Here is a 144,179-nt window from a genome sequence, read left to right on the forward strand (position 1 = left end):
CTGCCTCCTTTACACCCACCCAAATGTTTTGAATTCTGGAAAGTAAGACACACACAAGCAGCCTTATTTTTAATATGCTTTAAACAGCTCAAATATACTTTAACAGCTCCCTAACTCCATGTAGTTAACACACACAACCTCCTGATGTATCTGAGTTAATACTTACTAAATCTATATTTCATCTTTGCTGCCCTGGACCCTGCTGGGCAGCCCTCATGGGGTTTCTTTCCCCCTGCACCTACACATCAGCTATCTCACCCTCTTTCGCCTACCCTGCATGATCCATCTTCTACGCCTTCATCATGGCCGAATGCCCTCTTCCTCCTTCCTCAGTCCCTTTCTGAGAATCCTGAAAGTCCCACCTCTGTCTCTCTGCCCAGCCATTGGTTGCTAGTCACTGGTAACTTTATTGACCAGCTGGGGACTGGCTTCCTTGGGCTTTGGGGTAACATAATTCGCACGAGAACACAAGCTGATACAGATAAGCAATTGTTAGGTCTCTGAGAGGAGCCTAGTGGAGCTGCCTGTGAGCCAGCAGTATGTGTCTATTCTTTGTACCCACACCACACTGGTTTGTATACATTGGTTTGTGCACCATTGCCTTAGGTATTCAAGGTCTTTGCAGTTTCAAGATCACTAAAAGACTAATTTTGCTATTTCTAGGGAGGGCGTCACTGGCATTTTGATAATGTTGACTATACTGAATCTGTGCGTGGCTTTTGGCAACACGGCCATTTTTACAATACTGATTTTTCTAATCTACAGACGTGGGCAGTTGTTCTGTCTTAGTGTTGAATTTGTAGTTTAAAAGTAGACATGGACACCAGAAGATAGATTAAAATAAAAATGGGTGAAAATGTAAGATGAGGAGAATTTAGAAAGATTAAGAGACAAAAATAGCTAAAGAAAATGAAACTAGTTTGTTTTAATCCAAAATAAAGATAAATATTCATGAGCATTCCCAGGTTGAATCATAGCTTTAAAATAATCAAGGCAGTAATAAAAAGAAGATTGCAAAATTAAGAAATCTGTAATCATAACATGCATTTTAAGCTTAATTCTAACTTTAATACAACAGAGAGCTATCTAGAAATTTGACTATTATAAATATACTGAGCTTAAACTATAATATTGACTATTATAAATATACTATAATAAACTAAGCTTACAAGAAATAGTAAACACTGTATTTTATAAACATTATACATTTTGCTAAAAGACTCATAAGAACAACCTCAATATATTTCCCAAAGCAAAATATTGTTGTCCAGAATTTTTACCATATTATAACAAAAATAAGGAAGAGAAGATTAAAAAAAACTTCCTTAAGTTAAAAAAAAAATCATCATCTAAGGAACTTTGAGCCAAATAAACCCCAAACTGAGTACTGAGGAGACTGCTCGGTTGGTCCAGTGCCTGTCCTGAAAGCATGAGGACCTGAGTTAGGTCTACTAATTACCACGTGAAGCTAGATATAGCCACGCACATCTGTAACCTCTGTGCTGGGGGCTCGTTTGCCAGCGCAGCCGGTGAGCTCCAGGTTTATTGAGAGACCATGTCTCACAAAATAAGATAGAGATCATTGTGGAAGACATGATGTTGAACTTGGGCTTCTTCAAGCATACACATACGTATGCATGTATACCAACCCTACACCTGCCCATATGCACATAAACACATACATATAACATACACATACACACAAACAATATAAAAGTTTCAAATAAATAAAAGCAAACTGTGTTTATGTATTAGAAACATATGGGATGGATTATAGAAAAATATTAATTCTCAGAAAAGTTGCTGGATGTAGAAAGTTATAAAGTATCTCCTACACCTTCAACAATGGCAATAACAATATATGGATATGTTATAAATTCATAACCTTTCCTGAGCCAGTCAGAATACCCAGATCCCTCCATAATCAAAATGGTTAAAAATCTAAGAGATGGCTGGGTGTGGTTGTGTACACCTTTAATCCCAGGACTCAGGAGGCAGAGGCAGGAGGATCTCTGTAAGTTCAAGGTCTTTAGACCTGGTCTTTAGAGCGAGTTCCAGGACAACCAGGGCTACACAGAGAAACCCTGTCTGAAGAAAAAACAAAACAAAACCCTAAAAGACAAAATTACAGTCCCCAGAATGGTAAGACACACAAGCATTGGATCACTCATGACACCCACATGGAAGAAATGTTGGGACCCACAGACACAGGTAAGAAGACTGTACCTAGCCCACCTAAGCCCGTGCCAGAGGCACAGAGGAGCTGGTGTGAGAGCAGGCAGCTCCTTGGTGTCACACAGTGTGGGAAGAGTCTCACATCTCTCATGCTGCTTTAGATGCTCATAAGACAGACTGGCCTGAATCACTGCGGACATCTCAGTGATGCCTTCCCTCCGTGGCAGACTTAAGCTGCCTACAGGTGGGGAAGGTACAGGGAAGGTGATCTCCTCCCAAAGAGATAAAAAAAGCTCCAGGGACTTGGAGCCAGGTGATTTACCGCTCTTCTCATTGTTTGGCACTGTTCCCAATACAGAATTTGGAAAAGGACAGCAGAGCACTCTCACTGGTCCCCACCCCTGGGCAAGCAATGGCAAGTAGGAAACAACAGAAGGTTCCTGGAGAAGGGGGAGGAGGTGTCAGGGAATCAACCTCTGACATTCATTCATGAAGGGTGAAAGCTGTAGAGCAGAGCCTGGAACACACACACAGCAAGTGCTCCCAGACCAGAGCACGAAACACAGCAAGTGCTCCAGGAGGCAGCACCTTCCCTAAACACAGTGCATCAAAGCTGCAGGGCCACAGAAGGCAGCCAGAAAGATAAAAAAAATTCCAATGCCAGCAATAATAATAAAAGAATAAGAGACCATGGGATAGAGAGGGGAGGGGTTTGGGGACAAAGAGGGAGGAGGAAGTAATTTAATTATTTTAACTAAATTTAAAAAACCAATACAACACCAAGGCCATGTATTAACTGTAGTGACCAAACTGCCCACACCAATAACTTAGATGGAGAACTAGACACATTGTCAGAAAACAACAAAGACAGTTACATAATTTTACATATAATGTTGGTGTGTAATCAAAATTAAACAGATATTAATAGAACAATTGATGCAGGAATGACTATGATATTTAAAATATAAACTAGGAATTTACTATGTGATTTATAAGGTTAATTCTTGATTTTTTTTTTAAAGAATGGATGACAGGCATAAACACATGGAGAGTTTGAGGAGAATATCCAACGGAAGTGCAGAAGTGAGAAAATAAAATAGAGAGAACCAGACAGTACGTTTAATGGGCTCACTGCAGACCTGACAGCTGTATGGTCTGAGACCCATCGTGGTGGTGCTGAGGGGTGGTGGGGGCTTTAGGAGCTTAGTCACAGGGCTGGAGACCTTGTGAATGGGCTGAGGGATCTCTGAACAGCTGAGGGACTAGCTAGGCCTTTTGCCCTCTCATTCCTTCTGCATGGGCAGGCAGTACATTCAAGGTATCTGGGAATCGGAGACCAACCCTCGGTGCCTTGATCTGGGCTTCCGGCTGCTAGAACTGTTAAAAAAAATCATTACTGAAAATATTAAAAAGTCAAAACTTGAATTTGCATATGGCCAGCCCTGTGCCGGGTCCATGCAAATGAAGGGGTGTGTGGGCATACCTGCAGCCTCACAGGTCCCCCATCTTGCTTCCAAACTCTGCTCAGCATGTTGGACTCAGGCTCATCCATTTGTGTACTTAGATTTCAACCAGTGACAAAAGTGTCTGTATTGAAGCCCCACAGGCTTTTTTCACTAAGCGACAGAGTGCATCTATTTATACAGCATTTGCATGAAGTCTAGAGATGATTTAAAGCACAAGAGAAAAGCTGGAGAGATGGTTCTGTCATTGAGAGCATTGTTGCTCTTGCAGAGAGGCCAGGTTTGCTTCCCAGAGCTCATATGGTGACCATAATGAATTATAGGGGATCCAACACCGCTCCTGCTCTCTGCAAGCACCAAGCATGCATGTGGTATATACATACATATATGCAGGGAAAACACATGCAATAAAATAAACCGATCTTAAAGTATATGGAAGAATATACACACCCCGTGGCTAATACTGGTTAATACTGACTAATACTGGCTGTCAACCTGACAGATCTAAAATCACCCTGGAAACACATCTTTGGGCACATCTCTGCAGAGCTTTCTACACTAGGCTAAGTCTGGGTGGCAGCATTTCCGAGTGCACAAAATGCAGACAGTGAGCTAGGCACCAGTATTCATCTCTCTGCTTCCTGGCTATAGGCACGGTGTGATTGGCTGCTCCACACTCCTGCCGTCATGCCTTTCCCACCTCAAACGATGAGCCAAAATAAACCTCAACTTTGTCAGGTATCTTCTCCCAGGTAACAAATAAACCACAGAGGTGCTAATCCCCAGGTTTTGAGAAGAAAGGGGCTTGAGTCTCCTCAGATGTTGGGTTCCTGCAATAAATGTTTCAAGACTGCAGAGAGACTTTTAAACAAACAAAAACAATTAATCCAGAATTCCACACCTAGATAAATAATCCTTAAAATTAGTTTAAAATATGCTTGATGATCTAGAGAAATTTGCACAAAAAAAACTAAACAAACAAAAAACAGAGCAGAAGGACAGAGTTCCCATGTCATCCCCACCCCTGCCCGTACACAACCTCCCTGTTAGACTCCTACTAACTATGGTATATGTGTTTTGTCAATGACATGTGGTATACTGACATGTGGTTAACACAGTAACTTCACAGTTCACTTCACACTTCTTGCTTGGCATGGATATTCTGGGGGCATTGACACATTCTCTAGTATCAACAAGAATGTCTCCATTTGTCTAAAACACACCTGTGTGGAGCCCACCAATCTCTAGTCACCATTGACTTCACTGTCACAAGAATCTAACCTTTGCTGAAATGTCTTATGTGAATTAGAGACACTGTGTAGCCTCTCAGTGAGAGCCCTTACTCAACATGCACTTAATCTGCCTCTGTATCATTTTGTGCTTGAAATCTGAACAGTCTCAGTTCAGGATGCTCTACACCCTTGTCTATTCACACACTGAAGGACACCTTGGATGCACACAGAGTTTGGAAACTTTGAAAAAAGCACATAGGATCAGAAGTCAGGAAGATACAACATCTGTCCCAACCCTGGGAGTAACTGGGGCTAGCAGGAACTCTGCTCGTCCAGTGGCACAGGCTCCTTCTGGTCTTGGCTGGTGCTCTGAGCAGACCTTGGGCACAAACTATGCAGTCAGTCCCATATCACCCAGAGAAAGCTCCACTTCCAGGCACTTTAACATGCCCAGAATCATAGGATCACAGATATAGCTTGACTCTGAAGGGTTCTGACACAACCAGGATCAAAGGAAAGACAGGCTCCAGTCAGATATGGTGAGGGCAGGTATCACTAGAGATAACCAGATGGTGGGAGGCAAGCATAAGAACATAAGCAGCAGAAAACAAGGTTACCTGGCATCATCAGAACCCAATTCTCCCACCATAGCAAGTCCTGGATACGCCAGCACACTGGAAAAATAAGATTTGAATCTAAAATCTCTTCTTATGATGATAATAGAGGACCTTAAGAAGGTCATAAATAGCTCCTTTAAAGAAATACAGGAGAATACAGGTAAACATGTAGACGCCCTTAAAAAAGAAACACAAAAATCCCTTAAAGAATTACAGAAAAACACAAACAGGCAAAGGAAACAAAACCATCCAGCATCTAAAAATGGAGCTAGAAACAATAAAGAAATTACAAAAGGTGACAACCCTGAGTTAGAAAACCTAGGAAAGAGATCGGGAGCCATAGATGTAACCATCACCAACAGAATACAAGAGACAGAAGAGAGAATCTCAGGTGCAGAAGATACCATAGAAAACACTGACACAATAGTCAAAGAAAATGCAAAAAGCATTTTCCTAACTCAAACCATCCAGGAAATGAGAAGATCGAACCTAAAGATAATAGATAGAAGAGAGTGAAGATTCCCATCTTAAAGGGCTAGTAAATATATTCAAGAAAATTACAGAAGAAAACTTCTTTAACCTAAAGAGATGCCCATGAACATACAAAAGCCTATAGAAATCCAAATACACTGGACCAAAAAAGAAATTTCTCCCATCACATAATAATCAAAACACCAAATGCACTAAACAAAGAAAGAATATTAAAAGCAGTAAGGAGAAAAGGTCAAGTAATTTATAAAGACAGATCTATCAGAATTACACCAGACTTCTCACCAGAAACTATGAAAGCTAGAAGATTCTGGGCAGATGTCATACAGACCCTAAGAGAACACAAATGCCAACCCAGGTTACATTTAACCCTGCAAAACTCTCAATTACCATAGACAGAGAAAACAAAATATTCCGTAACAAAACCAAATTTACACAGTATCTTTCCACAAATCCAGCCCTACAAAGAATATTAGATGGAAAACACCAACACAAGGAGGGAAACTACACCCTAGAAAAGCAAGAAAGTAATCTTTCAACAAACCTACACAAACATAATTCTACCTCTAACAACAAAAATAACAGGAAGTAACAATCACTTTTCCTTAATATCTCTTAATATGAAAATTAATATTACCAACATATCCTAATCAATTGAAATTCATAAATATGAGGAATTAGAAACTTGTTGTCTGTCACCCAGTAGTCTCTAATTTGGTAACTGGAGAAATATGTCCAATATTGTACAGTCCATGTACACTTTCTGCTTGTTTGTACATGACAGTGTCTTGCTGTGTACCACAAAATGGTCTTGACATCATGCTTCTCCTATCTCAGCCTCTCTATTAGTAGGATTGTTTATTTGATGTTTTTACACTGTACTATGGTTTTCAGAACAGCTTACATATTTCAAAATTATTTATACAGCCAAAAGAAACGTAGACAATTAATTTGGGAGGTGGCTTATAAGACAACAACAAAGAGTAAAACTGAATGTTTTGCTTGATATTTATAATTATTGTATCAACTTTGAAGAAGATCACCTTATAGGTTACTCTTTTTTTCTGAAATGAATACGTTTCAATATCATCACAGCCGATGAATCAGAATCTTACCCTCACCTAATGACTGTGCCACCCTCCAAGTAGAACCATTGTTCATTGAAACAGTTGGTGAATGACTTCGTGGATAGACCATCTTAATACACACACCATTTTTTAAGTGAATGTAACCTGTTCCCTGTGGGCTGAGAATGATGACAATTACTCAAGTCAAATAGCTTTGATCATAGCAGGAAATCTGTATCCAAATAATTTTGTCTACAATTCACTCCTTGATACAGCAGAACTGTCAACTCTTAGCTTAGCTACTATGGAGGTAAAATCCTTTAGTGATATGAGGGACATTGAAGTGTAGCTTTATTATAATGAACCCCAGTGTGTAAAAATTGTTCTTATTTTGGGTTTGCACCACAGTAAGCACCAAGATTTCAAGCTTTACTAAAATCAAAACAAACAAAAAGACTTTATCTTTTATGTCTATTTAGTAACATGTCCATCATTTTTATGATTGGTAGAAAAATATGTATTGGGTTGAATATAATAATAATAAATTAAATAAAAAGTAAAGCTAAAAAATCTTTATCAGCCAGGTCATGGTGGCACATCCCTTTAATACCAGTACTTGGGAGGCAGAGGCAGGTAGATTTCTGAGTTCGAGGCCAGCCTGGTCTACAGAGTGAGTTCTAGGATAACCAGATAACCAGAACTACACAGAAAAACCCTGTCTCAAAAAAAAACAAAAAACAAAACAAAAACAAAAGAAAGAAAGAGAAAGGAAGGAAGGAAGGAAGGAAGGAAGGAAGGAAGGAAGGAAGGAAGGAAGGAAGAAAGAAAGAAAGAAAGAAAGAAAGAAAGAAAGAAAGAAAGAAAGAAAGAAAGAAAGAAAGAAAGAAAGAAAAAGGGAAAAGCATCCATAAGGCAAGTTTTTCTGTGAGCATACATTTTCTTTCTTTTAAAATTTTGATGTCTTACTTTATTAATCAAATTTGTTCTTTGACTATTTTTATTCTATATAGTTAGAGTTCTTTAGAGAAACAAAACTGATAGAATGAATATGTATCAAAGAGGGATTTATTAGAGGCTGTGTTCTAGCTAATCCAGCAATGGCTGTCTCGCAACAGAAAGGTAAAGAATCTTGGTAGTTGTTCATTTCGTGAGGTTGAATGTCTTGGCTTGTCCTTTGTCTGTTAAGAGTTCAGAAGAAATAGCATTTTCAGTCTGTCTTCATATCTTTCAGCTCTCACATTCTTTCCAAACTCTCTTCTATGATGTGCTCTGACTTTAAAGGGCGTGGTATAAATGTCCTGTTTAAGGCTGAGCATTCTGTGGTTCCTTAGTCTCGGTACTTGAGCAGCTGTGAGTTTCCATTGATTGATGTTCACTGCAATGAGAAGCTTCTCTGATTAAGGCTGAGAGTAGTGTTGTTTATCTATAGTTTCTACCATGTCGATTTATCTAAACAACAGTATCAAGTTCTCTGATATGACCCATGACCTCCCAGCCAAGGATTTTTGACTGAGCATAAAATACTGGGCATGAATCTCTTGTGGAGAGACTTCCAGAGCTGTTGTTTACTCTCACAAAGTTGTGCCATATTGCATCCGTGAACACACCTTGTCTGGAAAATTAGTATTCTTGTCTGGCAGGTTAGTATTGTAGTTTTTAGGGTTAAAGCAGAGTAAGACCATTGATGCCTTTTCTCTCTTTGCAGCCTCCATAGCTATTATACTATACTGCCAGCTGTGTGCAGTAAGAAATGCATCTGAGGCTGAGATGGAGGCCCAGCAGGAACTGGAAAGTCTGTTAGTTCCCTGGGTCTATGCCTCCCTAGGAAGACTTTCCTACAAGAACCCATTAGATCCTTTAACATGTTAATCAATGTTTTAGATTCATGTCCAATCTTACCAAAACCTTTAGCACAGTTGGATCTCATTCTGATGCTGGATCTTTGTGCTTTGGGGGACTGAAGAAAGTTCAGCAGTTTACAGGCTTCCTACATAGAAATGAGGGCCAGAGAATTAGGGTCACCAAAACCCGAGTGAAAAACTGAGTAGGCAGATAGGCCTCATTGTAATTCCAGTGGCAATATGGAAGGCAAGATGGGGGAATCCACAGAACAATCCTCAGCTGGCTTGCTGGACCAGTCAGTCATATCAGCAAGCTCTGGACTTGATTAAGAGGCCTTGCCTTGGTGTATAAAGCAGAAGTATGCCTGGGGGGGGGAGGGGGTGTTTCTAGACATCTATATCAGACCAGCATGTGCATTCCCTGGGGATGCCTGTGCCCTGGAATGTGAACTGCTCTGGTGTGTCCTAGTCTTTCCCCTTAGGAGGAGCAGGACAGCAAAAGTACCCTGAAGAAGATATTTCTCTTTTCCTCATGTTCCTTAGGATCTGAATTTTAAAAAAAAACAAAAAACAAAAACAAAATCAAAATCAAAACAAAGCAAAAAGCAAACAAACCAGCAGGCTACCCTCTGATAAGCAATTTCTCCCAAAGGAGGACTTTGTTAAGAAAACAGAATTTTATAACTTTTCAAAATGAGTCTTCTTGTTCCCCTGCTGGGATTGGGGGCAGACTTTCCTCTAGTCTTCCCTGTGAGAATAGAAAGCGCTCCTGGAGGTACAATAGTGAGCTTGGTGGTTGCCTGGACACCTGGCAGCTCACTGAAGTGTCTTCATCTCTTAAGTTTGCCCACCCAGCGCTCCCAGCAACCTGTCAGTCACCAGTCAGGTTTTGCTGTGTCCGTTCTGAGGAGTCGAGCCTTCTGCTCCAGGAGATTGTGGGTGGTTTTCCGTCCTGTTTTGTTTTGTTTGTTTTGGCTTTTTCCAGTTTGGGAGACAGAGTAGCTTATGATCTCACTTTCAGACTCTTCTAAAGCTATTCGTTTGTTTGTTTTTTCTCCCAGTTTAATCATCTTTTCATTTATTTTTAGAAATTCAGTAGCAACTTTTGCTCACTTATATGCTAGTTTAGAAACCAAAAGCCCTAAATCTTTTCACATAAAAGCTGAGAAAATCCATTGTCCAAAGACCTGTCCCACAAAAGAATAAAGGTGACTAGAAGTAAATAAATGAAGATAACGATTTTCAACATAGGGGGCAGACAGAAGGATGAACAGTTAACCACCCTGTGTGCTCTTACAGAGGTCCAGAGATTGGCTCCCAGCACCCACATCACCTGGAAGCTCATGACCATCCAAAACTCCAGTTCCAGGGGGTATGATATCCTTTCCTGATCTCCACAGGTACTAAGTACACAACACACATGATGTGTATGCATGTATGCATGTGTTCTTGTATGTGCAAATATGTGAAAGAGAGCACACATGTATGTGTATATATATATGTGTGTGTATGTATGTAAACATATATATCCATACATATCTACATATCTACACACACACACATACACATGCGTGTGTGTATGTAGATAGATATAGATATAGATATAGATATAGATATAGATATAGATATAGATATAGATAGTAAATATCATGCTGTGGATCATGCTGTTGCAAATTAAGACAATGAGACTCTTACACCCTGTTATTCACCTGCTTCTGCAGAGCAGTGAGAAACAGAAAGGTGTCCAATGTCAAACACTGGTGAGAACATGAAGTTACAAAAACTTCATTTATTATGAGTAGGAGTGAAGAAATAGTACAGTCATTTTGGAAGATAGCTTGGCAAGTTCCACATAAACCCAAATGCTTTTAGCCTGTGATCTAGTAACCACACACTTGGTGGTAGTTAGCCAAGTGAGTTGAAAATGGACGCCCCCACAAAAGATTTGCATATAAAGTTATAGCAACTTTATTCACAGTTTCCAAAACATGCTTTCAGCCAATTAACAAAAAGACTGACAAACTCTGACATAGCTGTACAATGAAAGAGTATTTGGCGATAAAAAAAAAAAGAGCCAACAGGAAAAAGACATGGACCTATGGAGGACCTATAGATGCATATAAGTGAAAGCCGCTCATGTGAAGGGCTATATGCTGTAAGGCTCTACAAGACACTTTGGGAAAAACAAAACCATAGAGTTAGTAAAGAGTAGTAGTTGTGAGGGATGGTGTGAATAAATGGAATGCAGAACATTTGGAGTTTATAGAGTGTAATATTCTATGTGATGATCTAAGGGCTGATATACATTGCTATACATTTGTCAAGGTCTATAGGACTGTGTATCACATACAGAGTGAAGCCCGGTAACCTTTGATTATTACTGGTTGTAATGAGGCATCGACATTTGCGCATTGATTATAACAAAGACACCACACGGATGCAAGGTGTTAGAGAGGGGGAATTATGGAGAGAGGAAGGCAGAGTCAGTGAGAACACCTCCTCCCACTTTCTCTGTAAACCTAAAACCTATCTAAAACTAATGTCTAAAGGCTAAAGTCAGGACTAAGGAGATGGTTCATCTGGCACAGGTGCTTGCCACCAAGCCTGATGATCTGAGTTAGAACCATAGGACCCCCATGGTGGCAAAGAAGATGGGAGGACAGCATGCTGGAATTGGTTGTATTTCTGCACTCTGTGGATCCCAGTGACCACTCGGTGGTCAGGCTTGGCGCTAGGCACCGTTCTTTACCCCACAAGCCTCCTCACTGCCTCTGAACTGCTTATTTTTTTAATGATATAATACAGCCATCTTGCTCTTTTAAAATTAATAGACTGACTTCTGTGGCTGGAAATTAAATTCAATATCTATTTGACCGCTGATCTAACTATACCTCCAACTTTAAATATCCAATTTTACACACCACAGCACTCAAGCATGCACACACACAAGTATAATTTAAAAAATTATAAACACAAATCAGAGCAAAGCTGTAGTGGCTATATTAATATCAGGCAAATTAGACATCAGAACAAGAAACCTATGTTAAAATTAAATATCTAAGTTGATAAAGTGGTAAGTAAATTAGCCCAGAAGATATAAAGATTGTAGTTTTCTAAATGCACGATAAAGACTTTCCAAACATTAACAGCAGCAACAAGACCAATAAGCAAGGATTGCAGCACACGCACTCCTGCAATCCCATAACTTGAAAAGCTAAGGGAGAAGGCAAGTTTGAAGCCACTTTAGTCTACACAGTGAAACCCTGTCTCATAAAAACAAGGACCTCCCACAAAAACAAAGAAGCTAAGAGAACTGAGTAGAAATCTGTAATTATAACGAAATATCAGTTCTCTGTTGCCCCAGGAACAGAGAGAATTGATCAGAACATCGAAGACCTAAAATGTACCAATAACCCATTGACCTTGCTGGCACTTGAGTCATACTCAGCCCAACAACAGGATACATATTTGAATACACACAGACCATATACTGAGGTGCAACTACATTCTTGACAGGAAAACAAATCCCAACAAGCTCAGGTGCATTTGGATCATACGAAGAATGTTCCCTGACCACAACAGAATAGAATTACAAGTAAATAACAAAGGCTGTCTGGAAAACCCCCCAATATTTGATAATTAGGCAACACACTATGAAACAACTCATGAGTCAAAGTGGAAGTCATAAGGGAAATTAGATAATATTCCCAATCGAGTTGAAACATAAAGCAGATAAATATCTGTATGGTGCTCTTGACTAAATAACCAAGGTTTACTTCATCAGTCCTACTGTGTGCCTCTAAAAGCTATAATAAGGCCACATACCCCATCCAGATCTTCAGCTAAGTCGTAAAAAAGCAGCAGATAAATCTAAGGTGAAGGTCACAGTTTAAGCCGAATGGTGGTGGCGCACGCCTTTAATCCTAGCATTTGGGAGGCAGAGGCAGGTGGGTTTCTGAGTTTAAGGCCAGCCTGGTCTACAGAGTGAGTTTCAGGACAACCAGGGCTATACAGAGAAACCCTGCCTCAAAAAAGAAAAAAGTCACAGTTTAAAATGTCTGAACAGAATTTTTTGTCTTGTCAAGACCATTGACAATAAGGACAGAGTAACTATAGGAGACATGATAAATGCATGTACTGAGGTGTCTTAGAACAAAGAAGGGGCATCCGCGAGAAAGTAACAGCAGATGACAAGGCTCAGTGGTTAGGAGAATGTACTGCTCTTGCAGAGGAGCCAAATCCAGTTCCAAGTCTCCATCCTGAGTGGCCACCACTGTTACGCCAGTTCCAGAGAAGACAGCGCCCTCTTCTTGCTCTCCAAGCAACTGTACCTGTGTGTGTGTGCGCGCGCGCGCGCAATAGCTTATATCTCACAGTTCTGAAGGCACGGAAGCTTTGGATGATGGAGCCTGCTGACTCAGTGTCTGATAAGCGTTGATTCTCTGCTCCGCAGATGGCCATCTTGCTACAAGGCACTCGTGTGGTGGGAAGGTGGGAAAGGCCAACCTTACTTACTCCCCCAAGCCCTTTTATAAAGCAGTAAATCTATCTATCCAGGAGCATGGAGCCACCATTAAAGACACTTGATACCATTGCCCAGAGGTAATAAGTTCCAATACAGATATTTCAGAGAGAGGGCAACATGCAGACCCAAGCAGAGCCACCGGCAGTGAACATTAGACATTTGAGGTTAGAAAGCAATTCCATTTTAAGCAGTATACCCAAAAGGCAGACCAGATGATTGAGCAGGGAAGGGTACCTGCTGCCAAGCCTGAGCAGTTGGTCTCAGACCCACATGGAAGAAAGGGGGGACTGACTCCAGCAAGTTCTTCTTCTGACCCCCACATGGTCTCTATAGCACAATCATGCCCATTGTCCTGCCCCACTGCCCTACTGCCCCATGTATACAAAAATAATAAAATGAGAAAAATAGTATCAAAAAGAACAACATACGATACACACACTCTGAAAGGAAGCAATGCCAGCTGCCAGAGCTGTGGTATGATCCGGCAACATGTTGTACCTGCACATGGAGTCCTGGGTAAAAGAGCCAGAGGCAGAACCCCATTACACTAGAACTTGAAGCTACAAGGACCATCAGGCTGAGCCTCACACAAAGTCAAACTGGAGATGTGCCTAAAGAAACAATGAGAGTTCCTTGGAAGAGTTTAAAAAAATAAAAGTACCTAAAAATCATCGTATGCCTGAGGGCTTGTCAGACCCTCAAAATAGAAGCACAAAATAGAGGTGTGGCTGAAAAGAAAGTGGAAAATACAAACATGAAAAAAAATCCCCAGAAATCTATGACACTGTGACATGAAGCAATGGGGAACTAGTTATACTGCATCCTAGTTCAGAACCAGGGGAGGAAGAGGAGGGAGGGGGAGGGAAGGGAAGGGGGGAAAGGAGGAAGAGGAAAAGGAAAGAGGAGGAGGGGAAGAGAAGAGGATGATAGAGGAGAGTTGGGAGAAGGAGATGAGGAGGGCAAATGAAGAACAGGGAGGAAAGGAGGAGTAAAAAGAGAAAGAGGAGGAGAAGCAGGTGCTGGGGGGGGGGGGGCATGGTGAGCACTGCTGGGCCTGACGCTGGCACGCAGAAGTTGAAGAATGCATTGAGCTTCCTAAAGAAACAAGACTGTGGAGATGCCAGGCAACCAGGGAGACACTGACAAGTAAACTAAAAAACCTGAAGACTTAGCAAGGATTTCTCTGCAAAGGGAGCCAGTGTGTGTGAGCATTGACGAAGAGGCGCTGCCCGCCACAGTGGATGGTGAGAACCAGCGATGTGTTATTCTGCTGCCTTTTAGACTAAGATTCGCTATTCCCAGGGCCTGGGAGATGACTCGGTTCATAAAGTTCTCGCAGTAGAAACATGAAGAGTTTCAATCCCTGGCATCGTATCAGAACCAGGTGTGGTGGCACGCTCCTGTCACCCCAGCACTGCAGGCAGAGACAGGCAGATCCACAGAGCTCTGAGCCAGCCAATCTAGCCTGACGGGCAACTCAAGGTTCAGCAAAAGACCCTGGTTTAGAAAAATCAGTGATTGAAGAACACACTTGATGCTGACCTCGGCCTCTGAGTACACATACAACTTAATGTTTTTTAATTTAAAATGAAAAAAAAAATGTCAGAAGGCAGGCAGGCAGGCAGTTTAGCTGTTTCTAAACCAAAATTCTTGCTAGGTTGACCATTATACTCTGCTAGGCTTTTCTGCTTTCAGAGCTGGAATGTAGGACTTTTCCAGATCACACCACACAAAGCCCCCAGCTATGGAAGGCCACTTAGGAGACAATTCAGACAAGACTAAAGCCCTGAATGCACTCAGTTGGAAAGTACACAAACAACAATATCAAAATCTGGTTACTAGAGAAACACAGAGTTGAATATTCTGCCACTGGCGGAGTGGAAGTGAGGTAGAATTCAGCTCAGTCACGAACAGTGTTCTTTGAGGTTTGTGGCAATGAAGTGTCAATTGTCGCGATGATTCAAAGGACGTTTCTAACCATTTGTAAGTGGGAGGGTGAGCCAGCATGGGCCCCTGAACTGATGTACAATAGGAAATACGGAGAGGAGAGGTTGGTTGGTGAGAGCCTACAGCATAGCCATGCCATGTTTTAATAGGTTTGGAAACTGTGGGGCTGGAGAGATGACACAGTGCTTGCGAACACTGGATGCTCTGTCAGACCACCAGAGCCTAGTCCCCAGTACCCACATTGACCCACTTACAGCCAGCCTATGTGACTCCAGCACATCTGATACTCTCTTCTGGCCTCACATAAATGAAAAATAATAATAATAAATCACTGAACAATGTGATATAATGTTTCATAACAATTATAAAACATAAGTGAAAAAAAGCAACCTTTTGTGTGTTGGAACAAATCTTCCAGAAAGGGTTTTCAGCACGTAGAAGAGCATTGCACTAACAACCCACATAGCAAGGGATCTGAGCAGTTATTTTTCAAAGATATAAAAGTGCCCAATAAGTACATGAAAAGATACCCAGCCCTGTATACCATCAGGGAAATAAAAGTCTAAAAAGAAGGATACAGCATGAAACAAGGGCTGGAGAGGTGGCTTAGCCTTAAAAGTGCTGCTGCTGCTGTTGCTGCTGCTGCTACTGCTGCTGCTGCTGCTGCTGCTGCTGCTGCTGCTGCTGCTGCTGCCGCCACCACCGCCACTGCTGCTGCTGCTGCCACTACCGCCACTGCTGCTGCTGCTCTTGCGGAGGACCCAAATTCAGTTTCCAGCACCCACCTATGTAAGGCTATTTACAAATGCCTACAACACCTGCCCCAGGTGATCTGATGCCCTCTTCTGGCGTCTGTGAACTCCACACTCACGTGAGCATCCTTACACAGACATACGCGTACACATCGTTTTTTAAGAAATAATAGTATTACATAGCAGGAGAGTGTTGAGAAGAGCAGGAAGAAGTAGGAACATTTAAACATTAAGATGAAACTTCTAGTCAGATGAAAGAGATCCTTGAACAGATACTTGATAATCAGAGAAAGCCAACAGCCACCTAGCAAGTTAAGCAGGACCTCTTCCACACAGAAATAGAACTTTATGTTGATGAAGATCAGCTGCCCCAGACCCTTGGCCAACACTAATACCCAAAAGAAGACTCAAACTAAGACCTTCCCCAAGCCAAACGCACATGGAAATGGGTAATGGGAAACTGACCAAAGCAACTGCTGGTCTCGTTCTATCATCCATTGCCAATGACTTGGTCACTTGATGGGATAAAGGAATAGTCTCTTAAAGTTTTGGGTAAGATATCAGCTTGAAGATTGTGTTCTGCAAAGTCAGGTTCCTTTTCTAGGCTGCACTGTACATCCCAAAACAACAAGCATAGCATGCAGAATGCATGGGTTTGGAAACTGACAGGTGGAAACAGAAATGACCCCTCTGTGTGCTGGAGTGACTCATCGGAAGAGTCTGTTTCCTCTCCCTCCATTGCTAGACAAATGCACTAGCTAAAGGTAGCTAGCCATCTAACCATACATGGGTGTTTACCCTTCAATGTAATTAAAGATCCAGTTCCTCATTCATACTTGGCACATTTCAAGTGTTCAATAGCCATATGAAAAAGTAGCAAGAATGTTGGACAGCGCAGAAGATTTCCATTATTGCAAAACATCCTACCAGTCTGCACTGCTCTACAGGCCTGAATCCCAGAGGGAGAGATGCTTGCATCAGAGGAGCCTGACTGGGACTTCTCGGTGGAATTTAAACTATGCCTGTTGCCCTGTCACATTGAGCTCCTCATGTTTGCAGACCAGCAGGAAATACAGAATCACTGTTGGCAAAAGTCCTTAGTTCTATCAAGAGGGGATCGTGATCCTGTAACATAGTCACAGGGTAGAGGGTGGCTCTAGGTGACTTATTGGGGACTTGTAGAACTCCCTGCAAAACTTTAGCAGCAAGTGAGCAAGTGTGTTGCACAGACTTTTTAATTATGTGGGGGAGGGGTGCACACAAGTGCAATGCTCACGGAGGCATCTGATCCCCTGAAGCTGGAGTTATAGGCAATTGTTATGTGTCTGGCATGGACACTGGGAACTAAACTCGGGTCCTTTACAAGAGCAGCCAGTACTGCTCTTAACTACTAAGCCATGTTAACACACACACACAGACAGACACACACAGAGACAGACAGACAGACAGACAGACAGACAGACAGACAGACAAATGAAGACAGGGTTTCTCACTGGGGCCTGGGAATCATGGATTCAGCTAGCCTGCCTGGCCAGAGCTCCAGGGATTCACTTGTCTCTGCCTCCCTGGAAACAAGATTATAGGTAGGTGCTGCCAACCAGGTTTTTACACAGGAACTAGGGCTAGAAGTAGGGTCTTCCTGCTTGTACTTTGATCTCTTAACTAAGTAATCTACGTCCCTCCAATTGGCATCTTTTAGAATGAGATTTGTCTCTAACAAACTTCTCCTCCATAGTTTCCTTCAAATCATTCTAATTACTGCCTTTACTAGGACTCTAAAGTAGGTAATATTTTATTAATTATTAATATTTACTACTAGAACTTAATCTCCAGACAGGCTGTCACTTTGGTGACTCTTCACCATAGCCTCTTCTGTCCCCACAACACTTTGCACATTGAAGGTACAACGAATGTACTAACTGTAGGAGAGACTGCTGACAGACAAGCACAAGCTGGAGATTGTCATCTCAATAGGTAAACAAGAGCTGAACAAGTGGGAGCATGTTTGTAGTCCCTGTTCTCAGGAGGTTGAAGCAGGAGGATTACCATGAGTTTGAGGACAGCCTTGACTACATAGTAAGACTCTACAAAGAAAAAGAAAGAGAAGAAAAAGAAAGAAGGAAGAAGGAGGGAAGGAAGGAAAGAAATAAAGGAGAAAAGTCAATAATGAATAAAAAACTTGAAAGGATTTGCCAAATATTTGCATCTGGCTTCTAGAAAGTTCAACCTCAGAATCGGTTTTGTGGTGGCAAATGCCCGGCTCTTTTCACTAAATCACTTATAAAGGAAATGACAGATGCTGTGATTGTTCTAAGAACATGGCAAGTGGCACAGAAGACAGACAAGAAATGAGTTGTAGTTAGTACCAGCTGCACCATACCCTCAGCCTCCTGCCTTCATCACTGAGTGCCACACTGCTATTCCCAAATGTCTACTATGGCAGCAGAGCCTGGGAGAGACTGGGTAGATTCAGTTCCCAGTAGGGCACACTCTGCCTCTCTGTACCACTCCTCTCCTCTACTTCTTCCCCATTGCTCCTCGAGGCCCCATGGGTGTGGCTCCAGGGCTCATGGTTAAGAGGAGCTGACATGAGGTTTTGCCCTGGATGATCAAGACCTCAAACAAGACATTCCGGAAGCAGAACAATTCAAGTGGTCCACAACATCCTATGCTTGATTTTGTTTTGTGACCTTATTTTCTACTTCACTTTGGAAAAACAAATTGTGACTACTGTTCATTCGACTAGTGTCCTGAGCGTGTGTTCTGAATCATATGTGCACCCGGCAACAAAGAAGAAGCACGTGTAAGAAACCTTTGGTCAAGGTGTTTTTGCCTCCCTAATCTGTGATGCTGTTCCGGAGACCTCTAAAGAGGATCGTTGTAGGCAATAACCTCAAACCTGTCCGTCATTTCTTCTAAAACAGTGAGTCAGACACAGGACATTTCAGATACAGGGCAGGGAGAAGTCATGCTGAAGCAAGCCTGTAAACTTCTTCCATGCTGCCTAGCGTTCATAGTGCTGGAAGGCGCCATGCTTACTGTGGGAGAAAAGGCATCAGAAGTGTTCCTCATTGCTGAACTGTGAGTGCTACAATACTGACCTGTGCAGCAGGACATGCAGTAGTGGCATGACTGTTATAAGGGTAACCAGCTTCTTCCTGATTGGATCTAAGGCTAATGCCACAAGGATTTTGTGTTTGGATCCATGTCTTGCTAAACAACCATGTGGCAAAATAGCCATGTTCTGTGTGTTTATGCCCATAAATTGTTACTGCCTTTGACCCTAGCCAGAAAAGGTGCTTCTGTGGTGATCAGGACTTGATGCAGAGACTCATAACTAGTCCAAGTACTGAGTTAAGTTGACTGTTGGTTGTTTAGTCCTAAATGGGACACATATATCAAGAACCCTCAAGGCTCAGGGTACATTTTTGAAAGGAAGGCAGGAAAAATGAAAGTAAGAGACAGAGAAAGGGAGAAGTTCTGTGATGTGCTTCATTCTGGATATGACATGGCTGTCACACTCATGAATTCCTAGCAACTACGAATACACACCCAAAGTCAAACCCACAATATTGAATATCGGTCAATATTCCAACACAATGGTTTAAAAAAAAAAGAGAGAGAAGACATGACCAAAAGGGACATGTTGGTACTGAGGAGGAATGATATATAATTAATATCTATCTGTATGAAATTGTCAATAAGTAAAAGATTTTTTTGGAAAAAACAAACAAACAAACAGTGAAACAAATCTTTAAAGCAGCCACCAGCTAAGAACAAAGTTATCTAGGGTTGTCACCCATGAGAGCAGAGGCCTGAGCCTGCCAGGCCTTCAGAAACGAGAACGCTGAAAAGCAGAGTGCCCACATCTGAATGCTATTTGATGCGAATTGGAGCAGAGAGAGGAAAATGTCTTGCGTAGATCTCTAGAACTCCAGATTCATTTTTAAAAATCTCCCATTGTCCTTTTATAAACATTAGCTAAGTCAGGGGGCTCAAGAGCTAGCTCAGCAGGTATAGGCAATAGCCATGGATGACTGGGGGCCTTAGCTGGAATCCCCAGGCCTCAGGTAGAAAGAGAGAATAGACTCCATGAAGTTGTCTCTGACTCTCACATGTGTGCCCGCTCACACTAATAAAATAATAATAATAAATTTTAATTTAAAAATTACCTAAATAAGGTATGGGGAAGGAAAGAAAGTAGATAATGGGGTAATGGATATAAAAGTAGGACATATGGGGGTAAGCTATCACAATGAGACCCAGTATTTTATACAATTAATATATGCTAATAAAACCAGCTATGATTAAATAATTATTTTGAGAATTTAAAAAAAAAATCTCTAATCTAGAGGAGGAACTAACACATGATCTACAAGCCAGCAGTCATAGGTCTTGGCCCCTTAGCAGACAGATGACAGAAGGAGTCACAGAGGAAGGAGGTGTTGGTAACCTGGGCAAGTCCTCTGAGTAGCCTCAGCCCCTCCTTTTTCTTCTACCTTCTTTTTCCACTTCTAACCAGTATGGGACAGAGGCCACTATGCCAGGATAATCATAATTAAGTTAGATGAAATAAACTAATATATGGAAGCTTTAAAAAAAATGTTGAGTGATAGTGTTAAAAACTGCATGGTAAGCCAGGCGGTGGTGGCACACGCCTGTGATCCCAGCACTTGGGAGGCAGAGGCAGGCAGATTTCTGAATTCGAAGCCAGCCTGGTCTACAGAGTGAGTTCCAGGATAGCCAGGATTACACAGAGAAACCCCGTCTTGAAAAACAAAACAAAACAAAACACAAAACTGCATGGTATTAGTACAGTGACAGGCAGGTGGATCAATGGAATCGAATTGAAGACCCAGAAATGAACCCACACACCTATGGTCACTTGATCTTCAACAAAGGAGCTAATGGTTACCCAGTGGAAAAAAGATAGCCTTTTCAACAAATGGTGCTGGTTCAACTGGAGGTCAGCATGCAGAAGTATGCAAATCGATTCATTCTTATCTCCTTGTACTAAGCTCAACTCCAAGTGGATCAAGGACCTCCACATAAAACCTGACACACTGAAACTAATAGAAAAGAAACTGGGGAAGACCCTTGAGGACATGGGCACAGGGGAAAAGTTCCTGAACAGAACACTAATAGCTTATGCTCTAAGATCAAGAATTGACAAATGGGACCTCATAAAATTACAAAGTTTCTGTAAGGCAAAAGGACACTGTCAATCGGACAAAACAGCAACCAACAAATTGGGAAAAGATCTTCCCCAACCCTACATCCGACAGAGGGCTAATATCCAATATGTACAAAGAACTCAAGAAGTTAGACTCCAGAAAGCCAAATAACCCTATTTAAAAATGGGGTATAGAGCTAAACAAAGAATTTTCACCTGAAGAATTTCGAATTCTCAGAAGCACCTTAAGAAATATTCAACATCATTAGTCATTAGGGAAATGCAAATCAAAACAACCCTGAGATTTCACCTCACACCAGTCAGCTAAGATCAAAAACTCAGGAGACTGCAGGTGTTGGCGAAGATGTGGAGAAAGGAACATTCCTCTACTGCTGGTGGGATTGCAAGCTGTTACAACCACTCTGGAAATCAGTCTGGTGGTTCCTCAGAAAACTGAGCATGACACTTCTAGAGGACCCTGTTATACCACTCCTGGGCATATACCCAGAGGATTCCCTGGCATGCAATAAGGACACATGCTCTACTATGTTCATAGCAGCCTTATTTATAATAGCCAGAAGCTGGAAAGAACCCAGATGTCCCTCAATGGAGGAATGGATACAAAAAATGTGGTATATTTACACAATGGAATACTACTCAGCAATTAAAAACAATGAATTCATGAAATTCTTAGGCAAATAGTTGGAACTGGAAAGTATCAATCATCCTAAGTGAGGTAACCCAATCACAAAAGAATACACATGGAATGCAGTCACTGATAAGTGGATATTAGCCCAGAAGCTCAGAATACCCAAGACACAATTAACATATCAAATGATTCCCAAGAAGAAGGAAGAGGGCCCTGGTCCTGGAAAGGCTTGATGCAGCAATGTAGGGGAATACCAGGACAGAGAAGTGGGAGGGGGTTGACTGGGGAACAGGCAGAGGGAAGAGGGCTTATGGGACTTATAGGGAGGGGGGAACCGGGAAAGGGGAAATCATTTGGAATGTAAACAAAGAATGTAGAAAAAATAAATTAATTAAATTAAATTAAAAATATATTTAAAAAAATGTTGAGTAAATTATGGAATGATGGTCAACAGAGACTGGGGGACCCAGGGAGAGGTTAGATGATTGGCACAAGATACAGGTAGATCAATGGGACAGGTTCTATGCTTGCCAGCACAGTGGGCTGACTGTAGTCTGGTGTATATTTTGTGAGCATCTGGAAGAAAGGAGTTCAAAGGTTCCAGACAAAGAAATCACGCAGCAAGGAAAGTAAAACCTGCCAGTGCATGCTCTGTGCCTCTGCTGTTGCATACTTAATGCATCTTAACAAGGAGAATGTAGGAGCTGAGGCTGCAGCTCTACTGCAGTGTGCATAGAGAACATGCCCAAAGCCCTGAGCTCCAAACCAGTCCTGCATCAACTGTACATGGTAACACATACCTGTCACCCCAAGAGGTGGAAGAGAAGTTCAAGGCTGTTCTTCAGAAAAAATAATAAAAATTTAAAATATATTTAAAATGAATTAAGATATCTAGAAAGTTTTGTGTCTTTGTCTTTGCTTTTGTTTTTTAAGATAGAAGTTATTGGATCCTAATCCTCAAGAATTGGAATCCTGTGAATCTTTCAGCCCATGAGGTAGGGGAATTCTACACACTCTGTGCTTAACACATTCAACAAATGTCACCATCAATGTCCCATCTTATCAGGTTCCAAAGTCTCAAATGGTCATGTCTAAATAAAAAAGATATTTAGGCATATCTTTTTTAAATTATAGAAGACAGCTACTGCCCTACCATTGTAAATAAGGATGTGAGTGGTATGGAAAAACCCATCTCAGGCAAGCGATGACCACACCTCCAGGATAAAGGCTGGGGGCAGGCCAGCAGGTGAGACCAGAACCAAGCAGAAGGACATCCGCTAAACAAACAGTCCATGCATTTATTCCTGGTAGGAAAGAAGACTCACAGGAAGGGAATTAGAAAAGATAGCTAGAAGGATGCCACAGTCGAATATGTTCAGTCCTAAGACTAGCCACATGAGGGACAGCTCACAGACTACTCAGGGTGGAGAGACTAGTTTTTGCTTTAAAAGTACACATGACTTTCTTGGGAAAATCATTTTGACAGCACCGACCCTGAAAAGGCTGTGATGGGCCAGGCATAGAAATGGAGCTTGAAGATTAGGAACCTTCAGAATAAGCAGGCAACCAGGGCACATGGCTCCAGAAAGGCCCAGAGGGAGACCGAGACAGCCTCACCTCAGGCTTACTGCCACTTCCCACCAATAGGCTCATCTCTTTGGTGCCACACCAACCCCAGTAGAATCTGTGTGACAAGTTCCACAGACTGAGACAAAAACTTCAAAAGAAGGAGGCCTCCTGGAACCAGCTATGGAACTCTTTCCCAGAACAACATAGTGAGCTGTAGTTCTCATGACAATTTGTTTTGTTTTCTTTCATTCCTTTTCTTATTTACGACATGTTCCTGATAGCCTAGGCCAAGATCTTAAGCAAGAATAATAGGTAAGAAACCATCCCTTGAGATGGAGTCACTAACATGACCTATCACTGGGGAAACCAATGTTTTACACTATAAATCATTTACAAAATTATATAATAGTATTATGATAGATAAAATTTTTCCCCAAGTCAGTTAGTGGTGGCACATGCCTTTAATCCCAGCACTTGGGAGGCAGAGGCAAGTGGATTTCTGAGTTCGAGGCCAGCCTAGTCTACAGAGTGAGTTCCAGGACAGCCAGGGCTACACAGAGAAACCCTGTCTTATCAAAAAACAAAACAAAACAAAACAAAAACAAAATACAAAAATCAAAAGAAATAAAAAAATTCCCAACAATAAAATTTCATATGGCTGCATGTGTGTCATCGGATGTGGGCTTTGGTATATGGTAAAGAAAGTCTCAAATAAAAAGAATTAAAATAGTTTAGGGGCTGGAGAGATGGCTCAGCAGTTAAGAGCACTGACTACTCTCCCGAAGGTCCTGAGTTCAAATCCCCGCAACCACATAGTGGCTCACAACCATCGGTACAGCTATAGTGTACTCATATACATTAAATAAATAAATAAATAAATAAATAAATAAATAAATAAATAAAATTGTTTAAATTTATGCACTGAACATTTATAAAATATCAGGCATTAGATGCTAAATAATAATTGACCATAAAGACTTATTAACCCTGCTCTTGAAAATATGTCACTAGCTTTGGTTGACTGACCCATTGAATATATCCTTTCAGAGTTGTAACACTTGGATGATTTCTATTGTGCCAAATAACAATGATGTTACTTGTTCTGTTTGTGACTCGCTGAATACATCTTTTCAGAGTTAATGCTTGGATGATCTTTGTGCTTTACTGTGCCAAATGATGATGGTATTCGTGATTGCTTCACTGAACACACACCTTCTAAGAGTTGTAATATTTTTTGTTTTTTAAAAAAATGTATAAAACCCCTTGCTTGAGAGCTACAAAATACACTCAGATTCAAACTGCCTCTGTGTTTGTTTCTGTTCATCACCACCAATTCCTTACCCACCTAGCCTTCAAGGACCCTCATCCCAGGAACCCCCATACCTGACTGGGGTGGTCCATGGCATGTTGGCCTTCAATAAGATGAATTCTTTTGCCATCCACACAGACTTCCTCCACTGTCAGAAGTAGACTAGGTTGAGAAAAATCAGATTGGGGATGTTCAGAGGTTACGTGTCTTATCTATGGGTACATTCATAACAGTTGCTTCTGGTTCAGATATGCTCCCGTGAGGAGGTCACAGATCGTCACAGTCGGTATGCATGGAATTTATCTCTCCTATCTCTTCTCATCTGACAGTGGGAATCCTAGGCCACACAGAGGAGTGAATCACCCAGTTTATAAAGGAGCACAGCTGAGATTGAAGTCTTCATGATTCTGGTGTGTGTGTGTGTGTGTGTGTGTGTGTGTGTGTGTGTGTGTGTGAGACAGACAGACAGACAGACAGACACAGAGAGACATGGAGAGACAAAGACAAAGAGACAGACAGACAGACTCTAGGGCCTCCCAAATTTTTAAGCAAAACACAGTGGATCAAAGAATAACATGAAGGATAGGAAACCGTCAAACATCACTTCCAGAACCCACAAATCCCACATACAAAGCTAGAGAGAGAACTCAGAGGGTAAGAGTATTTGCTTTGCAATCAAGAAGGCCAGATTTTGGATCTCAGCACCAATGTAAAAGGCTATACACACGCCTATAACACCAATGTTGGGGGCTAGGGAGGGAGAATTAAGAGGATTACTGGGACTTACTGGCTGGCCAGCCAGTCTAGTGGGAATTGGGGCGGGGATTAGAGGAAATGGGTTAGAGAAATCAGGTTCTGTGAAAGATCCTGTCTCAAGGGAGGAAGGTAGAGTGACAGAGAAGGACATATGCGTACACACACACACACACACACCATACACACACACAATCCCACATATGCACAGGTGCCCCATCGTGCACACATCCAGGCATGGAAAGTGCACATAAGGGTAGTGTGAGAGAGACCAGCAGTAAACAAAGGAGAAACATCAGGTGGGCATCTGGTTCAGAGAAAAATAATGGGAAAAGCTGCCAAACCAGGCTACCCCCAAGTTACCTTTGGCTGGTCCTCACTTCTGATGTGATGAGCTGGAGTGGCAGAAGAGGTTCTGGGACCCTTGCCCTCAATGATACAGCTTGCAACAGTCTACCGCACTCCTGCTTACAGGCTCGGGTCCAGGGGTCTTAGACAGAGCCACCGTTTGTTCTTTTGAGACGTTATTCTGGAAATATTACAGCATATGGTTAAGTGTGAGAACAGCACAGACTCACAGGCACTTCACGCAGGCCAGTCAATCTTGACATCAGTCAGAACAGGCAGAAGAAACTAGCTACTCACAGGCCTGGAGAGATGGCTCAGTGGTTAGGACCACTTCCTGATCTTGCAGAGGACCTGAGTTCAGTTCCCAGCACCCATGTTGGACAATACACAACTGCCTCTAATCCAGCTCCAGGAGACCCGACATCCTCTTCTGTACTTGTAGGTACACATGTGCCACAATGCTCTTGTGACAGAAAACAACTGAGGAAGTTAGGTTTTTCTTTCTTCTACATGGGTTCCAGGCTTTGAGCTCAATCTATCAACCTTGGGAGGAAGAACTCTCTCCCGGGTGAGTTAGCCAGCCCCTGTACTATAATTTTAATTTTTTCAAACCTTATTTTTTTTTATTTTTCATTTTTTTTTTTGTTTTTTTGAGACAAGGTTTCTCTATATAGCCCTGACTGTCCTGGAACTCACTCTGTAGACCAGGCTGGCCTCCAACTCAGAAATCCGCCCGCTTCCGCCTCCCAGAGTGCTGGGATTACAGGCGTGTGCCACCACCACCCAGCTCAAACCTTATTTTTAATGATGGTTTTTAAATGCTTTAACCTCCCTTGTAGCCCTCCACCCACCAGAGGTAGTGGGAAAGAAAGGATATGGGGCTGGGGGAGGGGAAATGTACCTATTTAGAAAGGTTGTTTGGAGCAACTCCCATCTGTGCTGTTTGAAAACCAGCAGTTCAGTTCACAGGTGCAGGGACAGCTCAATCCACTCGCAAACACCTCACAGATACACCGACAGTCCAGCTTGGTAGAGTTTGGTTAGCAGCGGTGACACAACCTAGCAGAGATAGCCAGGCCTCAGCCTCCACTCCAGTCAGCAGGAGGGACCAACTGGAACACCAAGGAGAAGTTCTCCACAGTGCCTCTCTCAGGGAAGGGAAGATTAGTGAAGACCAGCGAAGACCAGCAAAGACGTGAGACCCACAAACTTTGCACAGCTAGCTGTCCAGCAAGCCAAGTTCTGTCTCCATCACTCCGTGGAGTCCTATTTATACCCTCCAACCATCATGTGTCCTCCACGTGCCTTGCCTCAGCGCGGGTCTTGCCTCAGCATGTGTATCCAATCAGCCCGAGTCCTTGGAGTCCCGACAAATGCAGCTCAACTACGCAATGTAAGGCAGGCCAATAGATGCGTGATGTTAGCAAAGAATCCTTCATCATTTGTCCTTTCACATGCTTGCTTTAGCAGAACATCCTCTCCTCTGTGTCTGCTTCAGTGAAACATTCTGCTTTACTCTTTCACCTTGTCCATTTCAAGACAACACTCCTTCATGTGTTTGCCCCGGCAAACCACCATCATCACAACTGACTCTCCTAAGAACCCTGAAGTGTCCACTTCACTGTACCTCGATTTCTGACTCATACCATATCAGAGCAGCGTGAAGCTCTGCTTCCCTTGGTACCATTACAGCTGAGATCAGATTTGTGCATAGCCCCTACTGCTCACCCATTCTCTTTGATGACTGCTCAGCTTTCCACAGCTTTTGACTGTTAAACAGCCTTCTGATTTCAACTCTGTTCATGCGCTCGGGTGTGAATGGTACTGGTCTTCAGATAAGGGCACAGATACTGTGAAGCTTACATAGTTTAGTAAGAAATACACAAGACTTCATGACCAGATTTTCAATTTCTTTCATACCTTTGTTCAACCTCTTTTAGAAGAGCATTTCTGCCCACTTTCAAAAGAAAAGCTTATTCGTTCCATCCTACACTCTTATCATGATGTCTTGTTCCTAAGTATATACTTTTCCAGGGTTGTCAACCACAGTAAGCAATATGACATAATGTTTTGGTAAACTCTGTCTAATGATTAATCAAGGACCTATATGCTGGCTAGTTTTATATCAACTGGACACAGGCTAGAATCATTAGAGGAAAGAACCTCAATGAAGAAATTACCTCCAAAAGATTGGGCTATGGGGCTGGAGAGATGGCTTAGCAGTTAAAAGCTCTTCCAGAGGTCCTGAATTCAATTCCCAGCAAGCACATGGTGGCTCACGACCATCTGTAATGGGATCCAATGCCCTCTTTCTGGTGTGTCTGAAGACAGTGACGGTGTACTCATAAACATTAAATAGCAAATTAAACAAACAAAGATTGAGCTGTGACTGAGACTGTAGGACATTTTCTTAATTAGTGATTGATGTGAAGCAGTGATCCTGTGGGCCGGAATCCCATTGGCAAACCTCTATCTCCAAAAATACTTACATTTTCACTCATAACAGTAGCAAATAATAGTCATGAAGTAGCAATGAAAATAACTCATAGTTGGTAGTTACTATAACATGAAGAACGGAATTAAAGGATCACAACATTAGGAAAGTTGAGAACCACTGAGTAGGGAGACCCAGCCCATTGTGGGTGGGGCCATCCCCTGGGCTGGTGGTTGTAGATGCTGTAAGAAAGCAGGCTGAGCAAAACATGAGGAGCAAGGCAGTAAGCAGCATTCCTCCATGGCCTCTGACTCAGCTCCGCTCTGACCACCTTTGATGATGAACTGCGGTGTGGAAGAGTAAGAGAAATAAACCTAACTCTTCCATAGGGGTCTCTACGAGAGGGAGCACCCTCTCAGAGTCGAAGGGGAGGAGGATGAGGTCAAGAACTCTTGAGAGGAGGGGACCAGGAGGGGGACAACATTTGGGATGTAAATAAATAAAACCCTTCCTTTCCCAAGTTGCTTTTGCTCATGGTGGCTCATCACAGCAAAAGCAACCCTGACTACCGCAGGGCTGTTTAGGATAAAACTCTTATAAAGTGGGACAGTGAAAATGAAAGCTATTGTTAGTTGACAACTTTGTTTCTTCTGCCTCTTGACTATTTCTAACAAACATCGGGTATTAGTAGAGTGCTCCAGACATGCTGGATGAAGAATTGACCTGGAGCTATAGAGATGATGGCGGTGAGTGCAGCTTTCTGATTGTTTATGACCCAGGGTCTCCCAGTGTAGCCCTTGCTGACCTGGCTTGGAACATGCTGTGTAAACCAAGCTGACCTTGAACTCACAGAGATCTGCCTGCCTCTACCTCTCCAGTGCTAGGATTGAAGGTGTGTGCCACCACACCTGGCTGACATGTAGTTTAAATGGTGAGGATGAGGGGGCTGGTGAGATGGCTCAGCAGTTAAGAGCACTGATTGCTCTTCCAGAGATCCTGAGTTCAAATCCCAGCAACCACATGGTGGCTCACAACCATTCGTAAGATGAGATCTGTAAGAGATCTGACGCCCTCTTCTGGTGTCTGAAGACAGCTATAGTGCACTTACATATAATAATAAATAAGTCTTTAAAAAATGGTGAGGATGAATGTATAGTATCATCTTGCTTTTAAAAGGAAAGGTCTCCTCTCTGCTGGAAAATCCCTGGGAGAGACCTCAGACCATAGCACTGGCTTCTGGATATTTTTGGCAAAGGCGCTTAGAAAGTGTGCTAGACCACAGGTCACAATGCAGAGAAGGTGCTATCTGGGGATGAAAAGGGAACCTCGAAAAGTGAAATGTCCTTTAGAGGTTTGGTGGTGAAGAAAAGGAGGAAGTGGCTGAAAGCAAAGGTCTTTTACAATCATACAAGAAACAATTCAAAGAAGACGGAACAAGAAGCATCCTTAAAAGGACCACAGTTCACCAAACAGAAGAGAAACAATTGCCCTAAGACCAATGATACAGGAAAGCCAACACAATAGTCATGGAAACAGCAGAGATGTCACTAATCATGCTCCTATAAATAGCAAAATAGAAAACAAAAATCATCTTTTCAGAAGTCGAAAACCCAGCAACACAGTTAAGCCCCTCCAAGACGCAGAAGAGGCTGTAGAGATCATAATAAAATAGTGAGCAGTGTGTTACAGGTGAGCAGCTGTCAGTGATACCACAGATCACAAACAGTCACACTCAGGAAGGATACTGACAAGAAAAGTTATGGAACCAATAAAGCACGGGAAAGACTGCAAGAAACTCAACCTAGAAGTGAAGATTAAATCATAAGGTGTCCAAGAAAGAAGGAGGCATGTCCAAACCTGCTTAGAAACACAAAGGTCAAAAAAAGAAAAACAGAAATCAGGCTGAGATGAACGTAAAAGAAACGGGATCAGTAAGAGTGACAGATGAATAAAGGGAGAGAAAGAGAAACGGGTGGGTATGAACAGAGTCCTAAAAATAGATAGATAGATAGATAGATAGATAGATAGATAGATAGATAGATAGATAGATAGATGGATGGATGGATGGATGGATGGATGGATGGATGGATGGATGGATGGATGGATGGATAGATAGATAGATAGATAGATAGATAGATAGATAGATAGATAGATAGATAGATAGATAGGTAGATAGGTAGATAGATCAGAAAAGGAAAGGAAAAGCCAGGCTGGGCTGACAGCAGTTAAAATGTTGGTCATGCACACAACCCTGAGGGTCTGAGCCTGCACAGAAGCTGAGCGACGTGGCTCCTGCGCCGTGATCCGGTTCAGAGGCCGAGACTCCCGTGCATTTGATCTGAGCACTCAGGAGACTGAAACAGTCAAATTTCCTATAAATTAATTGTTTTTATTTGATGTCCAAATTGTCTATTGCTGTTGTTTAAAACCTTGCTAAATTAACTCTTTTAAAGAGTAGTACATGTGTTGTCTTAGGCTTTCTATGGAAAATCATAGCTATACATTTCCTTTCAAAGACATATTGACTTTACTTGCCATAAGCGCCAATTCTTCTAGTGTGCATTTAAAAAATATGAATACTGAGAAGAAATATTTAGATCTGTTCCTAAATCCATAGGAAAACACTAAGCATCTCATCATTAAGTCCAATATAAACTAGAGAGTTCTGGTTCTATTTTTGACAAACCCTTCATCAGATAAAGAACCTTTCCTTCTGTTCTTTAGCAGATGTTGGGTGTTATTAAATTCTTTTTTTTTTTACTATGTATAAAGAGGATCTTAGGATCTTATAGCCTTTTTCCTTAATTCTTTTATTGTGGTAAATTAGGTTAATTTACTTTTAACAGGAAACCAACCTCCCACTAATGAAACAGATCTAATTTGATTAGAGGCTGTCCTACTTTCATTTTTGTTGCGATGACTAATAACCTAACCAAAAAGCAGCATTTGGAGGGAGGCGTTTACTAAACTCAAACTTCTAGGTTATAATCCCTCACAGCAGGGAATCCACAGTGGCAGGAGCTCAAAGCAGATCTTCACATCAGGTTCGTGGTCAAAAGCAAAGAGGATGAACACATCCTTGCTTCCTTGTCTCAGCTAGCTTTTTCCTCTCGTAATGCTGTCCAGAACCTCCTATGTAGGGAATGGTATTACCCACAGTGGGCTGGTCTTCCCACATCAATTAAGAATCGGTTCAAATCTTAGCAATGACATGGTGGCTCACAACCTTCTGTAATGAGATCTGACACCCTCTTCTGGTGCATCTGAAGACATACACAAAATGCTACAGTGTACTTACATAAAACAATAAATAAATCTTAAAAAAAAAAATCAAGATACTCCCTTATAGACATGCCCACCCAAGCTTTTCTTGACAATTCCTTAGTAAAGACTGAGAGCAATACTGTTGCTCTGAAGCTGATGGGGAGAGGGGTGTGGGTGTGAAACAGAATCCCTGTCACCACTCACAAGTTTGATAGTCTGTTGAAGTAATTTTAGAATCTGTTCATAAACAGAATCAACCTTTAAAAAATTAGGGCTAAATTTTTTTTAAAGTTGTGTCACATAAACATAGAAAGACCTGAGCTTGATTTCCAGACCCTGAAAATGTTTGGGTTTTTCTTTCTTTATATGTATAGGTGTCTTGTGTGCAGGCAATTCTGTGCACCAAGTGCATGCTCAGTGCCCAAGAAGGCCCTAAGACTATATTAGATGCCCTGGGACTGAAGTTACAGATGGTTGTTAGCCACCATATGGGTGCTGGGAATCGAACCCAGGTCCTCTGAAAGAGCAGCCAGTGCTCTTTCCTGCTGAGCCATCTTCTCCAGGCCCCAGAACCCAGATTTTTAAAAAGTTAGTGAGCACTTGTAATCCTAATGTTGGGGAGCTGGAGACAGGCAGATAGATCCCCAGGGCTTGCTGGCCAACCACCCTAGCCCATGTGTAAGCTCCAGGCCACTAAGAAGCCCTACCTCAGAAAGCCAAGGTGGACAGAACTTAAAGAATGACACCCAAAGTTAAACTCAACATGTGCATGAACATACACACTTGCTCCACCATGCATACGTGCGCACAAAAACAAGTAAATAAATTATAAGTAAGCAAAAGCTCATGGTGTCAAAAATAACTCACAAGCTGCACACACATTATTCAGTGCCACCTCCTGCTATAGGAACATCCCTCCTCACATCTCAAGAGAAGTCACTCTCATACTAGACCTGAACAGCAGCAACAATTCAACCACACGGGCTTCCTCTCCAAATACATTCCCAGAATGTCCAGGGTTGACTGGCAGGATAAGCACTGTCTTGCAGTTGGGGCTGTTAGAAGAGAATCTCTTAGTCTCTCCATTGCTGAATACTGACCTGATTTTATAAGATCCTGAAGTGAGGAGTACCACCCACCAAAACCCAACTTCCACACCACAGGCTTCCCAGCCTTCCGCCTACTAGCCAGCTTATATTGGAATGCTGGGACAGTAGGGTCACGTGTTTGAGGCCAGCCTGTGCTACATAGCAAGACCACGTATCAAAAAAATCACTGAGCTATATGTTAAAATTTTACATAAATAAAACCTCAAACATTATCTTTTTTTCCCCAAATGTATGCTCTACTGACATAGCACAGTGTAACTGCTGCATTTTATAGTCTTTGATAGTACAGTGTGTGCCTTCTTACTGTAGGTTTGCAAATAGCTTGGCATCAGACTAAAACCTGCCCGAAATATGCAACTCTTCCCCTGAGAACCCTCTCTTCTTTTTTAATAGGGACTTTTCCTGTGTTGCCACCAAGCTTGGTATACACTGCTCTTACATTCAAAGTAACCGGTGTGCATTTTAAGTTTTCCTTTAACAGATGACATTCCTTCAGGGCAGAACCATATATTTCTCATTTTTCACCAGCCATCACTATGTTCAAGACAAGAATATATTGGGTACAAACTGTGGCTACTCATCCTACAAGTACAGAAGAAAAAAAAAAGGAACCTTCCGAAGACAGCATATAAACAAACTCTAAAGAACCTGAAAAATTCATCCAAGTAGGGGCTAGAGAAATGGCTCGGTGGGTAACATACTCCCTGCCCAAGCATGAGGGTCTGAGTTTGGATCCCAGGAATTCACTTAAAGCCCAATATGGTCGCAGGCATCTAGAATCCCACTGTTACCCTCCCAGAGATGGGAGGAGGGGACAGAAGCAAACTATAAGACACACTGTCTCAAGCAGAGTGGAAGATGAGGGCCAAATACCTGAGGTTGTCCTCTGACCTCTACACATCATGGGATGCACACACACACACACACACACACACAATCCAAATACAATACAGTAAATATAGGATGGTAACAGAGTATGGTGGACGCCCCCTGTGATGCCTGCTTCTCAGCTGGCTAAAGCAGGAGAATCACACATTCAAAGCCTGCCTGGGTTACAAAGCAGGTTACAGGACAGCCTCCGGGATCAATCAGACCCAGTCTCAACATACGAAAACAAATAAAAGGACAAGAGTAAACTTGGTGATGAGGCATTGGATTAGCACATGCAAAGTGCTATGCTGCATTCCCAGAACTGAAAAAAAAAATTAATGGGAAACCTGATCTTGCCTCCACAGGCTCACGATGAAAATGCTGAGCAGATAATGCCTACAGTGCCAGGCACCTCGACAGACAGCACAGGAACCCAGGCCAAAGGGGCTAGCGGATGGCTCAGAAGTGAGAGCATTTACTCCTCTTGTAGAAGACCTGGGTTTGGTTTCCAGCACCCACAGCAGACATCTGCACTTACACACACACACACACACACACACACACACAATTTTTAAAATATGAAATTACTCTTAAAACAACAGGCCTGGAATATAACTGTAATACTAAAGAAGACCCAGTTAGCATTCAAGGATAGCTCATTAATCGAATCTCACCTTTCCATGGCTGGATCGCTAAGCACTCATATTTCTAGGTGATCTTCAGCCTCGAGATGTTCAGCCTCATCAGGACCATCTCCAACATTACAAGTCTTTGTCAGTCCAGTCCAGAGTACTCTAACAGTGTTCTAGCTTGTTTTCTGTTGCTTTGGTAAAATACAGACCAAAAGCAACTCAGGGAAGCAAGGGCTCACAGGTTACAGTCCATCACTAAGGGAAGTCAAGAGCTCAAGGCTAGACCCTAGAAGCAGAAACTGAAGCAGAGTCCACTGTATAGCGCTGCTTGCTGACTTGTTCCCTGTGGCCAGCTCAGCTTGCTTTCTTGTACAACCCAGACACTCACAGCAGGCTGAACTCTCCCGTATCAATCATTAATCAAGAAAATGCCCCACAGACAAATCCCCAGGGCCATCTGATGGAGGTAACTCCTTAATTGAGATTCCCTGTTCCCTGGTGATTCTGGTTTATGCTAAGTTGACAAAAGCAAACCAGTACAAAGTATCATAGAATGCATAGCTTACAAACTACATCTCCAGGAGACTAGAAAGTCAAGGCCATGGTGTCAGCAGGCTCAGTGTCTGGTAAGGGCCTGTTCTCGGTTCATAGATGGCGCCTTTTCACTGTATGTTCGCAGGGAGGGAGAAGTGGGTTAGCTCCTTTACTCTCCGCTGCTACCATGGGCCTATCTTCTGAGGTTACAAATCCCATTCATGAGATCTCCATCCCCCAAAGAGCCCATCTCCTAATACCATCACTTTGGGGTTAAATTCCAGCATTAAATTTCAGCATATAAACATTGATTCAGACTACAGCAATGAGCCCGGTACCCTCTCTGCAGCAGACACCCTCACAGACTCCCCGTGGTTCAGACAGTCCAGTGAACTCTCAGGGACACTGATAAACGTCTACTTCTTGGTTTCCAGTTCCCTGCACCCAAAATTTCTTGCCTTATATGCCTCTATCAACCTCATGATGTACGGCAGATCCAACTGATGATGTTCATGATAGAGCCTGCTTGGGTGGAGGAAGGCTGAGAAGAGGGGGTGTGGTAACAGTTAGGAGAGGTCACTTAGAAAAGATATAAGAATCCTCTCTGTCAAGCCAGCCTGACACACCTGTATGGAATGTGAACTGCTGTGGTTTGAATGTGAAGTGTGTCCTTCAAACTCCTGCATTTGAACACTTCCATCTCAGTGGGTGGTGCTGCCTTGAAAGACATGGGAATCGTCCCTGGGGGAAGTGTTGTGGTGACAAGCAATGGGTCCTGACCTCTTATGGCCTGGCTCCTCTTCCTGTCCAATTTCTGCTGTAAGATTAGGAGTCCCAGATGCCAACTCCCATCACCATGAAGCTGTCGTGCCATGATGGACCACGTCCCCTTGGAGTGTGAGTCATGATAAAGCCTTCTTCTCTTAAGTTGCTTCTCCTCAAGTATTTGATCAAAGAAGCAAGAAAACCGATACAAGGACTGAGAGGCAAAGCCTCATCGCTCATCCAGTCTAAGGGCTGTAGACACGGCAGGAAGCCGAGGGTCCTGCCTTTCCTCACAGATCCTCACCACACACAAGGCAAGAGTGTGGTGGACCGCACTGTAATCAAAGAGCATAGGCCACGGTCATTCAAGGGGGTTAGAAATGAGCCAATCAGAGAGAGCTACCACCCAGACGTCTAACTCTTAGTCTGAGGGACTTACCAAAGTGTTCCCGGGAGTTTCCAAAGTCATGAAGGATATGGAGGATACTTTGCCAGCTAAGGTCAAAGAACAGGCTCTAGAAACAGTGTCAGCACACTGACACAGGGAAAGCTGTGACGTCAAATTGTTTGAAATCAAATTGTTTAGAACGTGTCTTTGTGATGGTTTAGTTGCTTTTAAAGAAAAGGCAGCAAAGGGTAGTCAAATGACTCATCCATCATCTATGAATCCAGTATCTGAATACCTTTCCCCGAGCATGGTACTCAGGACTTTCAACATATTATTTCCCATAATGCATTTCCCTATCTGCCATGCCCAGGTCCAAAGAGAACGTCTGACATTCTGAACACAAACTATAGAAGTCTCCCTTGTGTGCCTAGGGCAGCATCCAGCATGCAACAGACCCTGATAAGTTCCTCAAATTTATTAAAATTTGGGAAATTTTAATTAGGCTGCTCCATCATACTCCATCATACTCATGCTCGGTTGTCTGCTCTGTGGCTGAACATGTATTTGAAAGGGAAGGGAAGACACTGTCGGGGAGCGCCATCTGCTTTTTAGAAATTATGTTTGAAATGGGGGTGGTATTACACATATGAAATTCTCAAAGAAAAAATTAACGATAATGATAATAAATTATGTTTAACTTCACCCCAAACTCAAGCATATCTAATCTTCATGTCTCACCCACGTGTTTGTGGGCTGATCTTCAGGGCCACCAGCGGCAACAGAACAACCAGCTGTTCTCTCCTGTCATAGTTTGGTTTTCAATACGTGGAAGCAGAAACAAAGAACACTGGTGTTCCGACCGCACACAGGCAGGCCTTGGGAATCATTAGTTGTAGCCTGTTGCAGTTCTCAGGGGAGCTTAGGAAGGTAGGATTAACTTCCCAGCCCTTGGCAGCATCTAGCATCCCATCTGGGCAGGCCTAGGTGTGGGGATTCCACACCCTGTCTCAGCTGTCAAGTGGCCAAGTGGTTTGACAATTATTTTTGAATAATGTATTCACTATTTAAATTTATGTAAATATTCTTGGTAGTGAGGATTGAACCTAGCCCCAAGAGTGTGCTGAGAACAGGTTGCAACTGCTCCTCCTGCTGCCACCCCTGCTGCCACTTCTCCCAGTCCGGCTGCCTCTACTGCCTCTGTTGTCATCTTCCCAGCCTAGACTCTACTAAAATAAAGAGGAAAAGACAGCTGAGGAGGGCCGTTGTTGGGCCTCAAGGTGAGGCAGTGCAGGGAAGTCTCTGTAGTTTGCGCTCTACACAGCTTACTTATGTAACCCCAGAAGAGGTATGTGGACCAATCACAGCACACCTTCATGAAAGAGGAGGATTCAGCTTTAGGCAGCAATCAGCATCAGCGGGCCCTCAGGCTAGGTGCTCCCAGTCTGACCTAGGGGGGAAATAGTTGCTGGGTCATGTAGAGTTCACTGAGGCTTTTATGACAGCAAAACCCTGTTATAAATTGTTTCAAACAGCCCTGCCTGCAGCTGCACCTGCAAGAGCCAGAGGTGTCTTTTCTGAAGACTTCCAAGGTGTTGCAGACAGCTAGCAGCTGGCGGCTCAGTGGCAGCCATTCTGCACAAGTCCAGCCGGACAGGAAGGAAGAGCCTCATCCCTGCAGCTCCGGGGATCACATTGCTTCAGCCCCATCTTGAAAGCCAGAAGGAGCGCTTACAAGACGGACTTGCAGAAGCTGTCATTAATAGTGAGTTAAACAAAATTCTCAAGGCTTTAATTCTACTTTTAAAAGGCAGAGATTAAAAATGGAGCCAGGCAGGGATGGCAAACGCCCTTAATCCCAGCAACTGGGAGTCAGGAGCTGGTGGAGCTCTGAGTTGGAGGCCAGCCTGGTCTACAGAGTGAGTTCCATGACAAACAAGACTACAAAGAGAAGTTCAGTCTTGAAACAACAAAAAACAAACAGAAACACAAAGGAAAGAAAGAAACAAACACAAAGGGGGCTCTGGTCTCGGAAGCTGCACACCAAGGCCTTTACATGCTCGGCAGCGGCCTCGTGACTTTACTGACTTGCGCCTGATGCATGACGGGAAAACCATGACACCCTCCCCCCCCCCACCCCGTTAAAATGAATGTCCAGGGAACTAAAGAAATAACTCAGTGTTTGGCCGTGCCTGCTGCCCTTACAGAGGACCTGAGTTCGATTCCCAGGACCCATACTGGGCAGCTCACAACCCCACCTTTAACTCCAACTGCAGAATATCAAGTGCCCTGTTCTGCCCTCTGAACGCACCACACACACACGTGTGCCCGCAGACACACGCAAGTACACACCATTAAATTTTTTTTATTATTTTTTTACTTTTTAATTTTTTAAGTCAAAAATGAACATTTAATAACAGAAAGGCACAAGAAGCCATGATGCCAAAATGAAGGTAAAGCAACAGCAACAAAAGAAGAAGAAACCTTTAAAATAAAGAGGAGTATGCGAACGGTGGGACTTCAGGTCTGCCTCCTGGAGCTTCAGCGTAAGACTGTGGCTGGAGACGCCACACCTTTTGGACCCAGGACTGGGAGGAGGTGAGCTAGAACTTACCTGGACGCCTCCTCCTGGAGGACTGGCTCCCAGGGTATCAGAAGGTGCCATCCAAGCTGCTATGGGAGAAAAGTACCCAGTCACCCTACCCAGCTGTGAAGCCCAGGGGCCACCACGGTGACTGCTCCAGCAAGCTATGCTCAATTATGTATGCAATCGTGGCACTTTTATCTCGTGGGTAGCGAACTGCTGTCTGACTGGACCCTAGACCCACTCAATAGGAGGAAATTCATGCCTGGAACCACAGACTTAGCAAACTACCTGTGAGAGAGGTCACGGACCTATTACTGGTATGTCGTTAAACTAATGTAATTTCTACCTGATTTCTAAATATTCAACTTTATACCCACAGACGAGTGCTGGGCTCACTGCCGGGCCAAGACACTTCTTTTTGCAACATTTGGAGACCATTGTAGAAAGCCACAACTTTCTGTAAAAAAAAAAAAAAATCATCAGAAAATAAGTAGCTGTGGATGCCCATCCCCCAATGCATACGTTTACAGGTCGTCAACCCCTCTACCTAAGGCTCAGGGGACAGACAGAGCCAGGGGACAGGATGCCGCATAGAGAGCGCTAGACACGGCAGAAAAGCCATGCATCTCAGTGGTATGGTTTCCTAAGCAAGATAACAGCACAGGCCCACATGTGGATGGGGAAATGCCACGGGGCCACCCCTAGATAAAGAGGTGCAGGCAGTGAATGACTGCTGAGGAACAGAGTCCCTCTTCCTCAGGGAAGAGCCCGTGATGGGATTGGACAACCTGTCTCTAGGGGTCAGCCCTGAACACAGGTACATATCAGCAACACTAAATGGACTAAGCTTGCCTGTGTGCATGCAGCACAGAAGTTATATGTTGGAGAGGACAGGAACCGTGAAAATTTGGTTAAAAAAAAAAATCACTTACATGTTAAATTCTCAGAATCATTTTAAAATTAAATTAAAAAACAAAAAACAAATTTCAACATTTCATTTTTTTTCTTCCTCAATCTAAAAGTCTGAAAATCAAATTCACTGTGGGTTGTTGTTCTTCTTGTTGTTGTTCCCTGTTTTACCTCCCGTTTCACCTGGATCCAGTTTCAGTCTGCTCTTCTGGTCTCATCTCCTACAACAGACATGTGATAATTGCTTTAAGATCACGTTTTTAACATAAGAATGGGCATCTAGAGGTTTCCCTCCTTACTACATTAGCCACACCCACTTTGGCCACACCTACTTCGGCCACACCTACTTCAGCCACACCTACTTCAGCCACACCTACTTCAGCCACCCCAGCTATTAATGTACTTTCACTTCCCTCAAAAATACTTCCCAGTCTCCCTTAGGATTCCTCCTTTGACCCATTGGCTATCTAAGAATCTTGTTAGGAAATTTTCATGTTTGTGAGTCTCCCAAACTGATGTTCATTATTCACTTCTAGTTTAATTCATGTCTTTGAAAAACATATAGATTGTGGCTGGACATGGTAGCACACCCCTTTGATCCCAGCACTTGGGAGTCAGAGGAAGACTCTGTGACTTCAAGACTTGAGTTCAAGGCTGATCTACACAGTGAGTTCCAGGACTGCCAGACTTATATAGAGAGACCTTGTCTTTCAAAATAATGAAAAGAAAGAAGGAAAGGAAACTATAATTTATACGTTTTTAGTCTTTCACATTTACTGCTGCCTGTGTCTGACATGTGGCCTGTTATAACTGCAGAATGCTCTGTGTGGAAATAAGAAACATGTGTGTTCTGCAGTTAGGTAGAGAGCTTCATAGACATCTATTAGTCTAACTGATTTATCATTTCTCTGTGTCTCCTATTTCTTCATTGAGCTACACCCAGGAAGGAAGACAGACAGGCAGGCAGGCAGGCAGATGGGCAGGCAGAGTGCGTTTGTGTGTGTTATTTCAGTTAGCTCTTTGAGAAAGGGTCTCTGTCTATAGTGTTAGCTGCTGTGGAACCTGAGTTCCTTCTATCCCTGTGATTACTTGGCAGGTGCACAGCTCCAGACCCAGCTCTTTAGTCTTCCTCCCCCTTTCCTATCCGTCCTTTTGTCCTTTCTTCCTCTGGACTTCCTTTGCACATAGTTTGGGGTGTGAGCTATTCTCCTGCAGGTCCCCCTGACTCTCCTCCATTCCCTTCATTGTTTTTTTTAACTCAGACTGAGGAAAAGATTGGTTGGATTTGTTTTGTTTCTTTTCTTTTGCCAATTTAAATCTGAATGTTAAACCACCTCAGCAAAATTATATTTCAGGTAACATATTAACTCTAGTGTTCACACTTGGCTATTTTTATATACATTTTAATCTCTGTTCTCTGTTTGGTAGAAGACACCCAGCGTCCTTTTGTTCTTTCGACACAGCTGTCACTAGCTCATTGAAAATATTAATAGCTGGTGTGGTGTCTTTGTTTTGTAATTTCAGAGTCTGGGCTTCCAGATTTTCCCCCCTCACAGCCAAGCTTCCTGTTTCTGTGCCTGTATTGCGTTTTTGGTTGATAGCCGGACGTTTTGAGCGGGATGATACGGGAACTGAGAGTCACACAGGCCCTGTTGTTCCGCTCCATGACTCGGGGGTGAGTGAGTCTCAAAAGCACATTTTCTCTGTCTTACATGGCAACTGACGTCTCCACTCAGCTAGCTTGGTGGTCCACTAATGACTAGACAGAGATTTCCTTAGAGGCCTGGACCACTCATTTTCCTGGCCTTCGCTGAGAGATTTGTCCCTTGTAGGATGCTTTCAATCTTCTGATAATTATTTCTACTCTCAGACGTGTTGGACTGAAACAGCCTCGATCATATGTTGGTGAAAGAGGAATTCCTCGGGACCTGACACTCTTGTTCTTGTTCTCCACCTACGATCTCCCTGCGATGTACTCTGGTGAGATGCCCCAGCTGATCTTCCAGGTTGTTCACTCTCCCATCGCCTGTACCTAATCTGTAGAGTCCAGTGACAAAAACAAAAGCCAGACCACACAGCAAATGAGAAAAGAATGGGGAACCACACTGTGACATCAAAGAGAGTTCACTGTAGAAAGTGGAACAGTAGAAAGCAGACACAAACAGGAGCTAACTAAACGCAGCTCCCAGACCTGCAGCTCGGGGACAAAGGCGAGAGGGCTGAGTGTCAAACCCAGGACCCTGGTGGAAACTGAGCAGTCCTGTAGAGCTATAACCAAGACCTCTGAAAATCATGGTGCTGCCCAACTGTTCCCAGGACTCAAGGAGGGACACAGAGGGTCCTGGAATCAAGCCTCTCAATATGGGCACCAAGAGAGTAAGGAAATGGCTCACTTAGAGAATGCTTGCTTTGCAAACTCAAGGACCTGAGTTTGATCCCCAGAAGCCACAGAAAAATGCCAGGCATGGTGGCATGCACTGCTAATCCCAGGGTCGGGCAGGCAGAGGCAGACAGATCTGTGGGAATCACTGGCCTTCCTAACTTAGTGAGCTCCAGGTCAAGAAAGGTGGACAACTGCCGGGCGGTGGTGGAGCACGCCTGTAATCCCAGCGCTTGGGAGGCAGAGGCAGGCGGATTTCTGAGTTCAAGGCTAGCCTGGTCTACAGAATAAGTTCCAGGATAACCAGGGCTACACAGAGAAACCCTGTCTCAGAAAAAGACAACTCCTGAGGATGATGCCTGAGATGATTGGCCTCTGTCCTATACAACACACACACACACACACACACACAGGTGTGAGTACATACATTCGGGTATATACATGTGTATACCCACATACATACATGTGGACATACATGTGCACACATATTAGCATGTGTACATACATGTGCACATACAGAAGAGCACCAGTTCACTGGGATTACTGTCTATGTACAAGGAATAAACATATTTCTATAATAAAGATACTTCTAGAAGACTTGGGGGGGAAGCGAAATGGAAAGTCCAAACAAATCCCACTGTGAGGCTTTCAGAACCGTTGTTGGATGAACCCAGGCAGGGACAGCCAGCCAAACAGGAAGGAACGTTGTTTCCCTCCTCCTGTGCTCTGGCGTGCCTCTAGTGCCCCTAGTTGGCAGAATCTGACAGGAAACCAACCGACAAAGGGGAAGTACAGTTTGCCAACCCCTGACTCAGAACCACAAAGTAGGGCACAGAAGGAAAACAAGAGTGGTGACCCAATGCTCTTGTTCGTTCCTATCCAGTGACTTCTCAACTTCAAGAATCAGGGTGTTAGAAAGCAAACCTGGTTCTCGCGTAGATCTCGGCGCCTTTTTGAGGGAACTGTGTTAGCTCCTGGCATCCCCTGTATCATCCATCAGACACACAATCCCTTCAAGCACGCCTCTCCCAGAAGCACCACTACTCTCTGAAGCTCACTCTGCTTTTGACCGTCTTTGCTAACAAGATGAACTCTCTTCGGGTCTTACGATTGTGAACTCAACCAGCCAAAAGTCAATAGACAACGGGCAGCAGTTAGTAAAGTCCTGGCACCAGGACCATCTAGAGCAGAGTACCTCAGGCTTGTGTTGATGTCTGTGTGAGGCGTAAAAGGAGGCCAGTCCTGGTCAGCCTGTGGATGAAAAGGTTAGCTCTTCATTCCAACAGGTCAAGTGATTTCAGCTGGTTTCCCACAGAAATCAAGATCCTTATGTGCCCTGGAAGAAGATTTAGGAGTTAATTAGAACTGCATACGTGACTTCAAAGCTTGCTTCACTGATACAAGAGCTTCAAGCAAGGACAGGCATTGTGACCCAGGAAAAGAGTGCCTTCCTGGTCCCCCGAGGATTAAGGCTCACAAGTTCTGATGTTCACACTATTCTAGCCTCTGACTTCAAAATCAGAGAAAGATAAGGACTCCTACAGAGATGTTCAAGATTACGACCTGCACAGTGTATTTGATCTTCAGAAAGGAGCCTGCATCTCACCTTTCACCTCAAAGCTAACTATGTCAAATGTCACGAGTGGCATAGAAACTTTGAGAGGCAAGAACAAGCTCCCACGTTTTGAGGAAGAAGGCTACAGGCAAGTCTCTAGCCACGGGGCACATCCTGTCCATGATAGATGACACCCTACAGGAGATCTATAATAGTTTAGAGATCATGAGAATATTTAACACCTTACAGAAAAGGGCACAGCATGATTGTTTGTCCCTGAAATACTCATGTAACCAACCTCTAGCCCCTAGGATGTACTCATGGTGCTGATCAGATACCGGCCAAGAGCTCCGATGCTTTGGTGGTAGCATGTGGCGGCAGTCATCCTTGCTTTTCCACATGTGGTCTGTGACACCTGGAAAATGCAGGAATGGCACCTTTGTCTTGGGTCCCGTGGAGATGGCTCCTCACCTCTCAGACGGTGACAATACCAAAGCCACTGTTACTGACCATCAATTGTCCATCTCTTCGACAGCATGTTGCACCTTCCATGTTCTGACATTTTCCTGCCCACTGGGAACCAGAAAGTTACTTTGGTGCCTTTCATACCCATTACCTGATGCTAAAGGACCATAGAGCCAGGGCCAGCTTTGAAACCATGCTTAACTATTGGGAGAACCCAGAAATCATGTGTAGAGAAAGCAGTGACCAAGGGGATCTTTGAGCTTGTGAATTCTACATATTTATTGTTCCCTTTGAGATGGAAGGGGCCACAGCAGAGATATCCAACTGTAATAATGAGCAATTGAAGAGGACTTCAAGGTCAAAGTCAGGAGCCAGGGAACAACAACAACAAAGACAGTGGTACCCAGAATAAAACCATGTTGTGAAGGTTCTCCCCTTGAGGCTTTTCTCTCTATGTAAGACCTTTTGCATTTCTATTGGGTAGTACATTTAAGTTGGATTTTAGCTGAACCTCTGACTTTCAGATACGCACACTGTTTTTAGAATACCAGAAGAACCCTATTTGTCAAGCTGAAATAAACCATTGATGAAGGGAGCCTGTTACATAGGCATCAATAGTTAAGTAATTCAATAAAGGGTTACAAGTTTATTTCATATGTTAATTTGTATAACAAAAAGGGTTTCATTCTTTCAAGAACTAAAAAGAGTGGTACAGTTTCTTGTAACTATTTAAAAGGTAACTGCTCTGCCTTGTTAAAAAATTAGTTAAATGGACATATACAATGCTGGTACATAAATACAGCAGGGATGTCCTTAAAGTATAAAACTTATAAAAAAAACTTTCATTTTGGGTTTCAGTGTGTGTGTGTGTGTGTGTGTGTGTGTGTGTGTGATTAAGACTCTCTTCCCAAGCGAATCCAAGTTGTGTCAAACCAACAGTTAAAATTAATCAGGATGGGAGCTAAAAATCACTTGTAGAAAATCCTCCTTAGGCTGGCCAGTACCAGCAGATGTGCAAACTTCAGGCCATGTGCAGCCCAGGAGTCTGAAGCAAGCCATCAACACCACAGTACTGTGAGATTCATGACTTCAGAGGTCAGCATCTGCAAGGCATTTAGGGACACTCATTAGTCTGCTGCAGCTGTTTTAAGTGACCCAAGTAAGGGAACTAATTCACAAATGCACACACGTGCAGACACACGCGACAGAAACTAACTAACTAATGGACACTGTGGATGCTTAAAAGAGTGAAAGGCTCCACCGGAAACCAGACCACAAAGAAGCATCTCTCACTAGGACTTAACCAGAACTTAAGTGTGTTGTTATAAATAGCTTGGTTTGAAGATAAAGTAAGCAGTCTTAGCACAGAGGTAATATCAAAGGCAGATTGAATCTTCTAACTGGAGCCTTTGGTCCCCACAGTGATGATCATCAAAGAGAGTAGAGATGGGGCTGGAGGGGTGTCTCCGCAGGTGAGAGTGCTTGCTGCTCTTCCACAGGACTAAGGTTTGGTTCACATCACCCATATCTAGCAGCTCATAACCAGCTGTAACTCTGGCTCCAGAGGATCTGATACACTCTTACACACACACACACACACACACACACACACACACACACACACAAATAAAAATAAATCTTTTAAAAACTGGAAAAGATTTTTCAAGGAAACCAACTAGAACAGACAAGGAATAAACCTGGATTTAACAAATGACTTGAATGTCTCTAATTATATTTGGTCCAAAATTATATCTGGTGCTTTGTGCCAGACTGACTTTAGATACTACATAAATGAACAAGGGTGGCTGCCACTGAGGAAAACTCTATCTGTGGGCAGCATATTATTTTAAAAGCTGTCCAGAAGCATACAGGAGACTGCCAGGAGCTGCCACTTACCTTGTACAGGAAAAGGTTCTTTATCAATAGGTTAATATATCAGATATAGTGATCCTTAAGGCCACCTCTAGTTCCATTTGCGTCTGTGATATTCATCAAAACCCACTTCAAAGAAGAAATACAGGTTTGTATTTTTGTGGTATTTTGTGGTAGCTCTAGAGTAAGAGATTTTCCATTTACAAGCTGAAATATCTTGGGCAGGTTAGTTCAACTTCCTTAGTTCTACATCTTGCTATGTAATGTTGGTGTAATAAGGATTAAAATAGATGAGACATGCCTGGCACACGGCCCTCTGTCCACTGTAAATAACTTCTCATAGCCTCATCAATGTAAAGTATCTTTGCTTTTGGAATTCCCATATTTCCCAAATTCTGCCCTTGGTGTCCTTCCTGCTCTATACATTATTTTTAAATAATTTATTTATATTTTTATTTTATGTGTGCATTTGTGTTTTGCCTGCATGTATGGTCTGTATTAGGGTGTCAGACAACAACCCCCCCCCACCACCACCAGAACTGGATTTACAGACAGTGGTGAGCCGCCATGTGGTTGCTAGGAATTAAACCCAGGTCTTCTGGAAGAGCAGACAAGTACTTTTAATCGCTGAGCCATCTCTCCAGCCTGCTCTCTACATTTTTGAATAATGATAGCAGCTGCATTTATTGAGAAGTTAACCTACTGTAAATATGTATAAACTTATTGAGTACTTAGAACAATTCTAGGGAGATGAGGGAAATTATCACGATGTACTAAAGCAGGAGGCTGAACCCTGTGAGGTTAGTAACCTGTCCAGATCTCACAGTCAAGCCTGAGAGCCAAGCAAACTGTGAAGATCATGTGTCAACCACAGGGCCATAGCTTAAGCACCAAAGCACAACTCTTGGTATTTGCACCCTGTGGAGCAACAACAACAGGGCTAGAGTTATGTCCGTGTAATGTCTGTCCCTATGGGCTGGATCGCAGTGATCAAAGTTGCAGCAGTAGAAACACATTGTCAAATCAGTTAACACTGAGAAGGGGCCCGCCAGGAAGAGTGCCTGCCAAGGAGCTCAGTAGCCTAGTTGATTCCTGGAGCCCACAAGGTGGGAGGAGAAACTGGCGGAGGCAGGGCATCCTCTGACCTCCATGGCTGCAAGCACCCACTTTCATACACACACCCATGCACCCATACACACACACATTCACCCATACACACACCCACTCACCCATACACACACCCACTCACCCATACACACACCCACTCACCCATACACACACACACTCACCCATACACACACACATTCACCCATACACACACACACATACACACATTCACCCATACACACACACATGCACACATGAGCACACACACGTATACACACATGCACAATACTCATGAGCACACAATAAATAAATAACACACTCTCTGCACAGTCACACACTAATGACATTCACTTTTCTTCCACTGGAAGGCTTCCCTGTGCCCTTTCAGACTTGTCTCTACCCTCTGGGGCACATCCTGCAGGCAGAGTTTTAAATGAGCTTAGGGAAAGGCTCTGTGTTGGTGTAACACCCAACACTGACCTCACAGTCAGTTGCCTCCCAACAGGAAAAAAGCATGTGTGAGAATTCTGTACCTTTGAATATTTCTTCTAGTCAAAACCCGATGACAGAAGAAAATCTTCCCTGGAGAGTATGCGCATCTTTCAAGTAGGCGATGATGCTCATGAAAAGGCTCTCAGAAATGCCACCACAGAACGCCAAATCAGGAATAGGAAGCAGAACATTCTGGGACATGGTGGATACCAGTTTTGTTTCAAGTAACAAAGCTAAGAAGGGCGGTCTTCAGACAGGATGAGGAGAAGACAGCCGCAGTCTTTCTCTCTCCAGGCTCTAACATTTATTCCCTCTCCAGAGCCCTCAGAACTGAAGTATCTGCAGCTGGCAAAGATCACGCCCTCCCAGAGTGCCGAGGAGGCAGAGATTCTGCTGCTGATAGACAACTTGAAGCAACTCCATATCCCACACCTGGGATTAAAACAAAGCCGTGTTTACATAACACAACTGGGTTTTTTAAGACACCAACATTTTCAGGACGGCTGCTACCTCACCCCACAGTAACATGGACTAAGACTGGGAACTAGAACAGAGTTGGGGGCTTTTTGCTTCCTCTTCTGTTGAGAGAGCATAGGGCCCCCTGCACATGCGCATGCTGGGGGCACACTCTCCCATCAGGCTAAAACTTCAGGCTGGCTCTTAAAGCCTGCTATTTCCTAAGCCTGGCATACCTGGCATTTAGAACATACACTTTGTAAGTATCTGACCCTGGCCTCAGTAATTAACATGCTACTGAGCCCGCTCAAACAACAGGCAGTTGACGAATCTCTGACTTCTTTTTTCCTTTCACAGCACACATGCAACAGGTTACCATATCCTGTCATCTTTATCTTCCAAATGTAGGCCAGGTCTAACCAGTTCTCAGTGCTTCCACCACAGCCAGTTCATCTTGCTACTGTAACCTCTCCTTGGATGATGCAATGGTCTCTAGAGGGAGCTGCTTCCTTCTGCCCTCCTTAGCCCTTTCCTGTCCTTGCAAAGGAAGAAGAGAGCCCTGGGACCTACAGAGCAAATCCCAAAAGCTGTTGTCCGGCTTCCATGGTCCCATGTGCCTTTCTGGCTGCTTTCTCTACTCTGTTCAGCTGTGGACTCTGCATGCTACGCTACTGACATGACAAGCAGGATGCACCCGCCAATACAATAGTGGCACGTGGCACGACTGTTGGGACAGTAACTGCGATGGTTTGTTTGTGCTTGGCCCTGGGAGTGGCACTGTTAGAAGGCATGGCCTTATTGGAGTAGGTGTGTCACTGTGGGTGTGGCTTTAAGACCCTCATTCTAGATGCCTGGAAGTCAGTATTCTGCTAGCAGACTTCAGATGAAGATCTGAACTCTCAGCTTCTCCTACACCATGCCTGCCTGGACACTACCATGTTCCCACCGTGATGATAATGGACTGAACCTGTGAACCTGTAAGCCAGTCCCAATTAAATGTTGTTCTTATCACAGTTGCCTTGGTCATGGTGTCTGTTCAAAGAAAAAAAAAAACTAAGATGGAAACCAACAACTTTCTCATTGGATTTGAGGCCCTCTCCCCAGGAAGGAATTTATATCTATTGTAAATCTGTCCAGATTACAATACAATTTACAATAATACAATTTGTATTATTGTAAATCTGTCTCATGGTTAGTGAAGTAAGTTTGTAGTGGGGAAGCTATATCAGCTTTGCTATATGAATACAATGGGACCATCAAATTGCTTTCTAAATATTTGTGTTTCTTGTCACAGATTAGTGTCACTGTCAACTTTGTGTGTGGGGGTAATTTGATAAAAGGGAATCTTCCTTTTGCAATGACAACAGTTACTGAAGAGACTTAAAACTGGCCAGGCAGAACACTGAGGGGGGTTGGAGGAGATGAGGAACACTGAGTGGGGGGTGTGGAACACTGAGAGGAGGGTGGGGCATGCGGGATGCGGGACACTATTTTATGGCCATGAGATGACTATCAAACTCTTGAGTGCTCATTAGCCATGAATTATCAGCACAAACCTTGCACAAAATTGAGCCCAGGAACAAACAATTTCCTGTTGTTGGAAAAGAGACATTTTCTTCAGTGGTGTAGACACTGGTAAGTTGCCCATAATTCTGCAGACACTCACGCTTGTCTGTGTAACCACGTTCATTGGTTCACAAACGACAGCAAGAATACATGAAAGTAGATGAGTGTATTTGTGACTTACTTACCTTCCCTGTTACCTCACAAAATACTTGACAGAAAGAACATAGGGAAGAAAAAGTTTATTTTAGCTCACAGTTCAAACTATAGTCCATCATTGTGAGGAAAGCTTGTGTCTTTATTACTTTTCCATTGCTGTGACAAAACATCACAACCAAGGCAACTTATAAAAGAAAGCATTTAATTGAAATTATAGTTTTCAGAGGACTAGAGTCCGTGGTGGCAGAGCAAAGGCATGGTAGCAGGAACAACTGAGAGTTCCCATCTTGAGCCAAAAGCAAGAGGCAGAAAGGAAGACTTGGGAATGGCAAAGCCTGCCCTCAGACACCCACTCCACCAAGGCCACACCTCCTTCCCAAGCAGTTCCGCCAACCTGGGGCCAAGTATTCCAACAAGTCTATGGGGCTCGTAGTCATTCAAACTACCAGAGCTTACAAGCAGGAACGGGAAGCAGCTGGTCACATTGCATCTGCAGTCCAGACATAAAGGGATATTCTCATTCTCTCTCTCTCTCTCTCTCTCTCTCTCTCTCTCTCTCTCTCTCTCTCTGTCTCTCTCTCCTCTTCCTCCCTTTCATTCAGTCAGGATCCCAGCCCAGCCCATGCAACGAGACTGCCCACATTCTTAGTAGGCCTTCCTACCGCCTCCTCACTTGAACTACAACTATCCTTAAGTAAGCCCTCACAGACCAGACCAGAGGTTCGTTTCCACCATCAAGTAGTCAACAAGACTGTCACAGTGGGGACTAGTGGGGAAGAGGGGGGTGATGAGCAGGAGTGGGAGGGTATAGAGGACAAAGGTCATAGAGAGAAACATGATCAAATCCATTATATACGGGCAGTAAGATGCCATCATGAGACCAACTCTTCTGTATAATCAATATGTGCTAAGGACACTGGAAAACAGAACCTGAGCTATAACTAAGGGAAACTGACCGGAAGGAAAGTATGTAGAAGTTGTAGGCAGAGAGACTGAAGAAGACACCGAAGACAGCTGGATTAGGGAAGCTGAGGTTGATAGTTAAAATAGAGCATCTACTGTCTTCCACGGCCTCCCTACAAAAGCAAATATTAGGCACCATATTGGCACAAGCACAAAAGAGCTTAGAGAGCCATACCTCGGGAGACAGGAGTCAACCTCAGAGCACGCCTTACTGGCTGTATTATTTCTTTGCATCACTGTGACAGCACAGTGGTTCACTCGGGCTCACTATCCAGAGGAATAAGGTCCATCCTGATGTCAGGGGAAGTTCTCGGCCCACGGTGCCCACTGGGAAGCAGCAAGGGTGGAAGGAGAGTGCTCAGCTGATTTCCTCCTTCTCCTCTTTTTATTCAGCCTCTATGGCGGCCACCATGTCCAGGGCACGCTGGTCCTCAGTGGAACGTCTCTGGATACACCCTCACAGGCACGTGCCAAAATGTGCATCATTGGCTCTCCAGAGATTTCCACTTTAAAACAAAACAAGGTTTCATTCTGCAGCCCAGGCTGGCACAACAATGTGGTAATCCTCCTGTCTCAGCTTCTCCAGTACTGGGATTTCAGGTGTGAGTCACCACACCCAGCTCCCCGGGTGTTTCCAATCAAGTGGACAATGCCAGTCACCAGACTGAGCATCAAGGCACTAACTCGGAAACACGGGAAGTGCCAAGGATGGTTGGGTCTGCCAGAAGAAAGCCTGGGGCTCCAGCAGCCCCTGCTCCCGTCCACACAGCAGCTAGGACACGCTTGAAGGCAGGAAAATGACGTTCTCCGCTGTTCATCTCTGCAAAGGCAACACTTTTATTTTAGCATCAATTTAGGCAAGCTCTAACACAAAATCTGAATTGGTAAGACCAAGACTCTCTGAAAATGTAGGGAGTTTTTAAAGGGAAAGTCTTGGAAATCCTCAGATTTTCACACTGTGAGTTTAATGCAATGGTAGCTAAGTTTTCCCAAGTATTCCAATTTCATTGGCTGTGTTAAGATATTCCAATGAAAACAACTTAGGGAGAGAGGGCTTGTTTTAACTCACAGTTCCAGGTGATAGAATGTTGCTGTAGGACAGCTGGTCACTTCACATGTGTAGTCGAGAACCGAGTTAGGCGAATGCAGGCTTGCTTGAGCTCCGCTAGCTTTCTTTACTCTTAAACTGCCCATGGCACTCTGAATAGGGAATAGTGTTGCCCACGTGGGCTGGGTCTTCCCCCATCCTAGCGATCAAGACACTGTCCTACAGACATGTCCATGGCCAAACTGACCTAGGCAGTTCTTCATAGAGACTCTCTTGTCTGGTGATTCTAGGTGGTGTCAAAACCAACCAATAAAACTAAGCGCTGCACTACCCTAGGCCTTATTTGAGAGCATTCATAGAATTATCTGAGACCCACTCTAGATGTTAGTGTGTCCACTAGAAAGCTGGGTAAAAAGGTCTAGATACAGAGTTCAAGAAGGGAGAGGGGCTGGAGAGATGGCTCAGTGGTGGTTAAGAGCGCTGACTGCTCTTCCAGAGGTCCTGAGTTCAATTCCCAGCAACCACCTGGTGGCTCACACGCATCTGTAATGGAATCTGATGCCCTCTTCTAGTGTGTCTGAAGACAGTGATAGTGTACTCATAAAATTAAGTAAATAAATAAATAAATAATTCTTTAAAAAAAAAAAGGATAACAAACCCCAACTTAGTAACTCACAAGTATGTGGTTGTCATAGCAGCAGAAGCTAAAGGGAAGCAGGAAGGGGACCACACGGCACATATGAGAAGGCCCTGGAGCCCATAAGGGATGCTGGGAATAAAAGGAATAGCAAGGCTATCTGCTGAAGGAAAAATGCTGTCAGAAGTGTCCTCCAGGCTCCACCTCTAGGACCCGGAATATTTTATCAGACAGCTTCGAGGACTGAGTTAAGGAACAGCTTTGTAACATTTCTAAGAACGGGAAGTGAGAGAGCAATCAGTGTGCTACAAAGTTTCAAGTGGCTCACGGAGGAGATGAAAAGCAAGATCACTGCGGCTGTGTGGGATGACGCAGGCTTCCAATCCCACACCAGAGGCGGGCAGGTCTCTGCATTCCAGACCAGCCTGGTCTACAGAGGGAGACAGTGAGTTCCTGGCTAGCCAGGGCAGCATAGTAAAAACATGGGGGTGGAGTAAAGATAAACAGCTATGAGATCAAGAACTCAAGGGTGGGATGGGGGTGCGGAGTAGGGAGTGGGAGAGACGGATCTGTAGTTATGGTTTAAAATCCTTGATTGCCACAAAAGCCTTGGGACCCAAATTTGTTTCTCCAGAGATCACCCAGAGCATGCTAGCTAGTGAGAATAGCCACACCATTGAACTCTGGGCTAGACTAAGAGATCCTACCTCTATGAATAAGGAAGAAAAAAACAATCAATGGTTGATTGATTGATTGATTGATTGATTGTTTCCTGACATCACCCTCTGGTCCAACCCCCACCCTACCCTCACACACAAATAGAAGAGGGTGAGGCTGGGGGCCACTGCCCATCCACCTTGCAAATGCACTTTTAGCAAGTATGGAAAGTACTTTCAACATCAAACTGGGGGGTTGTCAATCTCCTTGTCTCTTCCCTACTACTGACCTCTTAATCCTCAATGTTTTTACAATTAACAACACTACAAATAAAGTTTTGCTAGCATGTAGAAAAATCTTTATAAAAGTTAAGAAAACTCTTCAACGTTCACCAGCCCTGGGAAGAAAGCCCAGGACAGCTTTGGGTCAACAGTCAGCTAGCTGGCTGAGGATCTTTTTGCTCTGCCTGGTAAGAAATCACAGAAAGCAAGAAGCGTTTCTAGCCTCTTTGGCGAGGGGTGGGGAGCGGCTCTCTGGCCGCTTCTAGGAACCTCAGCATTTGGCTGCTGAGAGCAGAGGCAGTAGGCCAGCGGAAGGAGTGGCAAGTGGCGCCCTCTAGTGTTACAGTGATGTGCACGCCTCAGGTATCTAGACTCTCATCCTTGGTGCCAGCAGCACTCTGATTCTCAGCCCAGGATCTCAGAGCCTTGTCCCTGAGCCTTGACAGTAATCACTGCCTCTCCTACTTCTTTTTGTGTGCGCTATCAGCTCCAGTTGCAGTAATAGAACTGGGTAAATTCAACTAAGTAAGGAAAGACCATTCACAAAAAGCCTATTCTTGGGTCTGGTGTTGCACATAAAAGTATCAGCAGAAGAGAGAGTAATGGGCTTGGCCTGCTCACATGGCCCGAGAAGGGACATTTGGACTGATCACAGCCATAATACAACCTCCTCTTAGCACCAATCACGGCCATTGAAGCTGGTGGTTTGGACCAATCACAACCTTGCCTCTTAGTCCCTCTGCCAGACCACAAAAAGAAGTATTCTCCTTCTGGCCAGTGTGGAAATGCTGCAGGGTCATTTAGAGTTCACCAACATTTGTGATAGAAAGTCTGGTAGTTTTAAACAGCTCTACGCTTTCAAAATGGAGACAGTAGCTGTGATGATCATCCTATAGTTTCCTTAAGGTGCCCTTGGAGTGTTTGAGATGGCTAGTATAGGATCACAGACAATCCTTTTTGCATAAAGAGAACCAAAATTAGGAAGGTGGTTATAGAGAGGAAGACATGGTTTTCAGATTGTGTTCAGATTGTGTTATGGGCAAAAATCGAAACATAATGCATGGATGGAATCATAACTCTTTAAATTAGGAATGATGGTAGAGTACTTTAATTGACAAATATGATGGACTGGATGTTAATTGTTTATCATCCTTTGTAATTTACATGATTGCTATGGTTTTGTTCAATATGTCTGGGAGAAAAGGATTTTTTTTCTATTATTTTATTGAACAGAAAAGGTGAGGTGTAGAGGTGGGGTCCTATTCCCCAACTGGTTCTTAGATGTTAGTGAGCTGGGCAGAATAGACAGGACTTCCAGGGCCCCTGAAGGCAAGCTAGTCGGCACAAGGAAGGAGATTTTCACCATGCTTCCGAGGAAGAAAAGATGACCTGTTGTGGGAAATATTTTAAAAAATAGAACCTGCATGTTCCTGAGCTTGCGCCTCTGCCCAGGCGGTCTTGCCAGCCATGCACTGACAGTCAATGGCCTACCTGTTTTTATCTCATGGAGATTCTGACTCTGGACTTCACAATCTCTCCACCCAGCTCACTAGCTTCCCACTGGCGTGCTATCACGCCATCCCTGTGCTTCCAATCCCCCACAGCCTTTGTGGAGCACCTCAGGCAAACCCACCCTTGGCCGCCATACCTTTCTCTCTCGAACTCAGATGAGCCACCATGTGAAAGAAAGTGCAACACAAACTTAGCTCGGAAACAGCAGTAACTCAGTCTCTGGGTGCAACAACTAGAACCTAATCTTGTAAGCCTTATTAAAGTCTAATCCCTCCAGTGGTGGATCGCCATGATACCAGGGAAACTCTAGCCCCTACACCTTACCCCTCTGCTGTCCCAGTTGCAAAAAGACCTAATTCCCTTCAGTTTCCTCTTGTCCTTGGTCCAACCAGAAGTCCCGCCTACTCACCCAATGATTGGCTCCTTTTTTCATTAGGGGATTGGTTCACAAGAACAGCACAGGCCCATCCACAACAATGACCAGCCTTGTGAAATCTCAGGTGGAACAGCTGTAGGCTGCTTCTCCAGGAAGGAGGTCAGTTTTTGAGCTGGGAACAAAAGTAACTGAGCAACTAAAATAGAGGGCAGATTTAGGGTGTTGGGCTAAGAGTATTGGGAGGGGCGTGTTAGCCACAGTAGATTAGAAGCACCCAGCAATTGAGCCAAGAAGGCAGGTTGAAATCGAGCGTTTTTCATCCACAGATCCCAATATTCTCTGGGTGGGGGCTGGTAGTGCAACCCGTTACTAGAGCTTAAAGTGGGGTAGCAAAAACTACAGGCAACAAAGATATGACAAGGTTAAATGAGGTCACATGGCTATGCATTAAGACTGGTGTCCTTATGAAGTAGGTTAGAGTGCAGACAACAGACAAGAGGGTGACAGAGGCCAAGTGGGAGGTCACAGAAGAAATTCGACCTGCCACATCTTGGACGTTCAGGCTGTAGAGCTGTCAAGAAAAGATTTGCATGCCCCCCGACCCCCGACATCCAGCCAGTAAGTGCCATTTTGTTTCTTGGTCCTAGAATGCTCCTGTACATTATAATTTTATTAGACAAGCAAGGAGAAGATTCCTTTTTACAATTAACTTGAATGTCCTAAGACTGAGTTCAACTAGAGTAATAAATGCAGCACTTGGTTTTGTTTTCAGTTCGGTTCTGTTGCTAGGATAAGATATCCCAACAAAAAACAACTTAGGGGCCAGGTATGGTGGTACACGCCTTTAATTCCAGCACTCAGGAAGCAGAGGCAGATGGATTTCTGGGTTTGAAGCCAAGCTTGTCTACAGCTTGAGTTCCAGGATAGCCAGGATAGCCAGGGTTACACAGAGAAACCCTCTCTTAAAAATAAACAAACAAGAAAGCTGGTGGTCAGGAACAAAGAGAATGAACGCGTACATGCTTGCTCGCTTGTTAGTGTTCATCCCAGTGTCTCCGCTTTTCTGTAGTCCATGGCCTAGGGAATGTAGCCTAGGGGATGCACTAAGAATCCACATCTGCAAACGAACATAAACCACCCCCCAAATATGCCCACAAAAACAACCCAATGGAGACTCTCCTCACAGGTGATTCTAGGTTGTGCCAAGTTGACAGTTTTCGGCTTCAGAGAGCAAGTTTCGTGGATCTTAAGACAGGGAAACTGCCAGAAAACTGAGAGGTGAAAGGGCATGCAGGAATTCACTTCTGGGCCAAATTGACTAAAGCGTGCTGTCAAGCCAGCCAGTCGCCTCACACACTAGAATGCCAGAGATACCATCTTAGTTTTGCCAAACAAAAGTGAGACTTATGTTGCCAGGCAATCAAAAGGGCTGTAAGTACCAGACTATCACAAAGCAGCAAAGGAGAGAGGAGAGAAAAGAAAGGCAGTGGACATCAGTTCAATGAGAATTTCTCAAGCTCGGAAATCAGGAAAAAAAACAGCACACAACAGGCATAAGATTCATAGTGTGCAGACTCCAAAGGACTGTAGTTTCTAGTCAGAAACTGGACACAGCATGAAGTATCTGGGATGGCACAAATTGTAAGCGCTGAGGGTACAGGTACCACACCTGACTGTTCTTTATTATTTTAAAGCCATTGTATATATTTGAAACTGGTCTAACAGAGAAAACACAAGCTATTTTTGTTCCCATGCTGTCCACTGTAGTGCCAAGTGTCTGGTAAAAGTCATGACCTCCACTCTGTAACATGTATCCATACATGCACGCATGTGTACACACACACACAAGCACACACATTCTCTCTCTCTCTCTCTCTCTCTCTCTCTCTCTCTCTCTCTCTCTCTCACCATTAGAATCTCATTATCATGCCTCCAACTTCTCACACCTATTTATGAGTTTCTTCCATTGCTCTTAATTATTTAAAGACAAAGACAGTATTTTCTTCATCTGTGGTTACCCAACAGGCCTGTAATAACTCTTAGATGAAAAAATAGTAAGTTTTTAGAGCAAAGACTTTGAAAACTTCCAGTTCGAGGTTTGATTCCCAGGTCATCGACTTACCAGTCAGGAGTCCCCATGTGACCTCAAGGATCTTACTTTGTCCTAACTCAGGGACACTACCTGATCTGAAAGAAAAGACGGGCTATAACACCCCCAGAACAGTTCCAAGCACATGCTGAAATACTCATGCTGCAGGGTTGGTTAATAGGAACTGCAAAGAGCAGATCCTGCCTCTAAGGCAGATGTCACCCAACATTATCCTAGGATGTAGTTTATGCTCACAAACAGACACCAGCACATGACAGATTCCTTAATGGCTGATGCCATACTTCATTTAAGACATTCAACATCTTATTATAACAAAGTAGGCTATCAAAGACAAGGCTTTCTGTATTGTGTTATATTTCATATGAAATGGAATAATAATAATAATAATAATAATATAGACTTCTACTTCCAGCCTTAATGGGAGATATTCTAGTACACCAACTTTTAGGCTCCTGTCATCCTTTCAAAGCAAAACAAAACAAAACCAAGCCAAGCAAAGAAAAAAAAAAAAAACCCAAAAAATTATGGACACTGGGGCTGAAGAGACGCTCCTCCAGAGAGCACAGGTTTCATAGCCAACGCCCTGGTGCCATCTAGACCACAATGGAGGTACCGAGCTGGAGACAAACAGGACATTAAGGGGGGGAGGGACGTGCTCAGACATTCACCCTGGTCACCTACTGAGATGAGACACAGTTTCTGGGTTCTGAAGCTGCACAGGCTGAAAGGCTGGGATGTTAAGCAGAAAAATCTCTGGCTCAGATTCAAGTTTTCAAATTCTTTGAATAGAAGAATTAGGGATAGTCTGGGCACAAAATATCTGAGGATCAGGCCCGAGGAACTGCCAGGGGCCCGAGCAGAATGCTTGGTAAGCGCTCCAATGGGAAACCCTTAGAGGACAATAGCCTGGTGCGGGGTGGAAGGCGTCTTACAAGCAGTCAACAAAACCTGCAAGCTACCATTAATCAAGTCAGCTCAGGCTCCGACTGGATCAAGGTCTCTGCCTCTGCCTCGTAGAGTGTGAGTCCCTGTTCAGGAAGCCGCCACCACCCAGGGCCTTTGAAATTTGTCACACACAGCATTCAGAATTCAATAAAATGCCAGAACACAAGAGGGAGGGGTTCCCAGTACCCACTTCAGGTGGCTCGAAACTGGAAATTGCGAGTTACTCCAGCTCTGGATCCTACGCTCTCTTCTGGCCACAAATACACATACATAAAAATAAATCTTTAAAAAAAGAAATAAGCTGAGGTGAGCTCAGTAGTGAAAGTGCTTGCTTGCAAGTTGAGGAGGTGCTGGGCCCATTCTCTAGCACTGGAGGGGACGCTGGGGGAGAGGGAGAGGGGACATTTAGGGAAAGTGGGAAGGGGAGGGAGGGAGGCAAAGGAGTCAAATGAACTACGAAGCAGACGACGAATGGAATATCTAATCTTGAGCATCTGTGAGTGGGGGCTGAGAGACACCAAAGAGAGGGTAGGACGTAAGTGATAAAAGCATTTTATCCGGAAGAAAGAAGAAGTGACAAATCAAGGCAGAAATAATACTTAAAAGATGTTATATCTGAGAAATTTCTAGAACTCTTCAAAGACCTCGAGTGGCAATTTCAGAATGCTCTGTAAATGCCCAGAAGGAAAACAGAGAAAGGAATCCTATACTACACCACAGCAAAACCATGAAAAACTAGAATGAACACTAAATATTAAAAGCTACTGACAAGGTGGGAAGGGGTTACCTCCAGAAGAGCATCGAGAAGGCAAGACAGCCTTCATTTTATTAGAACTAAAAATGAAAAAGACAAACCACAGCTTAGGCATTTGGAAAAGATCATGAACAAAGTTAAAATGTCTATGAACCAGTAAGAAAGACTTGAAGAAGACACCCAGTGACCACACGCAGAAGGGTGTCTGGCATCACCAATAATCACTACCAGGTACCATCTTATGCAGGGATACTATATACAGGAATGCCATGATAAAATACTGTTTATTGGACAAAACGATCTATTTATTTCTTTTATTTCAAAAATGAAGAAAGATCAAAGCCAGGGTGCTGTCAGATTGTCTGATGAGCGTGTGCCTCGTGGCTCAACTATCCTCTTGAGATCTCTTTACATGGCAAGAAGATAGAGAGTTCCTTGGTATATCATTCATGGAAACTAAACTTACTGGCAGGGGCTGGAGAGATGGTTCATCAGTTAAGAGCACTGGTTGCTCTTTCAGAGGACCTGGGTTCAATTTACAACAACCACATGGCAGCTTGCAACTGCCTCTAACTTCTGTCCTAGGCGATCCGACACAAACGCACATGCAGGCAAAATACCAATGTACACTAATGTACACTTAAAAATAAAAATTTTTTTCTTTCTCTCTTTTTTCTTTCTTTCTTTTTTTTTTCTTTTTTTTTTTTTTAACAACTTATCAATGTACAGTGATTCAGTTAGTTAGAAACTTAGTCAGTGAAAATGAGGTGACTGTATTCAGTGACCCGGTCATAGGAGGGAAACTTCAGTGGTGACCGCAAGCCACCAGCCCACGGTTATCACTGACCTTTGGGGACGGGGGAAGGAGATGTAGTCTGGAGGGCCTCCTACACGGCTCCTGAGTGTTAACAGGAAAAGTCGCAGCCGGCAGAAGGTGACACATGCTCTCACATTCTTCACATTTGTCAGCGGGGACAACTCAGTGTACATGTCCCAAATCAAACACTAACAGCTTTCCCGCTGCAAACGTGTTCTGTGTTCTCTGGGTGAACAGGTGAGATTACTTACCACTTCCAATTTCCACACTGCAGCCTGGGGGACGCACCAGTGTTAAAAGCCAGTTCTAGAACCCAGGCTAGTGTCCTGCACTGCAGAACATCTGTATGGCAGAGATGCATACAAAATCGAGACAAATTGTAAAAGAGCTCCTGGATTGCGTGCTACACACTCACGCATGTGCCAGTTCGTATGAAGACAGACATGTGGAGACTAGCCACTCCAAGTGGGGTAGATGCAGAAAGTGGGCTGAGAAAGTCCTCAAGGCAGGAGTCGCCCTGGTCAGTGTGAAGGACCTCAAGAGGCTGGGACAGGGACAAGGGGAAACAGAGGTGAGGGACAGGGTCTGGCCATGAGCCTCAGGCAGGCCCTGTGAGCTACGAGACAGAATCTTAGACTTTCCTCTATGAGCCTCCACCTTATGTTTTGAAACAAGGTCTCTCACTGAGCCTGGAGCTCACCAATTTGGCCGGGCTGCCTGGCCAGCAACCCCAGCAATGCTTGCCTCTGCCTCCCTAGCACTGAGATTTAGAGATGCACTGTCAGGCCCCAATTTTTATGTAAATGCTGGATATCAGAATTCAGGTCTATGAAAGGCATTTTAAGCCAAGCCAGCCCCAGTTCCTAGAAACAATACAAAACAATACAAACAACACCAAACAAGAATAACAACGAAACCAAAACACTCCAAAATAAGGCTAGTTAAGGCTTCTGGCAGGAACATTTTATTTTTTGGTTAAAGCCACAACAAATAGAAATGTCATAAAAACAAACATGTAAACAGCATCAGAACTTTGGTTTCACCGAAACATCTTCCACCTGAAATATCTGAGGTAGGAAGGCACCGCGCTGGGTGCTACAGTCTGGCTCTGCTGCAGCCATGCCAAGACCACTCCTGGAGTCAGGGCAGGCGTAGGCTGGTCAGAGTGGGGTCCAGGTCACCCAGGACTCGGCTCAGGACACACTCTCTCAATTCAGACAAACACTGGTTCCTCCAATGGCCTGCCTGACAGGAGCTGGGACATACAAAGGAAGCTGTCTCGCTGAACTTGAAGATTTGGACCATGCGCCAGCGAGGGGTGGAGCAGAAAAGGACGTCAATCAACTTCCGTTGTTCCGCAAGGCCTCAAGAACTCCTGTCCTCGCTCGTGGAACCATTTATTGGAGACTGTGAACAGAAAGCAAGCGATTCCACCATCAGTTCTGCAGCCAGAATGCATGCAAAGATCACTGCCCTGGAGCCACACGGCCTCAGGCCTCAAGCTGCTCCTGTGCTGGTGAAATTATGTGAGCACACAGATAATGGTACAAAAGCCGACCAGAGATTCAGTGGGTGTATGTAGGTTGCCATGGGAACAGAGTCAATGGGCATTTCACGATGTTAGGGAAAAGTGGTACTGAAACAGAACAGGAAGCCAAACAGAAGTTATCCCGGGAAGAAGGTGGGCATACTGTACGGCTGCCACTCCAAGTGGGGTAGATGCAGAAAGTGGGCTGAGAAAGACCTCAAGGCAGGAGCCGCCCTGGTCAGTGTGAAGGCCCTCAAGAGGCTGGGACAGGGACAAGCGGAAACTGTGAGGGACAGGAGCCTGTCAGCACTGGGCAGGGTCTGGCCATGAGTCTCAGGCCCCGAGAGCTACAAGACAGAATCTTAGTGCTGTGGGCACCCTGGCTGAAACACTGTCCCTGCCATGTCACAGGCACGGACCATGACTGTTCCTCAAATGTGGACTCTCTCAAGGATACAAAAGTAACACAGGGCAGATGACATGGCTCCTGAAGTGAGCGTCAGCCTGAGCTTAAACCGCAGAGCCCACATCATGGAAGGAGAGAAACGGTTCTTTCAAATTGCCCTCTGCCCCGCATGCATTGTCACAGCACTTGAACACATGTACACACACATACACACACATATACACACATACACACACACATACACACACATATACACACATACACACATACACACACACATACACAAACACATACACAAACACACACACATACACACACATACACACACACACAATTTTTTTTAAAGTAATGCACTACTAAAGTCAGAGATTTCAAAATACAATCTAATACCTGTACTTAACTAAACAAACTGTCTGGAAGACTTATGACTAACAGCATAGATAGTGAAAGGATAAACTTTAGTTCAAATCAACAGGCAGTGCTTGCGTGGGTCCTACCTGTGCTAGGCTTTCAGCATGTAGTCGATTAGACCTGCACTGTACCTTCTCCTCCCCAAATCACCACATTTTCATTTGTTCATTTTACCTTTTCTGTGAGCCAATCACTATTCATCCCCCAACTCCAAGGGTTGTAAACGCGTGTGTCCCTTCCTGTCACATTCTAGGCCATTTATAGCTCTCCACAGCAAGGATGAGGCTAAAGTTCATCCTCTCTGGTCTGGTCCCAGCCTCCAGCCTCACCTCAGACCTCTCCTTCTTCAGGAGAGCCAGGCTCCCGCCCTGTTTCCTAAGACGGTTGCAGCCACAAGTATCTCGCTTGCCATGGACAGACACCTCCTCTCGCCTGCGCTCCCAGCTCACTCTATGCTCCACTAAAGCCCTTGCCAGAGACCACCCTGGAGCTACGATGCTAACACAGCCCAGGCTTCCCCAGCCCTGAGCCTCTCTGAGTGTCAGCGGCCAGCTGTGGTAGCTCTGGCTGGGTGCTACAAGCAGCAGAGAAAACCTTCTGTGATGTACAGAATTGAACGCAATTGGCAGTCGTCTCTGCTTCTGCGCCTGAGGCCAAGCATCAGATGCCCGGCTGAGACACCACCCACACCAGCCCTCAAGCCACTCACCCCACTTGCAGCCCACAAGCACGGGGCAGGCCGCGTGTCTCGTTCGATAATCGCCTTCCCCACTCCGAAGAAGGTTGTACCAGAATACAGCCGTGCCCTGGGAAAGAGTCGAGCTGTCAGAGCACATCCTAAAGATCAGTCGCAAGGACATGCTCCAAGAATCTAGAGCCCTCCACCTCTTGGCAGAAATGTCCCTCCTTTCCTGTGTGTGGGAGATAAGGCTCTAGGACTCTGGAAACTAAGTTCCTAAAAAGTTCTATCCTTCAAATGGAAGGAAGTTTAGAAACCCACCTGCCCTGAAGGGTCTTCCTTACCATCCCTTCTCCCTGGGGAGAAGTTGGAACAGTTCGGGGTGCAAGTGGGAAAGAATTAAGGCACACCACATTGACAGCCAATGGCACTGGGGGACGGGAGAAGGTCTGAGGCCTGTGTCAACATGTGACCCTGAAGAGTCACACTTACCTTCTTGGGCCAAATAGCAGCTCCCAAGTCAGGGAAAACGGTGGCACCACCAGCTTCGACATCACTCATCTGGGAACATAAGGCAGAGAGCTTGGCCCCTTTAGCCAAGGATGGCAGTGCAACCTGAGGAGCACTGCCGGGAGGCCCTGATCTACGGCTCCCCTCAGCCAAGGGAGACTTCCCACATGCCACTCAATCTGTGGGGTTCATCAGGACAGCCTCTGTGGCTGGGTGCCCAAGAGCTAAGTCCCCCAGAAGTCTCACATTCAGGCTGTCCTTGAATGGGAACAATCCAAGCCTATTTAGAAAATGACTATCTTCATCTGGAGAGATGGCTCAGCAGTTAAGAGCACTCGCTGCTATGACATACAACCCAGCGTAAGAGCAGTCATGGCGGCTCACAACCATCGGTAACTCCAACAACCAAGAGATCCAATGTCCTCTTCAGGCCTGTGGGCACCATGCATGCACGTGGTACATGCAATATAGATACACACATATATGCAGGCAAATGCCCATACAATATAAATACATCTCAAAAAATAAAGAATATAATATATATATATGTATATATATATGTATATATATACACATATATGCAGGTAAACACTCATATGATACATATTTCAAAAATAAAGAAACTAAAAAACTAAGAAAGAAACAAACAAACAATGAAACAAAGACAGCCTACCTTGGCCCTATCTTGAACCCTCACCCAGAGCCTGGGCCTTGCCTCAGCCATCCGCCTCAGCACACGCTCTGGACAGGAGCTCCCCACCGCTTCCAACCCCAGGAGTATCCCCCGTTCCCCATGTGGCCCTTTTTCTGGCTCTAGCTGCTCTCATCAGACCATCACTTTCCCAGAATGCCACTCTGTCTCTCCTGTGGTAAGACTAAAACTAAATTATGCTTTTACTTGAAGCAGGTTTTGGTTTGTTTTATTTTGCTTTTGGTTTGTTTTAGTTTTTTTGTTTTGTTTGATTCGTTTGGGTTATATTATAATAAAAATGGTCTATAAGACAATGGAAATTAGATCTAAAAAAAAGTCAATAAAAAACCTAGAGCTAAGAAATTTCCTAGTATGACACACAGCACCAGTCTGATTAAAGAGGCAGGCACTCAGCAGGCTCATAAGAAAGATGAAAATCCCCAGTGGCTTCCCCAGTGCTGAGGTTCCAATCCAGAGTCTGCAAGTCAGCCTCACTTGCCTCTCTCTCCAGAGTCACTAACCCCCGTCCGATTCCCAACATCTCAGACATTTCCTCTTCCAGGCCCCCACACTCTCCTCTTTGCCAAAAAAAAAAAAAAAAATGCTCCACATATTTCCATCCAACTTTTGAGTCACAACTGACATGTTATTTCCTAAATGAGGCCTTTACTAAACCCCATGCCTAGGCAAATTCTTCAGTGTTTGTCTCCATGGTAACCAAGTAACAATCTCTCCCATGCTTCTGGTGAGTCTCCCATGTCAGATCTCAGATATTGTGGTGGAGACCACATAGGACCTTCTCAGCAGTGTGCGTGTAGAGCAGACCTCCAGCACATAATTAAAACTTAGAGAGGAATAGATAAGCTTCCTTTCTAAGTCCCTTGCCTACGCTTCCTTAGAGTGGGCTATTCCAGTGGGGAAAGGCAAACGGAAGCCTATAGATGGCCCGGGCGGCAGGAGGGAAGATGGCCGACCACACTTTGAGGAAATAGAAGCAGTTATCTTTTAAAAGCCCCTCCCTGCTTCCTGTGCTCTCTGCTACCAGGACAGAGCCACCATGGCTCTCATCCCCAAAGCTCAGAGTAGCACTGTGTCCATCAAAAGGAAGCAGAACCAGCCACAGCACAGACATCTGTTAAGGAGAGCAGGCTGAGGGAATCAGCCAGTGAAAAGCACAGACAGTTCCAGGAGTCCACTTTGATGAGGTTTATGAGGTCTCAGAAAGCAGGATGGTGGTAGGGAAGGGACTCTGGAAATACTCTCTAATAGAAACAGAGTTTCCATTTTATGAGGTGAGAAGGGTTAGGGTAACAGATGGTAAATGGTCCACATTAGGGATGGATTTAATAAATATCACCAGAGCACATCAGAAAATTGTTACGATGGTAATTTTTATGTTATGTATATTTTACCACAGCTGAAAAAATAAAAATGTTGGGGGCAGGGAGCCAGGGAGTAGCAGAACGGCAAGCACACCCATGGGGACAAAAGCCAACCCTCTCTACTCTAGGCAAGAAGGGCACGGAGGATCCCCTAGGCAGCAGCTGATGCTGAGTCCTGATGGGGCTGGGATACGGAGCCCTGCGGCCCCAGGGTCTCCACGGGGCCCATCAGGTACCATGCACCATACTCACGTAGTTTAGAAACGTAGCCACACGATTCCCAGTCCCTAAACGCTTGAAAGCATCTTGCTCATCGCTCTATAAAATTAAGCGAGAGTGAACGAGAGCGCCCAGCCCGGTACTTACATAGTTAAGAAACGTCGCTAACCTATTGCCCTCCGTTTTGAGGCCGCTGTCAAAGGGTCGCTGCAACAGACAACAACTTTTATCCAAGTTTGCAACTAACTTACCCGCCACCCAAAGGACCGGGACCAAAAGGGTCAGGGGAAGGTAGTTAAGTATGCCTTCCCTTGAACAGCCAGGAATGGGACAGGGGGACAAAGGGAACCCCAGGCAGAGCACAACAACGGGGAGGGGGAAGAGGCAAGGAAAATTTCACAAGGACCTAGAGAGGTCCCTGGCTTTATTATCAAGCCAAACGCCCGCACAGCAACGGGACACAGCCAGGCTCCGCTGGGCTCTGCAGGTGCTTCACGAGGAGTACAGAAGGTTTCCCTTTCACCTGGTAGGTGGAGGAGGGATGCCGTGGCAGCTGAAGTGTTTCTAGAAGCTCCAACCTTCTCAAACCAGCGAGAAGAGCCCCCCTCCCCCCGCAGAAGACTCTCGGAGCCTTACCCTTGAGAAGTCAAAGTGTGGCTCGTACTGTCCCCCCATTCCGTAGTTTGCAACCTGGAGAGGGGATTACAGCACTGCATTTGTCATCAGTCTGAACAGCCCCACAGCAGCCCAGCTCTCCATGGATACCATCTCCCTAGGCCTGAGAATAGCACCCCCCCCCCCAGCTTTGTGTGTGTACTACATGTATGTGGTATATGGATGTGGTGATATGTGCACATCTGTGTGCATGCCTGGGCCAGAGGAGGACGTCACGTATCCACTCTACCCTGCTCTACCTTATCCCCTTGCGACAGAGAACCTGAAGGTAAGCTGACATCCAGCAAGCCTCCGGTCCGTGTTCTCCACGGCAGCTGGGGCAACAGAAAAATGCTTAGCCACACTCGGCTTTGCGTGTGGAGGCTGCGAATGTGAACTCAAGGCTCGTATGAGCAGATATCTGTCCCCTGTTGGTGGTACTGTGTGGGGAGGCTGGAATCTGGGACGTGGCTAGCAGAAGTGGACCACAGGCATGACCCACGAAGGTTATATCTACTGTGGGTTCTGGCCAGCCCTCTGGCTTCCGATCCAGCAAGATGTGAACAAGCTATGTTGCAAGCTCCTGCTGCCAAGCCACGCCACGGTGGACTGAGACCGTGAGCCGGAGCAGACCTCCCCTCTGTCAGTTGGCTTCTGTCAGGTCCTTTAATTAGGAAAAGGGCGAGCCTTCTCTCACAGCCTGAGCACCTTGGGCAAACACCTCCCCCAAAAGAACCCCTCCCAAGTCCTCTGGCCTCAGGGACTCACCTGCAATAGTTCTGCAGTCTTCACAGTTAGCCCTGTGATATGCTGCATCCGGCGGTTGACTCGGGCCACCACAGGGTCATCCTCCTCCTCTAACCAGGAACTGGGCAAAAGAAAAGAGCAGAGATGCACGGCAGCCTTAGATGGTATCCTCTGAGCCCAGGCAAGGCCAGCACTCACAGGCAACACGGGGTAAATGTTAGAGAGTGAGGCAGTGCGGCAGGCTGGATAAGCTAGCACGGGCTGCTCCTGCATCCTATGGGAAGCTCCACGGTTGGGCTTGACCAGCTACCTGACCTCCCACGTCGCTGCTCACCTTTTGGAAACTCTGTAGCTGGCGACGGTGAGGACACCTGTCTTGGGATCTCGCACAGTGGCTCTTGCAAGCTGAAAGGGAGAAAGGGTGGGGGGGGAAGAGTTCCCCTTCTTGGTGTTGGTGTTTTCCCAGAGACCACTGAGGCCACACAGTAGGGCAACAGCTGCAGAGACTGGCTCTAGCTGAGGTCCCAAGCTGCAGTTTAATCTCCACTTTCCTCTGTGCTCTGAGGCCTGGCCACACCCCCTTGCTCACTACCCACCCCTTCACCTACCAGGTCTATGCTGCTGGCACTGTTATGCTTATGAATTCTGCTTTTATTCATGCATTTCTCTTCCCTGAACAAGGCGCCCCTTGACAGGCTCCCGCCACAGTCTGGGCTTTGATGAATCCACAACACTCAGACTGGGCCATCTCTGAGCCTCAACCTGAGACTTCTCTTGACTTGGTAAAGTTTTCCCATCCTTCTGCCAAGAAGCTATCCAAATACTGTCTGCTGTGCCTCCTACCCTGCTGGCCTCCCACTGCTCCGCAAAGAAGCAGTTTCCAGTCCCTTGGGGCCCTCCCAGAGTCAACAAAGAAAACAGCAGGAATCTGAGGTATGTGAATGCAGAAGCCGCCCATTATGGGCAAACACACACACACACACACACACACACACACACACACACACACGCACACACACACACACGCACGCATGCACGCGCACACACACATGCATGCACACACCCTCCCTCCTCTACCTTAGCTTCCAGTCTCTATATAAAGACTTAGCAAATATGCAAATACTACCAGCAGGGATATCCTTGTCTACAGAAAGGGTACAGATACCTTACCTGTGGCATGGACTGTCCTAATGGTCTCACATGATGTGGGGTTGGTAAGGACAGACATGTCTAGGTAGAAGTATAGATGAACCAAACAGAATATTGCTGACTCTCACTTTTAATAAGAATTTGATTGATGCCTACTGTGTGCCAAATGCTAAGCTGCGTGACCAAGACATGCCCCGTGATATCACATAACTTGGTCAAGTGGAGACAGTAGAAAACCGGCCAGGTACTTGAAGCACACTACTAAAAGCTCATGGGTGAGCATTAATGTTCTATGGGAGCACAGCCAAGGGGTTATAGTGCATGGGTACTGTGGAGAGCCAGGCTGACATAAGTCATTATTCTCTGAGGTCCTCGTGTGTGGAAGAATGTCTGACTCTTGGTGGATTCAGTAATGGCCTGTGACCGTGGCCTTGGGGAGCTGAAGCTTTGGATCCTAAGACGCAAACCCTTTCCACCCTAAGGGCCTATCGCTGTCAGTCCCAAAGTTGTGTGCGCCTCTCTGATGCCCTTGGCCTTGAGTTGAGATGTCCTGTATTCCCCTTGGGCAACACACCTTGATTAGCTTCCTGCTGGCTTTGTCCTACTGTATGATAGCTTCTCAGTGGCACTGTCTCACTAGACCCTGGAAACAGTATATATGATGCTGAACTTCTTTGAAAGCCTGTGTTGGCATAAGACGTATCTTATTCAAGACCTCCTGAGCCCACCTGTTCTATCTTCGCTATCTCTGATCTCCCTGACCCTTCCTCCTTGGGACCCTGTCCCTCTGCCGGTCCAGGTTAGGGTACCAAGCACCTGGGTCCTGTACATCACAGTAGCAGGTAAGGCCCGGGATGAAAGGGCACTGGCTCATGAGGCTCCCTGAGGTAGTCAGGAGAACAGGCAGGAGGCAAGCACACGGGTCTGCTGCCATCTTATGGTCAACCTGAAGTAGGGAAGTCCTTATGCAAGGGAGGGACAGCAACAATATCAGGCCGATTGTGCCACCTTATGGAGAGCTGACAAAGGAGACACCAGAATGGGAAAAAAGAGTCACAGAATGTTGGAACAAGGGTCAGGGCAAGAGATGGCAGTGGCCTGGAATGGGAGGTAGCAAGAGGGATGGAGGAGAGGAGGCATGACAGAAGTGTGGTCAGGAAATGAACTGACCCTTCTGGTCACTTTGCCTCATAACATTCTAATGTAAAGATGGCTGCCAGCACTCAGGGAAGATGGCTTCCCAGGCTCCTGTCTATGGTCCTTCTCTGAGACTAGTGGATGGCCATCCCTGTCTGTTGACAATCATGGCCACTAGACTGTGCAAACACTGGAGCCTCAGCATTGGCCTGGTGCCCAAAAAAGACTTTGGGCAGCTGTGCTCTGCCCTGGGGACAGACACAGGGCTATTTTGAAAGCAGACTGGGGACTCACAGACAGCTGCCAGGCATTCTCCACAAGCCAAGCTAAGCTCATTGGCCCCACTTCAAAGCCAGAATAGCATCTGTCTGTCCTAGCCTCCGGAAAGAAGAGGTCAGTGCATGGCGGCCAATGTGTATGCTTGTCACATGGCTCCTGTTCAAAACACAACTATCCCAAGGCCAGCCACCTTCCCGATGTATGCACAAGTGCACAGAGAAATGTTCGGTGTCTGAGATGAAGGCAGGTGAGGAATCTCTGGAGATTTTGGCTTGACAGTGCCTCTCTCAGTTAGAAACCATGAAAATGGGTTTCTTTTCTAGAGAACTTTGGAACTGACCCAGGGAGTGAAATGAGTCCTGGTTACAGTTGTCCATACACATTGACTAGATTGACTCTCGGTGACATCCATGATATCAGCAACAGACCCTGGCTCCAGATGTGCTAGGCCTTCAATCCAAGGCTGTTCTAAGGTTCTGGTGCTACTCCAGGACCTATCTTAGGTCTGTCTATGAGCAGAAGCTCCTGGCAACCTCAGCCACTACAAACAAAGACCAGAGGAGCCAGCTAATTCCTCCCTCCCCTTCACCTGCGATGGGGGAGCATGGGGGAAATGGCAGCCCACAGTTCTCTTCAGAAGAGATTAAACGAGATCAATTCATCTATGGGCCAGGAATCCAAGAATAATTGTATCAACCTGACACATACACAAAACCAATAGTCAATGCCGTACATAGTAGAAATACCAGTTGGATTTCCATGATACTCAGAAACAAGACAAGAATGTCTGCTGCAATAATGCTGTAGACATTCAGGCAGCTCAATAAGACAGTCAAGGCAAAGGAGCTGTAAGAATTAGGAAGGCAAAACAACATCTTCCTTGCTTGCAGATGACAATCCTACTGAGATAACCCAAGAAAGTCAGCCCAAAAAAGAACTTCTACCACCTCTGATCCATACAGGCCAGCTTTCTCCATTTTCCTAAGGAGAGAACTTTCTGAAGATGAGTTGGAGTCTTTACAACGAACAACAGTTCATAAACATGAAATGCTGGAGTCAGGTCCTGCCACACCAAAGTCAATAAACACTAGATATCACTGTGAGATATGCTTCAAAAGCCAATAGTTGGACATATCGGGCTAGGAGTATGGACCAGCTAAAGAAGTGCTTGCTTAACATACACAAGGCCCTGGGTTTGACTGCCTGCACTGTAGAAAATGGTATAATGTTATACTTCTGTAATTCTAGCCCTTGGGAGGCCGAAGGATGTATATATTGAAGCCAGCCTTAATTACATAAGATTTTTACATTAAAAAAAGAAATATGCAGGGGCTAGAGAGATGGCTCAGTGTTTAAGAACACTGGCTGGTCTTCCAGAGGTCCTGAGTTCAAGTCCCAGCAACCACATGGTGGCTCACAACCATCCGTAATGGGATCTGATGCCCTCTTCTGGTGCGTCTGAAGACAGCTACAGTGTATTCATTTACATTAAATAAATAAATAAATAAATAAATAAATAAATAAATAAATAAATAAATAAATGTAAATAATTTAGCATAAAATAGTGAACTGATATAACACTATAACCAGTTAAAATACTCCCAAGAAGAAAATTTACAAAAATAAACCAAGCTTAATGAAAGATGTGTAAATGTGTTTGAACTGAAAATGTAAATATCTGAATAGGTAGAGAAGATGAAGGATATCCAGACTGTGTGGATATACATCTTCTCCAAGTCAAACAGTTCACTGCAGCCTCCCCCTCACTGCAGCCTCCCCCTCACTGCAGCCTTCATCCCTCACTACAGCCCTCCCCCTCACTGCAGCCCTCACCTCTCACTGCAGCCCTCCTCCCCACTGCAGACTTCATCCCTCACTGCAGCCCTCCCCTCACTGCAGTCCTTCCGCCACTGCAGCCCTCCCCCTTCTGCTGCAGCCTTCATCCCTCACTGCAGCCCTCCCCCTCACTGCAGCCCTCCCCCCCACTGCAGCCCTCCCCCCTCTGCTGCACCTCTCCCCCATCACCCCTCACTGCAGCCCTCACATCTCACTGCAGTCCTGATCTGGAGCTCCAGAGATTCCACTTTTCTAGAGCTATACATTTCCTTAAAAAACGACCCATCCACCCGCCCTTCAACCAGGTGACCTGGCACTTGTCACTGAGATGCCCCGCTTCCAACACGGCCTGTTATGCTCATGTCTGTCCATCCTATGTCCCTTTTCCTCCCCCACTGGGCGATGAACCGTCAAGGTCAGGTTAAGTCTGCAGCATGCCAATGAACTGATGCAGCAATTGGTGAGAGCAGGGGACAGACAAGCTTCTCCACAGAGGTGGTCGGTCGGAGGGACTGCACCCTGCCCATCCCATTCAGTACCCCAGCAGGACCCCCAAAGACACCTACTTTGGGTTTAGCAATCTCCTTGATCCTCTCGATTTCTTCGTCGGACATCACATCATAGTACCTGACGATGTGTGGGCTGTCCCACTCGTCTTCCTCTTTGAAGGGGGCGATGAGGAGCTGTGGCACCCTGTTTCCATGATGGTACCTACAGAAAAGCCTCTTCTGCCTCCGGGGTGTCTGGGGAGCACAGAGCACAGGGCCCGAGCCTTATGAGTCTTTACCCTCAGTCCCAGCCCGGCTGTCTGCACACACTGGTCTCACCCTCTATGACCAAGACTGTCATCAGCTTCACCACAGAAGAGAACCAAAGCAGGAAGTGACCTCACCCAAACCATACAGCTCTCCTTCTCTCAGAAGGTCACCTCATTTCCACAATCCCTGTGGCAGAGGGCACACTCCACAACCCTTTTCATGGAGGTTAGAATAGGTCTGAAGCGTTATTGATGAGGAGTACCTTTCCACACAGAAACTACTGAGAGGCAGTCAGGGGTACAGGGAAGGCGAGAGCCTCCCTCATACGGAGCTGTGAGGATCAGTGGGACTCAGTGGCCCTCAAAAGCCAGGGACACAGACACCCAGCCCCAACAAGTGCTGCCTTTGTTTACCACTGAGTCTCACATGTCATTCACACCACGGCTACCCTGGGGACGTGAGGCATACCCACACCCATCACTTTCTTCAAACCAACGAGTCGAATGATAGGTAGGCACACTGGGTGAGTGGGACATACACAGTGCCCTGGAGGATGGCAATTCTCCCTGTAGCACCCAAGGGGGACAAGCTCCTGCCCTGTGCATCAGAGAATGCCCACCAACCAGCCTCCACAGATGTTGAGAAAAAGGCAAACTGGCAGTGGAACCTGCCCCGCTGCCTGCCCAGAGCCAGCGCTCAGCCCCCCAGCCTCAGACAGCCCCGTCCCGTGGCTCACCGCCAGCCCCTTCCCAGGGCTCACCGCCAGCCCCTTCCCAGGGCTCACCAGTTTGATGCCCTCCCCTCGACAGAGGCTCTCGTACACGTCCCGCTCGGGCAGGTAATCCATGGGCCTCTCGTACAAGTTTTCCTGGGTTGCCAGTCCAGCATCTGTCTGATTTGACAAGGACTTTCCTCTTTCTTCCTCTAGCAACCGCTCGAAGTACCGCAGATTACCTCCGGCTCGCTCGTGGCTTGGGTCTGGAAAGAGTGAAAAGTGAGGACAAGGGAACCACAGACATCTGTGAGGTCATCTACAGAAACTGCTGTGCTTCCTTTCCAGCAGCCCACTGGTATGCGGCACTCTGCTGGCTGTAGCACCTAACAGGGCACGTCGTCACTCAGGGCCCAACAGCCAAAAGCTCCTTCCCCTTGTCCAGTGCTGAGGGAGACCTGTCACTGAAGGAGAGTATGTTTACCCTGGAGCTAGGTGTGGGGTGGAATTCCTTCTCAGGCCTCCTGGAGGCCCCCTGAGTTCTGGGTTCTGCCTCCTCCCTGTAATTAGCTGACTATTTAAAGCTGTTCCCCAGAGCGTAGTCAGGCCCAGCAACCATATCACACACTGGCTACAGCTAGGACACAAGCTGAGATCCTGGTGAAAGAGAAGGCTCAAGGCAGGCCAGATGCCTCAGCGGGTAAAGGTGCTCGATGCCAAGCCTGGTGACCAGAGTTCGATCCCCAAGACCCACACACTGTGAAAAGAAAGAACCAAGTCCCTAGAGTTGTGCACACATATGTTCTCTGTGGCACTTGCACAATGCCCCCCCCATGCAATTAATTAAGTATCATGACTCTATTTAAAAATGGAAGAGTCACAGCTCTGGTGGACATCATGTTATCTGAAGCAACCGCCATAGCATGATTTCTGTGTCACTCTCCAGACAACAAGACTGAGTGAGTCCCAGAGATGCTCAGTGACTTAAGATGAGACCACACAGAAGAACCAGGATGTATGTGCTGGCCTCTAACTCACTCGATAGGATCTATAAGACCCTCTGCCCTTGTTGGTATTGCAGGATGCTCAAATATGACCTGACCTCACACTTGGGGCCCTGGAAAGCAAGGGCAAGGCCAAGTCCTCGCTGCTCCAAGAAACTTCAGACAGCATTCCCGTGTATTAGTAGGAGGAGCCAGTGAGCTTTAAAGACTCAGTGCTTTGGACCTTGTTCTGTCCCACGTCACAAGACATACAAAATACAAATGTCATGTTAAGTCCTACTTTGGACACCAAGTCACTAATAGCTGGAATTACTGTCACTGTAGCAATCCAGAAGCAGTACAGCTTGGTTCTCAAGCTATATTTAACACAGTAAAGGGTCCATCCTGCTTAGCGGTACAGGCACCATAACACCAGGTCCTTATTTTTTAAAGTGTCATGATGTACACACATGTGCACATGTACTCGCACATGCATACCCATGAACATACATGAACACGAGCAACACACATGTATACACAAGGATGCCAGAGGCATCCTAATATGAGGATCCGGCAATTGAAATTATTGAAGACATTTATCACCAGCCAGGTAACAAACAAACTGATTTAGTTCCAAGAGATGACCAGCAGGAGAGACGTTCCCTTGCTACCCCTGCCCCCCACCCCCAACCTCCTTACCAAGAGTGAGCAGGCGACGGGTGAGTTCGACGGCACGGTGAAGGTCACCCAGTTGGAAGACAGCATAGCTCAGGTAGTCCAGCACCAGGGACTTGGTCACGGTGGCCTCCTCCCCGGCATGGAGCTGCTTCAGCACCTGCTCCATCCACAGCACAGTGTGGTAATAGTCGCCCTCGTTGTATGCTGAGCGGCCCATCCCGAAGCAGTCGTCCACACTCAGCATAGCCTGGTACTTCGTTCCTGAAGCAGGGAAAACAACAGTCAGGTTCTGAAACGATGCTGGCTTAAGAAGGGAGATGCTTACTTTAGAAAAAGCCTGGGCCACCGAAAGAGGAACATGATCCAAGCAGAATACCACCGGGACCTCATGCCACACACTACGAAATGTCACCGATACATACATAAACAGGTTGGCTTAGTTCAAGTTAGAGTTCATAGTCTAAGGCTCAGACTCCTCTCAGGTGCGAGGGGGATTTGTGAGAGGGAGTCTAGAAATTCCACCGTGAGGTCGGAGGCATCGGTCCTGTGGGTCAACACAGGGGAGGGGGTGCTTGGAGGGCAGTGGCCAGGTAACTCTGAAAGTAGAGAACATGGTGAAGCTGGGCGGTTGTGGTGCATGCCTTTAATCCCAGCACTTGGGAGGCAGAGGCAGGTGGATTTCTGAGTTCAAGGCCACGCTGGTCTACAGAGGGAGTTCCAGGACAGCCAGGGCTATACAGAGAAACTCTGTCTTGGAAAAAAAAAAGAAAGAAAAAAAAAAGAAAACATGGATGAATTCAGGTGGCATGAGAGCTACGGTGAGGGCAGTGACATGCAGGGAGAGTCTGAAGGAAGAACCAACAGCGAAGGTTCGAGGATGGACCTCAGGGAACACAGATGGAGTAGCATGAGCAGCAACTAAGAGGAAGAAGATACAGGGAAGGGAACAGGTGACAGACACCAATGGGGACAAGGAACAAAGATGTTGGAGCATCAGCTCAGCATGCCTTGTGCCTAATGGGACAGCCGCTGGGGAAAGCGACCACAGAGACAGTTCCAATCTGAGAAACAGCAACAGCTCTAGGGAGATGTGGAGCTTAAGAGAGGCTTGTGCTCCTCAGAGAATAACGGATCCCAGGGAACAAGGAGGGTTAGGGGCTCCCTGCAGACTGCAGGAATCTCCCTAGTAAGTGCTATCGGGTGTGGCTGGCATGACAGAACTGCTGGAGCATCACTCTCTTTGCCTAAGGTCCACCATGGGCATCTTCCCAGAAGGAAACCCTGCTGCAGGTGGCAGCTGCTTCAGAGACCAGACTCTATTCATCCTGGTGGCTCAGGACCGGGGGTAGGTTTGTCAGGGAACATGTGATGAGATATCAAGAGAGTAAACACAAAATGGAGTCATAGACAGGCCAAGGATTAGAGATCTTCTGGGTCGCCTTCCCTCTCTCCACAGTCTCTGTGAATCCCCGCTGACTCTTTGGGCCCAGGAACCTATTATGGAGAGGATGTGTAACACAGGTAAACAAGCTGTGGTCTGGACCTGGAGAGAGCCTGGATGTGCAGCCCTTACTAGATGCCCACCATTTGTGTGACTCTGGACAATTTGCCCAGCCTCAGACTCAGTCCCCTATCTAAAGAGATATAATATCTACCTAAATAGACACCAGTAGCAGCTTTAAAGGGCTGGTGCCAAAAATTCAATGAAATAACATATGACGATGTTGCCTCAGGATGTTAAAGACCAGCAGCCATAATCAACATGTCTTGTGAATGCCAAGAATGTGAAGAATGACTTCCAGAACTCAGCATCCTCCCTAGAAGCAAACTCAAGTGTCTGCTCCCTGAAGTCCCCGTGGAGTCCTCCACAGCTAAGCTGAGCGATGAAAGGCTCTCTGACAGGGAGGAGCCCAGAACGGGTAAGGGTCCTGGAGCAGAGAGATGAGGATGCCAAGAACAGGCACCGACGCCAAGGAGGTGGTGGGAGGGACCTCAAGGACCACCTACAGGGAGACTGAGGGTCACTCCTGAGCATCTGACCCAAGTGGATAACCAAAAAAATTATCCTGAGTAAGCTGGAGGTATGAGAAGGGTCAGAGGGCATTCAAGAGACAGAATCCACAGACTATGGTCATGGCTTAGGCTGCCAAGGGACAGGGGAGCTTTGTGTAGCTAAAATAATAGATAAAGACTGAGGGTAAACAGTTCAACATCAGATGAAGTAACTTCAATCTGGAATAGATGAAGTGTGTGCAAACCATAGAATGTCCTAGTAGAGATGTCTGCAGGCACTGGCCTATCCTGGTAGAGATGTCTGCAGGCACTGGCCTATGCTGGTAGAGATGTCTGCAGGCACTGGTCTATCCTGGTAGAGATGTCTGCAGGCACTGGCCTATGCTGGCTAGAAGCCCAGGAGCCTTTGAACACAGATCTGCATAGCATCCATGGACGGACAGACGGACGGACGGACGGACGGCAACGCAGCTGGGGAGGGGCTCAGAGTGAACAGTGAACAGAGTAAACGTTCTGGACAGTAGCTCGCTTTGCCCTCTGGCCCCACTCAGGACAGCCAGGGGCCTGTTCACTGTGGAAGGACACTGTCAGGATACAGCTCCCTTCTACCTCCAACCATACCTCAGAGCTATAAGCCAAAAAGCTTCCCAGAATTACCTCCTCATTCTGGCCTCATGGTTGAATAAAGAAAACCGTCTTCCCTGCTAGCCCCAAAGGATCCTCCACACCAAAAGCCTAGGCCTTTACTAACCAGTAACAGGACATTCAAGAAGGAAGGCAGAACCTACAGCCCGTGGGTCTCTCTGCTGTATTTCCCCTAGACTCCCAAGGAGTGAGGTGGTGTTTAAATCGTAATGAAGTCCAATTGGATCCTTGGGTGTGTTGGTCTCAAATAACCCCCCAAGGCCAACAAGTCTTATAACCACTAGCAATGGGCAGTAAGCAAGCAAAAAGGACAATTTAAAGAGCAAGCAAACAAAAGCAGAGGAATGAATTATCAGATGAGTCAAAAGAGAAAAGCCAGAGATCAGCAGCCAGAATCTAGAACATCGGAGAGAAAGAAGCAATCGGCGACAGATGCTACTGTCAACTTAAGGTTATACCTGTAGTCTGACCCAGTGTTCCTGGCCCAGTGCTCCTGGGGAGTTTGCAGAACAGGATCACAGAGAGAAGGGAGAGATAAAGGCACTGTGGGTACAGTAGTATGTGGGAACCAGGGAAAATAAATCACTACCCAGCAGCCTCAGCAGGAGAGGAGTCATGGGCTCAAGAGATCATTGGATCTATGGTAGAAATACAAGATGGGCAAAAACAGAGTTCATAAAATGTCAGACGACAGAGAGCAAGAAAAGGGGGACATAAATAAGAAATGGGGGGGGGGAGGGCATTGTATATGAACTCAAGGAGAGAGCCCAGAGAAGGGAGGGGTGAATGCAAATGGGATGTCAGCAGGACATAGCAGCAAGCCTGAGCCTACTGATCAGCCGGATCAGCCTTGGACAAGAGCAGTGTGAGGCTCAGGGGTGGAAGCAGGCCTCCCACCAGGTGATGATCCTCCAGGAGCGGGATACCGCAGGGAGTTTCCTGAGCTACAACCTCAATTCCCTCTCACACTAGGGGAGAGGTCTTGGCTAATACCTGAACCAGGACACTGGGGTAGGGGTTGGAGCACGGGAGACTGGCACTGAATGGAAACCCAAAAGATCAGCACCAATGCCAACACCACCTAAGCCAGTCTGAGAAGACATGAGCAAATGAGGTGCGTTACCTGGAAGTTCCCCTCTGGAAATCGTGTCCGGATCCAGTTTGTACGTGTCCTGAAGTCTCATCAGGGCTCTGGCGGCTCCAGACTCGTCCTCATCAGTGGGGAAGAACTGCCGCTGAACTGAGAGGTTAGCGACAAAACCTTCCAAATGACAGTGAGAACAGAGGTCACTCTTGACCCAGCAGACAGTCATCAGGTCTCTAGCTAATGGGATTTCCCTGTCCCTTCCCTCAAAGGCTGTCACATTCTGGTGCAGCAACAAAATAATAGCAGTAACAACAATGATAATAAAGCATTTCCCTCCCTTGGGAAGTCCTCCCTGGGGACTCCACTGCAGAACTTCCTTAGCCCCTCCCACCCCACACCCCACACACCACAACCCCCAACCCCCACACCCCTGTGCTGTTCATTTGGAACCAAAAAGCCCTGCACACAGCTTAGCACAGAAAAGTTTAGTAGTCAGGGTATGAGCTCCCCGTTTTGTACCCAAGGCCACAGCCCAGAGCCTAGACAGATTTGGCCACTGAAGCGGCCCCAGGTGGCTTTTCCAGGGCCCTAAGCCCTGGTCCCAAGCCAGAGACACAACTCCTGTTATTTGAGGGCTCCAAGTAGAAGCCAGGCCTTGCTATACTAATGATTCATGCCTTTGAATTCACCTAAGAACTGGGGCCTGGGAGGGGAGCACCAACACAGTCTGTCCCTGGCCCCTTTCCAAGAGTAGCTGCGCCCACTGCTACGCCGCCCTCTCATCACAGCAAGCCAGAGTGTCAAAAAGCTGCTACATCATCTTCTTCACAGCTATACGGTCAGGAACTCGGACGCCTTTAGTATACAGGAAAAAGAAAACCCTCTAGAAATAGCCACATGGTACTCGCAGGATTCCCACTTATCTCAGGGGCAAGCAGCCAACATCAGAGATGAAAATAAGTGATTGCTCTCTGGGCCTGTCCCATCACCTTCCAGGTAATCACAGCATTTCCAGATGTTAAGGGGAGGGGGGGAATGACAAGATCAGACATTGGAGTGCAGAGATCTATCGTCTGCATCTGTGTAGGCTTCCATGCCTACCTCCCCCAGAAAGCAGGCAGAACAGCCTGTTCTGAGCTGTTCTGAGCAGCAGGCCCAGCCCAGGATGGGAGGGAGAAGGGGGGTGGGGTCTGGGAAAGGCAGTGGCTTCTGGAGGCCGTGAGCTCACAGGCACAGCTCCAGAGGCTCTGAGCTCACCAATCCCTCCCCAGAGACTACCCAGCCCCCAGTCAACCCCAACCCCAGCGGGTCACGTGGCTGTAACCAGTCTCAGCCAGAGAGACAGCTAGTCTGAAGTTAATCAGCACTCAGCAAGAGAAGAGGCCCAGCCCAGCCTGAGGCTGGGAATCCCTTGGCCTACCTCCAGCCCACCCTTCCATGACCAAGACCCTCTCTTCTTCTTAGTGACAGGGACGTGTTCACCCACAGAAGGCACTACCCCGGAAAAAAAAAAAAAAAAAAAACCTTTTAACAAATCTGTGCTCCACCCTGTAAATACCATTTCTGGGTATTTAACTTAGAAAAATAATCAAAGGCAGACCCAAAACGCATGTAAAAGAGGCTGAAAGTTTGGAAACGACCCCAGGTGCAGTGCAGTATCACTATGAGATGACTATCCAGCTATTATAATCACGCACAGGCGCGCTTAGCTGCATCTACAGAAGCTGGGAGCCCAGGACTGAATGCACGCTTCTGTCAAATCCACACAGACATGCTTTGTTTGTTTACACACGTAAACATGTCCTACGTAGGAAAGATCCGGAGGACGCCTCTGTCGTCCCGCTTGCCTCAGCCCACTTGACTCATTTTTAACTCATTCACCCCTTAAAGCAAATGAGACTTTAATGCTTTAGTCCATGTGTGTACACATAAGCAGATTCTTTTGGTGTGTATGAGCATTTGTCGATGTGTATAGGAGTGTTTTTATGTGGGCGGGTACATACGGATGCATGCAAATGTAGATGGAAGATCAAATCTGAAGTCATGTGTCTTTGGCAATCACCCTCTATTTATATACTGAAGCAAGAGTGCCCAAGTGATCCCGGAGCTCATGGATCAGCAAGTCTATGATCCCAGAGCTCATGGATCAGCGAGTCTAGCTAGCCAGCTTGCCTGGGAAATTTCATCTCTGCCTCCCAAGTGCTGGGATAAGGCCAGACACACTTGCCTGGCTTTCCACGGCTTCTGGGGATCCAAACTTCAGTCCTCACTGGTGGGTGGTAAGGGCTTCAGCCACTAGGCCATCTCACCAGCCCAAGATCATACAGTTTTTAAAAAATGTTTTCAAAGGTTTATTTTACGTGTATGAATGAGAGTTCTGCCGGCATGTGTGTCTGCACCATGCATGTCTGGTGCCTGCAGGGGTCAGAAGAGGGGGTCAGATTACCTGGAACTGCAGATACAGATGGTTGTGAACTACCATATAGGTCCTGGGAACCAAATTCGGATCCTCTGCAAGAGCAACCAGTTCTCTGAACCACTGTGAAATCTCTCCATTCCCCAAGATTATAATTTGGGGCTGGAGAGATGGCTCAGTGGTTAAGAGCACTGACTGCTCTTCCAGGGGTCCTGAGTTCAAGTCCCAGTAACCACATGGTAGCTCACAACCATCCGTAATGAGATCTGGTGCCCTCTGCTGGGTGTCTGGAGACAGTTACAGTGTACTAACATACATAAAATAAATAAATCTTAAAAAAAAAAAGATTATACTTTTAAAGGTATTTATAATGGAGCTATTGGATTAAGCATCGTGATTATTATGTGATATTTTATGTTCCTGAAGTTGTTATAAAAAGATGTATTACTGAAGTATAATTAAAAAATTTTGGGGGCTGCAGAGATGGCTCAGCAGTTAAGAGCACTGACCACTCTTCAGAAGGTTCTGTGTTCAAATCCCAGCAACCACATGGTGGCTCACAGCCATCTGTAATAAGATATGACGCCCTCTTCTGGGGTGTCTGAAGACAGCTACAGTGTACTTACATATAATAAATAAATAAATCTTTAAAAAAAAAAAGAAAATGTCATTACCAGGAAGCATTACAAAAGGACAGGAAGTGATCGTTATTACACTTTTAAAACAAACCAACGGGGACAGCTCCAGGCGGAAGCAGACGGGCACATGGACACAGCTGATCTCTGCTCACCGTCCCTCACCTGCAGCAGCGTCCTGAAGGACAAGGTCCCCGAGCGCAGGCCAGTCTGTGTTCAACCGCTTCACCAGCTTATACGCATTCACAGGATGAGCCAGGTAGCCCTCGGGGTCGGCAGCCGACTTGCTGGTCAGGGCTTCCATCTTGCTGGCCCAGCTGCAGAACCAAAGGAAAAAGAGACTACCACACCCACCCACACAGAGCGCTAATTTCCCTGGTGAGGTCCAGGGCTCTTTCATCAAGAGATGATAAAACATGAATATAGTAACTCCCTAGAGACTTCTAGCCCTTAATCTAGGTAAGAGCTGGGAACTCTGATGTAAATTAAAAAGAAGGAAAAGAGATGGTAGCTTCCTAACCCCTGTACTCAGCATCTCCAGAGGACTAGCAGAGGTTAACTGAAGGTCAACTCCCAGGGTCACCTCTCAGTGACTTCCTCTTAGACAGACCCCTTGGATGGGCTCGGGAAGAGGTGTGGCAGGGGTGACTTAGAGTGGGGGTCTAAGGACATTGGACACCTCTTAATCTTGGCGAGCTTGGCTTCCTCCACAAGGATGTACTCCTTCAGGGACTGTACCAGGTCCTTCTCGGCGTAAATCAGGTCAGTCATGTGCCCTACAGGAGAGACGCGTGAGCCAGTGAGAAATGGATGAGGACTGGCTTGCCTAAAATACCCGTACAGAAGTGAGTACCGCCACCAAGTACACGCCAGGAAACTAGGAATCACAGGGACTGGTGGTTAAAGGGGCCTATTAGCGCCCACAGCTTCAGGAAGATAAAAGCAGAGGCGTCAAGAGGATGCCCGGGCAAAGCGCAGGTGCACTGGGAACTGTGCTAGGAGAAGTTCTAAATTTCATTCTCCCTTCGCCAGCCAGCTGGTCCTGTCATAGGGGCACGGCCATCTAAGAGCTCATCACAGGGAAATCAGCTCTTAACCTTCAGTTGACAAGGAGAGAATCTGGTCCTTAGAATAGAGAATGTCCACTGCTTAACCAGCCTCTTGCCAAGGACTGAAAAGGCCCTGAAAACTACTTGCAGTCTTCCCTTCCAGAGAGGACAGCTCAATTCAGAAAGCTGCCTCCGCGTGTTCATCAGGATCTCCTGGGGTGGAGGGTGGAGGGGTCAGGGATGGGGGGAGTCTTTGTAAGTTCCACTCTCCCTGGACTGGTCAAAATCAACGTCTAAACTATCCCACCCTGAATGAGCCTCCGACAGTGACAGCCCCTTGCACTGGGCTGAGGGTTGCTTAGGTAGACTAGAGCTCTGTTGCCACATACCAATGGAGGTGAAGAATTCTGCCTGCACCCAGCTCAGGACACCAGACCAGGCCATCAGCAACACCAACACCTGGAGCTTCATGATGGGAAGGGCGGTATCTACAAGGTGTTCAGGAACAGGCATCAGATCAACGTGATGGAAAGACAGGGGTGGTGCATGCCTGGAAACTCAGACTCAGACTGGGTTAGGAGGAGCAGAGTTCAAGGCCCCTGGACTACATAGCAAGACCCTGTGAGAAGACACAGCCATACACGCTGTGCACATACATAAACACATGCTCAAATATGTCGCTAAGTAAGGAAGGCATTCAGAATCACCCAGGGGATGGGCCACACATCCTCACTTCTGGCTCCTGCCTGGAATTTGTTTATTTTGTTTTCCTTTTTGGAGACAAGGTTTCATTTTGGAGCCCAGGAGGGCCTGAATGTCACTCTCTTCCTACCTTCCCAATTGCTAAGATTATAAATGTATATACCTGACTTCCTGCCTGCCCTGTTTCTTACTTTCTGATAGATATGCCAGGATGGTAGTGTCAAAGCCACAAGGAGAAGGAGCCAATTCAGAGAGTTGGTTCCGAAGATGCCCAGATCACCGGGATCTCAGGAGGAGGAGAAGCATCTCTGCAAGCTCCACTCTCCCCAGTCCAGGGGAGAGGACACCCCAGGCCAGGGACGGAGGCCATGACACCCCCATGTGAAAGTGATCCTCCAGCAGGGACCTCCCTTTGTGCTTGAACTGAGGGTGGCCCACACAGAGAAGGGTCCTGTTGTCACAAACCAACAGAGGTGAAGGATTCAAGGACCTGGATCCCATCCATAAGGAAGTGACAATACAGAAGGGACAATGACAAGGAAAACTAAGATAATATGGCCAAGGGAACCAAGCCAGCTGAGGTGCATGGCAGATAGAAGAATATGAAAACTGGCCTCTGCCAGTCTGCACTGCCTCAGAGTGGCAATTCTGAACAGACTACAGCTCTCCCTGTAGTGAGACGCCTTCTCTGGTCACTCCCTACTCATTCACAAGTATTTACTTAGAACCCAGAGCTTCCAGGCACCAAGCTAGGTGCTCAGGATACAAAGGTGAATCAGACACACACAGCCAAAACACTAGGGCTGGGCTGCTGACATGAGGACACAGCCAGCCACAGCCTTCTCATCGGACTAGAAATAGACACAGTTCCGAGAGACGCAGCAGCCACCTAGGACAAGCTTCCCTGGCCTCAGGACACAGTGGAGCCTTCAGACACCGCTCCCCATCCGGCTATGCAGCCCAGAAAATGTGGAAAGGCCGGCCCCCAGCTGAACCTTGCCTGTTCTTCCTCTTCATGTTCCAACTAAGCCAAGTCTTTGGAATGGCTCAGATGGAAATTTACCATCAGATGGAAAGTAAAGAAAATAGAGAAGACAAAAAGCCCAAAAATATGTATGAAAATCTCAGAATCAGGAGGCTCTCTGACGTGGAGGGCCAGCCAACGACCCCTCAGAGTAGAGGTGATTCTCTGCCCAAGCAGAAGACCAGATCTGGATGAAGTGGGGGGCTCCGTGCATCTCCCAGCTGTGTGGCCAGTTACAACTCATACCTAGTCAGAAATCAGGCAGCCTAGTCGGGGAACCAGGAAGCCTCTTCATTACTTTCAAATACCACCCACAGTCCACACCTGAGAGCAACCAGGTTTCCTTACTACATGAACGCCAGCTGTTAATTTCTCTGGAATGTGCTGCCTGGCTAAGAGGAGTCCGTCCACAGACCCCAGCCTGGATACACAGCCTCAAAGAATCACACACGGGCTTTAGGAAGCAACTTAGCAAGCACCTCCAAAGTCCTGTTCTGGCAGGGGAGGCAGGTATAAAAACCCTGCCTGCCCAGAGAACTAGGCACTCCCAGGCAAGCTGCTCCCAGTCTGCCACAGTGATGCTACCATTCCAAGCAGGGGCACCCGCTCATCTCTTCTGACCCCAGGGCCCCAGAACTCAAAAGTCTTCATATAAAAAGTCACCTAACAAGTCAGGTGAGAGGAGGCGTGTTGCCCAGGGCAGCAGCTCTCTACAGTCTGGGGAAGCCAGCCTGCCTCAGAGCTACACCCAGCACTCACCCAGGACAGAAAAAGTGGGAATTCCTGAGTCTGCCCAGGGCCACCGCTGCCAAAAGCCTTCCCAGGATCCCTCAGAAACCCACGAAGACTGATGATCCAGGAGGGGTCATGGTCAAATTCCATTTTGTGAAACAGCACCAAATAAGAACACTGTTGAGCTTTGATGGGCCGCATCTCAGGGTTTAGAATAAAATCTGTCTTGTAGCAAGCACCCAAGGAAGTATTCTCCATCAGATTTGTCCAGACAAAATACAACTAAAGAGTTTACCCTTGGGCTGGAGAGATGGCTCAGTGGTTAAGAGCACTGACTGCTCTTCCAGAGGTCCTGAGTGTGATTCCCAGCAACTACATGGTGGCTCACCACCATCTGTAATGGGATCTGACGCCCTCTTCTGGTGTGTCTGAAGACAGTAACAGTCTACTCATATAAATAAACAAATCTTAAAGAGAAAAAAGAAAATCAAAATAGCTCATACACACTTTTAAAAAAAGAGTTTACACTTTGCACAGTAGATTAATATAGGCTATATAACAATAAACGCTGTATGGACATCAACATAGAAAGATCAAAGCAGACTGGCAAAGGCCAGTCCCCCAATAATACATGCTGTATGCTCCATGTTTTGAAAGGAAAAGAAAAATTATGTATGTAAGCATGTAGGAAAGAATTATGCTCTAACTGTATCTTGGTGACATAATTTTATTTTTCTTTTTATCTTTGTCTTCTTGATCTTTCTACAAGACATTCTACTAGAATTTCTTAAAAATATATATTTTTGTAATATGTTTAATATGTAAAAGAAACAAAGTAGGACATTCTCAACTGAACTCCAAAGGGACCTTGGCAGTCGAAGTGTCTGGACCCCTGTGGGGAGGTCTTGCCGAGCCTGCCAATGTCTCAGTGACAGTAATTCACCCACCAGGCAACTGGCACCGTTTTTCAGCGAGGTGATTCCAAGACACACAAGCAGAGGTCCTGCAGCGAGCCTGCTTTTTGGAAAGTACATTTATAATCTGGCCAAGTAGCCATGAAAAGATGTTTCCAGCTGCAAACCAGCAGCGTCCTCAGCTTTTCCCCTTACCTCATCGGGGAAAGACCCTCTGCCAAGCCCCCAGCTGCAGCCCAAATGCTACAGCTTTCACAAAGCATTTCACAGCCGAGAGAGAGAGAGAGAGAGAGAGAGAGAGAGAGAGAGAGAGAGAGAGAGAGAGAGAGAACATGAGTTTGCAAATAGGTCTTGCCTGGCACTGGGCAAAATGCTGTCTGCCTTCGGGGAAGGGATAACTCCCCGCAACAGGAGTCTTCAACCTCCTTTTCCACCACGGCCCTTGCCTGCCCCATCATGGCTAACTCTAGGCTGGCAGAGCTGAGAGGACCCGGGTTCTCTCACAGTTGTGCACAGGTTCCAAGCACTCTCACTACTGAAGCGCATGGACATCCGTACAGCCCCAGAAGTACACCCAAGTCTCATTACCAGACACTGTGTCTCAGCCATCACCCTTCGCCATGCAGCCCCACACGCTCTGACCTCTCCATCTCTGGTCTGGCTTCCCTCCGACTCTGTCCTGCCAAGTAGCCAGCAAGGCTTGCTGAAGCCCTCCCTCTGGCTCCCCATGGCTAGCAAGACATGGTCCAGAAACCTTAGCCGGAAGGGCCCTTGTAGTTCTGTGACCTGGCCCCGATACCCTCTCCAGCCTATTGCACCACCCCAGACCTCAAACCTTCAATGACTTCATGTGAAAAATATTTACCTTCACCAAGAGCCTTGTAAGAGCAAGATCTCTGCTCAGTGAAGCCAAAGGATTTCCCCCTCCCAAGAGGCCTCCTGAGGCTCATCTCTCAGTGTCCACTTAAGAAAGCACATAAAAAGGTCAGTGAAGGGACTCTCTGGCCTTAGACCTGCAGCTCCATGGCTGTCGGAAGAGGAAACGGGAGCTGAGTGAGCTTGACAAGAATGCATGTGTCGGGTAAAGTACATCTGTCCTTACATCATCTCTGTTCAGTACACGGATGCTGGTGCCTGGTGCCGGCAAAGCCACTGCCTCCTGCCTCAATAACAGGGCAGTGTACTAGCAGAAAAGTTGTTAAAGTCCGCATGCCAACACTGAACTGGGTTCCCATCAGGGCCTCAACAATCGATCAAGCTAAACCTACCTTACCAAAAATAAACTTCACCAAAAGATAAAAGGTATCCATGCCACCCTACAGCCATGCCCCAGACTCCAAACTGTCTACTCTCCCTTAGCCAGGGAGAAGACACTGTTGACCCAAAGCGGGTCTCAGGCTCCTCCCACTCCCTCTAGACTAGCCTCTCCAATGGCTCCAGTGGGACCAGGCTGGGGAATGAGGGAACCCCATGATGAAGGGTTAAACATCAGTGGGACTCGACACTTCCTCCAAATTCCTTCTTTAAGAAATCACCCACAGGCATGGAGTCCCCACAGAGCTTGCACACAGAAGTAGACCCAAAATGGCTGAAGAGCCAGCAGATCTCCACACAGAGGGAGCAGCTGGCTAAGGCAGCCCCTGGTTGTTTCCCATTCTTCTCTCCTTTCCCCTCACCCCAGCTGCCCTGCAATACACTTTTCCAATAAGTATTAAGCACTTAAGCTCTGCCTCGGGCTCTGTTTTCTGGGAACCTAGTCTAAGATAACCACGGTTTATGTTTCCAAAGATCTTTCATTTCTACCATCTAATTCTCACGAAAACCTTGTAAGCCAGATAATCATCTCTGCTCCAGATACAATACTCCTGCCTTGTCCACAGAGAATAGATTCCAAGAAACTCAGTGCATGCCTAAACCCACAGATAGTATCAAACCCTGTATATGCTGCCTTTCTTGGTGAGTACGTACCTATGATAAAGTTTAATGTAGGAATTAGACACAATGAGATTATCAATGGAACAAGGCAGAATAATTATAACCCTGGACTGAAATGAAATGGCCAGTGCTGGGGCCACTACTGAATAGGTTACTTGAGCACAATCACTGTTAATACTGTACAGTCCACTTGATAACCTGGCTATAAGGACAGGAGGATGAACAACGGGTAGTATACACAGCCTGGATACACTAAGGAAGGAATGATTCACTGAGAAGGCCAGCACAGAGTGGCACAGAGTCCGTCACAGAACTTAGGAGAGCTGACAATTGTTATGTCTTCTCTTTTCCAATTATTATTTCCATGGTGTGGTTGACCATGGATGATGAAAACTACACAAAGCAGGAATGAGGAGGTACTGAATACTCTGAGTGACATAAGAAAGACCACCGAGGCTGCCTAAGGCTTCCTAGACCGGACATGCAAGCAAGCTAAGGCCCCTTCTGCAAGACACATTGATACCATCCGATCTTACCCAGAAACTTATGTCAACTCACAGCACATAAGTCTTCCTGAAACTGTGAAGTCACACTGCACTCAGATTGAAAACTTGATCATGGGTGTCTCAAAGATTCACAGATAAGAGCCCATGACATCCATATTTGGAGCCCACCAGGAAAAGGAGAGCTCGTGGTAACAACACCGTCCCCTGCATTCAACCAGGTAGTCACTTCTACTGGACACATCGCACATTATCACCCAGGGAGCAGGTACGCCTGCCACGGGTGTAAGAAAGACCCAGAGTTAAATCCTAGCTCCAACTGTCATTTCCTGGCTTTGTGACCTTGGAGTCCTAGACTTCCTGATCCTCAGCTCCCTCATTCATACAATTGAGACCATCCTTGGGACCTATACTTGATAGTTCTGTACATGAACTGAATTAGATGACACATGCCAGCAAACTGTCAATCATCGAGCTGATTCTGACCAATCATCAGAACCATCCAAGAGGATCACAGGAACTCAAGGGGACCTGAAGTGAGCAGTTGCTCAGTCCAAGTTGGTGGCTCTTGGAATGAAGAAAGAGGCAGGGAAGAAACAGGAAAATGTCAGAAGGTGAGTGATGCCTGGGTCCCAGGAATGCCAGAAGAGATGATGTATTCAGTTCAGGAGAGGCTGCAAACAGGTTTCACCAAAGTATGCAACACTTGGAGGTGACCCTAGAATTGGCCAATCACAGGCCCCAGAACTCACACACACAAAAAAAGTTCCCTGGCAAAAGGCAGGGAGCAGAACTAATACTCCCAAATCTCTTATACATCTATGCTTCTGACCTACTCATTCTGGTCTCCCACGAGTACCAGGCCTTGAGATCTCCACCATTCCCCAGTTCCCAGGAGTGCCAGGTACAGAGCAGACAATCTCTAGCAAGCATTTACCGAGAAGTCTGGAGTGGAGGCTGGCCTGCACTAGGTTCAAACAGATCCTATCAGGGCCGGGGAACTCAGTATCTAAACACAAAAGCCTCTGCCCTGCAGTGGCACCAGCTGAACAAAACCCAGCTTCTTGAAAAAGCCCAGTCCTATCTTCTCATCCTGCTCCGCTCTCTCTGAGAAGAAAAACTGCCTGTCTATCCCTCACTCCACATCCCCAGCCCAAACCCCACAGACCACAGGACTCAGCAATCCCCTTTGCTCTGGGATAGGCTGGTGTCGCACCCTCAGGCACTTCAAAGGTCTAAATGACTAGATTTGAATGATGTCTTTTCAAAGCTGAAGTCTCTTTCCTGGACTCTGCTGGTCTTTCACGTGCCTGCATTACAGCATTTGCTGCCAACCTCCATCTGCATAAAATTAAGCTCTTGACAGATCCCAGCATCCAGGGACACCCCCTCCCAGCCCTCTGCACACTATCCGCCAGCGTGGCCGTAAGTGAGCCAAAGCCTTCGGTCCAGCCTCAGACCCTCCCAAGGATGTGGGAGGGAGCTTTCTCAGGAGATAAGGAAACCCTCAATTCCCTCACTCTACTCAGTCCCCAGAGTTGCATGTCCTCAGTCTCCCTCAGATAAGCACCCACCCGAAGGGCTCCTCCCTAGGCCCAAAGCCTTCTGCCAGTGGTAAACAGCAATCTCTGAGAGATTACGAGCTGCCTGTGGGCAAAAAGAACTCCTCCTCCTCCACCTCCGCTCCCTACTCCCTCATTCTAGCCCCAGGCCCAGTCTAGTCAGATATGAAGCACATACTATTCCAGGAACGACCCACAGTCCTTTTGTGTGTAGTCCAATCTAGAGATAAGTAAGCCACTCGGCAACACCTCTCTGCAGAGCCTGTGACAATGTGGAGGGACTCCCAAAGGCCATACACAATGCTTCCGTTGAGTTGTCACCATATCCATATCTGCCTGCAGAGCTGACAGTACTAAGGAGGGTCAGCATGACAGAATCTTCAGGCTAAGGTCTCCAGCCAACTCACATCATCATCCTTGCAACGTGGCTTCACTGGCTGGGCCACCTAGTGAAGAAGCTTGTGTGAGGACAAGAAGGACCCAAGAAGAAAAGGATCCAAAGGTCAAACATCCTGTACAAGGAGAGGAGCCGAGAGGCTGGGCCTTGAGGCACAGAACCAAATCGGAAGACTACACCCTGGACACTTCAGAGGCAGAAGAGATACAAGCCAGAGGAAATCCTGGTCAATTGAACAGGGAACTCAACTGTAGGTTGACTAGGATACGATATAAATTCAGAACACGCTACAGCTAGCAAAATCACCCTATAAATTCTGACAATAGACCCCTGCATATGAGGATGTTTGAGGGTGCCATAGGCTACAAAGTGGTGCACCCAGACCCTGCTCTTAGGACCAGGAAGCCCTTCCAACAGGAGGGATAAGGTGTCAGTCAGTAAGGAGATGGCCTACATCAAGAAGCAAAAGCATTGCTGGTCAGTGGTGGTGCATGCCTTTAATCTCAGTACTTGGGAGGCAGAGGCAGGTGGATTTCTGAGTTGGAGGCCAGCCTGGTCTACAGAGTAAGTTTCAGGAAAGCCAGGGCTAAACAGAGAAACCCTGTCTTGGGAGAGAAAAAAAAAAAGCAAACACGTCATTCTGCGGGGTGAGGGTCCACTGTGTGGTCCAGCCAGTGAAGCCACATCCAAGGATGGAGTGAGCTGGCTGGAGGCCTTTTCCCAATGATTCTCTCACGCTCACGCTCCCTGGCACGTTGAGAGCTCAGCAGAGTTGCTGTAGGGAGCAACTCAATGCTCTCCTACAGCATAGTAAGTGACACAGTGACACAGGAGAACACAGATGACAGGAACACCCACCTCTACTTCCCAGTGAAAACCTGTGACAGAAGTCCCCTGACCCATGCTCATGCTGCGAGGGTTCAACGGATTTTCCTCATGCAGATTTCTCACTCGTTGTGGGTGGGGCCCTTGGACAGCTATTTCCTAAAGCGGCCCTTTCCCATTACCTTGATTCCACTAGTGTACCACAAAAGTGATACTGGCTCAAGCCAGTGGCCACTCAGAGTGATTCTTCAGTACAGGTTCCTAAGTGACCGATCCAGTTTACAGGAGCCCCCCACCCCCACCCCACCCCACCCCACCCCACATCGCCTGTCTGGAAGCATCCAGACATCTACCAAGTCCACACAGCCCAAACTCCATACCAACTCAGTACTTACCTTGCTGCTGCTCCGGACCTGAACTTTCTCAGTCTTCCCTTCTGCCTTCCTCAGTCCTTGAAAGTCTCCAGGCACAGAGAATGCTCTATTTGTTGAATCAGTCAGCCAATCGCCACCGATCTCTGAAAATACTAAGGGAAAACATCAGAGGTTCGACAAGGATGTCCTCTGACAGAAGAATCTCTGATTTAACAGCCCATAAAACTGGCAGGCACCAAGCTGGTCCTTGCCAGGGTTGGGAGCCAGGGGTATTCCTCATCCTTAGCAGCTCCGTCTCCGGGGCCAGGCGGGCGCCTCCGCCTTAGGTAGGGGGCGACCCTGGGGTCAGGCCGCCCCTTCCCGGGAGCCTGACCCGACAGGCCCGCCAAGTGTCCTGCCCGGCTCGGCCCGGCCTAGCAGTACCGGCAGGAAGGGCACCGCTGACCTCACCGCCCTAACCCTGGGAAGGGACGCGGGCGGGACAGGAACCCAGGCGGGTGCAGAATCAGGGCGCCGGGCGCGGGGCACGGGGCTGAGTGACCCGGGATCCAGCTCGCGGCTCCGCGCAGAGCAGAACGCACCGTCCGGCCACCGAACCCGAGCCCAGCCCGGACGAGGACCCCACGGACCCGCACTCACCTGGACACGCGCGGTAGCCGGCGTTTCCAGAACCTCCCGCGGCGTCGCCCCGGCGCTCTCGGCTCCGCCCTCGACCGAGGCTCCGCCCGCTTGAGCCTCCGCCACGTCCCCACCTCCCGGCCCCCGGGCCCGCCCGGGCCTGGCTCCGAGCCACTGGAGCCTTCGAGAAGGCCTGAGCCGCCCGCCACGCGCTGCACGTATACGGTGCACGCCTCCCTGCGCCGCGTGGGACCCGCACGGGGAGCGACGCCCCCATCCCAGCCCGCTCCAGCCCTCTGTGGTTTCACCACCCCCACATCCATCCCCACCGGCAAATTGCAGGAGGCTGGCATTACTAAGAACAGGAATTGAGTATCCCGAGAGGGGACCGACTGGAGGAAGAAGACAAGGGTCTCAGGTTTCAGTGCACCTCATCTCCAGATGACCCATCTCTAAAGCCAAAACTGCTTCTCCGAGGGTCTCAGGCTGGCCGAGCTATGGGTCTCTGGCAATGTGAGAAGTTGCCATAGCCTGGAGCATCCCATCCTGGGGCCAACCCATGGCTTATCACACAGGCCAAGGAGATTGGACACCTCAACCAGCCCTGTCTGAGACACAGCCAAGAAGACAGGGAAGCAGCCGACCTCGAGCTGAACTGAAGGATTCTCTGGCGGCTGAGCAGGTTCCCACGCCTGCCCTGTAAGCTTGCTTCTTCATGAATGAGGTGAAGCAGTCTGAGAATCTCATCAGGGAGCCGAGCCCAGAACGGAGATGCCCGGCTTGTGGGACTGCGCCTGGAGTTTGCTGTGGATTCCCTATAATGGCGTGGGCCAGGCAGACGGCCCAGACAGACACATAGAAACAACTCAGAAAATACTACCCAGCCACTTGTCCGTGTCTGTGTCAGCCACCAGCCAAGAGCTCAGCTGAGACCAAACACAAACCTTCCTGTATCTCCTATGCCACAGAAAATACAGTTTGCACAGAGCTTCACATGCCTTCCCACTTCTCTGTCCGGAGTCCTCCTCCTCCTCCTCCTCCTCCTCCTCCCTCTCCTCTCCACGGGATCTTTCCCATTGGCCTATAAATACCTTAAAGCCATGGCTGTGGAAACATAGCCTTCACCCCACTCTACCACCTACTGTGCATCTCTCCTCTGCCAACCAAACAAGCAAAATGTGTCTTCTTGACTGATCTCTCCAGACTCCTAGCTCTACAACAGCTCCAAACAGTTACTATACTATGTTTATTGCTTCACATCCTTTAAATCACCCTTACATGGTGTATGGTTTTTTCTTTTTTCATTATTATTATCTTTAATCTTTGTTTACAGTCCAGTCATTATCCCCCTCCAATTCTGCCCTCTGACAGTTCCTCATCCCATTTCTTCCCCCTTGCCCCCATCTCCAAGAGGATGTCCCCACATACCCACACACCCACCAGGCCTCCCCATTCTCTGGGGAATTAAGTCTCTCAAGAGTTAAGTGCATCTTCTCTCACTGAGGCCAGACTAGGCAGTCCTCTGCTGCATATGTGTCGGGGACCTCGTGCCAACTAGAGTATGCTGCCTGGTTGGTGGCTCCGTGTCTGACAGACGGGGGGTAGGGGTGGGGGGGTGGGGGAGGAGGGGTGATCTTCCTATGGGGTCTCGCTCCTCCTCAACTTCATCCAGCCTTTCCCTAATTCAACCACAGTGGTCCCCAACTTCAGACCATTTGTTCAGCATCTCGGAGGACAGCCATGCTAGGCTCCTGTCTGTAAGTACATCATAGCATCAGTGATAGTGTCAGGCCTTGGAGCCTCCCCTTGAGATGGGTCCCAATTAGGACTGGTCACTTGACCTCCATTCCCTCAGACTCTTCTCCATTTTTGTCCCTGCAGTTTTTTTTAGACAGGAACAATTCTGGGTCAGAGTTTTTGACTGTGGGATGGCAACCTCCACTTGATGTCCTTTCTACTGGAGGTGGATTCTATAAATTCCCTCTTCCCACTGCTGGGCATTTCATCTAAGATCCTTCCCTTTGAGTCTTGAGATTCTCTCACTTCCCAGATCTCTGGTACATTTTAGAGGGTCACCCACCTCCCATCTCCACCTCCACCTCCACCTCCCCAGGTTGCATAGTTACACTCATTCTACTGGCCTTTGCAGCTTCACTCCTGGTCCCCACCCCCAATACCTGATCAAGTTCCCTTTTCCCCCTGTTCCTCCCCCTCCCCTCTCTCACCCAGATCCCTCCCTCCCTCTGCCCCCTGGTTTCTTCTCCCTCCCTAGTGGGATTGAAGTATCCTCACTTGGGTCCTATGGCTTGTTAACCTTTTTGAGTTCTATGGATTGTATCCTGGGTATTCTGTGCTTTTTGTTGTTTTTGTGTTTGTTTGTTTTGTTTTTGCTAATATCCATTTATTAGTAAGTACATAGCATGTATATCCTTTTGGGTCTGAGATACCTCACGCAGGATGATATTTTCTAGTTCTATTTGCCTGCAAAACTCATGATGTCCTCATTCTTAATAGTTGAATAGTATCCCATTGTGTAAACAAACCACATTTTCTGTATTCATCCTTCTATTGTGGGTTGTTTCCGGCTTCTCAGTATCGTGAATAAGGCCACTATGAACGCAGTGGAGCATGTGCCCTCGTGGCAGGGCGCAGCATCCTTTGGGTATATGCTCAGGAATGATATAGCTGGGTCTTCAGGTGGCTCTATTCCCAGTTTTCTGAGGAACATCCAGATCGGTTTCCAGAGTGGTTGTACCAGCTTGCAATCCAACCAGCAATGGAGGAGTGTTCCTCTTTCTCCACATTCTCACCAACATGTGCTGTCACCTGAGGTTTTTGTTTTTGGTTTGGTTTGGTTTGGGTTTTGTTGTTGTTGTTGTTTTGTTTTGTTTTGGGGTTTTTTTGTTTTTGTTTTGTTTTTGGTTTTTTGTTTTTGTTTTTTGTTTTTTTGTTGTTGTTGTTGTTGTTTTGGTTTTGGTTTTTTTCGAGACAGGGTTTCTCTGTGTAGCCCTGGCTGTCCTGAAACTCACTCTGTAGACCAGGCTGGCCTCGAACTCAGAAACCCACCTGCCTCTGCCTCCCAAGTGCTGGGATTAAAGGTGTGTGCCACCACTGCCCAGCTGTCACCTGAGTTTTTGATCTTAGCTATTCTGATTGGTGTAAGGTTACCACCTTACTCTTAGGGTCGTTTGCATTTGCTTTTTCCTGATCACTAAGGACTTCGAACATTTCTTTAAGTGCTTCTCAGCCATTCGAGATTCCTCTGTTGTGAATTCTCTGTTTAGTTCTATAGCCTATTTTTGGATTGGGTTGTTGGGGGTTTTTGGAAGTTAGCTTCTTGAGTTCTTTATATATTTTGGATATTAGTCCTCTATCAGATGTGGGATTAGTGAAGATTTTTTTTCCCAAACTATAGGTTGCCATTTGTCCTATTGACAGTGTCCTTTGCTTTACAGAAGCTTTTCAGTTTCATGAAGTCCCATTCGCAATTCTTGATCTTAAAGCCTGGGCCATTGGAGTTCTGTTTAGGAAATCCAACCCCCAGCCAACAATGAGCTCAAGGCTCTTCCCACTTTCTCTTTTATTAGATTCAGTGCATCTGGTTTTATGTTGGGGTCCTTGATTCACTTGGACATGAGCTATATTCAAGGTGACAAATATGGATCTATTTTCATTTTCTACATACCAAACACCAGTTAGACCAGTACCATCTATGGAAGATGCTTTCTTTTGTCCATTGTATATTTTTGGCTTCTTTGTCAAATATCAAGTGTCCATAAGTGCGTGGGTTTATTTCTGGGTTTTCAATTCTATTCCATTGATCAACCTGTCTGCTCTGTACTAATACCATGCAGTTTTTTATTACTATTGCTCTATAGTACAGCTTAAGGTCAGGGATGGTGATTCCCCCAGAAGTTGTTTTTGTAAAAAAAAAAAAAAGAAGAAGAAGAAGAATTGTTTTTGATATACTGGGTTTTATGTTTTTCCATATGAAATGGAGAATTGCTCTTTCCATGTCTTTGAAGAATTGTGTTGGAATTTTGATGCGGATTGCACTGAATATGTAGATTGCTTTTGGCAGGATTGCAGTTTTTACTAGGTTAATCCTACCAATCCATAAGCATGTGAGGTTTTCTGAGGTCTTCAATTTCTTTCTTGAGAAACTTGAAGTACTTGTCATACAGATCTTTTACTTGTTTGGTTAAAGTTACCCCAAGATATTTTATATTATTTGTGGCTATTGTGAAGGGTGTCATTTCCCTATTTTCTTTCTCAGCCTGTTTATCATTTGTATAAAAGAAGACTACTGATTTGTTCGAGTTAATTTTATATCTGGCCACTTTGCTGAAATTATTTATCAGCTATAGAAGTTCTCTGGTAGAATTTTTGGGGTTGCTTATTTATAATATCATATAAATATATCATCTGCAAATAGTACCCTGATTTCTTCATTGCCAATTTGTATCCCCTTGATCTCCTTTTGTTTTCTACCTGTTCTGGCTAGGACGTCGAGCACTATGTGAATAGGTGGGGAAGAGTGGGCAGCCTTGGCTAGTCCCTGATTTTGGTGAGATTGCTTCAATTATCTCTCCAATTAATTTGATATCGCCTGTTGGTTTGCTGTATATTGCTTTTATAATGTTTAGGTATGGGCTTTGAATTCCTGATCTTTCCAATACTTTTAACATGAATAGGTGTTGTTTTTTGTCAAATGCTTTTCAACATCTACTGAAATGATCATGTGATTTTTTTTTCCTTTGAGTTTGTTTATATAGTGGACTACATTAATGGATTTTCATATATTGAACCATCCCTGCGTTCCTGTCTATGCTCATTTCAATACATTGTTTAATTCATATTGCAAATGATTTGCTGAAGTTTTTGCATCTGGGTTCACGGAGAAAATTAGTGTACAGTTTCCTTCTGACGTTGTTTTACCTTTTATCCAGTTTTGGTATCAGGGCAATACTGAATTTATAGAATGATTTGAAAGTGTCACTTCCCTTTCTAATTTATAATACAGTTTGAGTAGCATGGTATCCATTCTTTAAAAGTCTGGCAGAATTTTGCAAAGCCATCAGCCCCCGGATTTTTCTTTACTAGGATGCTTTTATTACTGCTTTAACAGTATTTATTTCTTATTTTTATCTGTTTAGGTTATTTAGATTCTTTTGCTCAACTGTGGTGTGTACATTAGTTACTTTCTTCATTGCTATAATAAAATCCCTCACAAAAGCAACTGTAGGAAAGAAAGTTTTGTTTGGGTTCATGAAGCTACAAGCTGCCATGACAGGAAGTCGTGGAGGTGTAAGGAGGCTGGTCACGTGGGGTGCAGTCAGGAAGTGGAAGGGACGAATGCCGGCTCTCAGTTCTCCTTCTCTTCTTTTTCTTCATTCTAGGACACAGCACAGAAGACCATCCTATTCACATTCAGAAAGGGTCTTCAGTTTAGCCTTTCTGGCAATGCTCTCAGAGACACCCCCAGAGCTGTATCGCCTAAGTGAGTGTAAAATCCCATCAAGATAGTAATGAAGATTAACCTTCACAGCGTGTTCATCTGTGACTATGAATGCATTTCTCCTAGATTTTCCAGTTTGTTAAAATGTAAGCCTTCAGGATGTTCCCCAGAGACCCTCTGGATTTCAGTGTGTGTTAGGGCCTCCTTTCTCGTCTTAGTTTTATTTGTAGCCTCTCTCCTTTGGTTAAGAAGATAAAGTTAAAGCCTTATTAATCTCGTTTAACTCTTTGTTTTGCTTTTTCCTTTAGCTTCGGCGGTGCTTTGGACGACAGATACCCCTCATGGTCTCAAGCATATGAATTCTTGATCCCCAGTTGATAGCACTCTTTGGGGAGGCCTATGTGGTGCTGACTTGCTGGTGGAGTGTGTCCCTGGCACCAACTTGGAGATCATAAAGTCATGTACCATTCCCTGTGTGCTCTTCCTGTGAGCTTCCTGCTCCTGCTACCACGTCTGCACCTGCTGTGGTTGACTCTCATCCCTCTGGAACCCCAAGCTTCCAGATAAATTCTTCCTCCTATGCATTGCCTTGGCCATGGTGTTTTATCACAGCAGCAGAAAGGTAACTAATACCATCTTCATTTTGTTAATCTCTGTCCTAATCTTTATTAGTTCTTTCTCTCTTCTGAGTTTGGTCATAGCCTTTCCTTTATGGCCAATAATTCAGTAATTTCCCTACTCTTTCCTCTCTCCCTAGAAATACAAAGGGCCTTTCCTAGTTTTTGATGCAGCAGGCTGTCTGCTTTTCACCTGTGCACTAGAACTTAAGCTGGGGCCTGGAACATTCGCAGCACTAATACAAATATTTCAGTTGCTGCCCAAAACACTGGAAGGAATTAGACACAAACCTAGGCCAATGTCCTGTAGTTTTTATATAAATCCCATACACTGATAACCTTGCTACAGACAGACTTGGGCAGAACACTTCCTTCGTATTGCTCTCCGCCATGAATATGCACTGCAGACCCCTCTGTATATAAGTTCTGATGACAGATGGGAGAGTGCCCAACCCATGGGCCACATGAGGCCAAATATAGCTCAGAATGCAGCCCAACCGAAAATTATAAACGTACTTACTTAAACCATGAAAGCTTGTGTGTGTGTGTGTGTGTGTGTGTGTGTGTGTTTTCAACTGTGTGGTTCTTGAGAGAGCAAACTTGTAAATTTGTAGATGACAATGTCGTGTTGTAATGTCAAGGGAAAAAAAATCCCTTACAAGAACTCCCAAGCCGAGAGTTGAGGCTGGAGTGGAGTCAGAAGTGGTGAGCCATTCTGGGAAGAAGCTCCTCTGTGGCTGTCCGTCGAGTCCGTAGAGTTTCCATGTCCGCTTGGTGCCATGCAATGTAGCAGGATGGTATCAACGAAAAATGTTTCTTGAACTTGCTTCACCAATGTCTTTCATTGTGAATATATTAAGATACATGCTGGCATATTTTGGTGTTCCTGTAGACCAGGGTTTGCTGTTTTGTCAAAATAAAAACTATGGGTCAGCTCGGAGTATTGTTTGTATTATTGGGAGAATGCTTCCTTTAGAGCCTTGCTGAAGACCTCGTTTTGAGTTGCTCCTGCACATGAACTCTGAGGAGTCTGATGATTATGAGCTTACAGTTCCATCTTTTGCTGATGTTTTGTGTATGGCAAATGATGAAGAAGCCAGTTGTCTCGGATTTCAGTGTGTCACTGTGGGTGTGGGCTTAAGACCTTCACCCTAGCTGTCTGAGAGTCAGTCTATTGCTAGCAGCCTTCAGATGAAGATGTAGAACCCTCAGCTCCTCCTGCATCATGCCTGCCTGGATGCTGCTGTGCTCCTGCCTTATGATAATGGACTGAACCTCTGAACCTACATAGCAGCATATGGAAAAAGAAGGTGGGAGGGAAAATTGCTCTTTTTCATCCTTCAAAACTAATTTGAGATCTGTCATCACCTGGTCTAAGACAGAACAAAACAGGGACAGATAATCTGCCTGTAAGTGAAGCTGCAATTAAAAAGATAGGTGCCCTTGAAGATGACCTGACTTTTCTCTGGTCTCAGATTGCTTCGATTATAGCAATGCAGGACCTGAGAGGGAGCAGAGGGACTGGCTGCATCGATTTGAGTGACGAACAAGTGCCACTGTCATCAGTCACCACTGGGCCGAGTGTGGAACCACACCACGGTCCAAGTGTGGTGCTTCCTCCTCCTCCCCCTCCTCCTCCCCCTCCTCCTCCTCCTCCCCCTCCTCCTCCCCCTCCTCCTCCTCCCCCTCCTCCTCCTCCTGAGTTTTTTCTGCAGCCTCCAAGGTCTCTTCTGGATCTGCTGATACACATGACATAGAGAGTCTGGCTACTGACATGAAAAGGCAGCTCTCGGGTGTTAAAAGACCGATGATAGCCATCATTCAAAAAGTCAGAGTTAGTGATGTCCCAAACATGCTGGATGTTCTAAAGGATGAAATAAGGTCAAAGTTCAGCCTGTGGAAAAGTCACCAGGTGGCAGACCCATTCAGAAGGGGAAAAGACAGAGTTCAGAATGGGATCCTGTGTCTTTAATATCTAATGCACTGAAGCAGAAGTTTGCATTTCAAGATGATTCCTTTGACAAAGAAAATAGGTCTTGGGAGTGTTTTCCATTTTCTAGTCCTGAAGCTTCAAGGTTTTGATGTCACATTTCTCCAACAGAAAGTCAGCGACCTAAGGGAAGGACTGATAATACAAAAGCAGTTATCCAGAGTATCGGAAGCAAAAGCTGTGCTCACCATATGTGACATGTGGTATCCTTCACTGCCTGTCAGAGAATTACCACCTCTGCTAGGGTGATCAAGCTGAACTCTGGGACCTGTCTCCGCCCAGCCTGAGAAAAACACTTAAGAATACTGTCCCTGCTTTTGGAAGATGTGGCATTTAACTGGCTACTGAAGAGAGTTGGGTGTGTAGATTCCCACTTTATGTGACTGCTACTGAAAATGAAATACATGGTTCAGTGAGTTTCCTCAAATTATGGCTTCCTACTGAGGCCCCTTTCAGCCTTGTGAGTTGCTGTTTATTTGGCCTTCAACAACTTGTAGATTTTTAGTGAGCAGGTGATGATGATTATTTTTCATTAAGATAGTCACCGTTATGAAAACACAGGGACACCTGAGAAACTGAAGGGAAAAAAGGGGGGGGGAGTCACAGTTTTAGTCATGTAGGGTTGAACTTTCTACTGCACAGAGAAATAGACCCTTGATGAATTCCATTCACACTGGCTTTGCACACAGACGGCTGGTGTGCTCCCTCCGTTCTCTATTATATTTGTACCCTATATTTTTTTGTAAGTAGATTTTATAATAAATGGCTCTTTTGAACTTGGTTAAGTTTTTAACAATTCAAATTATATTCTTATTGTTTTATGAAAAAAATAGAATTCCCAAGCCTGTAGATATGGATAAAATGAAACCACACCACAGCCCACAGCACCCAAACTGCTTCTCCAACATTTTCTCTATCTCAGAAAAGGAAATCACCAACTTCTGGGTATTTCCCTGACCTTGGGAGGCATCCCTGACCAATGGCTCCTTGTCCTCCCTCCCCCCATCACTAGGGAAAGACCTAGTATTAATGTTACCACAAGGGAGAGCAGGAACTCCGCTGGACAGACAAACACTTGGACGAGTGGGAGGTCGGGCGAGGACGCAGTCCTCCTCAGCCTCTCCTGCCTCCCCGTGCCTGTGACCCCTACCCTGGGGAAGAGGAACAGGCAAGCTCAGCCCCGAGCTCTGAAGCCTCCTTAGCTGTTGGTGCCTGAGTTCTTGGCAACTACTATAGCAGCTTGAGGTCTGGTGGAGTTTACAAACTCCTGGTCTTCGATGGTATTTCTCAAGTCATACCCTCCTGGATCTAGCAAAGCCACACAGAAAACACTATATCTATTGACACATTTGTAATATATATATACTATATGTATGTTCTATAAATTACTATATTTGTACAATATATTACATATACATACACACATATATACATATACATACACATACATACATACCCACATACATAATGTGCGTGTGCACACACACACACACATAATTCAGCTTTCATTGGGCCCTGGGACCAACACTGCGAGTACCCTAGGCTCCACCTCTTCATAGGAACTGAGGTAAAATAAGTATGTCCCAATTGGCTAGCATTTTGACTGAAGGCCACAGGGCAGGCAATGTAACTGGAGTGCGGCCACCTAGTGGTAGCCACAGCTTTGAAATAGAGCTAATCCGTTATCTGGCAGATCCTTAGAAGCCTGCTAGGCCAGCTGGGGAAAGAAAAGACCAAATAGGTGCCTATAGCTCTCCTTGGGACTAGTTCATCTGTGAGAATCCCCCGAGACGGCTTTAAGCCACCTCTCAGCTACCTCCCACGTGGACCACTGCCACCAGGAACAGCAAAGCCAGCACAAACTGAGCTATCATTAGCTATTTCAGGACTCTGGGGAGCTGTAATTACCCAGCCGATCTCCAGGAGGCCCCCAAAGTATAAATAATGAGCTTAGATTTCAGCTTCCTCCTGCACCCCACCTCCATCCTGGCCAAAAGACTGCAATGGAAACACCCGGAAAGCCAGCTCCATAGGGTGCTTACAAACACAGAATTTTAAACGTGTTTCTTACATTTTATATTAGTGGACAAGAACACACATATGTTATAGTATACATGTGGACATCCAAGGACAATTTTCAGAAGCTAAGTCTCTACTTTTACATTTGGGGCTAAGAGCAAGCACTTTCATACTGAGCGGTCTCACTGGCCTCAGACACAGACACTTTGGTGTCTGTATGTAATATAATGAATGCTTTTAAGACTATAATGGCAGCGCACTAGCTGCCCAGTCCCTCTACTTTCAACCCTGGGACCATATTTGGACTGGTTATTGCTAACGAGTGAGAGAGGTTGGGGACATTTGACTTAAATATAACAGAAAAGATTTTGTGATTTTTTTTTTCAGGCTTGGTCAGGAAGCCAGCAGACTCAGGGAGGAAAGCCGTAAAAGAGATAAAGGCACAGAGGTCAGATGAGGTCATCTGATGCCTCGTAAGCTGCAGAAAGAAGTTATGAATAATGCTGAGGACAGACAGACAGACCACCCAACCTGAGGACAAAGCAGGGGAGCAGGATTGAGTTTGAGGTTCAGGAAGAATATTCTGTCTTCTTCTGTGGGGACGGGGGAGAAGAAAGAAGAGAGCCTGAGGCTGAGCAAGGAGAACACCAGGCTAGACCCAGGATAGCCTGGCTCACCTGGGGAATGGAAATGATTAGAAAGAAAAAAAAGCCAAGATAGGAGAACTCATCCTGACTCAATAGCCAAAATAAGAGTAGCTACTCACTGAATGGCCCCCACCCCGTGCAGAATTCCATCTAAGCTCCACCACCTAGAGGAGGCCTTGCTAAAGGAGAACTAACTACAATCCCCAGACAGCATAATAATGGAGAGCAAAGCCAGCTCCAGAGAGCACAGCAGCCCCTGTGGCTGGCACAGAAGCCTAAATCACAGCATCTGCTTTCCTCAATTGCAAGGCTCTTTCGTTGGGAAGAAAGACTTGACAGTCCAGCCCTCATTCTCCCTGCCCTGTCTTTCCTCTCTGGTGCCTCATTTTCCATTTCTCTCTTTTTTTTTTTAAATGAAAGCACTTCTCTTGACTATAATGAAACATATCTGTAAATCACCCTGCATCCTTTTGGGGGGTAAGATTGATGTCAATGACTCTACTTGTAAGTGACTCTAGCCCATTTGTGTAAAGGGAATTCTATGGCAACCAGGGGTTCTATTCCCACCACTTGATAGCTTTGCATATTCATGATTTCATAGACTGGAGGCAGGTTGGACATAGCAGATAGCTTAGGACCCTGTGGCCCTATCTGGTTCCGGGCGGTACACACCACCCATTTATAATCGTGCACAGGAAACTGCAGTTCCCTCACCTGAACATACACTAAACAATAAACCTAAAAACCCCATAACTCTCTTGTCCCCCTTACCCCCAACCCACATCAGGGTCACATGCTCTAGTCTCTGAACAATAGTATGTTTCCCTACCCCTCGTAACAAGCAAATTTAGACAGTTTCTATTCAAGTGTATTCCCAACACATTCTGCTATGAAATACAGAAGGACAAATCAATCAGTCCAGCTTGAACTGGTTTGTCATACATTCACAGTAAGATAAGTTGTGCCATCTACAAAACTTTTAGGGGGATTCCCCTATTTACCATCTTATGACTATGCTATACATAATTAGGCATGCCTTTGGTTAAAATCAGATGCATTATGGGAAAGGATATGTATAGTAGAAAAATATTGTATGAGCTAATCTATCAATCAAAATAGAGAACTACCCAAACTATACCTCTTAATATCCAGCCTCTTCTCTGATTCCCATAAAAAGAAACTCTTGAGTCTCCCACGCATGTGGCCCGCCTGCACTCCTAACAATATATTCCTTTATAATCTGTATTAATGCTTTACTCCTGACAAACTTATTTTGATTCTTTGCAAATCTGTGTGAGATTTGCAAATCTTGAAAATCTTGTTTTCAAGTCTCTGAAAGAGGCCAAGAACCTGGGAATCTAGCCCAGACCCCAAACACCAACAAAAGATAGAAATAAAGGACATTGGAAAAGGACTATCTGGTAGAGCTACAAATCTCGTAAAAGATTTGGGGTAGAAGTAGCTACCACCACTCAATCAGAGGAAGCTGGGGCACCAGTGTGCCTGTGGCCTGTCCCCACCTGTCCAAGCACCCTCACCCTGATTGTGGCCCCTCTGCTGCTTCAACTGCCCTGCCTGGATTAACTCTGGCCACAGCTCTCATCAAACTCCTAGCCCTTGAGCAGACACCCACATCTGAGCTTAGTCACTGGGAACACCGGCCCAAGTTCCTGACTCACTACAAGACAGCCAGGGCAGTCTTCCTTCCTCTGGAGTCTCTCACTACCTCACATCATGTCTGACATATTCCAGAATACTCAGCTCCCATAAAAGCACATTTTGTTTTTGACCTTGTAAAACCATGCCTGAGCTTCAGAAACTCACTGACATGTCAAAATGTTGTTTCTACATACAGATATTTGTATTTTCTCTTTTTGTAATTTTCTGCATTTTTTCATAACTTGGAAACTTTCATAAAACTCTTAAAAGCCTGATGGGGCCTGTCCTTCTGCATTTGAAAGGCTAGATGAAAGAAAGGGTAGATGAAAGGCTCTCAACAGACCAAAACACTGATGTAGAGAGAGAGAGAGAGAGAGAGAGAGACCTATCCAAGCATACAGGGATCCACATATTGCACAAGTTGGCTTTGTCCTTCCACATGACAAGGACAGGTTTGTCCTCTGTCCCCTGTCTTCTGTCTCTTTCCTTGACTCTGGCCTAGAGCTTGAATCTTTAAACTGGAATTGGAATCAGCACTTAAGAGAACTTGCTGCTCTTGCAGACGACCCAATGCAGTTGCTAACATCCACATGACAGCCCACAACCCTCCAGTGCCCTCTTTTGAACTTTGTGGGCACCAGACACACACATGGTGCACATACATACATGCAGGCAAAACACTTACACATATATAAAAATAAATCTTTTTTTAAAAACAAATGTAAACCAGAACCTGATTTGATCCTTACCCTGAACTAGTCACCTAGGGCCCCAGGCCCAGCAAACTGTTTTCCTCCCTCATCTGCAGGGACCAGAGCCCTGGGAGAGTAGGGACAGCTGGGAGAGTGTCCCTTCCTGGCTGAAAAGTGCCTGTGTCACATGTTAAGAGCAGAAGGGCAGCTTTCTCAAAGCTACACTGTGGGACACTATCATTGATGACAGCTGCCCAGGACAATCAGGACTTTCCTTCCGCAGTCACCGACAGCCGCAGGCCGGGCGCACCCCCTTTCCTCATCCAGACTGTATTTCCTCCTGCTTCATCTCCAAGCACAAGGCAATGTGCAGAAGACGACAGCCTGTGGAGCCTTAGGAAAGAGGGGCCTTTGAGCCCTCCCCTGAACTATCATTAAGGTTCAGACCGCCCTATCTGCAAAAATAAAGATGGCCGCCAGGGGGGGTGTGAAGTCCACTATGGGACATTTAGTTAAAAGTGTCATCACTGGTCTTGCTCTAAGAGCCTTCCTGATAGTCAATCCTCTACCCTGTACTCCCTCCCCCCAGCTCCAGTTTAACCCTTCCTATTCCATTAACCCTCTATCTCACTGTGTTCTATCAAAAGGCCCTGCCACGGCTCCTGACTAATGTTCTGACCTCTGTGGGTCAGATGAGGCACACATATCTGTAGATGCAAAACTAGCATGCACATTAGAGAAAAAAACATGCAACATTTGTCTTTCTGGGTCTAGGCTATCTCATTCTAGCTTACATATATAGTCCATACATAATCTATATGTATTACATTGTTTCCATTTATATTTCCTAATTTCATTTTTCTTAACAGCTGAATGATAGTCCATTGCATAAATGTAGCATGTTTTCATTATCCATTCGTGGAGTGATGGACATCTAGGTTGTTTCCAATTCCCAGCGATCATGAATAGAACAACAATGAGCATGGACATAGTTCTCTGTGGTAGGGTATAGAGTCCCTTGGGTATATGCCCTAGAGTGATAGAGCTGTGTTGTGTAGCAATCTATTTCTAGCTTTTTGAGGAACTGCCACACTGGTTTCCATGGTGCCTGTACCAGTTTTCACTCCTGTCAGCAATGAATTAACTGTTCTCCTTAGTCATTCTGACTGGGTGAGATGAAACCTCAAAGTAGTTTTAATCTCCCTGATGGCTAAAGATACTAAAGAGTTTTGTTGTTGTTGTTGGTGGTGGTGGTGGTGGTTCGTTAGTTGGTTGTTTCAAGGCCATGTGAATGTTATCTTTTGAGAGCTTTCTGCTTAATTCCATGTCCCATTTTTAAAACTTGGGTTGTTTGGTTTTTTAATGTTTACTTTTCTTAACTAATTTTAAAGCCCCTCTGGGACTGAGTGGGTACACAGGTCTCCAATTTGACAAAGTTCTTTTATGACCCTTGCTTACCAGATCAGTATGAGCACATGGGGAGATAGAAGTGTTTTCCAGACCTTGGAGAGTACCTTCAGCTTGGGACTCCCAATATGGAAGATAGGGAGGATGACGGGAAAGTCCGCAAATCTCTACCCACCCTGTGAAAACCTCAGCCGCCAGCTCAGTTTACTTGCAGCCCCATAGGCATCCGGGGATGTAGGCGCCTGTGGAGTTCCAAAATCTAGACCTAAGCATGCGGAAAGGTCAGGAAAGAGCATGGAAAGACAATGGCAGAATCCCGGACAAACCCAGAATACCCTAGTTCCTGATGACGTGAACTCCTCAGGACACATGGGACTGAATCCTTGTCTCTAGGATGCTCTGGGCTGCCTCTGTGGGTGAGCTATGAGTTGTGGAAGATTCTGTCATGCTAAGTGTAAGCAACACATAACAGACATTATCTGTGGTGGGCAGTGTGGTGGTCTGAATGAGAATGGATCCCATAGGTTCATATATTTGAATGTATGTGGTCCCCAGTTGGTGAAACCATTTGGCAAGGATTAGGAGATGTGGTTTTGTTGGAGGAAATGTGTCATCAGGGGTGGGATCTGACCTTTCAAAACCCAGCACCATTTGTTAGCATTCTGTCTAAGCTCCGCCCCACAGTTACCTGGCAACAGCCAGGTGTGCCTGATTCACTATAAAAGGGGGCAGCCGCTTGGATCCTCCTTGCTGGATTGATCGCTCACTCCCTCGCTCCTCTCTTCCTTTCTCTTGTTCTTGCTCTTCCCTTTCCCCTCTCTTCCCATTCCCTTCCCCCTCTCTCTCCACATGCATGGCTGGCCTCTACTTCTCTACTCTCTCCCTCCCCTCCCCCTCCCCCTCTCTCCCTCTTCCTCTCTCTCTCTCTCTCTCTCTCTCTCTCCCTCCCTCTCTCTCTCTCTCTCTCTCTCTCTGCCTTCCTCTCCCTCTACTACCCTCTTTATGGGGAAGGGATGCCTCTCTACTACCCTCTCAGGGGGGAGGGATGCCTCAGAATGGGCCTACTGAGGCACCCCTTCCACACCTCACCACACCTCCATAGAACGTACCCCCCTTTATCTTTTTATAAACACATCACCATTCCCAGTTAGCTCTCTCTCTCCTCTCTCTCTCTCTCTCTCTCTCTCTCTCTCTCTCTCTGCCTCCTACTTGCAGATAAGAATGTAAAGTCACTGTTCCAAGCCGTGATTGTCCGCTGCCATGCTCCTGTCCAGATGGTTATGAACCCACCCTCTGAAACTGTAAGCCCCAGTACATTTTTTCTTCTCTAAGTTGCCTCAGTTATGGTGTCTTCACAGCTATAGAAAAGTAGGTCTGTGCTCATCAAAGTGCTTCTGCTCCTTCCTGGCTAACGATTTATGTCGACACCATCAACAGAGTCTCCTGCCATTGTGACTTCTGACTGATCCCAACGAATGGGCTCTCAAATAAAGATGGGCAGAAAGGAGAAAGTGGCTATGGAGGGAGCTTCCTGCATCTCTTCTTGAAGGCCTGGCTCAGTGACCAAAGAAAATACCAGCTGCCTTGCTCTTCCCTTCCCCCTCTCTTCCCATTCCCTTCCCCCTCTCTCACCTCTGCCATGGTGGTGAATAGCAGGCCCATCATCCACTGTCTCAGGCTAGGACTTATAAAGTCCTTTATACTTCACATACACTCATGAATGCCCACTGATGTCCCCACCGAGTACAGCCAGGCTGACGCTCAGATAGAGCTGGAGAGAGGGCTCAGTGGTGGAAAGTGCACACTGTTCTTACAGAGGAACTCAGTTCCCAGCTCACGCCAAAAGGCTCATAACTGCCTATAACTCCTGCTCCAGGGTACCTGATGCCTTCTTCTGGGCAACACACACACACACACACACACACCTACACACACACACCTACACACACACCAACACACACACATAGATCTATGTGATTTAAAATATATGTTTTGTACAAAGACTACCCATGTTGAACATCCACAAAAGTGGTGACTCAGGTACAACATCAAGTAGAGGGGTGATAGCAGTCCCCCAAGTAGCTGGCAGGGAAGAAAGCCTGGGTATTCAAGCACAGGACACAGAATTAGCAAACTCAGAGATAAGAGGGCGGGTACACAGTAACAGGTTGTGTTTATAAATAATAAAGAGTCCATTACCTAGAGGGCATGTGTTACAAAACCCACACTGCATTATTGTGAGAGTGATAATCACTTAAAACACTCACTATTCATGTTTCCCCACATATTGACTGTTTCTGACACCACTTGTGTCTGATGGCATAAACAAGCCCATGTTTCCCTGACAGATGTTTGCTAGGATTGCACACAGTGAAGGTCTACTGATGACAAATGTGGACTTCATTTTTCAGAAGTGTCTTCTGCACCTGCCTTCATTTTGAAGGCTATTTTTACTGAGTAAAGAAATTTGGGAGTTGGAGAAACAGCCCAGGGCTTAGAAACACTTGCTGCTCTTCCAGAGGATCCACATTCAGTTCCCAGCATTCATAGGAGGTGGCTTGCGACCACTTTAACTTCAGCTCCAAGGATCTATGTCCAGCTAGGCCCTCTTCTGGCCTTAGTGGGAAAATGCAAACACATTTGTGTCTGTGTATACAAGGAGAAACAGACACATAAATAAAACAATTGTGGCTGTGTAACAGGGTGCTTTTACTCTTCTGTAATTTTACAGAAAATTTTACAGACATTCCTCAGTCTGCAGACTCCATCATTCCCCTGGAGAGCTAATAGCCTTGCAGTGAGGCCATTGTTCCCCACATGGACTTCCAAGACTGACTTTGCTCTACGCTAGCTTGACTATAATGTACCTAGATACGGTTTTCTTCATACTCTTCCTTTGATGTCTCCTGTTGGTGTTGGAAAACTTGGCCATTATCTTACTATAACCCTTGTTCTTGCCTCATCTCCTGTAGCATGATAAGCACGCCTACTCATCGGCTGACGACTTCCCCGGTGTCTCACTGCTTTGTCTTTTAATTCTATGTGTTTGGTTATTTCCTATTCCACTTATTCTATCTTTTCCTGCATCTATTTTATTCTTAAATCTGTAAGTTCTCTTTTCTTTTTGCATGTTTATGTGTGTATATGCCCGTGTGTGTGTGTGTGTGTGTGTGTGTGTGTGTGTGTGTGTGTGTGCCAGAGACTGACATCCAGTATCTTCCTCTATTAACCTCTGCCTTGTGTAATGATTCAGGATCACTTGAATCAGATCTTGTTGGTTCAGCTTGTCGAGTTAGCTGCCTTGCTCCAGGAATACACGATTTCAGCCTCGCAAGTGCTGGGATCACAGACGGTTGCCACACCCACCAGGCATCTGTGTGGTGCAGGCTGTCTAAACTCTAGTCCTCATGCTTGTGTAGAAGTGTTTTACCCACAAGGCCATCTCCCCAGCCCCAAATCTATGAGTTCAGATGGCACATCGCTTAGCTCTCTAGGGCCCATTGATTCTTTTTTATATATTTTTTTTATTTATTGCTGTTCTATTTTAAGCACTCTGGCTACTCATGTATTGTGCTCTTTGCTCCTGCTTTCTTAAACATTTCAATCACAATTGTTTGGAGTTCCTAGTTTTCTGTCTATTCTCATGGTCTTTTCTCTTTGTCTTTAGCCATTTGGACCATACATTTAGGATGACTTTTGGCAGACAGGATACCAGTAGACCACCTAACTACTACAAGGACCTGACTTTTATTCTGTGTGTGGCAGGAGTGGTTCATTTTTGTCCTAGAAAATACCATGTTCTCTCTCTCTCTCTCTCTCTCTCTCTCTCTCTCTCTCTCTGTGTGTGTGTGTGTGTGTCTGTCTGTCTGTCTGGCTGGCTGTCTGCATGTCTCTGTCTGCCCCCTCTCTCTGTGTATGTGTCTGACTGTCTATGTCTCTCCCTCTCTCTGTCTGTCTGTCTGTGTATGTGTCTGTCTGCATAGCTGTCTATCTGCCCCCATGTATACCTCTCTCTCTCTCTCTCTCTCTCTCTCTCTCTGCATGTTTCTGTCTGTCTGCCCCCCCGTGTATGCCCCCCCTCTCTCTCTCTGCATGTTTCTGTCTGTCTGCCCCCCCCCGTGTATGCCTCTCTCTCTCTCTCTCTCTCTCTCTCTCTCTGCATGTTTCTGTCTGTCGCCCCCCCTGTATCTCTCTCTCTCTCTCTCTCTCTCTCTCTCTCTCTCTCTCTCTCTCCCTTTTGTGTACTTTCTGGGGACTTGGATGGATGCTCCCTCCCTCTTGGCTTGCCAGCATGCTCCCCCCACACCCCACCCCCACCCTAGAATTCCAATTGTCTTCCTAGCACTCTGTGGTTGAAGAAGTTAACTTAGGGCTACTGTTTAAAATGAGAAAAACAAATCCAGGGGAATTTGTATGTGATCGTTAGACAATACTTTTACCATTACCTCCTTCTGGAATCTTCCCCTGAAGTCCCAGCCTTTGGGGCATCCTTCAACTCTGACCTCTGTATCCAAAACTTGGTAATGTTGGTGCTTTTTGTTGGCCCCTTATCCACACCCTGACCCATGTAGGACAGTGTAAAATGCACCTGGGAAAAAGTCTAAACCTATGTGGGGTTCAGTATGTGTATTTTCTGTTCTCGGGGGTCATGACGCTCAGTCCTCCCTGAACAGGTTGTTCCCCAGTGCCTTCACAGATCACTGTGCAGCTGAGCATCTCCTTGGGTTCCGGGTCTCCCTGCCTCTACCTCTACGTCCGTGCCCATTTTATGCTGTGCTGGGATCCAACCCAGGGCCTCGCTCATGCGCACCAAGCATTCTACTAACTGGGCTACAGCTTCAGCTCTGTTTTATATATTTTGTCTAACTTTTATCATTGCTTTTGGCAAGAGGATTGGTCTGACATGTTTTACCCATCATGGCCACAATGGGAAGTTTTCTTCAGTCTTCTTCCTGTGCCAAGTTAGAAAGATCTGGCAAAGTGTGGAACCAATGGACCTGACTTCCAGGCTCCTTTTCCTTTCTTGGTGTTGAGCTTTTCATGAGTTGCAACCAAGACAGAGTGGTGAAACAGTTACCTCCTCCCCTCCAAACACACACACAAAGAAACTCCAAAACTAGATAAAATATTTACAGCAACTGATTGCAAACATCAGACGTGAAGTCATGTTCTTTCTTGAGCTAGGAAACACACAAAGTAATCGCAACGCTCATCAACGTTTTGTTTTTATTTGTAGTAGGGAAGATGTTTGTTTGGTTTTGATTTGGGTTTGTTGTCGTTGTTGTTGTTGCTTTTGCTGGGACTCTTACTGTCTTAGTTTGGATTGTACTATTATACAACAGACCCTCGACCATGGCAACTTTTATAAGGACAACATTTAATTGGGGCTGGCTTACAGGATCAGAGGTTCAGCCCATTATCATCAAGGCAGGAGCATGGCAGCATCCAGGAAGGCATGGTGCAGGAGGAGCTGAGAGTTCTACATATTCATCTGAAGGCTGCTAGTGGAAGACTGACTTCCAGGCAGCTAGGATGAGTGTCTTAAAGCCCCACGCACACAGTGACACACCCACCCCAACAAGGCCACACCCCCAAATAATGCCACTCCCTGGGCCAAGCATATTCAAACCATGATACTTACCAAACTGCGACAGACGGAAGCAACCAGAATGGAGCAACGGTCTCAGTGAGCAGATAGTAGAGAGTAGAAATAGAATGTGCATGAGGTGGCTGAAATATATCGGCAGGGTATCAAAGCAGAGGGAGTCCACCCTAAGAAAGAGCCCACAGAGCTACAGAGGTCCACTTCAGACGCTTATCTACACTGCACAGGTGCATGTGCGATCTTCCATGAGCCTGTAAATGAAACGAAGATTTCAGAGGTCACACTGTGCTCTGATGAGCCAGAAAGGAAAGTCCTCCCTAACTTGCTGAACAACCTACAAGGGCTAAAACCTTACAACGGGCTAAGGAGACAGCTCCATCGCTAAAGTGCCTGTCTGGAAGATACAGGGACCTGGATTCAGTTCCCAGAATCCACATTTAAAAGGCCAGGCATTGTGTGTGCTTCTTTCTAATGCCAGAACTGAGGAGGCAAAGGCAGGAGGGTCCTGGGGGCTCAGTGGCTAGCCAACCTACACTACTTGGCAAGTTCCGAGCCAAGCAACAAGAAAACCAAGGTGTACGGGCTGGAAAGGTGTATGGTTCAGTGGTTAAGTGTGCTGACTGGTCTTTCAGAGGATCCAGGTTCAATCCCCAGCATAGACATAATGGCTTGTGATCCTTTCTAACTCCAGGTCCAGGGGATCTAATGCCCTCTTCTGACCTCCACAGGCACTGCATGCACATGGTGCACAAACATATATGCAGACAGACACTCATACGTAAAATAATATGAAGAAATCTAGTAAAAAAAAAAGATTTATTTGTAAGAAATCGAGGTATATTGTACCTGAGGAATGACACCTGCAGTTAGCCTCTGGCCTTTATATGCCCACAGGCACACCTAGACCTATACACACAGAAATACACACACACACACACACACACACACACACACACACACACACACACACCACCCTCTCCCTGAAAAAAAAAAAACTTAGAAAGCCTACTTCCAAGCATGAGTACTCTACCTCTATAGTACCGTAGGCCTGCCCTAATCAAGTCTAAAAACCAAATCTCAGTAGAACTAAATGGAGCTCCTGGTAACTTTGCTGTCTTGTGAAACACTTAAAGGAGACAATAACATCTAGATTCATAACAATACCATACATATAGTTCCCATTATCTGATCAAATGCTATTAGGCACATGAAGAAACATAAAATACAGTAGATAACCAAGAGGGAAGACAATGAAGATTAGATCCGGAGAGGCAGGCGTGAAAGTGCACCTGCACCCACACCCACGCCTGCACCCGCCCTCTCAATACTCAAGGGGTTGAAGCAGGAGGATCAGAAGTGTAAGGTCAGCCTTGGCTGGCTACATAGACCCTGTCTTAAAGAAACAGAGACTGGGGAAATAGCTTAGTAGGGAAAGTGTCTTCTGTGCAAGCATGAGGACTTGAGTTTAGATCTCCAGAACTCACCAAAAAGCCAAGCATGGAAGCACAGGCCAACAACCCCAGGTTTGGTTAGTGAAGCTCAGTGGCTAGCCAGACACCACTGATAAGCTTCAAGGTATAGTGAGAGCCCTTGTCTCCTAAAATAAAGGGGAGGCATTTGAGAGATGGTTCAGTGGTTTAGGGCACTTTCAGAGAACCTGCATTCAATTCACAACACCAACACGAAAGATTACAACTGCTGCTTGCTGGAGCTGGAGCTCGCCCACCTTGTTCTACTTACATCATTACCAGCCTTCTGTTTTCCATGATTTCCTATAATGCCTAAGCTTTGCTGTCCTGGAACGTACTCTATAGCCTGGCTTTGAACTCCTGCTAAGATTAAAGCGCTGTACCACCACACCTGGACCTAAGCTTTTCTTTACCGTTCACAAGATTTTTTATAAGTTCTGGACTATAGTGCATTCCAGATAGAGTTGAGCTGACAACCAAGAATAGCCATTACATCGCATCCCTTCTCAACCTGACACATAATCATATCTCCTTATGTCCAAATGAAAACAATATCCAGGTCATAATAATGCCTAACATGACATAACTATCTCTTGTTCAACTGCAAATGAATGAATACGCTTAGCTGGGTGGGATCTTGCCCCAAGGTCACCACTCCCTTAATTCCATTTAATATCCTTGAACATGGGATTTAGCTCTATTGCACTTCCTGGTGCCCCTTGTAGAACCATATACTTCATATTTTTCCTTTCTAAACTTGCTACACTTGATCAAAATGCTCCCCCATAAGAGTAAACCACAGGACAGGGTCTAAACTGGGTTGTTGTGAGACTTCCTTTGTCAGTGCAGATACTCTGGATCTCTTCACCTTAGCCTCAGGCAGACTCTTCAGACAAGAGCAAAAAGCAGTTACATTCTTCACCAAAATATCACAAGAACAATCTCTAGACAACATACTAAAATTGCTCTCCTCTGAAGCCTTCACAGTTCAAATCACCCTCAACACCACCATCTTCCATGCTTCTCCTAATATGACTCATTAAGCTCTATTTAAAACATTCCATTTCTTTCCAAAATCCCCAAATCCACATTCCTCCAAATAAAAGCACAGCCAGGCCTATCAGAGCAAACTACCAGTCCCTGGTACCAACTTCTGTCTTATAGGGCTTCATTATTATAAAGAGACACCATGGCCAAGGTAACTTTTATAAAGGAAAACATTTAACCAGGGATGGCTTACAGCTTCAGAGGTTCAGTCCATTATCAACATGGCTGGAACACGGCAGTGTCCAGGCAAACATGGTGCTGGAAAAGCTGAGAGTTCTGTATCTTGATCTGACTCTCTTCTGCGGCAGCAAATAGGAGGTTCTCTTCTTCACTTTGTAGAGCTTAAGCATAGGAGCCCTCAAAGCCCACCTACACAGTGATACCCTCCTCCTCCTCTTGCTCCTCCTCCTCCTCCTTCTAAGGTTACACCCCCTCCAATAAACCCACATTTCCTAATAGTGCAACTTCCCATGGGCCAAGTATATTCAAACCACCACACTTATCCTCAGTAGGTTTGTTATGAGTCTTTATGGTAAATTCTACCCACTGCAAGAAGAGCCTTCTCTGACCAAGGTTGAGAGGAGCACTAATCTATGAGCACAAACAAATATCTGGGGGGGGGGCATTTCAACAGGTATATCATGTCTAATTTGTCAAAACAACAGCTATAACTGCTCTCTCTTAGGGTCTCTGACCTCTCTAGCCTTAGACTTTTGACCAGCTGACAATACCAGCCACTCGTTCCCTCCTGTGCACTGAGGAATGTAACAGCAGTACCACTGTGACAACAGTGGACTCATCTTTCCTGGCAGTTCAGTTGTATAGCGAGGCCATTGATGTCTTTTTTTTTTCTCCCAGATGCCTGAAGAGCACCTTCCTGAACTATAGAAGCTATCCAGCAGGGAGGAAGATGTTTATCTGAGTTCAAGCTTGATTTCTCAATGTTTTCAGTATAATAGAGTCTTATCATCTAGCCATAGTGGGTAACCAAGATCAATAGCAATAATCTGCATTATTTGGGGAGGCGGGTGCTGTAGGGTCCTTCCTGGCCAACTATCCTTTGAGAGTTATCCAATCCCTGGCACTGAAATTTTCACTTACTTATGTCTTTTAAAATCATCAGTATCTCCCTATGAGATGTAGCTCTCAGAAGGCTTCACAGATCTAATATTCATCCTTGAATATACAAGACCAATGTATATTCTATATCAATAGGAATCTGTATCATTCCAATTTTAGTATATGTGTTGATTAGGAGAATTCCAAAGGGTGATTTGTTGAGTGAACTTGGCTCTTCTTAATCTTCTGAATTAAATTCATGCTTCATCTCATACTATGGATTCTTCTGATCTACTCAGACATTGAAGCTTTATTTTAGATGTATTCCATCCAAAAAATTTTTCATTGGAATTTCATTGAAGGTATCCATTAATAAGATTTAAAATATTGGTTTTTTTTTTAAGAACGTGGCCTATGTCCAATATATTTTGTTTTCTTTTCAATCTACACATGTCAACATCCCTAGGTCTTTACCGATCTCTAATTCATTTCTGTTTCTATGTTCCACTGTTATTGTGAGTGGTAAATTATTTTATTGCATTTAAAACTATTTTCAAAAGTTTAATATGCACTTATTTTATGTGTGTGTGTCTGAGTGAATGTCTATGCTCCAGATATATATATAGAACCCCCTTGAGATCAGAGGAGTCCATTGGATTCTCTGGAATTGGAGTTACATGTGGCTTTGAGCTATCCTGTGGATGCCGGCACCATACCTAATTCCTTTCTAAGAACAGCAAATGCTCTTAACTGCCAAACCATCTCTCTAGCCCCTATCTTTGTCACATTTTTAAGCTATCTATGACTTAACACGTTAACAAGGCTATTGATATCTATATACATGTATGTATTTATTTCATTCTACTCCATTTTTATGCATTACTTATTCTTCATAATAGTTTTTCAGTTGATTCTCCTGGGCATTATAGTCAGACTAACATTAACATCTGCACAGAATGACCCTTTGTCTCTCTCAACTATTTGCTACTTGTTTCCTTTACTTATTTCTTTTTATTGTCTTATTATCTCCTATTTCTTCTTTTTATCTTAGTTTCCTAGTTATGACCTCCGGAGAAACACTGACCAATAGAGGTAACAAGAGCATTGTTTGGAATCTATCTTAATGGAACTTTCTAAACTGTTAAGCCCAACTCTCTCTCTCTCTCTCTCTCTCTCTCTCTCTGAGAATTTTTCCTACTCTGTGGTTTGTGGACAGCTAGTACATTTTTATCAAACATCTTTCGAGATAATCACAAAATTCATTTTCTTTCAGTCTAATAAATTAATAATTAGATTTAACAAGGCTCAGGAAGTTTTATGAATTCCAGAAAAACAATTCCCAGGATGGCAATCGTGTTTCCCTCTTGGCTACACTCAGCAATTAGCTGGGTCACCATTTCCTACAGGGGCTAACTGGTATTGGGACAGATCCTCGTGAGGTACCGTGGAAGCGGTCCATCCCCCTCTGGCGCTGGAACAGCATGCTTCTCTGAAAGAGAGTGTTTGTTCTCCTTCACTGGGCCAGCAATATTCACACTCCAAAGCTTGATGTCACAGTTCACTTATAATCAACTTGTCTCAGTCCTGGACACAGCCACTTCTCAGAACTTGTGAGCCGCAGAGTACTGAGCCCACTCCTTCCACAGCACTCTCCACATTCAGTGCTTGTCAAGCCCGGCCAATCACCTTCACTTCCTTTGCGCTGAGATGAAGTGTTTTCTTCTTTAACCCTCCACTGATGAGTTCTTCCTTTATACTTGGCATAATCTGGTCTCCCGTGTGCAAGAGTTGGGTGTGGCTCCTCTCTCCCCTAGGCAGGTCTATCTTCCCATTAATACAGTGGTTTCCCACCAAGCGTCCAATGTGGCCAGGCATCCTCTAGGTTGGGTTCGAGACAAGTGAACATACCAGTGTCCTTGTCGGTGGGTATGAGAGCTGCATTTCACTGCTGAGCCCAGATACATACAGCAACAGAGTTAGCTCTGGGAAACAAAGGAAATGACTGTGATGGTTCTTAAGCAACCAAGAAAATAGTCACCCAGGATAGGCTGACTCTACTGCACTCCGGTGACCTCCAGCAGCCTCGGTTCAGCCTCACCCTCACAGGCTGGATCTGGCCTTTTTTGCTCTAATCCCCATAACCCCTTGCACCTGGATTCCCAGACCTTTGGGCCAGCTGGCTTCTGCTAGCCTCTGACAGAATGGCTCTACCCCATTTGCTAGACAGCTTGGGAGGTCAGGCTCATTCCAGATGGTCACGGTTGGGGTGCCAGTAGCCAGACCCCGGAGGTGAGGTCAGCCTTGAATAGTCCTTATCAGTCCGTGACGCAGTCAACACTGGCTACTGGGTACCTACCACTAGTCAGAACACTTCACCAAGACTGATCAGAGTGAAGAAACTGCTCCTGGGCTGGGGAATGTCACCCATAGGGACAGGAAGGATTCGATGAATGGCTGGGGATGCAGCTTAGTTAGGGATACAGTTCGATTGGTAGCATCCTTGTTTAGCACACTTAGAGCTCTGGGTTTGAGGTCCAACACCACATAACTGTCATGGCGGCACATCTATGATTCCAGCATGGGGGGGAGGGAGGTAGAGAGAGGAAAGGGGAAGCCCGGAAGGTCATCCTTGGCTGAGGTGAAGCCAGCTGGGGCAAAAAGAAACTCTGCCTCAAAATGCTTAAAAAATGTAAAGAAGAAAAGATGGGGCTGAGACAGTATACTGGAGCTAGGCCAATGTCCGTTGTACCCTCCGCCCTGTTAGCACCATGGCTTCGTGACCCCTCAGCAGCAGGAAACAGAGGCCTCAAATATGCTGGTGAGAAGTTCATGGGCAATGGGGGTGTGAGACTCCATCCTGAGAAGAAGAGCCAGGAATTTTAATCTTTGCAGTTTTTTCCCAAGTGAGGCAATACAGTTGTGCGTATTACAAAGGCTTAATTGTTCAACTCTCAGCCCTAGAACAGTGCCTGACACAGAAGGCTCAAAAATATCCATTGATGAAATGGACAAATCCTAAATAGCATGTGCCGTAATTCCGGAAACAGTATTTTCACGCGTCTCGTTTTTATTTTACTGGAAGGGTAGAAATAGAGACATGGCCTGGAACTCCCCCAGTCAGCCAAGGAGCCCCGGATGTCAGCTCCAGAGGTTGGAAAGAGACAGGGGGTCTTCAGGCTTGAGAGTAGATGGTCCTGGTCATGCCACTGTTAAATGTGTCCATAAATGTGTCAACAGAACAAAGCTACAGTTGTACAGCTGTGCTGGAGTCCAAAACCCAGTAAGGCCATGAACAGCAAGCAATGTGTCAAGCAGGGGAGTCACGGTAACTCGACTGCTGTAGCCTCAGCCCCTATTTCTTCTCTGTAGTCTCTGTACTTTTGGCACTACCTTTCCTGTACCACATGGCTGGGTGTCTCTTTACTGGGCTGGGAAAGGAAAGATCATGAATTCTTGCTTTCACCTGGGCGTGGTGATGGGAAAGGCCATGGTCAAAAGCATTGTGAACGTAGAGCGAACTCACATCCCAGCTGCTCACCCCGAGCTGATTTGTAACAGGAAGCATTTCTCCTCACAAGGGTCAGTGTAACTGGACTGACAGAGGCCTCCAGCAGCCAGGGGAAGCAAGAATCCAGAGTAACTTGTTCGGGGCTGTTTCCAAGGATCGTGATTGACTTCACAATCAGTCTGACTGAATTTGGAACCACCTAGGAGACACACCTCCAGGCAGGTCTGTGAGGGCCGTTCCAGAGAGATAGAACTGGGGGAGAGAAAAATTCAGCTTGAGTCTGAGTCACAGCATCTCGGGGGGCAGGTGAAGTACCGAAATGAAGAGAGAGGAAGAAACAGTGTGAGGTGCAAGGTGCGAGGTGAGACTGTGTTCCTCTCTCTCTGCTTTGTGACTGACTGCTGAGGAAACATGGCTGGTCCGCCTCACCTTCCTGCCTTTCCATCTTCCTCTGTGTTCTGTAGTCTAGGAGTGAAAAGAACCCTTTCTTGTTTAGTTTTTGTTTTGGTTGGGTTTGGGGTTTTTTTTGGGGGGGGGGGGTTGTATTTTATCACAGCAACAAACGCAAACAAAAAGCTAATACTGGGGAATACAGGGAGAATTGCTACCTTCGGAGCTGGGAGAGGCTGGGTAATCCCAGGCAGGGCTCCTGCATCTTTTGTCTGGAGTGACAATTGAACAAATACAAAGATGATGGTCACCCTAAGGCGAGGGTGGAGCCTAGCGACTTTTAAGACTGCTACCTCAAGGTCTCAGTTGCACAACACCCGATCACATGGGTTTCACCACTGTGGCTGACAGGCTATGTTGTCACCTCCCTGTCAGGGCTGGGCCACCTCTGCCTTTCCCACCTGTCTTCTGCCACCCTTATGTAAGATGCTATCCACCCCACACCCTGCTTCTCCCAGGCCTCAGGGCTGGGGCCTCCTCGGCTCAGCTGCATACACCTGTCCCCACCCTGCCACCCAGAGTCTCTTTGTTGGGTCCCAGAGCAGGCTGTTCTCCTCTGTGAAAACAGAATCAGAGCAGGTCTGACAAGGGTGACAGAGGCACTGGTGGTGACTACAGGGACAGCTGAGACACAGCTATATTATCAGCAGAAGGGCCTTTCGTAGGAAGGTGCCCACCCAGCATTTACACTCCAAATCAACCACTGAAACTGTGAGCTTGGGACAGCCTCTCACGCCTCCCCCCTGAATCTGTTTCCTCAACAGCCTTGTTTCTGCTTTGGATCTACCTGCCCTGGAACCTGGCTGGGGGCCAGCCACGAGGCCCCTGTTGGCCAAAATCAGCTTCATTACTGTTTGGTCCCTGGGAGACTGACTCCCTCCAGAGCCTCCAGGGTCTCAACCTCCTTACAGAGTGTACCTGGTACCCTAAGCCCCTGCCTCTTGAGTCCCGTTGACTGGGTCTAGGCTAGACACACAGCCAGCATTTGCTAAGCTGTTATTATTGAGGGATTGAATGGCACAAAACTGGAGCTGGGAAAGTCCCCTTGCCGTAGCCACACCCTCCTCTGTGTTCTGTGGAACCAAACACAGTGTAAAGGCCAGCTGAGCTGTGCTCTTGATAGAGTTGTGTCCTCCTTGGTCATGCTGGGCATACTTCCCAATCCAATTTACAGCCTGGATCGCTCCAGCCCTCCCTCCCTCCTTCCTTCCTTGTGTTGCCTGTCTTGTGACTCTGGCTATGTCTACCCTTGCAGTGTCCCCAAACCCTACCTAGGTCCTGACCTGGCTCCCTATCACGATAATGCTGACCAAACCACCCTCCTGTATGTGGCCTCCTGTCCTAGATGTAAACACTCACCGGCACCTGACCTCCATCACAGGCTCCTGAGAGAACACGTCCTTGAGTGGCCAGAGGAAATATGGCCTGGAGCTGGACCAGACAGGACACAGAGATGAGACTTTTTCAGTTCTCTCCTCTGGTTGCTTTCTGTGATCCTGCTGTAATCAGAACTGTGGAATGGGCATTGGAAAGAAGACAAGCTACTGAGGATGCAGACCTCCAGCTAGATTAACTGCTGGAAGCAGCTTGGGGGCCAGGGTGGGGGTGGGCTGGGGGCTGGGGTAGACCTAGCTCTTGAAAGAAGGGACACAATTGGCTCTGAGGAGCTGAAGGGGAGTAGAGCAGGCTCTATGCACAGACTTGTGGCCACTGGGCCGCAGCAGCTCAGTCTCTTAGTGCTCTGGCTAGCACAGTGGCCTCCCAAGAAGGTACATTAAGTATGAGCTGGCCCATCAACTTCACCCCACCCTCCTCACAGCTTTGTGTATCCCTGGACAGTCTGAGCTGAGCATTCCCTCAGCCTGAAGTTGCTCACGCTCTTCCCTCCCCTTCACCCTAGGCTCAGGTCCAAGGCCATCTCCCAAGGGCATCTGTTCATACTGGAGTCTGCCAGCTCTACCAACCCATCAAGGAAAGAGTGCTGTGGTTTCCTCTGGCCTTGGACAGCCCTGGCTACACATAGAGGGCCTGGGCATCATGCCCTGAGCTACCTGGGGATCCTTTGAAGGACAAGGCCACTAAGTGTGGTCTCCAAGGCAGCAGAAGCCTAAGTCTTCATTCTGCTCCCACCTGCCTCATAACATCCTTGGCTCTTTCTGAATCGTGGCCAAGGTTTAAGCTAAGATAATGACTCCCATATCAGTTTGACATTGTTAATAGCAAATATTAATACTAAGTTCTCTGTTGGGTGCTGGAGAAAGTGAGGCAGACACAGGTCTTGCCCTCATGGTGCCTCAAGCCTAGACCTTGGCAGCCCAAGGCCTTGGCATGTGGAGGGCACTCAATACATTGTTTGGTGGCTGAATGGGGAATGTTTGAAATGAGCAGTCTGGTTACACTCAGCAGTCCATATGCCCGAGGACACTTGAAGGCCACTAGAGTAGAGGAGAGCCATGAGCTGCCACCTCCCATCCCCACCTAAAGCAAGCCTCTCGCTTTCACAGTGGCCTTGTGACTTGCTATATCACTACCATAAGGATTCAGCAACACAGCAATCCTGCAGGACCAAGGCCATCAAGGCAGGAAGGAAACTACAAGGCCTTCATGGAGGGAGTCTTAGGCGTGTTGGATAAGCCATATGACACGACATGACACTTAGTTGACCTACTGTTGCAACCTCAATTTAACTCAGAAGTAGCCACACAGTATGTCCACTGCTAAGGACTACCTCTGCACTCCAGGACCACAGACCACCCAGGCCTCTCTCCTACTGAAAATGCTGGTTTTGTTTTGTTTTGTTTTGTTTTGTTTTGTTTTGTTTTTTGAGACAGGGTTTCTCTGTGTAGCCCTGGCTATCCTGGAACTCACTCTGTAGACCAGGTTGGCCTCGAACTCAGAAATCCACCTGCCTCTGCCTCCCAAGTGCTGGGATTATAGGCATGAGCCACCAGCGCCCGGCTTGGGAAAATGCTTTTAAAGGTGGGCTTCCGATGCTCTCAGGTCAGGAATGTCACCAAGAGCCCATGTGGATGATGACAGACATAGGCCTGAATATTGCATGGACTTTTAATGTCACCAGAGACCAGGCTCTGCACAATGTTTATATGGCAGATTCTAGAACCTTCCTCCCCACTTCACCCTCTTTTCCAGTCCTGGGAAGGAAGCTTCCGAAGAAAGATGGCAGCAAGGTCATCCTCAGGAAGTCTAGGACCCGTCCCTTCCCCAAAGAAGGTAATGTGAATATTCAGGATGGGGAGACTGCAAATCTTGGGGAGGTGTAAATCAATGGAGAGAAGCAAGAATATCTGGTAAAAAGTTCCCAGAATCCACTATGAGGTGCATTTGGGAAGGGAACGTCCACAGATTCCTGAAGACTCGCCTGCTCTTCTCCCCACCACTCACCACCCATCCCCAGCAAGGTCCACTGCTGACACATTTACCATGGCTCTTAGGGGTCCAGACAAGAGGTCTCTGACCACAGCCCATGCTGCACATTCACCCCTCAGGAGACCCAGAGGCTAATGGGTGTTGAACCCATTCTACTCCATTGAGTAGGACCCAACTGCTGGGAGCCTCTGGTCAACAGCCCCAGACACCATGCAGAGACCATTCTGTCGGTCCTTCTCACATGCCTGTCCATGTGGGACCTGTGTTTGCATGAAGCCGGGCACAAACCTCTTCCACCCAGTACTGTCTGTCCCACTTACTCTCCAACGTGCATCAGTGTCACACACTCTACCTGTGTCACTCCTCTCACAGCTGAGGAGATAGCTGCACCCTCCCTACCAGGAGGACATCACTGCACAGGACGCTCCTCCTTGGTACCTCTCCAGCAGTCCATTTCTTTGCTACCAGGAAGCCATCAGACGGACATCCCTGCATTGTAGCTCTTGAGTAGTTCTTCTCCTTGCCAGGTGTTGGAGATCCAGTAGTCCCCCTCATCTCCTTCCCTGTGAGCATCAGCGTCACACACACAGTCCGTGTCACTCACATGTCACAACAGGGTAAGAGAGAACAGAGGGTTGCCAAGAATATTGACTAAACTAGGAGCCTCCTCTGGGTCTGGAGAAGCAATTGATGGCTGATGTGGGCAGACTGAGGTACTCAGAAAGCAGTCTGGCCAAACCATTGCACCTCCAGAAGCTGTTAAAGGACATCCTGGCATGCAGCGGTTAGAAGACTGGGAGGGAGAAGGAGGGGGCTCCAAATACTTCCGCTCCTCTAGGGGAGGCAGGCACTGCTCCTGCCACTCTCCTCACTCTCCTTTCCAGAAAGCTAAGAGACACAACACCCCTGGTAGATAAGATGACCTGAAGGGAGAAGGCAGCAAGACAAGGGGTGAGGGGGTACCTGGAAGAAAACATGCACCTTGCTTCTAGATGCCAGAGAGAGGTCAACTTCTCTAGAACATCAGCTTGGCCTTTGCAAACTAGTTTGGACACCTTTCTTTCTCTGCCCCCCCCCCCCACACACACACCCCTGTAGCCGCCCCCCCCCGCCCCCGCCCGAATAGATCCATGGCCTGCTGCTGTATTGGGTCTGTGCCCCTAATCCAGGGCTCCCTCCTCAAGCCCAAGGTTACAAGTGCGCTGGAGTTTAGAGGGTTCCCATACGCTGAGAGTTGGGTAGGCAGGTCCGCCCGCCAGAACGTGGAAGTGGTTTGGGAACAAGGCGCGGTCCCATCCCCCATCAGAGCCACCGCAGCCCTGCATCCCTCCCCGGGCTAGAGCACCAGCCCGTAAAAGCGACTTCAAAGGGCCGGTGCCTAGCGTCTGAGTTTCCACAGCCGGCTCGGCTCCGCAGCCAGGCAGAACTCAGACATCGGAGTGGACCCTATTCTGGGGGCTTCAATAAGCGGATTGGGGGTGCGGGGTTTAGCCTGGGAAAGTGAGGGGCGGGTCCTCGGAGCCCCCAAAGTGGGAGGGTCGGGAGTCTGCGGGACCAATCGGTGTGCGCGCGGGGCGCGGGCACGGACGGAGGGGGGGATCGGGGGCGGGCAGCCCGGGGGCGGGGCGCGGCGGCCAGGCGGCGGCAACGGCGGCGGCGACTCCTCCGTGTCCGGCTCCAGCTCCGGCTGCAGCTCCGGCCCGCAATGACCCACTCGGTGACCCTGCGCGGCCCTTCACCCTGGGGCTTCCGCCTGGTGGGCGGCCGGGACTTCAGTGCTCCCCTCACCATCTCGCGGGTGAGTCCGACCCCCGCGGGGCAGTGGGGTGGTCCCGGGGCTTAGACCTTGTCCTTGTCATAGACCCAAGACCCAGATCTTCGACGTGTAGAAAGCTTGAAAGCAGAGGGTTGGTCTTGGTGTCCCGCATGCTGTGGAGGGGGGTTCAGTCAGGGCAACACAGTCCTACCGCGCTTCTCGCACAGCCTGCCTGCCCTGTTTGGTGGTGAGACTCCCCAAGAGTTCACACACCAGCTTCCCGCTGCTAAGTTTCTTTAGGGGAAGTTGCTGTGGGCCAGGGAAGAACACTCAGACCCGGACCAGGACCAGGCAGGAGTCTGGATAGCTCGACAGAGGCCCAGAACTCCTCAAACCCACCCCTGCCTGAACTTTTGGGGCAAAGTAACTGAAAACCCACTTCCCCTATTTAAGGTCTGGGTGGCCTTAGGAGGGACTTGTCCTCAGAAGTCCACCCACTTCCCCCACTCTGAACTTCAGTTTCTCCTCTCTGGCCTCAGTCACACTGGGGGAAGTGACCAAGAGGGATGTTGGCTTCCAAGCAAGGGGGAGACAATGAGGCATGATTCCCTAAACCAACAGAAAACCAGGACCAGGACAGCATCAGTCCAGTTCCTCACGGGTCCCAGGACCATACCCTGCTCCTAGACCTAGGTCAGAGGAGAAGAGCGGGCAGAGTCCCTGAGAGGGAGTTGGTCTGAAGATAGAGCAGGGAGGAGCTCCAGGCCTGGGTCAGGGATTCCCCAGCCTTGGGGCCAAAAGAGTACACAGGCTCTGCCCTTGGTGGCTCTGGGTCCAGAGGGAGGGGACAGATATGGACATCTCTTCACCCCTAGAGGCTGCTCGAGCCTTTGGGGACTTGTGTCAGGGGACTGGAGAACCACTTTGCGGTTTCCTCAGGCCCTGAAGACAGGGTCAAGCTTTAGAGACTTCTTTTCAGTTCTTGGGAAGAGGTAGGCACTGGGTGGGTGTGGAATTGTGGAATCCTCTATATGGGGGCCTGGGTGACAGGCAGGACCAGCTGTCCTAGGAGGCTTCCCACATCTGTCTTTACCATTAGGTCCCTGGGGCCAAGTGAGGTATGCCTTCAGCACATCCGTGTGACTTTCATCTCCTTGTTCTCCCTAGAGATCCCCGCTGGGGGTGGGGAGTGGGGGTGGACACAGCATCTATGTCTGCCTGGTAGGTCATGCTTTGAATCTACAGAGAAGGAAAGGCGAGGGTGTTAGGCCAGCCAGCAAGCCAGGCACCCTGGGTGTGAGGCCGCTGACAGGCTCAGTGGCCACAGCCGACTGCCGGAGGCGGCTGAGAGCTAAGACATCTGTTGCCCACGCGGCTGCCTGTCCAACAGGGAAAGGCCTTCACTCGTCAGCAGAGTCTGCCCAGGCCTTGTTTGGCACTGATGGGGACTTGGTGGGAGGAGATGCAGGCCCCTGATGGACCATTTGGGAGAGAGGAATCCCCTTTCTCCTCCAGAGTCATGTGGTAGGAGCTCAGACATAAGGAGGCTGGGTAACTGAGCCTGGGTTATGGTGGGATTTGGGAGATTTACAGAGCTGGGGAGGTACAGGCCACAACTTGCCTAGCAGGTACCTCAAGGGCAAGACTACAAGGGTTGGTGATAGGTGGGAGTGTCCTCACTAAAGGGCTTCTAGATCCTTCAGATCGCCTCCCATGTTTCCAGAGTCTCTCTTACTCCGGTAGAAATAGACAGCTTCATGCAGACAGTGGAGTGGCTGATGGTTTAGCTGGGCTGGGAGCTTACAGTCTTGGCCCAGGAAGCGGCTAGGATCCCCAGGAGCAATGTACAGGGCTTCTTCCTTATAGACAAGCTGTAATGACTACTGGTCTTTTCCAAGCTTCACAGTGTGCCAGGCCCCGCCCTATCGGGTGTTGGAACCAGCACCTCCCCAGCAACCAGTCCTTGGAAAGAGCATTGCTGCATGCCTGGCTCCTGGTAGAGATGTCATATGCCACGACTGTCACTGGAGGTCCCCAATACAATTCATCTGACCGCATTGCTCCCTCCCATCTTTCTTCCATCTGTCTAGGTATCTTGTACTGCACAGCTAGACAACTGACCAAATTCCACTCCATCCAGTGATGTCCTTGTTTAGAACATTCCATGATTCCCAACCCCATGAGAAATGCCAGTGTCTCTCACCCCAGGGCCTGTAGACACTGCAAAACCTAATCTCTGCAACTTTTCTGCCTTAATCACGCCCACAATTCCTTCACTAATGATGCTATAAGCCACATAAGCCTCCTCCTTTCTCGTCTAGATAAGCCATCGTAATGCTGGGTTTCTACCTGGAATGTTATCCTCACCTGTGACACACTCTTCCTTTCGCAGAAAAGCACAGTGGTTAACAGTGTACGCTTTGCTTTGGACCTACCTGACCTAGGTTAGAATTCAGACTCAGTCATTTTTTAACTAAACACGTCTTTGTCTTCTTTGGACCTCGGTTGCCTAGTCTAGGAAATGGGTTTGCCTTGAGAACTCAGGAGACAATGCTTGTAGAGGGAGGGCTGGGAGTCACGGTTTCCTGGCTTTGAGCCCTCTTTGACCAGAACTCCCCAAGCTCAATGAAGCTGGCCACATCCCAGACACCTCTGCTTCCAGGAACTTCCTCCACCTACGGGGACCTGAATGCACCCCTTGTGCTGGCTGAGTCATCTTGTAGCAAGCTAGCCCTGAAGAAGACTCTTGTCCAGTGGGGGGACTGGACCAAAATGCCCCGGCTCCAACCCCCTCTTTATTCATCTGTAGGTAGGCATGAGAACAGTGTTAGCCTTACCTGGTGACTGAGAGGCTGCCCCGTGCCAGCTGTGGTAAAGTGCTGGCAGAGGTCAGGTATCCACGGAGAGCAGGGAGCCCTGAGCAAAAACTTGACAGGAGAATGGGATCGAATGGTGCCAAGTGGGCACCTGCCCCAAGAGGACAGGCTTGTGCAAGTGCCTAGTGCCCAAGCCCAGCGAGCGAATCTTTATGGTGGACTTGTTGGCTAGGGGATCATCCTTTAGAAAAGAACTTTCCTTGAGGAAGATGAGCAAGATAAGTCAGTCAGTAAAGAGTTTGTCATGTAAACACACAGCCCCGACTGCCTTTAATCTCCAGCCCCACATAAGAAAGCCAGGTGCAGGGCTGGGGAGATGGCTCCAGAGCCAGAATGGTTGCATAAGGATCTGAGTTTGGATCCCCAGGACTCGGGCAAATGCGGACTATGGCAAAGCCTGCCTGTAACCTCAGCACTGGGGTAGGTGGTGACAGATAGAGAGATTCCAGAAGTTCACCAGCCAGAGAGTCTAGCCAAAAATGTGAACTCCAGGTTCAGCAAGAGTGCAGGCAGTGGTGGCGCACACCTTTAATCCCAGCACTTGGGAGGCAGAGACAGGTAGATCTCTGAGTTCAAGGCTAGCCTGATCTATAGAGTGAGTTCCAGGACAGCCAGGGCTATACAGAGAAACCCTGTCTCAAAACAAAAACAAACAAACACCACCAGCAACAAAAAACCTGTCTCAAAAAAGACAAAGAGCAGGACACTGGATGCCAATTCTGGCTTCTACACATGCACACAGGTGTGTGAGAGTGCGCGCGCGCACACACACACACACACACACACACACATATATGCATACCACACATAGGGGGATAGGGGGAAAATAATATTTCTTGAGGCAGCCTATTTTAGGGCAAGGCAGCTCCGGCAGTGCCCACATCAAGCTTCTAGCCAAGGAACTGCCAGCACCGGGCTTTGTCCACTCTGTTGGAAACTGGCTGAGCTGAGCCTGGCTGAGTTTCCAGGAGCTCTCAGCCCCAGCCACACTGATAGGAACGAGGTCATTAGCAATTCTTAAGCCACAGAGAGGTAGGTGCTGGTTGCTGATATTGGGCAAGAATGAGGACTCTTTGTCTGTTCTTTGTTTCTGGGCTGCCCAGTCTCCCCAGTCCCTGGGTTTTTATTTAGATATCACTGAGCCTGTCCGTACCTTCATCACATGACCTTCATCAGGTGACCCGAAGCGCTTGAGTCTGTTGAGTCAATAAAGGACGCCAGGGTATCCTGCAGAGATGGAGTTATAACCCCAGAGTGCAGGCTGGTCTTTGGAACTGGACGGCTTTGAACTTGCGTAAGGAGGTGATGTACACACCTTCTCCTTTTAGTTGTAATGATGCGTTAGCAATGCAGGGGTGCAGGTAATGGAAGCACAAGGAGTTCTGTGCTGAGGCCTAAAGGAGGAGGGTGCTAGCTGGTAGGCAGGGTTAGTCAGGAGAGTGTACCAGCTGGAAGGAGCAGCATGTGAGCCAATAAAGATGTGACGAGTGCTGCCCGGTGCCTTTACACACCCTACAGGTGTTTACATGGTGTAGCCATAGCGATGGTGGAGCAGGTGAGTGTGTGGTGGGCATGAGGGGTGGATCAAATAATAAGTAAGGTCGGAGGCTGCTTGAGTGGAACATTGTCAGTATGAAATACTTATGATATGCACATGCTCTGTGCATGTGTCTGGGCATACACGTTCTTATGTGTCCCTTGCATGTCTACATTCCACTTGGGTCAGGCTAGAGGAAGCCCCTCATATATCCATACATCTACCCAGCTCTTCAGGGGTTCTAGACTGACGTTTTGAAGTCAGAGGCCACCAGGGGACCCCAGCCAACCTCTTAGCTTGCCCACCTATAGGTGACGCTGGCACAAGGCCACACTGGCCAGGTTCTGAGGTTGATGGGGACCTAGTGCAGAAGGCCATAGAGTAACTGTGCCAGCCATGTGATTTTTTTTTTCTAACCACAGGTTCACGCTGGGAGCAAAGCGGCCCTGGCCGCCCTGTGCCCAGGTGACTTGATCCAAGCCATCAATGGTGAGAGCACTGAGCTCATGACACACCTGGAGGCCCAGAACCGCATTAAAGGCTGCCATGATCATCTTACGCTCTCTATAAGCAGGTGTGTATGGGCAGGCCCGGCTGGAGAAGTGATCCGAGTGGAGAGGGCTGCTAGCCAGTCTGGTGAGCTGAGCCAGCACGGCCTTTATGCCTGGTCCAGGCCCAGCCTAAGCACTGGTGCTTACATAGCACTGGTTAGAGCTGGGAGCAGCCTTCACAATTCAGGGCTTGGAGTGCTTTGCTGCCCTCGTGGCAACAGAAATAAGATCTTAAGCTGGGTGGTGCATACCTGTAGTCTCAGTGCCTAGAAGGCTGAGCTAGAGAAGCAAAAGTTCAAGGTTAACCTGAGCTGTGTGGTGAGATCTTATCTCATAACAAAAGCAGCGCCCCCCCCCCATTACACCACCACCCTGCACCTCCCATCAATTCTTTTCTCTCCTCCAGAGGACCAGTTTGATGCACAGCTCACCTTCAGACTAATTTAAAAATGTAAAAACCGCCGGGCAGTGGTGGTGCAGACCTGTAATCCCAGCACTTGGGAGGCAAAGGCAGGCGGATTTCTGAGTTCGAGGCCAGCCTGGTCTACAGAGTGAGTTCCAGGACAGCCAGGGCTACACAGAGAAACCCTGTCTCGAAAAAAAAAAAGTACAAATCTAGTGTAGGCCCCACTTTACAGATGAAACTAGCAAGGTAGAGGATACTTAAAGTTGCATAACCAGGCAATAGAGAGTAAGTGAGCATGCGCTCTCTTCTCTCTCCTCTCTTCTTCTCTTTCCTTCTCCCTTCCCCCACTCCCCCTCTTCCTTCCGCCCTCTCCCCCTCTCTGTCTTCTTTTAGTGTCTGCCAACCTTTCTGACCAATCCCACAGCTGTTCGGCCTCAACAGCTGTCTTTACCAGGGCCCATGACTCTGTCTGGTTAAATCTGGATTTGGAAAAGGCTTTCCTTCCACGGACCACGTGACACTGTGTATCCTGTCACGAAGGTGCTGTGAACACTCAGGCCTCTGCTGGGCTTGGGCCCTGGCTTTTCAATCAGTTCCCACTAGCAGTTGGCCTAATTCTAGCTGAGTGAGATCTCCATCTGCCTTTCCTGCCTGGGCCCAGAGGACATAGCTCAGTTTTGCCACATTCACTGCTAACAGGGACTTTCCACGACCCCCTGTGGATCTGTGTGGGAGAAACCACCCCCAAACCACAACACAGTTAACCCATGCCTGATTGATCTGTTGACTCAGAGCCTTTAAACGTGATGAGAAGAGTTATAAGGTAGCCCCTGTTTGTGCCTGGCCCTAACCAGGTCCCTGTTGGGCTCAGGAATCTTGGGCATGCCCTTGGCTCTGAGCAGCCCAGCTGCAAGGCTGTATTCCGTTGGGCATACAGCGAGGACTCCTCAGCTGCATCTAAACCCTTCTATCTTAGGTACCCACAAGAGCTGTATGAGCCCGGCTTTCTTCTCCCATACACCCAGTCCCTTACTCTCTGCCAGACTGCGGCATGGCTGGTTAAGGAAAGCTTTGCCCGCAAGTAGCCTCCCAGCTTGGCTGGGTTCCTGGGCCCTGACTCACCTCTGGCTTTGTTCTCAAGCTGAATGAGGGCAGCCCTAGGGATGGCAGGGCTGTGGGGAGGCTCAAAGGGTCCTGAGTCAGGAGATTCCCAGAGAGAATGATGTCAGGGATGGTAGCAGGGTGGAGGTCCCCTTTTCCTTCCTTCCTTCCCTGCTCATTTGTTCCAGTCTAGGCATGGATGGAGCCAGAAGGCCACTGCCATGTTGCATTTTGGGAATTACAGCTCCCAGAATGCCGTGTGGCCATGGGGCAGAGGAGAGTATGTAGTCCATGCCACAGTTTCATCTGACTTCAGACAAGTGCTTTACCCGGACCCCAGACTTCTCCAGTCCTAAATCAGGAACTGCCTTGTGATCTTTTTTTTTTTAAAGATTTATTTATTATTATATGTAAGTACACTGTAGTTATCCTCAGATGGACTGGAAGAGGGTGTCAGATCTCTTTTCAGATGGCTGTGAGCAGCCACCATGTGGTTGCTGGGACTTGAACTCGGGACTTTTGGAAGAGCAGTCAGTGCTCTTAACTGCTGAGCCATCTCTCCAGCCCCTGCCTTGTGATCTTAACACGGAGTCATAAAGAGGAGCCAGGCTGTCTCAGTCAGAATGAAACCCCAAGACCTCCCCTCCCACCGCCATCCCCAGTCCTCACACACCAGATTTGGGGGGATTTGACCACATGGCCACCTAGACTAGACCCTCAACCCAACCCTCTTTCTACTGGGCCCACTTACCAGGCCTCTGTCCCTGCTCCCTGCTGTCCAGTCTATTCCTCAAGGCTATGGAACAAACACATCCTCCACCTCTTCAATAGGCTCTGCAGAGGGCCAGCCTAATGACCTGGCTAGAGTGAGGGACTTGGCATTCTTAGAACAGCTTCCTTGCCTCTGGTTGCTCCCACAACCTCAGATACGCAGGGGAGACTTTGCTTCCCTCTAGACTTATTTTCCATGGGGCCAAAGTCAGGCATCCGATAATTCAAGTCAGATCCGATTGTACTATAGATCAGGACCTTCCTCACATCAACCACAGCACTGTCACCACGGGTAGTCTACACTGCCATGGCGGGGTGCTTTGCACAGCCCAACCTTTGCTTCTCCTTTTGTTTAAACACGGGCAGAGCCCAGAGCAGAGCTCACTACACGACCAAGCCCCCCTCCATTCTGATCTGACACCTTGGACCGCTCTCGTGGCACCGGGCGCTTTGTGCCCTCTGACCGTTAGACCACAGGTTTGTGCCATTCTGGACAGGTATTTAGAAAACAATAAGGCAAAACAGCCAAATGGGGGCATCCCTGGTGTGTCATTACTGGAAGTCAGAGCAGGCAGAAGACATGGTGAGCAATATTTTAAAGGGGTCACTCGGGAACCTAGCTGAGTGGCTAGAGCCAAGGCTGTGAGGGAAGGATTGGGCCCCCGGAAGACTGTGGGTGGCGTGAACGGAGGTGAAAGCCCAGAGTCCAGTATGGACATAGTGTTAAATCACTGAGCTGTTGAGCTGGGTATGGTAGCACACTGGGGAGCAGAGGCAGGTGGATCTCTGTAAGTTCAAGGCCAACCTGTTCTACATAGTGAGACACTCAGGACACTCAGGGCTACACAGGAAGACCCAGTCTCAAAAAAAAGAAAGAAAGAAAGAAAGAAAGAAAGAAAGAAAGAAAGAAAGAAAGAAAGAAAGAAAGAAAGAAAGAAAGAAAAAGAAAGAAAGGAAGTTAATTCCCTGAAAAGGAGGCAATGTGTGAGCTTCAACCCCAGTCACAAGACTGAGAGGCCCCAGGAGGCTTCTTGGTTAAGGAACATTATTTCCACACTAACCAGCCTTACTATACATCGCCTGCCAACCCAGGGTCCACACACCCTCCTGGCTTGCCTTTCACAGAGCTACTGAGTGGCAGGGCTGGGCCCATAGCCTTTAGGCCTGCTTACAGCAGGTTTACGATGTTTTTCTCCCTCCTGAGTGGTGTTTGGCTTTTGGTTTCTATGGCGAAGCAGGAATTTCCTAATGGCCTGTTTCCCATCTGGGCTGGGCAGACATCAGTGGTGACTCTGCCTGAGTGGGTGGAGGCAGCAGGAGGGGAGGTGCTCCCCCACAGCCTCCATTTCACCTCCCTGAGAGCCACCCAGGCCCGGGCCAGAGGCTACGGAGGTCAGAAGATGAACAGACTGGATCCCACTGGCTCCCGGCTAGTCCATGTGTGAGGCCTGGCTTGCCTTGCTGTGATCTGAGCCTCCCAGCAGTGGAGGCCACCGTGAGGGAGGAGAGTGTCTGAGCTGCAAGGCCTCTCCTACAAGCTCTGCAGGAATAAGACCAGAAAGGCACGAGGAGGCCACCGGCAGGAAAGGGAACACGGCCCTGCCCCAGGAGGGGGATGACCTGAGCTTGTGGCTTCTGGCTTCAGCAGATGCCACTATGCTAATGGGAGTAGGGGGTTGTTAGACATCACTCTTCTTCCCCCAGCTCTTAGCGCCAAGCCTGACCCCTCCTGTCCCTGGTTCTAGGCATGGGGCGGGGACTGATAAGCAGATATATCTCACCATCCCAATTCCTGCTACAGGCCTGAGAACAAGAACTGGCCCAGTGTCCCTGATGACAAGGCTCAAGCACACAGGATCCACATTGACCCTGAGTCCCAGGTAGGTATAGGTTACTGTTTGCCTGGCCCAGCTGGCTCAGAGTGAACTCAGGGCAGAGGAGGCAAGCATGGCTCACAGACTTCATCTGTAGCAGTGAAATTCTCACACAGACGGTCAGGGGTAAAGTGAAGTAGACCAGTAGACCGCTCCTCTGGGACACGCCTGCCTCTATCCCTTACCCTGGAGGTGGTGAGCACCTGCAGTGGGCTTGACCCAACTCCAGGCTATCCTGCATTCTTGGCTAGGGTGCCTGTGATGGGCTGGGGCTGGGCTAGGCCTTGGCTCAAGATTTCTGCACACAGAACTGAGGTTGACTCCCATACCCAGAGATACCAGATCAAAAAAAGAAATCAACAGGCTTAGAGAGAGATGAGGGTAGGCAGGCGGCAGCCTCAAGCTGTGAGGAATCTTAGGCTGTGGCCACTCCTGTCTTGCACTCCCCTCATGGTCTCTGAGGCTGGAGAGGTCCCTTTTCATGTCACAGAGACGTTGCAGCTGTCACACTGTCCTCACAGAGACAGAGCAAACACGGCTGCTCTAAGTTCTCAATAGTAGCCAAGTGCACCAGATTCAGATACTTAGACCTTGCTCCACACCCCTGGACAAGGTCAATCCTGGGCTAATATGCGATGTAGCTTGATCTAGAGCACTCAACATGAGAGGTGCGGCTTCTGGGCCTGCTTTTGTCTGCTCTCTCCATATGGAAGAAAAAGGACCAGGGCAGAGAGAAATTTCAGGAGGAAGTCAGAGAGGGTTCTCCAGAGGAAGGGTAGCCAAAGCCCAACCCTTAGGACCTAGACAGAAGGGGGTAGGGAGAGGAAATACATTCCACAAGCACCTGCAGGCCCAGGGGTCCCTGCGCCACGGGGTCAGAGATCAGAGCAGTGACAGGGTAGAGTTGGCAAAGGCAGAGGGTGAGGCGAGGTGCAGCTACCAAGAGGCTCTTAGGTTATTGGTCAGGGACTCCGGCTCATCCTGGGAAACATCCGTCTCTTAGAAGCTTGCTTTGCTCTGAGGGAGGCCCTTCAGGCAGGGAGAAGAGGACAGAGCTGGCAGAAAATACAAGCAACAGGGAGCAGAAGGTGGGCGGTCCCTGTGAGCCTTCTGGCCCCTCTCAGCGTCAGTGCTGAAAGGACAGGGCAGACACCTTTGGGAGCCAAGGGAGTCACCAGAGGCTCCAGCCAGTGGCCTCCAGGCCGCTCCCCTATGATGGTTTGAAAGCTGGCGTGGCAGAATGGCTTCCCTTTGGGGTTGGGAGGCTGGGACTGAGAGTGACTTCCAAACAGGGTCTGGCGGCCAGGGCTGCAGAGGGGCTGCTCCAGGCCCCATTCTTTTTCTCACAGTTTTTCTTCAAAGTCCAGCAGCAGCCTTACTGTAAGGGGAGTGAATTTCCACAAACAACAGAGCAGCCCCCCGCTGCTGCCCCCCTTTGTATTTAAAAGGTCGTAGGCTCCATGGGTGGCGACAAAAACACCCTACCCGCCCCTGCAGGGTTGTGTCCCCAGGAGCACAGACACAGGGCTCATTGTCCCCACACTGCCCCCACCTCTGAGTGTGGGGGTGGGGCTGGCTGGAACCCTCTGGGGAGAAGAAAGCTACACTTAGCCCTAGCCAATACAGGGCACCCCTGGCACGCATCCCCAAGAAGAATGGGGAGCTACAGCCTTAGCACCACGTTTTCTACAAGGCCACAGAGGACCCTCTTTCTCAAAGCCCACGAGAGACAGAAAGCACTGGGGCCACCCAGGGAGGGAGAAGCATAGCTCTAAGGAAAGCTTTCTGGAGTAGGGGCGGCTTGAACACCCAGACTGCTGAGAGCTGAGACTCAGCCTAGAAAAAAACCATCTGTTCCTTTGGGCGCAGCGTTCGCCTCTGCTGGAGTTGAGCATCCTATGTCTAGTTACCCCTTTCGATGGCATTCTTCCGATGCAAGTACCAGGCTGTCACTCAGGGCAAGGGGCAGAAGGTTGTGTGGTACGCTGCCACCCAAAGAGAGGAAAAAGAGGAAAGGGAATGCAGGGATTCCCACCAACGGCCATCGAGTGAAGCGCTTGGTGTGGTGTGATCGCTTGGTGTGGTGTGATCGCTTGGTGTGGTGTGATCGGTCTTCTTACTTCATCCCCTACTGAGGAGCCCTGATAACAGCCAGACCATCACATACTCCAGGGTAGGGGAAGAAACAGGTTCAGAGAGATGAAAGAGTCACCAGTCAGTGACAGAACTGCCACTCAAACACACGCTGAGGTCACCACTGAGTTCAGACCTAGAGACACTGCTGCATGGGTGGTCACAGGAGGGGCCACAGCTCACCAATGACCCTGCAGTCCACTCCCACATCCTACTGGGTGGGTGGGTGGGGGATGAGTGAGGACCTCAGTCCTCCCAGTCTCTGGTTCCTGACTCCCATTCCTCTCTTTCCATTGAAGTCTCAAGCAGAGCCCAGCCCCACCCCCCTCCCCAGCCCTGCCCCTACCGACCACAACCCATCTGGTCCCCATTAGAGGCCAGCCCTGCCTGCCTGCCTGCCTGCCTGCCTACCCTGCAGATACATGTGTGAGAGTGCTCAGGTTTCTAGGGGCTTTCACTGGGCCTGATGGGGGCTGGAGTCCTGTTGCTGTTGCCGTTGCTACTGCAGCAGCACCGATGGGCCCCACTTCTCCAGCAAGGCTCTTGCTTTTGTTTGGATTTGTAGGGGGAAGTGGTACCTTAATCGGGATGATTAAGGCAGAGCCTTGAAAGCTTGACCGTTTGGTGCTAGAAACTGCCTGAGCCCAAACTGCTCTCTTTCCTGCTAGGAAAGGTTCTTCCCATTACAGAGTCGAAAGGCGTATGCATATATACATATGTCTTATCACCTAAATGAAGCATTCTCATGCCAACCCAGGTATAGCCACATGGCCTTCCCCAGGATGACTAGCACTGGCTCCCAGTGTGTGTGTGTGTGTGTGTGTGTGTGTGTGTGTGTGTGTGTCGTCCTTACCCATGTATGTGTCTTTAAAATGCACTTGTGAGAGAATGTGTGCCCCTGTTCACATTGCTCTGAGTGTGCTTGTGTGTCTGTGGACTGAGGCGAGCATAGTCTTGGACTCTGCATGGACACAGGCACCCAGGCCCTGGTCAGACCCACACCACAGAGCCCCTACCCTGTCCTTATAAGCTGAGGGGCAAGTTCATGCTACTTTACCTCTAGCCATGGACTCTAGGCTGCTCCTGGGGTGGTGAGGCCCTTGCTTGATCTGCTTCAAGAAAGCTATCTTTTGTTGCTTTCTTGGGGACCAGGAATAGAATGCAAGCCCAGGGGAGCTGACTTCATGGCAACACCCCTGCACTTCAGACTTCCCTCAAATGGGCCTTCGAGAAAGCACCAAGGGCCCTTCCTGACTGTAGGATAAGAGTTCCTTTTTGTCTTTCCAGCCACAGACCTCTTTGCTGGCTGGGCACAATAGCCTGGAAATGTCAGAACAGAGATAGCTAGCCAACATAGAGGCCTGGTATAGCAGGGTGAAGGAGGACAGTCGACAGGAGAGGTCAAAGGTCAGAGGGCCTTGTAGTGCCTCCAGGCCTCACTCTTACAGGATGGCAGCCCAGCCAGCAGCAGGCGGTCCTCGATCTCCGGCTTCAGTCTGGAGGACAACAGATCAGGCCTCGGGTCTCCGTATGGTCAGCCACCTCGCCTTCCCGTCCCTCACAATGGCAGCAGCAATGAGGTCACCCTGCCAGCCCAGATGAGCGCTCTGCATGTGTCTCCGCCCCCCAGGTAGGACAGAGGCCAGGTCTTTGGTGTCACACCCAGATCCATCTTAAATCCTTCAAATCTCTACAGTTCCCACCCTGACCCCTGTCGCTTGATCTAAGAGCCTCACATAAGTTACACTTTGACTTCTAAGGCTGCCGGGACCAAGGCCGGAATTACCATGCCGGCCTTCCATCTCTCCCCTTCCCAGTGCTGACACAGCCAGGGTGCTCCCTCGGAACCGGGACAACAGGGTGGACCTGGGTTCAGAGGTATACAGGATGTTAAGGGAGCCAGCAGAGCCCGCAGCCTCGGAGCCCAAACAGTCTGGATCCTTCCGCTACTTGCAAGGCATGCTAGAGGCTGGTGAAGGCGGTAAGACTCCCAATACCTTACCTCCCCTGTATCCGCTCCCCCCACGGTGCCCAGCTGACCCTTCACCTTCCAACCCCAACCATTGCACACCTTCTAGCCATCCTCTCTGTGCCTTTACTGTGACTGTGCCTTCACCTTCCGATTTCCCCTCCACCACCCCGTGGCTCTTCCTTATCTCATACATACCAGGAACTTCTCCTCTAGGCTTCTGGTCATCAGAGTCCAGAAGCAAGATCCTGCCGAAATGGAGTTCTTATCTCACCTACCCCATCCATGCCACCTGTACTCTGGATTATTTCAGGGGATCGGCCTGGGTCCGGTGGTCCCCGGAACCTCAAGCCAGCAGTCAGCAAGCTGGGTGCTCCACTGAGTGGCCTGCAGGGGCTACCAGAGTGCACGCGCTGCGGCCACGGGATCGTGTGAGTACCCAGTCTGCCCACCTGCACCACCACGACTCCACTTCTGTTCTCCAAGGTCATGCATGGGTAGAGGCTTGTCCTAGAACCTGTCAGTCACCCGTCCCTCTGTCCCCCACAACAGGGGAACCATCGTCAAGGCAAGGGACAAGCTCTACCATCCCGAGTGCTTCATGTGTAGCGACTGTGGCCTGAATCTCAAACAGCGTGGCTACTTCTTCCTGGAGGAACGGCTGTACTGTGAGAACCACGCCAAGGCTCGCGTCAAGCCACCGGAGGGATACGACGTGGTGGCTGTATACCCCAATGCCAAGGTGGAACTTGTCTGAGCTGGGAAATCTTGTCTTGCCTCTGCTTCATCTAATGTCCCCTCGTGGCCTGTGTAAATATATGTCCTCCTGGCCTTTCTAATAAAGTCCCTCTGCTTGCCCTGGAACTAGCTGGTGTCTGGACTGGCAACCTCCAGTACAGGCCATAGCTCCAATGTGCTGTAAGATCAGTTCAGGGGGCAGACCTGTCCCAGACACTAGGTTCAGTGGTCAGCCAGAGAGGTTTCATGTTGTTCCCACGGTCTGGGCTGAGTGGCAGAGTAAGTTATACGGGAGAGCTTTGTTAATCCTAAAGTCTGGTGCTGTAGAGTAACAAGGAGTCTGGCCCGGGTGAGGTCGGGAAAGCTGAGGGCCGAGAATCAAGAGACTGAGGGAGGCAAGAGTTCTCTACAGAGTCAGGAGCTTTGAGAGGAGAGCACGGACCATGAAGGCCCTGGTGTGCCTGTTGTCTGCCTGAGTGGCCAGGGGTGGTCCCTAGCCTCCATGGGCGGTGCCTGCTTCCTGGCCCTGTCTTCCTAAGTCACTCTCTGTCCACACACACTATTTTTCTTCTCCTCTTCCTTCCTCTGCCCACTAGGGGGCAAGCTTGACTTTTCCTTGAGACAAAAGGTAGCCTTTTAGAGCTGACACTGCCTTGCCTTTCCTCCACCAGCAGTTAGAAATTCTACACTCCTTGGATGCACCCCAGTTCACTCGAAGTGAGGTCTGCCTTGCACCTTTTGGTTACATAAACCTATTCAGACTCTCACTTTTAAAACTATAAAAGTTACAGGGTTGATGAACGACTGATGATAGCCTTGATCTGCACCGTCTGGGGAATGATCTACCATTTCGTTTTGGATGAGCGAGTTGATTAAATATACAGTAAGGCAAATCTAAAAGAATAAATGGTGGATGAATGGATGGATGGATGGATGGATGGTTGGTTAGAAGCAAAACAGAATCAACTTGACACTCAAAATGTCCAATAGGAATAGACTAGGGAAGCCCTTTTAAGGCATTCAGCTGGAGTTTCTAATGAAGAGAATTTCCTCCGGTGAGGGCTCCAAATAAAAGGACAAATAGCAACAGATAGAGACGACATCATCAAACAGACAACCACAACATCTAGCAGAAACTGACTGGGGAAGCTGAGGCAGCAACTGGAGTTTCTGAGTGAACGTTCTGAGCTTTAGCGCCTCCCGATGCAGGCCCTTTCATATCATGGGATAAATAGTCATAACGTCTAACCTGCACTGCTAGCTACTCTCACCTCTCTGTCACAGAATTAGAGTGGCAGCCCATTCACAGATTGGCAGGGGGCCCAGAAGGTACTTTGACAAGGGTCTGGAGAGCTAGCTCAGCAGTTAGGAACACTGGCTACTCTTCCAAAGGACCTGGGTTCGATTCCCAGCACCCATGTCTGCTCACGACTGTCTGCAACTCCAGTTCCAGGGGATCTGACACCCTCACACAGGCATGCAAGCCAAACACCATGCTGGGGTCTCTGAAATGGTGGGGAGGAGAGCAACCCTTATTACCCTCATCCTAGAGTCGACTTCTCCATGAACTTAAACAGCACTTAGCACTGGACCACTGTGTCGTGCATTCTGAGCCCAGAGCTGTCCCGGATCCTCAACCTGTGGGCTCTACCCCACTGCTTGCTCTGGGTGAGACACCACCTCTGCTCATTTGTTTAATGAGCCTGAATAATGTCCGTTTGTGCTGCATACTCTGTGCTACCAGAAGGCTGTTATCCGTTCCCACTCTAACCATCTGCATGCAACAAGACCCACCCGCTTCCTCCCTCTCTCCAACACTGAAAGTTTCCACATATTTTTATTTGGTAATTAAAGAGCAGCAGGTAGGAGTCCACTGTCATTTACCGTGTGCTGGCTGCATGTCTGGTGCAGAAGTGACAGCGAGAAACAGTGTCCTTCCCCCTCAGCCCTTTAGAGAAGTTCTCAAAGGAATTACCCTAAACTTTTTGCCCGCTTACTCTGGATTTATTTAACTTCTTATCAATAACTGGTAGGAATTTCCCATACCTCACCTTGTATGTATGTGTGTTATATTAACTTTTGTCCCTGTGTGTTCACAGGATGTGGAAACCAGAGGCTGATGTTAGATGTCTTCCTCTGTTGCTTTTCCAACCTAAGTTCTGAGACAGGGTCTCTCACTGGTCAACTCCCGGCTTCTCCTCTCCCTGCCTCCTCAGCCCTGAAATGATAGCTATACGCCATCGTGCAGGGCTTTTTACATGGGTGTTGGGAACCTGAACTCAGGTCCCCTTTACCAAGTGAGCACCTCCCCAACTGCTTCCATACTTTCATAAAGATTCTTTGCAGCTGGATTTTATTCCCCGGAGCCATGTGCTATTCCCATGACATCGAGTGGCTTTGATTATGACTGAGTTGGAGTTTATCAGTTAATCTCTCCACCTCATTCTTCCTTTACAGACATGTCAGAGGTGTTCTCACTCATTTCCAGTAGTCACTGACTAGGTGTGTTGAGCTCTGGAAAAACAAAGGTCTCTGAACCGTGACTGGGGCGCTCCCTGGATCTAGAGAGCGAGCTGCCATAGAGGACATTCCTCCAGAGAACCCCTGCCCATCCCTGGAAAGTCTGTAGTCCCATCTTTGTGGCCTCCACCCCGTTCTTTCTATTCCTATGCCTCAGGGAACTGCCTGCTTTCTCCTTGAGTCCAGCCTGGAGCTACCTCTGTCCTACCCAGACCCCAGAGGGTGTGAGAGCTCTAGGGTTAGCACCTACTCTAGCTACATGTGCTTTTACATGCATGGGCACACATTCAGGGGTGCACACATGTGTGCACACACTCTTTCCTTCTGCCGTCTTCTTCCTCACTCCGATTCCTATAAGCTTTCACTGGGAAGTGGGTCCTGGAGAACAACTGCCCAATTCCTGCATCCTCACCCTCAGTTCATGCATCCAACTAAATATTGACCAGATATATTATTAGGAAAACATTTTGAACAAGCAGAACATAAAAACTGGAGCTGGAGGTGTAGCTCTACCTGTAGGGTGCTTACCTAGGGCATACAAAATCCTGGGTTCAAGTCCCAGCACTGCATAAAATGGGAGTGGGGGTGCACACCTGTAATCCCTGGATGGAGCGGGGCTTCGGGGAATGCTGGTAGAATCGGATGCTCAGGGCCATCCTTGGCTATGTAGCACGTTCTAGGCCAAACTGGGCTATGGTAAGATACATGTCTCATACACCAAAGTACAAACCATGAACAGTAGTATGAAGGAGATGGGGTTGCTCGACGGAAATGTATATAATTTGCTTTCTAGGAGGGGTCTGGAAGGGCCTCACAGAACGGGCTACATGAGCAAGCACCTGAGGCGGTGGTGGGGAGCACCACTAGCTGGGGAGCAGCACTAGCTGGGGAGCACCGGTTGGCTAGCTGGGGAGCACCACTAGCTGGGGAGCACCACTAGCTGGGGAGCACCACTAGCTGGGGAGCACCGGTTGGCTAGCTGGGGAGTACCGCTAGCTGGGGAAAGTTGCATTACAGGTGGAAGGGGCAGTAGGTGCAAAGGGCTTCCATAGGCAGGGAAGGAAGAGGCCGTGCTCTCGGGCTCTAAGAGCAGTGAGCGACATCTGGAGAGGTGTAAGTGGGGTGGCCAAACAGCAGGTGAGGTCAGGCTGATGTGGGGTGGATATCTGTGTTGACTGTGTTGACTGTGTTGACCTTATAGACATGGGAAAGGATTTTGGCTTGTACCCCAGTGGGCTGGCATAATCTGGGCTTACGGTTTAAACAGGATGGCCCTGGCTGCTGCAGGAAGACTCTACTGTAAGGGGCAAAGGTGGGAGCAGGAAGCGTGACTGTGTCCATCCCTGACTAATTGCTAACTAGCCCACATCCCTCCACCTCCAGAGCTGCCCCAGTTGGGGTCCTCTGCACGGCCTGCCCAGGGTTTGTAACAGCCTGGCCTCCCTGTCTCCAGGAATAACAACATGACGGTGCTCTGATACTTCTGTCTGTTAAATCTTCTGTCATTCCTCATTGCTCACAGACAAAGTCTAAAACCCCAATCCTTGCTCAGAAGGCCAGGTGAGGTCATCCCTCCTCCTCCTCCCTCCTCACATCCCTAGAACTCCGGTGACCAATCTGTGTGCTCAGCACCAAGCTCCCTACAGAGTCTCTCATGCTTCCTTGATCTTCCTCCTGCTTCTCAGAGTGACCAGCAAGCTTTATCTCCCTTACTCCCAAGAACCAAAGAAAGAGGCGAGGGCGAGAAGTATACAGACACTTCCGTGTGCTAGCTTCCTCCAAACAAGGACCATGCCAGGGGGCTGACCCTCATAAGACATGCTGTGTAGCCAAGGATGATTTTGAACTCCTGATCCACCTGAGCCCGATGCTGAGGTTACAGCCATGTACCACCACACCCAGCTCCCTCCGAGTTACTTAATGGAACCAGAGCCCATAAACTGTTTGAGGGTAGTCAAAGGGTGTCTCCATTAAGCAAGAACTGTCCTATATCGCTTTGCCACTGTGGACAGCTGTGTCTGGGTCCCTAACAAAATCAGACATCTTCTCTAGTGTCACTAGTTACAGACCCATTTGGGGCTGTAAGACTGAGGCCTTGTGATGGTTTGTATATGCTCGTTCCAGTGAGTGGCACTATTAGAACTTGTGGCCTTGTTGGAGGAAGTATGTCACTGTGGGGATGGGCTTGGAGATCTTCCTCCTAGATGCCTGAAGATTCCCAGTCTGTTCCTGGCTTCCTTTGGATAAAGAAGTAGAACCCTCAGCTTCTCCTGCACCAGATACTGCCATGCTTCTGTCTTGATGACAATGGACTGAACCTCTGAACCTGTATCAATCAAATGTTGTCTTGTGTAAAACTTGCATTGTCATGGTGTCTATTCACAGCAGTAAAACCCTAACTAAGAGGAGCTTCAATGGTTCCTTACAGGGCCCAGGCTTGGCATCAGCCATGTGTGCTCAGAAACCCTACTAGCCAGGTAGCCAGTGAGTATGTCTGTCTCCCCCGCTACTCTGAGACAGGGACTCGGAGGTACTCCCCTATGCACCAGCTTCTTTACTGGCAGAAGCATCAGTGGGTGGACACTCTGCTGCCTCTGGGCTGTTTCTCTCCTGTAGGCACACAGGAAGCCAGCACCCTGATGTGGAGGAAGGAATTATACTGAATGGTACCTATAATGGGGCTGACGTGCCTCAGGCCCTCCAGCCCTCCCTGTTTAGTTGATCTTATCTTCTATATTCCCTGCATCAACTTGACAGGAAGCAAGATGATCCTTCTCTTGTGTATGATCTCAGAAAGGCTGATGGGCTTGGCATGGTACCAGTCTCTTCCAGCTACTCTCAGCGGCAAGGACAAATCGGATCATTGTTTCCTCCCTGAAGAGAGACGCTTGCTCCACCAACAGCCTAGTGGCTCTGACCAGCCTGCTTCAAACAGGAGATGATCTGTCTCTGATTAGCAAGAGCGGCAGAATAGGTCAGAGCCCAGACTCTCTGATTCAGCACAGACCTGGACCCCCAACCTGCCCAGAACACAGAACAGTGGAAGCTAGGCCTGAGTCAAGGGTTAGACCTTGTATCAGTCAATTTTCAGCTGCTATGACAAAATACTGGAAATGCAAACTTAAAGGGGTAGGGGGTATTTCTTTTGGTTCATAGTTTCCACCCATGGTTGGTTGACTCCATTGTTCTGGGCCTG

General features: G+C 47.0%; 2 protein-coding genes and 1 pseudogene across 5 annotated transcripts; 2 read left to right on the forward strand and 1 right to left on the reverse strand.

Annotated features, from left to right (window-relative positions):
• Positions 1-60,488: 60,488 nt before the first annotated feature.
• On the reverse strand, positions 60,489-91,838 carry P4ha2 (prolyl 4-hydroxylase subunit alpha 2). Of its 2 annotated transcripts, none has more exons than XM_052195832.1 (16): positions 91,759-91,838; positions 91,141-91,271; positions 82,541-82,639; positions 81,782-81,878; positions 81,268-81,419; positions 78,088-78,225; positions 74,328-74,567; positions 72,718-72,911; positions 71,742-71,918; positions 67,109-67,179; positions 66,796-66,895; positions 66,010-66,063; positions 65,407-65,472; positions 63,064-63,132; positions 62,602-62,698; positions 60,489-60,954 (listed from the first exon to the last, which is right to left on the reverse strand). In XM_052195832.1, the coding sequence occupies exons 3-16, from the start codon at positions 82,620-82,622 to the stop codon at positions 60,884-60,886; spliced, it is 1,608 nt and encodes a 535-aa protein (XP_052051792.1). In that variant the 5' UTR covers positions 82,623-82,639; positions 91,141-91,271; positions 91,759-91,838; the 3' UTR covers positions 60,489-60,883. The 2 variants fall into 2 exon arrangements, with proteins under 2 accessions (XP_052051792.1, XP_052051793.1); XM_052195833.1 differs by lacking the exon at positions 65,407-65,472 and adding an exon at positions 65,521-65,580.
• Positions 91,839-98,596: 6,758 nt separating this feature from the next.
• Positions 98,597-99,945, forward strand: LOC127695120 (mitochondrial fission regulator 2-like; annotated as a pseudogene).
• A 24,431-nt stretch (positions 99,946-124,376) lies between these two features.
• Positions 124,377-138,589, forward strand: Pdlim4 (PDZ and LIM domain 4). Of its 3 annotated transcripts, XM_052195837.1 has the most exons (8): positions 124,455-124,549; positions 128,560-128,685; positions 129,343-129,494; positions 133,551-133,629; positions 137,205-137,386; positions 137,574-137,737; positions 138,039-138,156; positions 138,278-138,589. In XM_052195837.1, exons 3-8 carry the CDS (start codon positions 129,427-129,429, stop codon positions 138,480-138,482), a joined length of 816 nt encoding a protein of 271 aa, XP_052051797.1. In that variant the 5' UTR covers positions 124,455-124,549; positions 128,560-128,685; positions 129,343-129,426; the 3' UTR covers positions 138,483-138,589. The 3 variants fall into 3 exon arrangements, with proteins under 3 accessions (XP_052051796.1, XP_052051798.1, XP_052051797.1); XM_052195836.1 differs by lacking the exon at positions 128,560-128,685 and having other exon boundaries at positions 124,377-124,549; XM_052195838.1 differs by lacking the exons at positions 128,560-128,685; positions 138,039-138,156 and having other exon boundaries at positions 124,377-124,549; positions 138,278-138,348.
• Positions 138,590-144,179: the final 5,590 nt, after the last annotated feature.

This window comes from Apodemus sylvaticus, chromosome 10 (assembly GCF_947179515.1).
Source record: "Apodemus sylvaticus chromosome 10, mApoSyl1.1, whole genome shotgun sequence".
Taxonomy (NCBI): Eukaryota; Metazoa; Chordata; class Mammalia; order Rodentia; family Muridae; genus Apodemus; species Apodemus sylvaticus.

What these genes read in the sequence shown, in the direction of transcription:
- P4ha2 (XM_052195832.1), bottom strand. Translation starts at nt 82,622, where the DNA reads ATGAAGCTCCAGGTGTTGGTGTTGCTGATGGCCTGGTCTGGTGTCCTG. An exon ending in GAGGGGAGGGCATCAAACTG is followed by an intron (nt 71,919 to 72,717) that starts GTGAGCCCTGGG and finishes TGTGCTCCCCAG; the next exon opens with ACACCCCGGAGGCAGAAGAG. An exon ending in TGGCTACGTTTCTAAACTAC is followed by an intron (nt 63,133 to 65,406) that starts GTGAGTATGGTG and finishes TTATGTTCCCAG; the next exon opens with ATGAGTGATGTCGAAGCTGG.
- Pdlim4 (XM_052195836.1), top strand. Translation starts at nt 124,457, where the DNA reads ATGACCCACTCGGTGACCCTGCGCGGCCCTTCACCCTGGGGCTTCCGC. An exon ending in CTTACGCTCTCTATAAGCAG is followed by an intron (nt 129,495 to 133,550) that starts GTGTGTATGGGC and finishes TTCCTGCTACAG; the next exon opens with GCCTGAGAACAAGAACTGGC. An exon ending in ACATTGACCCTGAGTCCCAG is followed by an intron (nt 133,630 to 137,204) that starts GTAGGTATAGGT and finishes TCACTCTTACAG; the next exon opens with GATGGCAGCCCAGCCAGCAG.